At 42.1% G+C, this 128,474-nt stretch overlaps 2 protein-coding genes across 4 annotated transcripts; one reads left to right on the forward strand and one right to left on the reverse strand.

The window, feature by feature from the left end:
* The first annotated feature begins 9,993 nt into the window (after window positions 1-9,993).
* Window positions 9,994-117,275, forward strand: daam2 (dishevelled associated activator of morphogenesis 2). 3 transcript variants are annotated; one of them, XM_028566074.1, is made up of 26 exons: window positions 9,994-10,169; window positions 46,575-46,862; window positions 62,352-62,441; window positions 72,582-72,656; window positions 76,920-77,014; window positions 85,486-85,819; window positions 88,436-88,546; window positions 89,004-89,107; window positions 89,276-89,342; window positions 89,490-89,607; window positions 90,196-90,334; window positions 93,110-93,168; window positions 93,446-93,630; window positions 95,022-95,324; window positions 96,395-96,502; window positions 98,049-98,078; window positions 99,956-100,062; window positions 102,109-102,193; window positions 102,654-102,760; window positions 103,794-103,882; window positions 105,810-105,978; window positions 107,303-107,410; window positions 109,182-109,242; window positions 110,312-110,443; window positions 115,801-115,971; window positions 116,481-117,275. In XM_028566074.1, exons 2-26 carry the CDS (start codon window positions 46,695-46,697, stop codon window positions 116,691-116,693), a joined length of 3,228 nt encoding a protein of 1,075 aa, XP_028421875.1. In that variant the 5' UTR covers window positions 9,994-10,169; window positions 46,575-46,694; the 3' UTR covers window positions 116,694-117,275. The 3 variants fall into 3 exon arrangements, with proteins under 3 accessions (XP_028421875.1, XP_028421876.1, XP_028421877.1); XM_028566075.1 differs by lacking the exon at window positions 9,994-10,169 and adding an exon at window positions 32,088-32,348; XM_028566076.1 differs by lacking the exons at window positions 9,994-10,169; window positions 98,049-98,078 and having other exon boundaries at window positions 46,695-46,862; window positions 116,481-116,693.
* Window positions 117,276-123,692: 6,417 nt separating this feature from the next.
* Window positions 123,693-126,424, reverse strand: LOC114547139 (interferon-inducible GTPase 5-like). Its single transcript, XM_028566374.1, is given in 4 exon segments — window positions 123,693-124,706; window positions 125,444-125,803; window positions 125,806-126,013; window positions 126,338-126,424. Coding segments are annotated over 3 exon segments (1,191 nt in total). The 5' UTR covers window positions 125,999-126,013; window positions 126,338-126,424; the 3' UTR covers window positions 123,693-124,068.
* Between the last annotated feature and the right edge of the window lie 2,050 nt (window positions 126,425-128,474).

Consider the following 128,474-nt stretch of genomic DNA (forward strand, 5'->3'; position numbering starts at 1 on the left):
TTAAACTCATGCTTAAGTTTAGCTGAAACTTAAATGTAAACAAAGATATTGCAGGCGCATAAAACCCAGATGCTAATGCCTAGTTCATCTCTCTCTCTCTCTCTCTCTCTCTCTCTCTCTCTCTCTCTCTCTCTCTCTCTCTCTCTCTCTTTGGGAAGTATGTAAAAGTGTGGTAGGCCCATTGACCTCCAAAAGGAGACAGTCCTGAAACAAAACATTCCCTTATCATGCAGCTGCCTATAGTCCCTGAATCTATGGAGGCACAAAGTTGAAGTACTCCTCTGCCTGCAAAGATTATGAGGTTGTGTTGGACACTGACCTGAACGTAGTCTATATCCACGACCTTCCACTTCCGGGATGGGTCTGATGCCGCCGGAAATTCCGCCAAATGTCACTCTTTACGGCCGGATTTTAAACTCCATTGTTTAATGATGACTATGGTTAACTGCTCCTCAGATCTCTGCAGGGTAAATCCAGACAGCTAGCTAGACTATCCGTCCAATCTGAGTTTTCTGTTGCACGACTAAAACAACTTTTGAATGTACACGTGTTCCACCAAAACCATTTTTTTCCCGAGGCTATTTTGCAGAGGCACAGTGGCTGCGTCCGGCACTTAGCATCGCCCGAAACAATTGTGATTGGTTTAAAGAAATATCAATAAACCAGAGCACATTTTTCTTCCATCCCGGAATGCTGTGTGGACTAGCCAGACCCTCCTCCGCAGTGTTGTGGAGGAAGATCTGGCATTGCAAGACTAACCTGAATGAGACCTGGGATACCACTGCCTCAACTTACATAGCATGAGTTCAAAAGCTGGAAATTCCACCACACCAGGTAAAGGACTATTTTCAGGCCCCACTAGTGATTTTCACTATTCACACATGCACTACATTCAGGAACATTTCCGTCAACAGGCAACAGATGGTGCAAGGGAGAAGAAGAAAAAGATGGGGCAAGGCTGGATGTACGTTTATGCAGCTGAAGGCGTCTCTCTTTACTTTTAGGAAAATGGCAGGCGAGGAGCTGTTTTTGTCCTTTCCCAATGTTCTTGTAATGTATTTAATATTCAACAAGTTTGCGGGACAAGTCATGTTTTTTTTGTGATCTACTTGAATCACAAACACCCATTCCAAACATTAAAAGGAACCTGGACATTTCAGGGATAGACTGTATGTGTAAAAATGGCTTACTGTAACACAGCCTATTACTTGTTCTTAAGAATTATATGGAGTTATATTTCCTGCTGTCAGTAAACATTATGTTATCACATAACTCTCTTTGTTGGTCTCCTAATAAAAGCTTGAAAAATACTCATCAAAGTAATTCTCAAACTATTGCCGGTATGTACTGATGCATTTGTCTGGAAAATCTGATGCATGCCTTCTCCTTTTATAGCAGCTCTCGTGCTTGGCATTTTTAGCGAGGGGTCATTTTTAGACCATTGTTGAATAATGGACATTATGTCAAGAGTTTTTTATTGATTGCAGCCCACTAAATCTCTCTTGTCTCTTACTTTAGACCCTTGGAATTCATCTTGAGCAATCTGTGTAAATAACCGCTGAACAACAATTGTTTCTTCAGTCTTTATTTTCTCCTTTCTCAATTCCTCAGACATGTGTGTACATTTTTCTGAAAAGATCTTTTGGGAAAGATGTTTGTGCATTTATTCTGATGGAAAAGGCTGTAATCCGGCTGTAGTTTGCCTTATAGCTTTTCTTATACACAGTATGTGCACAGTACATGCTTGTCAATTGAATCTCCCTCCTCACTCCTCCCTTCTGTCCGTTCCTTCCATCTGCTCCACCTCTCTATCCCAGCTGCATGTGGTCAGGAGTTTGGACAGTGGGCAGGGACATGGCTGGGCGGTCCTGCTGACCCGGTGGTGCTTGGCTGTGGGGAAAATGGGTGGATTAGGCCTTCCCTCCATGGGTCTAAATGGCCCTAAGCTCTGAACGCAGAGCTAACCACTCTTAGTGCACAGTGTAAATAGAACAAATAGGGGTTGAGAGAGCCCACATCTTTAGTTCTCAACTGTCAAACAGATAGGAAAGGCAGGAGCATGAAGGACAAAGCAGCATAGAGAATGTGTATATAATGAAAACATACAGTAAGTAATGTTATTAAGAAGTGGAATTTCTTTGTGAACGTCTGTAGGTTGCAGTGGAAGAAGGATAGGGTGTACAGGAATGGAGAGAAAATAAATGGATATGAACTGAGAGACAGGGTTGAAAGAGCACTAGACGGATTATTTGCAGCTGGAATGACAAACGTAGTCTCTAAAAGAACTGTAAAATATTGGAAAAATTGACAGAATTACAGTAAATCCAATTTCTCGGCCTTTCGGAGCGATGACCGGCAAGAGCCAGCAACTTTCTGTCCAAATCCACATCCCAACACAAGCCAAGTCCAGGTGATGGTTCAGCACACATACTGTACAGCGGCGTGTAAGAATTGCGGGAATGCTAACTGTAACGAGCTGAGTGGGAATTTGACATGAGAGCCCCTGTAGAGCCGTTGAATTCCTGCTGACGTGGAGGGTTCTAGCATCTAAATTCCTCTCCTCCGCAGCGTGGTAGAGTTACAATGAAATACCTTGCTGTGCTGAACTCTACTGCCTTTGAAGTCCTATTCAGGACTGTGTGTTGGGCTACTATTGGTGCCTGCCATTCCTCACACAATAAGCTGTGTTATGTCACTGTTACCGCTGGTCTGTCGCACCGGAGGAGGCCAATCCATGCTCACATCGACTCAGCCAAAAGATTTCTAGTTTTGAAAAGGGCAGGTCAGTCAGATTGGGTGCATGACGAAAAACCACCAAGTGGTCTTGAATGCTTTACCATGCAGATCATATGTTTTTATACAAATATTATTGCTATGCACTATTGACCACTTGGTTACATAATGCTATAAATGCAAACAGTGGGACTCCAGCAGACAGCATGACTCATTATCATTTAGTGTCTGTGGCACAAATAGAAATGGGGACAGTTAATTGAGGATATTCCCATAGCAACAGTGGGTTTCTGTATTGATTAGTAGCAATGTGTCACTTTCAATTAGGCCATACTGAAATGATTAGAGTGTGTATGTGAGGATCTGCTTCATTTTTTTTTCTTGTACTGCCCAGAGGGCAGTGCAATTTCTTCTCTTCTCGCTCCAAAGCCCAAATGGAGAAGCATATGTAGACTTTATTGACAGCCAGGAAATGAAAGCAAACGTATCACACAAGGCAGAAATAGAATAGAGAAGAATCTTGTACTTTTGGATTTTGTACTATAGTCACCATAATGCATATAGGGAAAATGAGAATGATGGAGGGGTATAAAGAGGAAGGGAAAACACATAAAAGACTGCAGAAGTTTTGTTGAAAGTGTAATTTTCTCCTTCTGCCTTTAAACGCCATCACAGAGGTTACAGGGAGACACACAGAAAGGATGAGAAAATGATGTGTGTGTGTGTGTGTGTGCGTGCGTGCGTGCGTGCGTGCGTGTGTGTGTGTGTGTGTGTGTGTGTGTGTGTAAAATGAGAGAAAAACCAGCAGAGCATGCAGTTTGATGGATAATAGAGGGCCTCTGTGTTATGTTAGACAGCGCTGCCCTGAGCATGTCAGGTGAGGAGAAACAGGATGTTTGCTGTAAATGAGGGCAACAGTGGCTATTCTGTATTTGAATGTGTAACCATGCGTCTCTTCTGTAGGATCACAAAAACACTACCTTCCAAATGTCAATGAAAGAGAGTATCGTGTCTTTGATATTCCAGCAGTCAGTATATGTTTAGTCTGTCGTTTGATGTATCCCAAGCGTCAATTTGTATTATAGGACCATTCTGTTTGTTATGCATGTTTGAGCCATGTAAATACAATCTGAGTATACTTTATATGTTGCCCATTTCCCAAAACATATCATTGCATTCATTTTTTTCCTGGGTGGCACTGACCCACCCATATACAGTATATAAACATGTGAAACCACTGCCTGCCATGAAACCTATGCATTTCATTTCAACATTTATTCTGCAGAGAAAATAGAATGCATCTCAATCAGCCATGTCAAACCATGTGAAATTTATATTTACTTACTTATGTTAACCTCTCTACTGTTTTGCCATGCTTATGGTACACAATGGTGCTTTGCTTTATTGATCCACAAGCAGCACAAATCGGCACTGCTCCAATCATGTTTTGGAGAACACCCGTTGCGAGTGATTACATTCAATGCTAATGCTAAAAAGAAAGGTCTTCATTAAAATGTAGGCAACATTAGCTCTTCCGATAAGAAACCAAATTCTTTGTTGGCTCGTTTGCTGTAGTCCACTGCCTGATTGCTGCTTTGCTACTAAACTATTTGTTTCAAATACAGCTTAGTACAGCTTTTCTCTGTGTTATTATTTTTTCATTCAATGATTCAATGATTCAGTCTTGTGCTTTGTTGTTTCCATTATTTGTTAGCTAAAAAAAAAAAAAAAAAAAAAAAACAGTTCATGTATCTTATTTATAATTGTCAACAACTGTTCTAAACACTTATATAAAACTAATATCTAAAAGTAAAAGCAAAGTGTAATGGAAACAGACTTAATGAATAAATCATGATGATGTGACTTACATCCGCTGTGATAATAAAAAAATTTAAAAATTTACAATTCGCAACAGGGCAAACCGCACCTACCTGCGCACGTTATGAACGGTAGCAGTTTAAAACAACTTGGTTAGGTTTAGGCAACAAAACAACTTGGTTAGGTTTAGGCAACCAAACAACTTGGTCAGGTTTAGGCAACAAAACAACTTGGTAAGGTTTAGGCAACAAAACAACTTGGTTAGGTTTAGGCAACCAAACAACTTGGTTAGGTTTAGGCAACAAAACAACTTGGTCAGGTTTAGGCAACAAAACAACTTGGTAAGGTTTAGGCAACCAAACAACTTGGTTAGGTTTAGGCAACCAAACAACTTGGTCAGGTTTAGGCAACAACACAACTTGGTCAGGTTTAGGCAACAAAACAAACAACCAAAAACAGGTTTGGTAACAAAAGGTTTCAGGTTTAGGCAACAAAACAACTTGGTTAAGGTTTAGGCAACCAAACAACTTGGTTAGGTTTAGGCAACCAAACAACTTGGTTAGGTTTAGGCAACAACACAACTTGGTCAGGTTTAGGCAACAAAACAACAAAAGGCAACCAAACAACTTGGTTAGGTTTAGGCAACAAAACAACTTGGTCAGGTTTAGGCAACAACACAACTTGGTCAGGTTTAGGCAACAAAACAACTTGGTTAGGGTTAGGCAACCAAACAACTTGGTTAGGGTTAGGCAACAATACTACTCTGTTAGGACGTAACTTCAGTTACATAATAAGTTAAGTACATTATGTACGTGACAAATATTAACCCTCTGAGGTCTAAGGGCATTTTCTCAGTTTTTACATATTTTCTTAAATTTGCCTTTTTAAGGTATTTCCATAGAACTGATTCCCATGTGTTTCATATCAAAATGTTCAGAACAAACTCAGCTTTCCGCATAGTGATTCCCACTTTTTTTCTAGAGCAATGTGTAAAGAGATAATTTGGCGCTAAAGCCGAAACGTTGATGTTGGCCTGTTGAATGTCCTAAAATCTCTTTTGAAAACAAACCTTAACTTATGATTATGGATTGTTTCGCCGCTTAGTATTTTATGTAATTTCAAAACTGTATGTATTTCTAATGTATTTCTTATCTAGAACCTCCTTCCCTTTCCCTAAGTGGCTATGCCACTTGTCAGGCCACCATTGTAAATAAGAACTTGTTCTTAATGACTTGCCTGTAAAAATAAAAATAAAGGTAAATGAAGTGAGTTAACCAAAGTCTTAGGTTATATGTGATTAGAATTGTAAATGTCTGAAATCAAATTTTGCTTTTTGAGTAGGAGTTTTTTCAAACATTGTTTGGACACGCTGGTGCGTCTTTCGTCCGTAAGTACGTTACGTTGAACTTAAGTTCGTAAGTTAAAATAAGTCAACATTGACTTTTGGTTTGACACGGGACATGGACAGCAGTCTTCTGGGTGAAAGTCCTGTATTTGTTTGATCCATCCCTACGTACACTTTTACACTCTTTATCCTACGTCACCTGACTTTTGAGGCCACTTGGTTTTACTACATTGGTTGGAGAACTCACTCCAAAAATCCCACACATGGTGGGTATTTCATTTCTCTTTTAGATTCAATGATTGTAACTGTTGGCAAACTAAATAATAAAACATAAAGGTTAGAACTTTTTGTGAGAGTGGTTGGGAGTGTGTGGGGGGGACTTGTGACCTCAATATTTCTTAAACCCTGGCTACAGCCCTGGCCAAAACACATTGATGTTTTTAATAATTCAAGATGTCACCAAGTAAAATAAAGGCTTGTAAAACATTTTGTCTGGACTGACTTGGATTCTGCCTTTTGTTTTTCAAAACAAAACAAGCTGCCTCTGGTTTTATTTGTTGCACGGTCTGATAAGCATTTAGCAAGGACTCATACCAGAATACTTAAAATAAAGTTTTGACTAGCTTTTTTATTTGTTGGCCAATGTACCACAAGATATGGCAGTGTAACACATTTCACCTTTTATTTTAGAGTGATCTACTCCACATGTTACAGTACATCTTCATGTTTTTATTCTTTTAGTTAAATCCTGGGTCCTCTAAAGGTAACAGACATGAACATTTTGTAAATAAATAAGGCTAGGAATATTCTAATTTAGACATAAATTATCTCAAGATCACAAGTTACTTATTTTGTTATCTTGAGATAACGATACAATTAGCATCGCATAGTTATCTTGAGAAAACAAATATTGTTGCCTCTTATTACTTATAATGTTTACCAGAGATCAGAGCTGACGCCAACGTCGACTTTTCAAAGTAAGGTGTTAAAACAGGGCAAGAACTTCCTGACATAAACTGATCTTCATGTGTAAAATTGGTGGAGTTGCTCTTTAAGGCTTTTCTAATACAATATTAGATACAAATAATGTATTAATGGCCGCTATTCTGGCTGTTCTTTATCAATGTTTGAGGCTCATAGAGAGATATGTTTCAGCACGTGTAATGCATATGTATATGCATGGACGGTGCATTGCATGTGTGCATGTCTTCAAGTTTCACTGTACACAAAAGCATGCGCGCCTGTGTGTATGTGCATACTACATGGACATGTGTGAATTCAGTTAGCGCCATTTCTGTTCTGCCAGACACCCCTGAGATTCTGAGGTGTCGACTGGACCTTATCACATCTGCAGCCCCATCAAATCAAGACCCTGGCCCCTGTCTGATAGACGCTCACAGAATCCTCCTGTAACTACATCTGTTAGTCTTGGCCTTCTGCATCGGAACCTGAGCAGGGATATAAAAGCTGTACACTTTCAAATTATTCAAAAGGTTTGAGGGGGGGGGGGGCTTGATTTGTATGCCTTGACACTCCAGCATTGTCAGAATTGAGGCTTTCCCATGCTAGATCCTGAAGTCCAAAAGCCTCATGTCTTCCAAACTTTGAAAGAATTCCAAATGTACTTTAGCAGCGACTTTGCCTCGGCCTGTTTCCCACTAGTCCCTCTGAGGTCAGTGTAAAACCTGGAGTAACTAACTCTGAGCCTCGGTCAGATATTCCAACTCACTGAGTTACTGTAACTGGAAAAATACTTAATTTGTGGTGGCGTCACTAAAGACACTGTTCCCTGTGACATGGCAGGTTCAATTGTATAATATTATATGACATATATTTGTCTTCCAAACTATAGAATGGTTAAGATAAGTCTGAACCGACTCCTGGCACCATATAAAGTAAACTTCGGGCATAATGTGTGTATGTGCGGTGAGTTTCTGTGTGTGTCCGCATGTCGCCAAGTCTAATTCACTGACTGAGTTTTGGGGGTCAGGCTAAAAGGTTCAGGTTAAAGTTACTGACAGAGTGTCATTATCTGACATGAATCTAACTCCCCTATGATATACTATCCGCTCTGGATTATAGATTTGACCTCCCCTTGGTTTTGCCAAATTGAAGAGATTAATGGAGGCCTATTGCCTGGTTTTCTCCCAAGGGTTGACTCACTCGCTTCTACTGGATAATGTCATCCTGGCTTTGACAGGCCAAGCCGCCGAGTTCCTAGACAGCTCTTTTTACTCCTGAAACTTTAGTCAAAGTGTAGACATCTGACAAATTTGACACTTAGCTGACACAATTCTTTCTCACCAGATAGTGAAACAACTCACTGATACGTGCTAAAAAAAGATCATAAGCTGTCTTTACATATTTAAAGTCACATAACAAGTACATGAGGATTTTACTCAGTACACTTCTGTACTATTTTGTATGACAGTTTTAGATAGTGCTAAGAGCTTGGCAAACTGTGTTGTACTAATAGCATGAAGGTATTTATGGAATCACAAACGATGTAGGTAGCAGCGATGCTTCTACTTTCATTTTGACACCACGTAACGACAGGTTTGCTGTCATATTAACATCTAAATTGCTTACTGCCAAATCTTTATGTCTTTCAGCTGCTATTTAAATGACATGAAAAGCATAAATTGACTCTCTGCCCATGAATATGTAAATGGAATTGTCTCACACACATCACAGTGAGTCGTGTTTCGTTCTCAAACATATGAAATTAGTATTGTTTTCCATGTATGAGCCCAGGTCAAAGTGGTTGCCCAGAATTTGCAATTAATGAAGGATTACGGGCTGTGAGGAGATCAAAACACAGCCAGCCACACAGTTTCTTCATATTTCAGAGGATTAAATGCTTAGCAGCTGGGGAAGCAAGACCTTTACTTTATGTTTGGGAAACCGTTTTGGACCTTATTTCGTTGGATCTGTAGCACATTTGAACCTGTTTATAACTTACATCAAGTTGCTTGTAGTCACACACGTATTACAGTACATATATTTATGACTGTAGTAGGATTTGTGGTAGCCTTATTGTTTCACATGATGTTAGCTTCTATATTACTTTGCAAACACGTATTGCACTTTACCTACAGGGAGCATTTCAGCGCATGTTATTGGCTGCTTGGTTATTTATTTTTAGCAATGGAAACATGAAACCCACTATAATGCCAGAGTTATGAAATGAAAGATAATGTTCAGGGCTAATTTAAGATCACTTCCATACTGTGTCCACATATGTTTGTTTTTTCAATACATGAAAGTAAATATGATTTGAGAAGTATTTTTAAAGTTTACTTCACAAAAAGCAAACAAAGAGATTAAAAGGAGATGTATTTCTATTGTTGGGGTATATAAATCATGGAACAATGGCAATATCAATTTGAAAATGGGCAACTGGGGTGGCCGGGATAGCTCACCTGGCAGAGTGGGCGCCTCGTGTTCAAAGGCCCAGTCCTTGTGGCAGCGGCCGCTGCTTCAGCTCTGACCTGAGGCCCTTTGCTGCATGTCATCCCCCCCCTCTCTCTCTCCCCATTGCCCAAAAAATAATAATCTTGGAAAATGTGCAGCTCTCTTTTGTTTTGTTTTTTAAGAAAATGGTTTGTAATGCTATTTTTGAGGGCTACAAATGTGATTAACTCCCTTGTTTCTTTACCTCTATCTTGTTTTTGCATTTCCCTTTCCTTTGAGGTGAATAGATGTAATCGATAGGAACCTAGGATAGGCATATATAAGCTTTTGCTTCAGCCTAATCCTTCTCAGTCACTATTTACTTTTATAGTTTACACTGTGATTTGTATACACGTATTGTTTTATGATGACTGAATAAACAACTACTAACCTACTAAAAAAAAAAAAAAAAAAAAAAAAAAAGACAACAAGATAATGAATTATTAATGTAAAGAAATTAACTTAGTCTTTAAATGTCTCAGTTAGATTTTGACAGTGGGCATCCTCACCTTCAGCACACACACACCCACACACACAGAAGGATTGACAGACAGACAGACAGACAGACAGACAGACGGACAGAGTGCGGTAGCTTTAAGAGGGGGGCGTGGTGCTGCTGTTTTGACCGACTAGTCAGTCCCTTCACTCCCCACTATCATTCAGCTGAATGAACAGCCTCGTACAGTCGGAGCAGGGCATTCGGCTCTCTGTTTACTCAGCCCCGCCGCGAGAGGCTGAATTTGGTCCTGTTCGTGTGGTGACAGCGACAAGGGATTATTATTATCGAGCAGTAACCGTTTCTCCGCAACGAAGCCGGGAGGTAAGTTTACAATTTCACTGAAAACCTAATCTAAATGTAAGCAGTACCTGCCTAGCGTACCTTGTATTGGTGCTTTCCCCTTTCGGCGACCGTGGAAGCCGAAGGGAGCCATCGGCTCGAAACGGTCACAGTGAAGTCTAGATACATGGGCTACATGGAAGTGTTAGCTGCGTTGGGTAACGTAGCATTTTAAAATAAGATGTAGCCTACGCACCACTCCTATGGTTTAAGATGAAAATGTGCTTTGCCTCGCTGCTGTTTTTTTTTTTTTTCTGCGTATCGTGCCAATTAAGAGCCAGCACCTGATGTGTAGCCTGCCAGTGCGCTGGATATTAATGACGAAACATGGTTATTATCACCTGCTTCCCATCAAATCACCGGTATTATATTGGCCACCATTAGTTGCGAATTGGTTACTTTTATAGGCAGTTCTGCCCCTGACAGTCGCATAAATCTGCCTCCACCGATTTGTTTTTTGATGTTTGGTGACATTATCATTTTTAAGTAATTAATACCGATAGGTCTTCAAATGATGCGCAATGCGATTGATTTCGATATTTAGGCGGGTGTGCGTTCACGGGCTCCACGGATATTTGATTTCCTGTGAGCATCCAAAGAGGGCGCTGCGTCACCTCAGCTGCTCTGTCATCACGGCGCCTGCCTTAGTCATAACCTAGGCCTACTGCAAAAAACAAAAAAGTCTATTCATGACAAGGCATGATGTGTAGTATTGAGTCTCTTACTATTCATTTTTGATCAAATCAAGTAAAAAAAAAAAGTTCAGTTTTTCCTTGTTCCCCTCCAAAAGAACATGCCAATCTTAAAACATAGATGTATGAAAATAAACCAGGATAAGGGGAATTATATCACCTCTTTGGGGAGATATTTTCTTCCTTTTTGAAAATATGACTTTCAGACTGAAGATCAGAATAAATGGCTTGTGATGACTCAGGCAGCAATTCCTCCTGAGCTAAATGTGGCTACAGCAACTTTTTATTTTTCCACCCAGACATCAGCGTGTCAAAATATACGTCTTTGTTCCAAACATTCTTCTTTGCTCCGAACATTCTCCATTTGTAATCGGGAAAATGAATGTACATGCTTGCACACTTGGGGGGGTGCATCCATACCTCTTAAAGCTCACAGTAATAGTCAGTTTATAGGATGGGAAGGCATTAAGAGCTGTTTAATCTGAACATCTGGCAGTGATGCAGCATTGGCTCCTCTTGGTCAGTTGTTGAGGCTTTACAATCACTGCACCATGCTAAGCACAAAATCATCCCCTCCTGCTGGCACACACAGCTTTGCCTAAGGAGTACTTAGCATCTGCTACATTCCTCCTACTGGATCAAGATTGTGCTGCTTGGGAGCCACAACTAAGCCACAGTGATCAGTTACGGTTTTCTGTCCGCAGTTCAGAGAAATGAGAATACAAATAAAAATGATGATTATGGGTGAAAGGATCGGAATGGATTATGACATAGAAATTGCATTTTAATCATGCTAACCCGTTGGGGGTAAGTGGCTCGCAGGATTTGTCCATGTAAGGCTGCAGAAGGAATCTTTTTTTTTTTTTTTTTTTTTTTAACAATGTGTAATGCCCATACTTTACAGGCATCAATAGGCTGCCCACTGAACCCCACTGACTTGCGTTAATGGACATCAGCTATGGATGGATTTAGTGAAAAGCCCGTGCACTATAGCCAGCTGTATAGCAGAGCTACAATCCACTGAGCTTTTAATACGCTTTAAGCTTTTTCACAGGTTCAGCTTCAAGCATGTAAAATCATACATGTAAAACAGGAATATTTGTCTATTTACTCTCAAGTCAGCCCAAAGCAGCTGTTGCAGCAATTTGGCTGGATTATTTTTAGGTCCACTGTTTTGATTATAGCACATAATCCTTGTCCAGCTACCTGTGTGTTTTTTCAGAAGGGAGGGAGGAAAGAAAAATAGGTCTGACATCCAAAAGCAACAAGGCCACTGGGCTGAGGTGTTCTGCCTCTGGCTGTGCCCCTGCTGACTGAGCGGAGGGGTTAGAAGCTTTGGTTGTGTGTGTTTCTGTGGCGGAAGGATGACTGGAAGCCTTGCTCAGCTCAGGTGTGTGTGTGTGTGTGTGTGTGTGTGTGTGTGTGTGTGTGTGTGTGTGTGTGTGTGTGTGTGTGTGTGTGTGTGTGTGTGTGTGTGTGTGTGTGTGTGTGTGTGTGTGTGTGTGTGTGTGTGTGTGTGTGTGTGTGTGTGTGTGTGTGTGTGTGTGTGTGTGTGTGTGTGTGTGTGTGTGTGTGTGTGTGTGTGTGTGTGTGTGTGTGTGTGTGTGTGTGTGTGTGTGTGTGTGTGTGTGTGTGTGTGTGTGTGTGTGTGTGTGTGTGTGTGTGTGTGTGTGTGTGTGTGTCCAGTCGAAGCCCCTCTGCCACAGGTAAGGTTGGCCAGCAGAGGAAAGACAGGGCCATTATTCACAACCAGCCAATGAGGCAGAAGTTGACACACTTCCACCAGAGCCAGATGTTTTGGTTGGCAATTGCTTTTGCCCATCGGGGCCAAAGGTGAGAATTTGGTATGGCAGGCAGGATGGGGCAGGAGGTGAGGCAGGGCGGAGGCATGTGCTTGGCGCATGGAGGGCCATGCTGCTCAAATCTTCTGAGTCTTTTGTGCAGCCTTCAAACACACACATCTGCTGTCAATTCACTGATCCAATGTATTATTTGTCAGAGGCACTCAGATTTAAGATGTACATTGTTTGTGGTCCAGGTATGATGTTTTAATAAATCAGTCTGCAACAGAAACTGTTCATCACATCATCTTTAAAAAACACTGACACCCCATGTACAGCACTTGCACCCTTACAGTTCATCAACAAGCATTCCAATTCAATGGCTTTGTTACCACTCTACCCTACAAGCCTGCCAGCAGCTGGCCCTTCTTTTTCCTTTTTTTTTTTTTTTTTTTTTTTTTTTTTTTTACCCTTAACTCATCACTAACCCACTCAGCGGCCACAGTGCACGTATAAGGTCTCATGCCAGTCTCTGCTCCAGCCCACTCTTCTCTTCGTGTGGTGGATAGGCAGGCAGCATGCAGGCTTACTGTATCTATGCAGAGTTTCTGGCACAGAGTGTCCAGGGCTGGGAGTAATTAGCTGTGAGGGTATAATCCTATACCAGGCACAGTGCTCTCCCTTCTTCTCCTCCCAATCCTCAGTCACAAGTGGTTATAACCTGCCAAAACCCCACCTCTCCTACTTTACAAGCATCTTAATTTATGGGTTTACGTGTTTTGTTACAAAAACCAAAAAAAAAAAAAAGGTTTGGTTCACAGATTTGTTTTTTCAGCAGGGGGTGGCAGGCAATCATATTTTACACCATGAATTGCACTTACTTAGCTGGCACATAGAGGGCCAAATCTCTGAAGAAAAGTGCTATCTATTGCTTGCACACTAATGTTCTGTCAATGTGAAATAACTTGGATCATAAACCTGATTTTAAATATGGTATATTTTAATAACTTAAATTGCTTTGGTAAACATGACAAGGTTTTTATTTATTTATTTATTGAGGATGTTGGATTATACAGATTTGGACATGTTTTTTTGAGTTTGAAATATCTAACTTTTCTTTTACCTCAAGCAATAGCCCGATCTCATCTTATGTAGAACAGGTTGTGGCCACACGGGCCAAGTGTGCAGGGCTTTCTCATGGGTGGTTGCAACAGACTCTGGTCTGTTTCTCCCATACAATAGTGAGGCTGTGAGGAACCTGAATTGGAATGGAACTGCAGCATGGCAGGACTGCCCCAGTATGCCAAAAAACCTTGGCATCGGATCAGCATGCAGGTTATCCAACTGAAGCAGTCCTGATGTGATCTTAATGTACATTTGCTGGCACCTCACCTCAATAATCTGTACATCTCCGAGATTTACGTTCTCCTTCTGTTAGTCGCATCACACTTGCATCTTAAGTCTAGTTTTATTGTGGTGTGTATGCACAGTTATGCAACTATGAATCTATTCACCCTATAATTGCTTGGAAAAAGCAACATCCACGGGTCATGTGTCATACCTCTTTGTCGAAGGAGGAAACATCTTGTCCGACGGGATCTATTAAACAAAACAGTGCAAAGACACTTTGCATTCTTCCGCCACCCCTCCTCCTCCTTTTTCCTCCTCCTCAATTTGTCCCTATAGTCTAATTTCCTGTCAGTCTCACCACAAACACCCATTCGTTCCAAATGTAAAAAAAAAAACAGTTACGCAATCATGTGGTTAATTAAAATCTCATAAACCCCAGATACTTTATCATTGGATAGACACCTCACGTTCTGTTCTCACAGTTCTGCACAATGTCATTGTTAGCCAGGCTTTTGTGCTTTTGCACCACTGTAGTGTTTTTGGAAACAGTAGCTTGCTGCCTTGACGACCTGATTAGACTTGCATGTTTCCACCACTGGTATAATTTGGAGGCAATTTAAGTCTCGGTTTCACCATGCGTCGTTCAGATTTTAGGGAGGGGAGCTTGTGGCAACAGTAAAGGTGGTATTCTTGCATGAAGTGTGCATGATGGCCAGAGGATTGGTTCTCTCACAGGGAGCAGGTGCTCATGTAAGATTGCCTCTTTAATGTCTTGAGGAATTATTTCCCCATCATTGGGAATGATTTGGTACTGGGGGTAATGGAGGTTGAGAATATCCTAATACGTCTTAACTTCCTGACAGCTCCCTGCCCCCTAACCCCCCCCCCTCCTCCCCTTGTTCCCAACCACGGTCCCCTTTACCCTCTACCCTCCTTCACCCCCAGACAACTAACTCAATGCAATGGTTGTTTCAGTCCCGTCTCCATGTAGTCACAGGCAATTAGCTCCCGTCAAAATACACTGCTGGACTAAGGGCTGAGACTCGGGCATCCGTACCCCTTACTCCTGGCCCTACGCTTGGCTAATATTACCCTGAGCTACTGGGAAAGGGCCATATAGGTTTTGTCAGTAGATGGAAGGGAAAGAAAGGAGGTGGGGGGGGGTCCCACCCGGGACCTGTGCGCGTGCTACCTCGCTGAGCACAAAGCAGCTCTTTCACTTGGGATCTGGAGCACATATGGAATAGTTTATCAAACCTCCAGTGCGTCAGCCTCCCCCCCCGTGTATTCTCTCGGCTGCAGGTTTCCCCTCACCTCTGCATCTCCGATTCACTTTGCCTCTTAAATTTGCTCGACATTCTGCACCTGGAGATGTTCCTCCATCGGCCCTCGATCCATTTCATTTGGTTTCTTGGATGTTGTAGGCACCGTCCATTGGAAGTAACTAACCACTGGTTTTTGAACCACTAATGGCCACCTGCAGTCATCCACGTGGGGTAGACTGTTGTAGTGATGTCTGTATTCATTTTCCAGTTGAGGTTGCCATTAATTCATTGATACTTTTTTAACCATCGGAAATAATTATTAAATTAAATAAAAAGAAATAAAGTAATGAATTGCAGTTGCTGGTTTGTTGAACAATTTCAGTTAAGGTTACATGACCGTAGTTTAAGGTCCTGCATTTAGTAGAGTTCGCTTGCCTTTGCTTGAATGAATTAGTGTCCACACAAAAAGTATAGCAACACTATTTTAATGGTAACACAATGCCAGCGTGACATCATCTCCAAGGATTGGCCTCTAAACTGCACAGCTGGGTGTAGATAACGGAGCAGCTTGGATGTTTATTTTTTCCCCTTCTGCATTCCAGCTTCTTATTTATAATGGCCATGATATCCAGCTCGGGGGGTTACTTCTATAAAAGGAAGTTTGAAGACTTTTGCCGACCCAGTCGAAAGGAGGCTTGCATGCCACATTTTCTCAAGATGTAACCTTTAGATTTCCAGGAGAAAGACATAAATCGCACTGAAAAAGACATAAATCGCACTGAAAAATGGCGAGTTTGGCTTGGGTCAAAGACAGCGGGGTACTTGACTGAAGACTTGACTGCAAACTGCAGAATCAAAACCCAAAGCAATCAGCTCCCTCAGGATCGGTACTGCCTTTGTATCATCAGTGTGTATTCTCAATAAGGAATTATGAAAAGAAGCTGTGTAAAATGATTGTAACAGCTGCAGCTCTTTGATCAGAGGTCAAAGCTATGTTTTGGTTGAGTACTGTGGGGAAAGGTGACCTTTGACCTGTGACCTGGTCCAACTCTCTGGCTGGCCCTCTAGGAAATGGATTGTGTTTACAAAGACCTTGTCATTATGTGTTTTAGATAAAATTCTCTGGACCTGTTGGGTTGGGTAGCTAATGGCATTCAATATCTGGAGTCATGTGGCTTTGTTTTGCCTAAGCTTTAACAACAGAGTTCACCCAGTTCCTCTTTAACCCGAGAATTTCCTCTGCTTGCAAACTGAGTAGATCTGGTCCCCGTTGCCAAACTGACGACAAATCATTTGGCCGAGATTGTCTGCCCTTGAGTTTTTATCTTGCATTGTTTATTCCCAGGATCAAATCCTTCCTAAATTAGCCTAAACTCCTCAACACTAACAATCCAGATGTCCTCAGTGGCCCGACACCCCATTTAATGCCTAGCAGATGGTATTTGTAGCGGTGGATTGTGCTAAAAACCGATTACCTTAATGAGGTAATTTACCAATGAACTGTGTGTTTGGCCATATCATCTCGTGTAGGCACATACCAGCCCTCTGAGTTTCTAAAATGTACTTTAAAGTTACTTACAGGTTAATCATTCCTAAAGGAATGTTCCTGTGAATATCCTTCACAGAACAGTGCTTGTCTATAGAGTGCATTCACCATGAGGGGCCTTTTTCACAAGAGATATACGGCATAGCATGTACTACTTCTTTGGGGCTGTGTTATTGTATCCATCAGATCTCCCTCCTCTTTCAATCCCTCCCTCTTTCTCCTCGGTGGACAAGGGTCCATTTCGCTGCCCTGTGCGGCTCTGTTTGTGTGTTCAATTGTGGGAAAATCTCTCAACTATCCGTGAGAGTCCCCCGCTCTCTGGACTGGCTTTTTCCCTTGGGGTGCTCCAGGCTCGGAGAGCAGTGCTAGCAAAAGTCCCCCTGTCCTTGTCGTTTGACTCCCAAATCACTTGTCTAAGCTGTTTGTATGACCAGTCCCCCTTCCCTATAGTCAAGCTCAACAACACTATTTCTTTTCAGAAGGGGGGAGATCCTTCAAGCTTTTCAGCACAGCGATAAAGAAGCCTGGCAAAAAAAAAGCACTCCCTACCAATGAATCACTTCAGACTGGTGGATGAGATCAAGACGTAGATGTTGATGTGACACAGAGTTTTGAGAATGGGCCAGGATGTGGTTTGGTTTACTTTGGCTACGCTTGCAGAATATGTCCGGGCTCCAAAGTTGGATATTGAACCTGAGATAGGTAAAGTTTTATAGCTTTGAGTTTGCAGTTTTGTTAATGAGACTGAATGTTCTGGTTCATGTACAGTATCAGTCATTTGACTGAAGGAGTTGCCTCATTAAACTAAGTTTGTGGCTTTGCATATTTAGTTTGGGACTTCCAATTTTCCTTTTTCAATGCTTCCAGTTGCCATTGGCATTGATTCGCTTCCATTTTCATATTTGGATACTATTACTGTTTTTTTATTTTCACATCTTGATTCATGGGATTCCCCTGAAATACAGGTTCGGCGTCATTCTTAAAGCTGTACTGCGTAGTTTCTGTCGCCCACATGAGGAATTCGAAGTAATGACAACGCTGTTGACTTGTCCACATGACACAAGCCTTCCGTGATTGCGCTCCAACCCCACCCCTCCTCCACGCAGTAGCCAAGGAGAACACGGAAGATTGAAAACAACATGACGGACACTTCAGAAGAGGTCATTATCGTCATTAGAGTTTCTGCATGGGAAATCTTCTGAACATAGCCACACTTAGAAATCCAGAGAGTTGTGTGAAGCGGATAGTCTTAATTAGCTTTGTAGCAACTCATTTGGCGATGGCTTAAATGTAACGGACGTTCATTAAGATTAAAAAGTTACGCCCTAAAGTGTTAAGATTCAGAAGCAGCCAATTCAATTAGTCATTTAGCCAAGATTATTTACTTCACAATGGAGCAGTTAAAGAAGGCTACAATCCCATGTTGATCTTTGCTTCTCTTTCGGTGTCCCTCCCATTCCAGTGCATACCTCCATACCAAGAAGTTACTCACTAAAGCTTTAAGCACTACAGTAGTGCCGCTGCAAGTTCTCAGAATTTGAATTTCACAATGACTTGCTTGTGTTTGACTCTATAGTGACCAACAAATGAACGGCATGTAATTCTTTACTGAAGATACGACAGGCTGTCGGATAACCGAGCCTCCCTCCTCCATCCACAATTCAATTTTAAGCAACTGTAATTCACTTTACTGGTGTGGCCAATGTGTGTTTATTGAAGTGATTTAAGGCTGGAGCATCTTAACAAGATTTAAGCTAGAGATGCGTCACATTCACCCATCTTTCCCCCCCTCTAATCTAACATAATATTCTTAAACCTATCCTCATCGGCAGGGTTTGGAAGCCATAAAACCATACTTTATTTTTATTTTTTGAGCTGAGAAAAACACATTTTAAACATACAGAAGCAAAACCTCCCCAGTCATCTCACTTTGTTTAAAACCAAGTCATTTACTGAACAGTAAAGCATTTTATTTATTTATTTATTTTTTTAAACCTGAACGCCTTCATAAAGACTTTTGGATTCCTAAATGTGGCCTCTGCATCTTCCCATGCATTTCTTTCCAATCATGTAATGACTTCATGGTGCAGTTAAAAGCTCTTAAGTAGAATAGAACGCTGTGACAGGCACTTTTACTGCGTTCTACAGGCTCTCTCCCAGCCTCTAATGAATCATCGGAGCTAAGTGTCATCTCATTGTCTTTGAGCTTTGACGTGGATGGGTGAATGCAGTTAAGGATCCAGGAGCAATAACAAACGGTTTGGTCTTTTCTTTTTTTGCTATAGAGTAACTAAACCGACAAACACCATCTGAACAGTGGACCTGAGCCATAGATCCTTGATCCCCGGCAAGTTCTTTTCAAAAACTCCTTTTTCGCCAAGTGACAAACAGCGTGGTTGGTAACCACTAAAGCATTTAGAGGCCGTATGAATAGGGGGTCTGTCTCAGGAGAGGCTTGTTGAAATGGGGCCTTCTGCTTGTATCCCTCCGGTGCGGCAGATTGATCATGCGCAGGTTTGGGGCTGGCAATGCACTTCAAATGGACTGATTTAAAAAGCAGGGTGTTTTTTTATTTTTTATTTATTTTTTTTAAATTTGTGCTGTGTGATCAACTGTGTCCTTTTCCCCCGATTTAGCATCTGTGGGTGTTCTTCGTCATCCGTAAGCACTACCAGACCATCCCGTCCACCCTTTTACTTCTGCTGTTCTTATGTTCACCTGTAAAGCCGACCCCCTAATCCTCCCTTATGACAACCTGATTCTCAAAAAGTTCCTATTCTCATCCCTCGCTGATCAATACTGATGTAAAACGCAGGTTCTGGTGTAGGATTTGGGTCTTCTTTCTATTTTTTTCCAAGTTTTGCAGACGGAGAGATGGGGAGGAAGCCTGTTAAAACGGTTTCCATCCTCCTCTCATATACACTCCATCACTCCCTTGTGGTAAATATCACATGTGGACATCAGGTGACCTCCTTGGTGCTGTTCCCTTGGTTACTGCGATACTGATCCTGCCCCCCTCCCAATCTCCCTCTTTCTCCTCTGCATCGTGCAGTAGCCTCTCAGAGCAGTGTGCTGTTTTCCTTCTCCTTCCACTTGTATAAGCCAGCAGACTATCTGCCATCAGCATTCAGGAAGTGTGGGGGTAAACAAACGACAGGATCCAGCAAGGGGGAAACTCAAATGACCCAGCCATGTCCTAGCAACCGTGGAGTGAGAGTTATTTTTGGTGGTTTCGGTATCTATGTGCATTGTGTTCATAAGGGGTTGTTTATATTTGTTTGTGGTGGGGCAAACTCGTTTTAATCACATGGGGGGTGGAAAAATGAAGCAGGGGTTCAGCTTCCTTTTTTTTCATTTTCGAAGTGTCAGATGCCATGTGATGCAAGTTTGTTTCCATCCTGCCATTGACAAATTAGTCATTTAGAGTGTATTCCCTTCAGTTCTCTGCTACGCTGTGGTTGTGTAGCACTATTCTAACTCCTCTCCACTAATGTGCTGTTGGCAGTGGTTGCTGTGGCCAGTTTTGCCATCACCGGTGTGCAGTTAAAAGGACACGGGTTTGCTTTTTCAAATGTCAACGTGAGAAAAAAAAAATGCAGCTGTAGAAAGCGAAAAGAGAGCTCTTGTGTGTGTGTGTGTGTGTCCGTCAGCAATGGAGAGATAACTCCTGATCCAGTGCTGTGTGTGCCAAACCATCTGACTGTTTTAGCCACACAGGATTTGGCCTCCATTAAAGTTACTTGAGGCTGATATATATTTTCTCTCTGCCTCCGTCTCTATCTGAATGAACAGCTTGGCTGGAGTGCCCATTTTCATGCGGCATCAGCGCCTACAATATATCTTCAGGCAGTTATCCCTCTACAAAATTGCTTTTTAAAGTCCAATCTCCCTCCATCATCCCCCCCCCATCTTTCTCTCTCTTTACCTCCTACCTTCACATTGTCCAGCAGCCTGCGGGGATAAGCTGTGCCATGTAGCGTGAGAAGACAGACATTTGTGATCATCAGAGAGACAGAGGTGAAATGGGGGGGGGGGTCAGCGCAGTGGCAGTGATGCTACCGGACAGTAACCATGCCCTTGACCACATCTACTGGGATTGATGCTTACTGTGGGGGGGTGGATTAGAGGTATTAGGCAGACAGATTGGACCCTTGGTTTAGACATTTAATGCTGCTATATCAACCCATAAACACATGTACTGTCCTGCTGCGCTGACAAACAAAATCCCTTAAATGCACAATTCCTTGCCAGAGTGATTGGGGCTGTTACAATGGCACAGAGATGAGCTTTTAATATGTAAGGAATATGGATGTTTTTTTGTGGTTGTGGGATACCAAGAGCCAGAGGGAAGTGACATTTTCAACATTAAGTTGAGCTGTGTTTATTAACTTGAAGACCTTGCTGTAATAATGACTCCAATCCAGTTAGTCAATGAGAATTAAATGAGATTTTCCAATTTGGACCTGCTGTTTAAGTAAATTTTAAAGGCAAAGCACTTACTCCACCAATAAGGCGTTGCCATGTTGTAAGCAGTCTGCAATACAATACTAGCATGATGTACATTAGGGGTGGGAAAAAATAATCGATTCTTAGATGCATCGCGATTCTCTCTAGAACAATTCGATAAGTTGATTTAAAAAAATAAATAAAAATGTGTTGATTTTTATTTAAAAGTTACTGTCTCCAGACAAGTCAACAAATCAGAAAACAGAGTGACTGAAAGAGGATGGGATAATGGACAACAACTTGGAGTGTAGGAAAGAGTGCAGGAAAAAAAACACACACAAAAATGGCCAAAAGGAAAAATAATAATAATTAGGCAAAACACATATAGGCTGTTCATCTACTTTATTACATTACATGTGACTCATGTTACATGTTCTAAGAAGCCAATTCTCCACCTTTAAACATAACTGGGTCCCTGACATGGAAGATTACTGTGATAGAAGTAGAGCTGGGCAATTTTTTGACTACAAAATCAAAACCTCAGTAGACAAACATTTCATTAAAACTTGTGTGTGACAAATATATGTCCAAATCCAAGCTTTGTCTAGGAAGTGATTAGCAAACTCTGAGTGGCAAACTCGGATTTATATGTATATCTTTTTTTAAATCGCGCATGGAAATGTACATTAAAAAAAATTGTTGCATCGATTATCGGTTTAGAATCGAATCGTTGGCTTCGGTATTGAATCGTGAGGTGCCGAGAGATTCCCACCCCTAATGTACAAATACTCCCAAGTTCAAAGATCAAAGGGGATATTTAATGTATTTCACAGTATCTCATCTGGATCATATTGCTTTTTAAAAAAACAATGCATTTTTTGAGAAATGCTTCATGCCGGTTTCTAAAACCGCCTTGCCTTTCTCACTCTTCCCCCTTTCTTGAATCACCAGCACTCTTATGCTGGGCCCTGATTTTTACTGCCAGGTTGTCTTGACAACGGGCCGCAGTACATAAACTGGGGCGATGTTTGGGGAACGCAGCAACGCAAGGCAGGACATCTTGTGCATTCTTTATATCTCACCCCCTCAGATGGTGCTCCCACAGTCCTCTGCAGGGAGCAGGAGCAAATGGAAGCCTTTATTTTTCTATCTGGTCCTTTTCCACCTTTTTTTTTTTTTTTTTATTTCTTTTCAAGCCAGAGATAAACAAAATCTTTGTGCCTCCTCACAGGTATTTGGAAGAAAATGAAAGGAAGCAAGGGAGAAATGGTTTGTAAAAGAAGTAGAATAAAATGTCTTGTATAGTGCCATGAGCGCACATCCTCCACTTCCACCATGTATAAAACTACACTCACGTATAGCACACTCTCACACCCTACCCATCATTACCTTGCCTTCCTGAAATTCCATCCAAGAGCTCGAGGAAGAGGAAATGGATCTGCTGATCCGAGGCCTGCTGGTCTGGCCCATGGAAAAGAATGGAGGGAAGAAGCCCTGCTGTGATTCATTTGTTGCGTACATTTGAACACACACACACACACACACACACACACACACACACACACACACACACACACACACACACACACACACACACACACACCACCGTTGACAAAGTATTAAAACAGACGCTGATCATAAATCTGTCTCATGCTTTTGGCTACTGGTCAGTGGTGCAATACATTTCCCAGACTTATCTTCTCTTCCATTTTTTTTCATTAGAATCCAGTTCTACTCAAAAACTTCAAATGTAATGGTATATCAATTGTCAGTACTTTTTTTTTTTTTTATTTTATTTTATTTTATTTTATTTATTTTTTTTTTGCTGTCGTGTATTTTTAGCTGTGGTATTCCACTTTGGCAAACGGTTGCAGACACCTCTCCAGCTTGGCTTGGCTTCCTTTTTTTTCACCGTTGACTCCGGTAAAACTAGAACACTAGGCCAAAAGCTGAGTAAGCCATTTTGGCCATTTTGGCTCCCCTAAGAAATGGTGCCACTCCAAGGAGGCTGTTGACGGAGGACGATCATGAAGTTGCTTTTGAGCCCCTTTTCCCCCTGTTCTCTCATTGATCTGCTCCCTTCTTCCTTTCATCCCAGTCTCGACAATCGATGCTCATGATTATTGAAATGGATGCTTCGGGCTGCATTTAAAACGAAAGAGGGTGAAGTTGTGAAGCAAGGTCACAGGAGTTCAAAGGAGTTCTCTTTCATATCACGTCCTGCATCTCAGAGGGCAGGCGTGTTAACTCTCTTTGTGCACCATGCCAGTTCTCACTACAGTCCTACTGTCTCGGGAGGAGAAAAAAAAAAAAAGGCAGACTCATTGTTCTACGAAGGAAAGTAAGATGCAGGGAGCGGAAAAGCTGCAGAGGAAAAGAATGCTGACCCACATTTTTGTTGCTGCATGCAATGGGACAACAACTTGAGGCCCAACCTGACCATTTAACTCAAATAGCTTGTAATCTGAACAATGTGTGTTGATTGTACGCCGCCAGTGCAGATGTGATTAACCCAGATTTGTACTACAGGGGTCAAGGCTTTTTTTTTTTTTTTTTTTTTTTTTTTTTTTTTTTTTGGAGCAGGTTTTCATCCTGTGGAGGCCATCAAATGGGACAACTTCTCTTCACTCATAACCTGCACACACATTTCTGCAATCCTATGTATTTTTGAAGCATGGGTAAGGAAACCTCCGCACTAGTGTATAGTGAGAGTGATATTTTCTTTGATCTCGCTAATTGGATGCTACACATGGCCGCAGTTATGTCCTTTTACTTTTTCAAAAGGGCAGCTAGGATCAGCTTCAGGCATGAATGTAGTCCATTGAATGTTCTCATTAGTGTAGCAATGCAAACCTGTGTTTGTGTTTGTCAGAGCAAACGGGTTAGAGTTCAGCTGATGAACACTAGCTCAGCACGCCTCTTATGAGGAGAGATTCTTGTTTGTTAGCTTAATGTCACAAGCAGCAGAAAATGAACTGGAGCCATCTTGCGATGGGATCACACCGGCCGTGACCTTTTTTATTCTGATCTCAACTAACCCTTTTAAAGTTTTGTGACTAGAGTTGGAGAATTTTTTTATTTTTTTTCTCGATACCGGTGCTGCTACAATACTTTAAAAATGGTGGCGGTGCCTGAACCGAAAGAGAAAAAAAATGTAAAATAATTATTATGAAAAAGGAGCACACAATGACAGTCAGCGTCATTAAAGAACGGCTTGTTTATCGCTAAGGCCATTTGGTCGAAATTAAATGATTTAGAAGTAATGTTGTAACAATAACTTATTTCACCAGTAAATTGCTGTTAAAGGACAAAAACAACCACTAGATGGGAGAAAAGGGTATTTACAATAACTTTGAATGCACCACGTGGCTTAGGCTAGCTGTTTCAGTGAATGCAGCGTCTGTGTTTTTCAGACTGTTGCGTCCCGCTGTTGGAATCTTCAAAAAAAAAAAAAAAAAAGAGTCCTCTACAGTGAAATACAGTCACACTTTACACCGTTTAACATTAGCTGTCAGCATTTTAACAGTGTTCAATCCAGCCGCTAGCTAACGGTTGGCTAACGTTATCTGCTGTCAAGTGTAGTGCTAACTGCTAAATCCGCGTTGCTATTCAGTCCAGTAGATACCGGTCGCACCGGTGCCATATTACTATTCGTGACCGCTATTGCGGTGGCAAAATCGGTCCAAAAGCAGATGTATCAACACCTGGCCAAATCACTCAAAACCGCTCCTGGGGTAGCTCCTGCTAGAGTAGGTATCTCCACGGTAGTGATAGACCGATTTTTATCGGACGGACGATGTATTGGGCTGATATATTGGGCCGATATATTGTGCAGATATTTGCGTTTTTTGTGTATCGGCATCGCCGATTTTATTATTTTTTTTTCTCCCTGCGTTATTTACAGACAGATGTCCACAGGCAGCTCTGTGTTGCTGGAGACGCTGCAGTTCACGTGCAGACCATGCACTGCCCCTCCCCCCACTAGCAGAGTCCAGCACCATGGCAGTCTTAAATTACAAATCAAGCACTTTATTTCAATGGCTACTTGGGGGGGGTAAAGAAAAAAAGATCAATATCAGCCACACTCTGTCGTGGCTGGTAACAAGCGTGCGTGACTGACTTGTCAGTGTGTGTCATTGAGAAGCCAGATGGGTATCGGGGGCACGTGGTGCTGGCAGTGTGTCTGCCGCTCCAGGAGCCTGCCATGGGCTCAGCTGGCTTTAATCAACACCATCAGTTACCCCTCTTGCGGGTAATCTAGACACAATGGGTCCCTTCCACCTCAGCTCCCCCAACACCAATCCACACTGCATGGTGCTATATGTATTTACATTGTCTCACCAGCTCATTCACTCATTATCTTACACATACAGTAGCTTAAAGCAGTGGTTCCCAACCTGGGGTCCGGGCACCCCCAGGGGGGGGCGGCAAAGATCACAGGGGGGGCGCAAGTCTTTATCTGGTTTGAGGTTGAGGTAAAAAAAAATATTGTTAAACAAATTATGATAATGTATGTATATAAATTATGTATTCAAAAGTCTGTATGAAAAACAATATATTTTGTTGTATCCTGGTTTTTTCTGCCGCCACGGCATCACTATTTTATGAATGAAACATGGCGGAGAAACGTAAAAGTCCTGCTAACTCCTCTGTATCAAAAAAGAAAGTAAGGCTCTGTATCAAAAAAGAAAGTAAGGCTCTATCTCGAGAGTTACCTCAACTTTGGTTTCGGGGGGGGGGCTCAGCTTTTCTTAGACATAAGTAGGGGGGGCGCCAAGGAAAAAAGGTTGGGAACCACTGGCTTAAAGGATAGTGCGTTTATAACAACTTGAGTTTATTTTCATAGCTTTGGCCATAATTTCTATCGGTTGTTATAACCTTGTACTTCACAAAATAATTAGTGAGACCTGGAAGTGCCACCAATGGCAAAGATGACCCAAAACTACTCCAATATCTTCCAAGTTGTTCCAACTATATCTGAATTATCCAAGTATTCTTTGAGTGTTCTATCTGCATTCAGTGTACACAGTTAAGCGGTGTACTGTAGCACATTGGCAAATGTGGTTAATTATTCTGCAGCCGTGATATCTCTTTGTGCACTGTAACATAGACGAGAGGGACTGGAGTGAAAAAGATAACATTTAAGATTAGGTTCTGGATGATTTTGAAGTGCAAGTAATGTTGACGGTGGGCAGCAATCGACGTCTCTCGGAGTAGTCCTGGGTAGTCCTGATCCAGCCCTGATAGTATGCATTACAAGGATCTTTTGCCTCGGTATGTTCCTCTCAGCCACTGCAGGAATGTCTTGACCTGGGGGACAACGGCGTAATCCACTGGTGACACCACTGAGTAACTTTTAGGGAGCCCCTTCTCAGCTGGTGAACAGGATGTGGCAAAGGGCTCTTTAACGTTGGGGGAGGATATTAAATCAATGCCATAACATGTCTGACCCTTCCCATCATATAAAAGGCAGCTGGACAGACAACATGAGGTACGTGTGCTCAAGTGATGCTGATAGGTCGAAGGTCAACTGTTATCTGGCAAGTTTTCTACACCCATCTGCTGCTCTAGCAGATGGGTTTTAGGAGCAATCCTTTAAATCTGTTACATTCTTATTCTCATGGATCCATTGATGCGGCTAAAGGTGTTCTGTGGGTGTGATGTGATTTTTTTTTTTTTTTTTTTTTTTTTTTTTTATCCTTTTTTAAAGATGCTGTTTTCCCCGTCAGCTATTGTTTCCTTCAACATTAAGACATGATGACCACAGGATTTGTACTGGAATGGACAGTGGCTCAGAACAAACTGCTCTGACCTACTGTAGAGATAAACAGGAAGTGGCTGTTATTTTGTCCTTTTCTGGAGAGATCATTCAGTGTAGTGCACTGCAAAAAAAAAAACAGCAAAGCCATCATTCTAAGCATTTACATCTACCAAGAAAGAGAGGGATTAAGAAAAAATGGTCAATGTCATTTATTTTCAGCAGTGTCGCTGAGAGTAAACTGTGGGTTTAGCAAAGTTGGTTGGAGCCATTATGGTTAAGCCGGACTCAGAGGGTTTGAGAATAAAGTTGTTGGGCTATTTTTATTCCTCCGTTTTTTTTTTTTTTTTTTTTTTTTTTTTTTAAAGAGGCCAGAATAGTTTTTTGTTAGTGGCTTCCAAGGTTTGATCAGTTATTGCTTTTGTTGTTGCATCATTATGCAAATGGATAATTACAGCTGTGACTTTGCTCGTTTCTGCACATTATGACATAAGCTCATCATCATGGCTGTCTGGGCACAGCCTGTTTGTTTGAAGCTCTGACCTGCAATTTTGGCTGCGGGGAACAACAAATGCTCTGATTACCGATTTGCCGGCGCCCTCAGTCTAAGGTAACATGACCTTGGCTGTTCAGACGGAACCATCTGTGTCCCATGGTGCCACTGGGTTCAAAGAGTTCCCTGCCCATAACAAGAGGTCAAGGGTCAAGAACAAGGGCGTAAGGTCATTGACTCTAACACGCACCTGTTCACAGGGGGGCCTCTTTTTGCAGAATAGACGCCTCCCAGATATTTTTATAGAGATACTGTGACAGCCATTACCGTGTGTGTGTGTGTGGTGTGAAGGTACAATAGAGTTGGTTTAGAATTGGACTAAACTTTTATTTGCACTTTCCAGACATGCTTCACCATAAATGGACATGTGCAATGCTTTTGAGGGATGTAAACGCCTTGATTTACATGGTTTTGAATGGATTTTAAGAAGGGACATCCTTACACCTGGAAAAGATTGAGGACTTAAGTCTTGGGTTCAGTCTGTGGTCAGCAAAGAAGGAACTCATTCTGAAAAGTCTCTCCTGAAAAGATCGGTACTTTTGAGAGTTGTCTTTTGAATGGCGGGATAAGAAATGGTGATAAATTATTATAATGTAAATCGTTCAGCGGAAGTTGCACTCTGTGGAGAGAAGTCCCCATATCGCCAATATAATAGCAACTGGAATACATAAACCTTTTGAATGGAAGCATCTGGAAAAAGAGCAAGGCCCTTTCCTTTTCAGTTTTACGGTCCCATTACTATTCTATGTCAATCTGTATTCCCCTAAATTTACTGTTCACACACCTGGATTCATTGTGGTCAAAAAAAGGAGCAATGAGAAGGGATGTAGAATGAAAGTAAGGTTTTAATGTGGGCCCTTTGTACTTTACTTTGCATCACACATTTCTTAGACCTTAAGGTGTCTTCTATCATGGAAAAATGAATTGTGCATTACAGCATGTCAAAATAGTTGCACTATGAGATGAAATTGTTCTGGTATTATTCAAAGTCTAACAGTGATGGCCTTCATGCCCAAAGATCAAGGCATTACATCATTGGTTAATGTGATGAAGCTGTCATGAGTCAGTCATTGGAAAGCTGGACCATTGTCCAAACATGACAGCATTTGGCTGGCACATATCCAGGCAGACAGCAGAGGTACTGTGGGAGCAGGCAGTTGGGTGACCTCTGACCCTGCCCAGTCTGCCTTCGGGACAAAAAGAACCATTCAGATGCCCAGTGCTTTTGCAAAAAGCACTCAGCTCCCAGTACAAACGACTGGTAATCCTGTTGAAAATGCTTGCTTTCTCTCATTTTAATAATGGTAAAAGCAGGTGGCTTACCACATATTTGTGATGGATGAGTAGGAAGAGTTAAGGTAGAAGTGAATCCTAGCAGCAGAAAGTAATAACGTATACAGGAAGGGGGTAAATAATAAAGACTGGAAAGAATGTCACCATAAGAACAAAGTGACTACAATTAGATTCCTGGTTTATGGCTTTACTGTCATTAGGCTACTTTGCTACAGAGGCTTTTGAAAGATGGATAGTGTAGTTTTCCCCACTATCATGATTTATAGCTAACATACAATTAGACCATGTATAAAAATGTGACCTTATGTTTATGCTGTCAAGAGTTCAGGCTTTGTGCAGTGGCTGTATTTTTCTCACTGGCAATTTATCTCTGTGCGGGCGTGAAAGAAATGGTTGTGTGCAAAGTGCTGTCACAAGGAATTCCTCGCTTAAACAAAACAAACTTAAATGAGAGCTGGCTGGTCCAACGAAACCCTAAATAATACATTAAGGAACAACACGTCGTAAAACATGACTGTTTGCCATGTTAGCTCTGGCAAGTGCCGGTTTGGAGGAGGACTCTCACCACTTCTGTGAAAGGGTGCTTCGGATGCCAGCATCTGCAATTTGAAACTACTCTTTTTCAGCCTCTCCTTAAGCAGTTTCTTTGCCCGTTATCAAGTTTGACTGCGTATGAGAGGTCTGAAGGAGGTGGTTTATGAGCCTGCAGGAGACCACCTTGGGTGACCCACTTCTTCTTGTCCAATATTCCATTCACTTTTTGTCCAACTCTCCACCAAGTTCCCTTTTTTTTTTTTTTTTTTTTTTTTTTTTTTTACTGCTCCCGCTTGTCCTAATTTAGCACTTGTTAGCCAGACTGTGATTGTTCCTGCACTATGGCAGTGGTTTCTTGTTTGTGAAAGATAGCTGCTTGGAATGCTCAATGGAGTATTCCATCTGCTTCCTCAGTGGGCACGGGGGGGGGGGGTTAGACAGCAGCTCGGCAAGCTTCATCCAGCTGGCTGACAAAGTGATCGGCAGGTCGGAGGTCTGGAGCCACGTCGTCATTTGACCACACGCAGAAATCGACGAAGAGGAACGCGCCCTACCTGAGGCGTCGGTCTCGCTCAGCGTACTCTGCAGCTAGTTTGTCAGTCATGACATTTTGGCCTTCCAGTGTGATTTACTCTGAGTAAACACCAACTTGCGTTCGAAGGAATTATCTGGGGGGGCAGTGCAAGTTCACTGAAACCAAGTGTAGAGAGGCCACAATCTGCGGTCATTTCCCTGGCACACAGGGACACTGGAGTTTTCAGATGAGTGTGTAACCTCTTATTTTCTTTCTTTCTGCAAAATGCATGCTGTCCAAGACAAGTGAAAACAATCCCTCGACAAAAGAAAAGGAGAACAGATGGACATATGGGCTTATTGGATCCCCACCTCCTTTTTTTTTTTTTTTTTTTTTTTTTTTCCCAAGGGGGCATGATTTTTATCGCAAGTATGCCAAGCCCACTCAATTTGCGTCAATGTAATTTACCAGGCTGTGATGGATGATACAAGGGTAGCTGAAGTGCACTTAGCTGGACTGGAGCATGAGCTTGGCCTGATGTTCCTCAGGGTTTCCTCAGGGTGTCTTCCCCCTTGTTTTGGGGATGGGAGATATTAAAGGAAGCAGAAGTGATGTGACCCTCGCAGTGATGCTACACAGAGAGAGGAAGAAACCGGGAAAAGGGCGGTAGGGAGAGTGGACCTCATGGAGATAAGCTGGATCTTTCTAAGAGCCCGGTTAATGGATGCGTCCCCGGGGTTCGCTCAGAAATGCACCCAGGCATTACCGCCAGCAGCTTGGTGTCCTCTGTCTTCGGTCCCTAGAGAAAGATGACCAATGGTATTAGGACTACCCCTTTCTCCACTCTTTGGTCCTCCTGCTTTATAGGAGAGACACACTTTATTTTAATTTATTTTTAATGTGCACTGGTGTTTTTTCAGAGCCGTTGTGTAGTGGATACCAACTGTAAAATGCAAGTTCTATTGTCCTTGCGTCCATTGATTGCCCAAAACCTATTTCCAGTGCTGGAATCGATAGTCTAGTATTGATCAGAAATCCCCTCCAGACAAGCAGTCACTTGCCCAACCTTGGAACATACCAGAAGTCTGGAGGAGATCACTCGGTATGAAATCAATTCCCATTTGACCCTCGTCTTTAAAGTGTTGGGCAGTAAAGGTAAAATGTGTGGCATCTAGAAAATGTCAAGAGTATTTGTATTGATCAGTCAGTTTTGAGTCAAGAGGCTTTCAATGACGTCTTAAGGTCTTGCTGATTGACGTGTAGACACTTTTTCCAGACGCGTATTGAGTTAATTTGCTCCCTAACGTTGGTAATGTAGCACTTTTATTCAATTTCTTTTTTTTTAGGTTTAAGGCTTTATTTCACTTTGCTTGTTTTCTCAGCTGATTGGGGCTATGTGGGGTCAGGGGTGGTGTCTGTGTCTTGGCCAGTGTAATGGGAGTCTTAGGGAGTCTTGAGTTTTTGACACTGTTTGCACTCACCGAACCCTCCATATTATCACAGTGACATACTTGAACTCCACTTCACAGTATCGTCTGTGGTGGGGCCCTCCTGCTGATTCCCCCCCCCCTTTGCACAATCAAGCATCCTGCGTCACCTTCTTCTCAATGAACACTGGGGAAAGCCTTTTCCTGTGTGTGTCACAGGGGTAATTTCTAATAGAGAATCCCATAATTGGCATGTCTTTGTGTGTGCGTGTGCTTGTATGGGTGTGTGTGCTTTTATGACTGTGTTGGTGATGAGAAAACGCGACGGGAAAAGGGCTTTCCTTTGGGCGTTGCGTGTGATACCCCCATATCCACAGCCTTTTTTTTTTTTTTTTTTTTTTTTTTTTTGTCTGCTCAGGGAGGGAATGCATTGGGTGGAGTTGGGATTGTGGGCAGGGATGGGAAGCACGGGCCGCCAAGGGTCATTTCCTTTCATCTGGCCCTCTCCCTCGGCCTCACACAGCAAGGGCACACACACGTACGCATACATACTGTACATAAATGCGTTTAGACGCACCGAAAATCCATCACCTTCTCGCTGACATCCACATGGATGCTGTCATACACTGGAGCTGGAATCCAGAAGGGGAGGGGAAGTGGGGCGAATGATCTGAAGAGCGAGAGAGAGAGAGAACAGTGTCAACAGCTCAGCTCCCAGCACAGTCAGCTGAAATCCAGAGCTCGGCTCAGAAGCTCAAAGAGGGGAAGCAGACAAAACGCAGCAGCTTTGGTCAGGAAACCTCGTCAGACTCAGCAGAGGCATGGAATTTGGCCACGAAACCCAAACTCTAAAGGGCAAAAAGAGGGATATAAATCCAGAAGCTGCAGGAATGCTTTAAAATGTTCTTGTAACTTTGCATTGTTGAAAGGGTCTCTTATTTTCCATTTCAAGTGACGTGACACAGGGACAGTCGATCTCTCAGGGCAGCCCATCTGAAGTGGGTAAGTAAGAGATACCTATTTTTGATACGGTCACTAATAGATAACCTGTTCACTCAGTAGGAGAGTCCACAAACGACAGGCTACAGATGTTTAAGTGTAAAGCCAGTTTGTCCATGCCCTGCATCCCGTTGCTCAATCCAGCCAGGAAAACGCAGACTACCGCAGCCAACGAAATAAACATTTGTCAGTAGGCTCAGTGCAAAGCTGAGCAAGAAAGAAGCTGGTGGGCAACAAGGGCTACTCATCCCACTAAGACAAAAAAGTTTCCACATTGTTGTTGTTGTGATTGGAGGGAAAGTCAGTATAATACAGTACTTTTCTTCTTTACTACGGTGGCTTTATAGGTCATAAACGGCAGCAAGAGCTAGGTTGTGAAATGTGCCTGGTCTTAATGTTTGGGTTCTTTCTCCAGTGGTGTTGACAGCGAGCCTTTCCTTAAGAGATTGCTATCCATTCATTTAGTTTAAACCTAAAACATCTAGGACTTAGTTCAGGGAAATGTTCGGCATTTCAGGAATTGAGGGAGGATGGGACAGTGTCACATGGAATGGGCACAGGCCTATTTCGGGTCCCAGACATGGGCTGATCACATATATTCATCAATCACACGGTCAGCCCTTTGGTGTAAGTCGTGGCCTGACATTCCATATATGATGTAAATCTCCTCCCCAGCAACAATTCAACCCAATATGGAGCTAGGGGAGCAGACTTCCACTTACCTCTAAATGTGGCCTTCTTTTGCTTGGGATGTTGGTATGTTTTTTTTTTTTATAGACTGTCCTTCCACATTACCCTCAAGGGAAGCCGTTACTTCATGGCAGCACAGACCAACATAAACACACTGTCTAATCTCCGAGGGGGGTACTCGTTTGAAGAATTGTGAAACCTCCTTTCCTGTGTGGAAGCATTGCCGGTCCCACTTGAGAGGCTGTCATCTTAGCTGTAAATGGAAATGGACTGTATTTATAGAGCGCTTATCTAGTCTTAACGACTACTCAAAAGCACTTTAACGTAGTACAGGAACCATTCGTGCACATTCCTACGCTGTGGCCGAGGCTGCCACTTGCTCATCAGATAAACATTTACGCACAGATGACGCGGCATCGGGAGCAATTCGGAGGTTAAGTGTCTCGCCCCAAGGACACTTCGGCATGGGACCGCAGCCAGGGACCTTCCGATTGGTAGGCGACCGCTCTTTTTTTTTTTTATTTATTTTTTTTTTTTATGAGAAACATTCCAAACCGATATCTCAGGGTTCGTGAACATTTTACTAGAGGCTGGGCTTTTAAGTAGCTGATCCAGGCGATAATAGTTATATGAAAAGGCATAAGACAACCCTTATTCCTGCAACATTCAAAGTAATTTATTCCTTTCAGTGGCTTGCGTTTTGAAGGTTAATGAACCAAAGGCAAAACTCATTTATACAGTCATGAGGCCATTTGTGTTTTCTTTGATGTCTTTTTGCTTTGTGAACAAGATAGTATCTATTTCCTCCCATTAAAGACTTATTCTCCAGTCTGCTGGAAATCCTCATACGCTCACGTGTGCCAGGGGGCAAGCTGAGTGACATCGCTAAAAGATTCAGTGTGTTGGGAGGGCATTAACGGTGAGTTTTGAGGACTCTCACGTAGCGTACATACACACCCTCTGCTGCCGTCAGCGCTCTCGGAGCTTTTCATATTTTATCGACCATTACAGATGCATGAACTGCTCTCTCAGGATTAGAGGGAGGGTGAGGGAGAGTTAGTGAATGATGGTCGGCCTTTTATCGCTTCTGCCCTGCTGCTGACTGGCAGCTCAGCGGCCTCCTCATTACGTTAGGGACAGAGAGAAAAAGAGATGAGGTCTGTAAAGCTGCTTAAATTCAACTATCTGATCTTTTGGAAAGGATTATCAACATGTTGTATGTACAGTAGAGTGGTTACGGTGTCTGAGGGACAAGACTCTAGCAGTAAGGCTGCTGTTCCTCTCCCACACTGAATGTGTGTTAAATGGCACTATTGTATTTGTGCCAGTGACACACTTTCTGGGGCTTATGATGTGTAAGCATATCTCCTCTTTACAGTGCCTCAATTCAATGCAGTATTACTGCGGGCTGTTTTGAAAAAAAAAAGTTGGTCACTTCAGAGGGCTGTCCCTATATGTGTTGCTATAACTGTCCCAGAAGAGCATTCCAGACATTACCCAGAAGCCCGCGGTCCTCTATGCTGCAGCTGTTGACCTCTCACCAAGGCAAGATTAATAGCTTAACAATGCACAATATAGAGTGCCCTAATCCACTCACTGACATTGGTAGACATATTCAAACCTAGGTGCACAGGATGAGAAGCCAAACAACGGCAAGCCAGCAAACAGGTCTTTTGAGGACTGCTGAGCTAACCAGTGAGTGTAGTCGTCAGCTTGGAAACTTAAATGGTGATTCGTTTTTTTTGTTTTTTTTGTTTAGTTTGAAAGATGAAAAAGTTACCCCTTTCACCACCCAGAAGAGCTGGACTGATGGGAAAGGGCCTATTCCCTCCCAAATGATGAGACTCTAGAGTGTGAGGTACATGGAGCTTATTGGAAACTCCAGCATCCATTCCCTGTTGAGAGTGGTAAACAGCTCTGTGACTGTACTCCCCTTCATTTTTTTTCTACGCATATAATATGTCTTTAGTTAGACTAGGAGCTTGTGACTCTGGCATTCCTCCCATATGAAATAAGAAAATGATTTGACACGGCAGGGTAGCGCTTTGGGGTTCGGGAAAGGGATGCCAAGTATTGGATTTCATTCCGAGCCCTGTTAATATGTGGGAATGTTTGGGCCTGTGGAATGTGGCATGGCCGACTTTCTTCTCATTCCCAGTATTAATAGCATAGTTATCCCAGGGATCCGGTCTAATATGATGAGCAGAGAGAAATTCTTATTTTCGTAACAATCAAGTGTCAAAAACTGAGGACTCGCTGTTGGATGCTGTCCTCCCTTTCCTACTCTTTCTTCAATGCCTAACGAATCGATCTCGTTCTCTCCCAGTGACCCTGTCTTTCTGCTTGAGCAGCACTCGTTGAAGCCTGAAAATATTGTTAACAAATTAATAACATAACTATTACACTGGTCGGACTGTTCAGCTCTATTTCAGACCGATACCTCCGGTTCAGGCTGGTCCTCATCCTCAACACGTGCCTTTTTCAGTCGTGGAAAATACTTTTCGATACTCATCTGGATTGAAGCAGCAAACATTCAGTGTATGAGTAAAAAAAAAATGACATATCCGCGGCTTCTATGAAGGGGTTTTACATGTTTTATAAGAATTTGCTTCAAACTCTAACTGTTGATGGTTGGGTACCCGGGGCTCCTCCTCTGCCGCATGCAGCTGCTACACTTGTTTCGATCAAAGCAAAAAAAACTCAATCTAAAATCTACTCAAATCTCACAGTTGTAACAACCCCCGTCTTCATGTGGTCTGTGCCATTATGAATGTTCCTCACATCAGGAAATGTCTTCTTTTTTTTTATGAATCAAGCTAAATGAAATGGTTATTAATGTTATCCCTGGAGGATTGGAAAAAACATCACCCCGCCCCCACCTCCTATTTTTCCAGTGGTTTAATTGAGGCATTTCCTCTTTATGGGTGAGGTGGGTTACTGTGCCTCATGGCCCCGTTAAAACCAACCGTTTGTTTTAAATAAGGCTAGAAGCCAATAAGACCTCTGAGAATTCTCAAATGTTGGCTGTGAAAGAGTTGACAGTTTATGATGTGATATTGAAACACCGCCATGTATAGGTGGTGGAGATCTGGCTGCTCACCGGTTTTTAAACGCAATGAATTGATTGGTAAGAAATGACACAATAAGGACATTACGGACATTTTGAACAGCTAGAATTACAAGTTTTAGGCAGTTGAGTTCCCAGTGAGGGAATATCAATTGATAATAGATGAATATGAAAAGCACTCAACAATCACTGCTGTTGTTCCTGAAGGGATGATCTGTGTGCTTCTTATACAAGATCAGTAACCACTTTTGCAAACCTGGGACGACTACATATAATACTACTGTCCTTCTATTGGCTGTCTGACAAGATCTGTTTGTAAACAAAAGAAAATGAAAAATGCCTCTGTCAAAATGTGATTGTATTTGCCTTGGAGACAGTCTGGAAATATTTAAGCAACCGTATTAACCACCGGCTATTAAAGTAATTAATAATAATTGTGGCCAATTTAAATGGCTTATGTTACGTTCAGTGCTAGCTCCACACTGTGTGACTGCCACATGGAACTGGCTCAACCACACCTCCTTAACATTGTTCTGTTGCTATTGTTAAAGCTAGTTATATACAGTGACTAGAAACATGAGGCGCTTGCTTTTGAAACTCTATGTGCTTGAAGCCCATTGTCATGTTGTTTCAGAAAGTATCCGTTCACCTTGAGGTTTACCGGTGCACGTTTTGCCACTGACTCAGACAGTCTTGCCCCAGACTAGAGTCCTAGAGACACCGTCTGAAGGCACAGCTCCCAGTCCAACAGCTGAATAGGTTTCCAGCTGTCTCACCCTTACAGCTTCCCCTATCTGATTGTAGGGCAGAAAGGAAGTGATTGAGGGAGAACGTAAGCAAAGGAATGAGGGAGGTTTGGAGGAATGGTTTGAAGAGTGTTGGGGTGTAAAGGGAAGGGTGGGTTTCTGATGATCTGATTCTGGGCTCTTTTCCTGGATGATGCACGTAGGCATAAAAGCACAGACTAGCCTTATCAGTAACCACCTCAAACTCTGGAGAGTGTCTGTAGATGGAGCCAAGGCATGGTGCCCATGAATTTGGTTTCAGTAACTGCTTATCTTATATTCCTTACACGTGACTTTAAAGCAAACACTTACTTAATATTCTCCTGCTGTCCAGAAATTAAATTGAAAAGAATCATCACTTTATATATGAAATCATTCTCTTTTTAATTTGATTGCCGTGCCATATTAAAGAGGCTGAGAATGTTTTGGAGAGAGACCATGCTGTCACAGCTAAAAATAACTTGCCCCTTGAAGCTCAGATACACATGGACTTCAGAGCTAGTGAAGGGAAGTTGAAGTTGAAGTTGCACAGGCCGAAATAACTATTTCTGCCTGCAATAGCCTACCCTGTCAGGCCCCAGCAGAAATGTCCAAACTAAATCCTCTGGCCCATTGTCCAGGTCCACATGAGAAAGCCACTCGGTTGTGCAGACTCTTGTGAAAGCGCTGGCCTTCTGTGTGCTTTCAGAACGAGCGCAGGAATGCATCTCATGCAAATGTACCATGAAATGATGGCAGTTCCTCCGCTGTCAGCTCTGGTCATTTGTCAGGCGAGGCTGAAACTCGCTACTTACCACGGAGATCTGCACTGGAATAGATTGGTGATGTCATACCTCAGGAATGCAAGTCACAATGTGTGTAGTGTGCAGTGCATTCGTTATATCTACGTTCATTTGGTCATTGTCTGTTAGTCATGCCTGCAGCTGTTTCTGATCAATCACATATCACTATTTCTTCACATACATCTTTTTTTAAACTGACCACCCATGGTGCTAAACCCCATGTCATTGATGAAGTGATGCATGAATACAATCTCTTCAATTGGTGTGAGACGGAACAAACTAAAATGTGTTGTGTGTGTGTGGGAATGCTTGCATGTATTGTATGTTGCACTAATGTAACTGATTAGCACTACAGAATGGCCTGTGACTCTAAAAGAGTAAGATGTATGATGTGTACATGGCTTTCCCCAAGGCCCGAAGCAGCGACTGTGGGTGGGCCACAGATCCAATGGGGTTCATGGGAGAATGAGTTTTCAGTGTCCCAGGTGATTTGGCTTGCAGCCAATGGCTTTGGAGCAGGGAGAAAAGAATTGAAGGGTAGGTCCATTAGTCATTGCACCGACAGGCAGACAGTGAAAAGGGGGGGTAGGGCATGTTTTAGAGGGCATGTCTGGGGCAACAGCATCCAAAGAGTGGCATGGCTCCCCATGTGTCCAATAGCTGGGTTAAATAACTACTTCATGTCAAATTTAATGAGTGTGACTGGTTCACTTCCACATGGGATTTTTACATACCAGTACACAATCATGACTTCCCATAAAAATATAAGGAAATGCAAACCTGTGCCAACACAACACGGTTAAGACCTTTTGGTGTGTGTGTTGGACACATTGGTGTCCCTCCATGTTGGCATCCTGTATTAGGAAATAAATTGTGATTTGTCATCTGCTGCAAGTGCCTGTATCAATTTAAGGAAACGGTCTCGGTTAGAAATGATGGGCTGTTCAAAGGTTGGATAATTCCATTAGTTAAAATCCTAACATTTTCTTTATATAAAACCCCATCCTGTGATCTATTTATAGCTGGAATGTATTTGGCAACAGCCATTCATTGGATTTACATTGTGAAATTGCCTTTTTATGTAATAGTTTTCATTGTCGGAGTCTGCTTTTCCTGCACAAGACTCCAGTTGCTTATGCACTTATGCACAAGGGAAAACTGCATGTTGGAAACTGTCTTTTTAATTATAACCTCATAATTTGATACATTCTAGAAGCTCACAGTTTGTTTGAGTGTGCACACCGTAAACGGATTCACAAGTTGCTTTTCTTTCATACAGAGAAGCTGCTTAAGGCATGTTTTCTGCCATATTGCTCATATTATGATTTTTGGCTTTTTCCCTTTCCTTTATTGTGTTATATATCTTTTTTTGCTTGAATATGTTTAAAAAGTGAAAAAGCCCAAAGTCCACCCAAAGGCACTTACCATCTCCAACAGAAAACACTGTTCACAAACTGCTCTATTGTAGTCCAGGCTTTACTTCTGTGACAAATGTGTGTCACTTTGTTATGCTCGCCTAGCTGCTAGCGTGGCACGCCCTAATACTCTGCTTCTGACTGGCTAGTAGTCCTTACCTAGCTACTGCACAATTGCGACTCCCAACAAAGATGGAACAGAAGTGAAATGCCTCACTCTGTAGTAGGACTGGGCAATATGGAGAAAACCAAACTTCACGATATTTTTGACAAAATACCTCTATCGATACCGCAACGATATTGTAGTGTTGACTGTTGGTGCTTTCACAAAATATTTACACAATGAGATTTTTGATAAATAATAATCAGTAATATGGATATAATAATAATAAACTGGGTAAAGGCAAATAATGGAACAGTTACAACAGTCAGTTAAGTTCAGGAAATGACATCACTTTACTGTAATGCAGCCTTTAAATCCAGGAAAAGACTACACTTACCATATTACGATATCCAAAATCTAAGACGATATCTAGTCTCATATCACGCTAATAATATAATAGGGTTGTATTGCCCAGCTCTACTCTGTAGCTAAAACAGAGAGCTCAACACACAGGGTGAAAAGAGGAGCTGCAGCAATGTGCAGTACAACAAAAATATGGTGTTTTGTTTGAAAATTAAACAATGTAAACTTATTCTAGTACAACCTCTAAATACAATTATGAACCTGAAAATGAGCATAATATGATCACTTTAATACATGTCATTTTGAATGGAACTATATAATTAAAATGCACTTGCTGTCCCACAGTAGCCATAGGTGTCACCAAATCAACTGGGACTGAAATCTTAGGGATTGTAGTTGCCCGGTGCTTTTTGCCTTCCAACACTGGTGTGGTCAGACGTCTTCTCTCCTCTCGCCAGCTGCACGCCACCAGTTTGCCAAAACAATTCCAAAACCTTAATCGGCACTGCATTTGGCATCTTGTTCTTGCCTGTGCCAGCGTGGCACTGCTCCCCCATCTCTGGTGCTGGGTTCTTACGTAAGACGCCTGTCTCTACCCTCCTCCGCGGCCCAGCACCCCCAGAGGAATGGTCCTCATTTGTGGGACCCAGAAACAATGTGTGTGCAAAAAAAAAAAGTGTCCTGCAGGCTTCCCTCTGATCTTTTATTCAGTGCCTCTTTAAAATAATCTTGCTCTTTGTTGGCTGTGTTTTTTGCCTCTACTACTTATTTGTTTCAAACTGTTTTATTGCTGCTTCTTCGTTTCCTCCTACATTACTCTTGCCTTTCTTTCTTTGACTCTCTGTTCCTGCCTGGAATAACAGTTGGGTGAAAAGAGCTATATTAAATTCCATTCATCCATCCATCCATCCATTACAATGAAGACGACAAGGGCACTTCCTTAGCGTGAAAGTGAGGGGCAGGCGGTACGGGGCTGTGGAGGAGAATGAAGGTGAGCAAGATGCATTCAAATGCAAGAGCACACTGCTGTAGCTAAAGTCTGAGGAGGAAGAAGGAGGGGAATGTGCATAGTTTAAAAAAAAAAAAATAAAAAAAGTCAGTGGGAGAATGATGCAGCTTTTTTGAAGTGTTTCTATTCAGGAGGGGTGGAAATAACAGGAGCTTGATTTGTGTCCAATTTTCTTATTTAGTACTAAAAGCATTGTGTTGGCGAGGGAATTGAAATAATGCAGGCACAGATGTTTGAGAGACTGATCTCTATGTACACAATCGCACACCAGCAGCAACAGCAGCCCCCCCTCCTCCCTGCCGCCCCCCCCTCCTCCTCTTTCTCATTCTCCACTGACCTACTTCCCGGCGCTGGGGATGAGGCGATGTGTTAGTGGGCTGAATGAGAAGTGGCAGCAATATCTCTCTCTCTCTCTCTCTCTCTCTCTCTCTCTCTCTCTCTCTCTCTCTCTCTCTCTCTCTCTCTCTCTCTCTGTGTCTGTGTGTCTGTGTGTCTGTCTCTCTGTGTCTGTCTCTCTGCTTGGCTGCTCTTCAAACACAGAGCAGCCAGCAGGCTCCTTTCTCTGCTTTAGGGCTCTTAGTGTATGAGTATGCAAATACTTCATGTGTGTATTGCATCATCACGCTTGCATCTGAATTATGAGTGAGTGGGTTTTGAATTTTGAAACGTGTGAAAACGTGGCTGTGAACATACAATGCAGTGTTTGTTGCAGTAGCATGCAAGCAGGGAATTTGTCTAAAATGTGTTTTCATGCTTTTTTTTTTTTTTTTTTTTTTTTTTTTAAGGTGTGTGTGTGTCCTGAAATTCTTGTCTGTCATGGCGAGAAGACTACCAGTGACAAATCTCTACGCACCTCTTCCTGTATCTCCCATTTCTCACACACAGATGGTGTTAATTAGCACTAGTCTGTAGAGATCCACAGGCTTTCACTCTTTAAGTGATAGCTTCCTTTTCCTGTGACTTATAAAACGCCCATACATACGTACGTACATACGTACGTACGTATATACGTACGTACAATATACGTACATACATGTGTTTCCCAGGGATGAGCAGGGAATAGTAAGGAAGTGTGTGTGTGTCTGTGTGCAGTTTTCCATGTCACAGGCATCGGATGTGTGACAACTCACTGACACGAAAGAGACCAGAGAGGGAACGACAGAAAGGAAAAGAGCGAGTAAAAAAAAATGGAGAGCACAGCAAAAGTGGCACACAAAGAAAGACTTGTGTGTCAAATTGTTTACCTATACGCCTAGTAGGGCTGGGGAATATATCGATATTAAATTGATATCGTGATATGTGACTAGATATCGTCCCAGATTTTGTGTTGTCTTTTCCTGGTTTTAAAGGCTGCATTTCAGTAAAGTGATGAGTGAGACATCATTTTCTGAACCAGCTGTTCTATTATTTGCCTTTACCCATTTAATCATTATATCCACATTACTTTTGATCATTTATCACAAATCTCATTGTGTAAATATTTAGGGAAAGCCGCAATTGTCAACCCCTACAATATCGATATTAAAGTATTTGGTCAAAAAATATCGTGATATTTGATTTTCTCCATATCGCCCAGCCCTAACGCCTAGTACTCATGTGTTGCCTTTTCGGCTACAGTGCTAGTTGCCAGATGCGGTTGGTGAGCGCAGGCTTCAGTGTTCTCTGCACATGCGTGATTGCACTAAACCAGGCACTCTCTGGGACACAAGCCGCACAGAATGTTAAGCAGACTTTTGAAATGTCACAAAAAAGAAATGCGAATGAGGCGCGCTTCCATTATCCGGTCCAGGGCCTGTCGGCATCTATTGGACGGTTTTAAAATACGGACGTGGTCTCTGTGACATCAGCCATAGGTTTCTGAAGAGCCGAAAGGAAGCTCAAATTGGGCGGCTCCCAGTGGCTTGGGCTGGCGCCATCTTGGCAGAGCCTGATTTTCTCCATATTGCCGCCTAAAGCCTGATTTTTAGGGTTCTGCCTCGAATATACGTCGTAGATATGTACCCTACGCCGTACCCTACAGTAGCCTACGTTCTCCAGTGATGGCACCCACCTGTCCCTCAAAGGGGCACGCCATTAATTATGCATAACTTTAAGACTGAATTTAAACGGGTGAGTAATAAAAAATACAAAAATCACCCGTGTCCTGAAGGGGTAACTTAGCAATAGAGACCAAAGCAGTTTTTTTTAATTTATTTCTTTGGTACCAGGCAGTACGCATGTTCTGCTGTGAACAGAACAGGAGGGTCTATGGGGATTGACTCCCTTTTAGAGCCAGGAGGAAGAGGAGGACGTTTTTTTTTTTTTTTTTTTTTTTTTTTTTTTTGTCCTGAATTTTTCGAAACTGCTTTTCTAACATGATACTTCAAGACGCGCATAACACTACGTTAATGGAAACATGGCTACTGTCAATGTGTCCAGCTATCGTTAGCCGAAAGCATTAACACAGAGCACCAAGGACCAGTAGAGTATAAAATGTGGACTGAAGCTGGCAGGAAGACATGCAAGGGAAAATGACAGATGTTACTGTCAGAGGGGGTGAAGAGAAATGTCACTCCATTCACCCTGAAAAGAAGAATAATTGGAGAGGACAGTGAGTCGGAGGGGGAGGGATGAAATGAAAAGCTGGGAGATGAGTGTCTTTCAGGGCACATATGGCAGGGGACATGGTCAATTTGGATTGTGTTTGTGTGGTGACTCCACCATACCGAGAATGATAAAGGTTACACGTGCACAGCCCTCAGTGTTCTTGGTTCATAGTTTATATATCACTGTACGTGCAGTATATTTTCGGTGTATGTATTTGGATTCCTTGGCCTACTTTTCCTGGCCATGGGCTGGACCATGGGCTGGACCACGGCCAGCCGAGCTGGTGTTGAGTGAGGGCTGGCCGCACGTGGGGCTCTGTGGGAGAGTGAAGTTAGAAGCGTGCACAACCCACAGATACACACAGAGACACTGGACAGGAGGTTTAGGTTGTGTTTTTTTTTTTTTTTTTTTTTTGCTGAATGGCTTTTAAACCCCTGTCGAGCGGCCTCTTTTCCAGTAGGCTCAGCCAGCTGTCCACAGTGTCAATAACTAACTCACCGCCGTAAAGATTTGGCACCAGCTCGCACTTTATCTTATCGTAATAAAAAGGATGGAAAGCAGTCAATGTTAGTCAGAGGCACAGCCTTTTTAAAGTGTAAATGTATGGAACAAATCTCCACCAGTTACCATTTGAAGTGGGCTTTTTACTGTCATCTCCCAGTTTCCTTTTCCCCGCTGACTCAACCCAGGGACAGCTAACATACAGTACATTCATTCTGATCGGCATGCCATGCTTAGCCACATCTGGTTTGATACAAGTTAATATGGCGTCTCTGCAACTTGTTGCTCATAATACCACATGCACATGTGACGGTTATCTCAAATTATCAGCACTGTGCCTCTGTTGGGGGGGGGGGATGGATACTGGTTAGGGAAAGTTTTACACTACATTTTTAGATTGGGACTTTGCTGCAATGTCAGGATTGCTGGCAGAAGCTTTCTACTATTTTTTGATGGGCAAGGGCTGTTTACCAGGGGCAGTGGACAACTGCCCCAGGGGCCCCATATCCTCCAAGGGCCTGTGCGAACTGGCAACAGTGTTACAACCATAACCGCTTTAGCTGAACTTTTAGAATGCATTTTGGAACATAACAAGGACTGTGGATTTGAAATGGGTTAGGCAGGGATCTCTTCACAGAGCAAAGGGACAGGAAGAACAATTACAGTGACCAAAAATGGTTTCTATGGGCCTGTGAGTATTTGTTTTTTGTAATCTTGCAGCAGACTTGTAGAGGGGCCCTGTGTCAAAATGTAGTTTATTATTTAAGTTTTTATACTGTGTTTACACCAATCCATTGGTATTTCATCAAATGAACCCATACTGACATAGTTTCTGTGATTCTGCATGGACAGCAGGATCCATACACTATGCACAGGGAATGGGAGGAGCAGGGGAATAATAGGGGCCCACAGATCATGTTTGCCCTGGAGCCCCCTAGCAGGTTATTCCCTGGGAGGGGGTGGGGGGGGTGTTCAGAGATTGTCACCTCGGCTATCATAACACACATGCTGGTGCAGTATCAAATGTACCTCGCACAGCATTATTGACATCCAGCCCACTGATGCAATGGATATGAAACGGGCCCCATGTTTGACGGTGATTATACAGATACAGAATCATTTAAGATGCAATACTTGCCAGAAAATAAGCCCAGTGATGGCTGCGCAGGCGTTTTCGTGTTCAACAAGCTGAAGAAAAACATTGCTTTTCATTTTTTTTTTTTTTTTTTTTTTTTTTTAAAAAGCCTGCAGTTTATTTGGAGCTGTGCAGCGGAAAAAGCAAATGAGCAAATGAGCAAAGGACGAAGGGGCAAGATGGAAATGTGGTGTTTTCTCTTTTCATTTCTTTCCCCCCTTTAAGCTCCTGTCGATGGCCCAGCGCGTTCATAAAGAATTTACCATACGGCTATTTTTAAACCGTGCAGTGAGAACTCCTACGCTGAACCAATGTGTGAGAGAGTGATGGCGGAGAGTCGTGCTCAGTCAAGATGTAGTAGATTGTGGCTTCTTGTGGAAACTGAAGTCATAAACTTTCACTGCCATATTAAACAGATGGGTGCAAAGCTCTAGCCATTACTTAATGCTTGTTTGGTTATGTACAAATATCAATAAAAGCTTAAGATTTGGAAGAGGAATAGATGGATAGAAGTATTAAAAAGTAAAATCTGCTTTTGTTGGACTTCGTTGTGTGCTCTGGATGGCAACTTCACTTTATTGTATTTCACATAAATGGCTCAAAAATGGATTTCTTGCTCAACTATTTCCTACTGGATGTGCATGTCCATGGTGTTTGCATAACAGGCTTGAGGTCCATTCATTCACAAATGCCATAAACTGTTGCATAAAGAAGAGCTTTTGCAACTGTGTGAGCCGCTGTGGGTGTACGCTCACATTGTGTAAATAACTTTGTGGTTGATGGGACATAATATGGTGTATGGAGTGTATTATTCATACGGTGGAGACCACCCATATCCTCTTGTGGCATTGAGGAAATCCTCCAGGGTGTCTGGGCCTATTCAGCCCCTTGCTCCTGTTGTAGTGTGGGCCATTCACGACTGTACACACACACACACACACTCGCAGTGTCCGCTCTATTGAAAGAGTGAAGGCAGTGCTGGGGCAGCTCTTGGTGCAAGTCTCTCTCTCTCTCTCTCTCTCTCTCTCTCTCTCTCTCTCTCTCTCTCTCTCTCTCTCTCTCTCTCTCTCTCTCTCTCTCTCTCTCTCTCTCTCTCTCTCTCTCTCTCTCTCTCTCTACCATTGTACCTCACGGACAAGAGGTTTCTTTGTCCAGGCATAAGTTCAACTGATGATATGATGGCGGCCCCTGCCACCCCCTCGCCACACGGCAATCGGTAGCATCTCCCCCGTGGTACATGTTCATACGGGCACAGTGAGGGGGAATAAAGAATATTTCCAAATAAAACTAGATGAAATCAACCGTTTTCAGTGTTGAACTTGCTACTTCCTCCATGCTTGGTGCCATCTGTGGCAGTACAGTAGGCTCTCATTGCTAAAGGAGTCCTGCAGCGTACTTTCCAGAGATCGCTTCTTAATCAGTCTGTATTTCCAGCCCTGTAATGTCTTGCGTTTGGCTGTAGTGGCTCTCGCTGCTCATGTATCTTCCTGTATTTATTGAAAACAAACAGGGGCTGCTGGAAACAGAAATTGCTTCTCCTCCTGTGCACTACAAATCATTTCTTTCCAAGGAAACATTGAGCAGATTCTGGGCGTGTAGACCAGCATGAGGCCTTCATGAACGTAGTATAGGCTGAATCTCTGTCATAGGAGAAATTATTTACTGTACATGCAAATGTCATGCATTATGACATTAAACATGCTTGCCTAAATGTATTGTCATTGACCGTGATTCTTAATGGCACCGGGGAAACCAAACCATAACCATGTCCCTCTTTCTCCTCTCTCTTCTAGATCATGCCCCCTAGATAGCGGTGTCATCCTCCTCTCCACTCCCCCTCCCTGCCCCCTTGGCCCCTTCCTCTACCTTCCCGGTCCAGCACCATCACTGCCACCTGTGTCACCACAGCCACCATGCCCCCCAGGAAGAGGACGCGGTCGGGCCTGGGCTTCCTGTGCTGCTTCGGCAGCAACGAGCCCCCGGAGATCAACCTTAAAGACAGCGTACCCCTGCAGCTGCTGGAGTTCAGCGCCCCAATGCCGCCCGCCGAGGAGCTGCACGCACGTTTCTCCGAACTGGTGGTGAGTAAAGATCTTAATGGTCGAGCAAGCTAGTTGAATGAGTCTTAACATAAACTACTCTGGACAGGTGGTAAGGCAGTCCCTCCAAAAAAAAAGAAAAGAAAAACGCGATTTATGCGATCGCATAATTAGATGCATAATCGGCCAAAGTCTGCATATTTATGCGGGGGCCGCATTTTTTTTCCAAATACGCAGCACTTTCGCCGCATAAATTGCTGATTTCCGCGCAAAATATGCGAGGCTTGCATGATTTCATAATCCCCGCCTTTTCGTTGCAAAAAAGTCACATATATCTTAGCAGAAAGTTGCAAAATGTTGCGTTTTGCTTCACACAAGAGCAGCCATTTTCCCCTGTTGCCATGGGAACATTGTGAAGTGACGTAATGACGCGACGATCATCGAAAAGCAGGGTGTTGGGAGGAATCAGGGTTTTTTCTCTTTATCATCAAACCGCAGTTTTTGCAAGTTCCCCCAATTTCATCGCATAAAATTGCATAAATAACCCACATATTCCATCGCATTTTTTAAGAAAACGTGCTGCATAATCAAGGATTTTTGCCCGTAACAATCACAAAAAAACTCTGCATTTTTCTGGAAGGACTGGTAAGGGAGTGTGTTATACATTTGAAGTTTAGATTCATCTCCCCTTGTTTCAATAGTGGAGCAGAGTCAAATGAAGTAATCAACTGGACTTTTTGATCACTGAATCCTAATGCAATTTGACCACTGTGGATCCACAGGCTACATAAGGAATCAGTCTTACAGTATGTTTGACATATGAACTAAGTTCCTGTGTGTTAGCAGTTGCTGTGAAATTACTCTTCCAGTATACTATGGATATTTTTTCTATAATGCTTTTTCTATCATCTTGAACTGATAACCGCACATTTTCAGGATAGTATAGACAAAGCAGTGGGATAATTTGTAAATCTACTGAACCTGTAGCCATCCACTGATTCCATTCATTGAACCTGTTCAACTTGATTGTAATGCAGTCCTATGCTGCACTTTGACCCATTTCCAAAAAACATTCTCCATACAGAAGAGCTGCACATTAAAGTCAAATCTATGAAGTTGGCTCAAAACAAGACTTTGGTACAAAGTAAACCCTGAAATTGTCTTTTCCTAATGCTGAGCAGCCCTTTTTCTTTTCATTTTCCTTCCTTTTGCGTGTTGTTCATATCCTGACCAAACTGGATTAGGGACAGGGATTGGAAGCGATTGGGGAGTGCGTCTTGATGGTTGGATGAGGCCACGGCCCAACCCCATCACACCACCAAATTCGGAGGCTCATCCTTTACACTACACGCAGTCCACCCTTGTGCGACAGTACCCATCTTGTGCACAGATCACGCTTGGCAGAAGTCGTTTGTCTATACTTGTGCCAGACCGGGATGGCTGTGTTGGCACGTACCCATGGAGAGGGATCAGGGCACAGCTGTCAGAACGGAGCAGGCTGCTGTGGGTTTCAGCTGCCATGCAAGCTGCTTCTGGCTTTGCTGGAAAACCGGGGCTTCGCTGTCTCTTTGTTTGCCCATTTCCTGTCTCTTGCTCAGTTTGGGTCCTGTCTGTCTCCATCTCAGCGCTTCTGCCGTGCTCCCTTTAACCTCAGATTTCCTTCTATCTCTGACTCCATCTCCCTCTCTCAACAATGTGTTCAGCAGCATGGCTACAGGACTAGTCTTAGTCCTGGGGAGTGCTTAAACTTCCCCCGGCTGCAGAATAAATCACTCCTCCAATTGTCCAAATAAATTAAGTGAAATTCCATTTGCAATAGGATATTATTCACTATTATCAGGGCAGATGTTTTCCCAGCGGTGATCCTTTCCCCATGTTTCCAGCTAATTGACCTGATCCTAAATTTGCTGTCTAGGCTTCTTTTTTATAATCACTGGTAATGCACAAGCCATTAAACCGCAGTAGCTGCAGTATATCTATTGGCTTGATTGGAGAAAAAAGTTAGGATTATAGCAATCAAGACATTGATTGCCTCAATCAGTATCTCAAGTCTGGAATGACCTAATGCGCTTTCAGCTGTGCAATAACTAAAGCTTAGTTACGGAGAACCAACAGGTTTATTATTTTTTTTTTTTAACAAACTTGTTGCCCTATGTGGCCTGATGAAATGCATACATGGAGAAAAAGTTTTGGAAAAGCAAACACTGACATGTATTGCTGGGATAAAATAGAAACATGCCTTTTCATTTGGAAGTGCTTAGCAAATTCACAGCTGTCCTCATGGTTGAGAGGACTGATGGCCCACAGCTCCGTTTTGGGCTAAATGTCTGAGCTCGCAATGAAGCTGACACAGATGCACGAGCTGAAGAAGAAGCGGAGCCGACCGGTCCATCCCCGATTTCCAGACCTCTTGAATTGACAGAAAGCAGATTGGGCATTTTCTCATTGGATCTGTGCCCTTCCACATGTTGTGAATAGATTATTCTTCAGATGCTTGTTGGATGGCTGCATCTGACGGTGTCACTCAGATATTTTGTCTTTGGGTTAATGTCTGTGTTCGGCTCCGGTTCATCTTGTCTACTTTACTGCAGAATTCCGGCATTGAATGTAGCACTGAAAGGTCCGATTCCACCTCTGATTAAGTTGCATCAAAACATAGATAGCAATACTAGCTGCTCTGTAAATAATCTCCTGTGTTCAGTTTGAGAAAATAATCTGAAACTAAAAGGGAAAAATTCATATTTTTTGGTTTCATGATCGCGCCCCCTAGTTTTGCACGAATTCTATGGATTACCGGAAATCCGAAAAGTCGACGAGTGTAATCATCTGTGAGCCCTCGAGTCATTGTAACGTATCGCTTGACTTGATGTCACGAGATACTTCCTGATGCTGACCCGAAAGTTGCAAGGGTGGTTTTTCCGCTCACAGGCCATTCCTATGACTCTGAAGCTGTTCAGTTAAGGTAAATTAAAAAAAAAAAAAACTGCATATCCCTGGTAGGGAAGGGAACCGGAGAGTTAGATGGCCCATGACAGTTCATTCATGCCTGGATTTGATGACCGATCCAATCCAAACTGCTTCTACCTAGGTACAAGGTGCCACCTGATCATCAGATAAACATTCACCCACATTTACATTTACTCTGATGCGCAGCAACTTGGGGTTCGGTTCTTGCCCAAGGACACTTCGACATGGGACTGCAGGTCCAGGGATCGAGCCACCAACCTTCCAATTGGCAGGCGACTGCTCTACCACTGAACCAGAGCCGCCCCTGTAATGGTCATCAGGCCAAACTGTTTGTCCCCCACATCTGTTTTACCGATCCGGCAGCCGACTTGCTGACACATTTGACCGGTGGTCCAAAAATCAGTACAACCTGACCTCGAGCAGTCCCTCTGTCTTGACACAATGCTTGTAATGTTGACATTAGAGAGCCAATGTAGAGAGGCGAGGAGCTGTGCCACAGGGGAGGAAATAAAGAAAAAAATAGAGAATAACATAACATGGCGTGTTTCCATGGCAACAGGAGATGGGATTCTTGTTATGAAAGCCTTTCCTGAGGAGTAGAACGAGACTCAATGGAGCCTCTGGAGTGGGAGCGACAGATCTGGGCCAAACGGAGGAGTAAACCACCTCCACGTGTCTTCACGTCCATAATGGGGTCTTCCACTGTGTCCAGCCGGTGCACACTCAGCTTACACTCTTAGTGGGAGAAAAGACTTTCACGGACTTGTCTCAGTAATAGTGAAGTATGAAAAATCGATGGCCAGAAAATCCTTAACTTGTCTATTGTGCCATGATTGTATTATTGAAATATGTGGTGTGATGTCTGTCCCTTGTGCTTTCTTGGAAGATCACATGGCTGATGATAGAGGTGGAATAGAATAAACAGATATTACTTACTACCAGGGTACGATTTTTCCGGTGGGGGGCATGTGTGGGATTTCTCCCTTTCTGGTGTACATCTCCCTGCATCTGCTCAAAGTCATCAATGCTACTTCACCATAGACCATATATTATATACCTAAAATAGAAGTATTTTAAACTAGGTAAAGCACTGTAAAAAAACACATTCGGAGTGGTAGTTGCTGTTTTTTTTTTTTTTTTTTTTTTTTGCTGTTTTTTTTTTTCTGCCGCTACAGAGCTCCAGGACGCCGGCTACCAGCGGCAGTTGTATAGCCGCCAATAGGTGACTGCGAGCCGGCTACAGGCACCGTCATATGACGGACCTTTTCAGGGGCCGTGGTAGTTGAGTTGAGCCAGAAAAATTGAGCGTCATGGGGGAGATCGTTAACTTTCCCATGGTATTGGAAGGGGGATTTGATTCTTGCATGTTTTCTTCCCAAGTCACACCCTGCGTATTACTATTACTAAACTGGGTAACTGATTGTATATATTTTGGCCATGGATCACTCTCCACCCAAAGGCACAGCAGCAAGCCCTGGTATCTTAAAACCACACTTTCCTCACCAGCTTTGAATGCTCTGCTACATTACACCCAAACATTGGACGCATTCTCAAATGTTTTAACCTTTTAAGCAACCTCTACTAACTTCTCGGCTACTTCATGAAAAATGCAGGAGCATAGAATAAGTAATGTAGCAAAAGAGATGACTTTTTGTCCTTGGTGTGTAGCTGACAAAACTAATAATAATAATAAGCATGTGTGGGAGCCATCTTTGGTTCCCTTGTGTAAACACTTCCTGTCTTCAGCCAAATGTGCTACAACTCATTCTAGAGAACGTCTGAAGAATAAACCAGCTTTCAAGTCTGCCGTAAACCCATATGAAAGCCTTCTGTGCCCATAACGAACTTGACAAACCCATGCAAATGAGCCTGGAAGCAATCGGCACTGATTTTAGACACAATGAACAAAGGCCACATCAGAGGAACTAATGGATCCCATCAATAAAACTACACATTTGCAGCTGGCTGCAGAATTTCCTGATAGCCAATGTGCCACAGTTCTGGGTTCTGTTATTTGGATCTGGGTGCATTTTAAACAGTTTCTTTCCACCAGCGTTCCAAAGCTCGCACGCATAGTTGATATATAGGCCATGTGTGAATTTTGGCAGTGCTTCAAGAACAGCGACAGCTTTATTTTACTTTGTCAAGGCAATTCCCTGCTATTAACATTGTATCATCAAATGTGAAATTGCTCTCGTATTTAGTTAATTAAAGAATGGGTCCTGCTCAGTCATTTTGGTACTTGGATACATTCCTCGCTGGTGGCAGTTTGGTTCCTCAAAAAGAAGAGCGTGCGAGGTTGTTTGGGGACAGCTAGACTTTGTATTTACAAGTTTCGGCTGATAGCGATTAACACATTGCGTTTACTGTGGAAAGGTCGGCATATGGTCTCAATGTTTCGACACATTTGCAAGGGCTTGAACCCGACTACCCAGTGCCGCTGAAACACTGCAGAGTAACGTCTTTAAAAAGAGAAAGTAAATGCAGAACAAAAAATACAACAGATTTGGAGGCACTCATGGTAAAGAATCTGCTGTGGAATAGTTGAATACAATAGCTCACTTTAGATCGTAGTTGTTGAATGAAGAAAGATGCCAAGTCTGACTCCGCATCTGTATGCCATTAAAGTTTTTGCATAACGGTTGCAAATGTATGCTATCCCCACATTTCTTTTATTATCAAAAAGGAAGACCCTCTCTCACCCATGTGTAATGAGATGTGTGCTGAGATGAGAGAGGATGTGATGTACAGTGTGTCTATCTAATAAAAGGAAGGACTTCTCTGTTCTGTCCGTCCTGCCGGCGAGTGACATTCTCTTCACTAACCACAACACCGCACTTTCTACATGGTCCGTATCAGTGCTGGAAGAAGTATTCAAATCTTTCACTCAAGTAAAAGTACTGTAACAATACTACATTGTAAAAACACGTTGCGTAAGTAAAAGTTCTGCATTCAAAATTTTACCTAAGTCAAAGTACAAAAGCATCTGCATCAAAATATACTTTCTTCCCAACTTTTTGTTTTTCTTGGTCATAATTTCAAATAAAAACTTTTTTTTTTCTAACTTTTTTGGTGGTCTTATTCCATGTTTTCTTGCCCCCCCCCACCCATGATGTTTTTGAAGTTTTCCCGACTTTTTTGTCAATTTTTCAAAAATGTTTGAAGGTTTTTCTGACACTTTGTCACTTTTTTTCAATGTTCTTTTTTTTTCTCTTCAAATGCTATAAAATTTAGTAAAACAACCAAATTCAATGAAAGTAGTGAACTGATCACTTATTTTACTTGTGAAGAGCGTTGTAGAGAACCATCCACATTATTTTCTTTTGGAAAATCTGGTTGAAAGAAACTCGCATTTCTTATATAGAAACTTTTTGAAAATTGGTCAAATTTGACCTGAGGACAACCGGCGAGTTAAAGTACTAAAGATTAGTACTGAATTATGATTATTGAGGCATTCATGTGTTAATCACTTTAATGTTGCAGCTGGTAAAGGTGGGGCTCAATAATTGTATATTTTTTCTAAATAAATCTGCAAAGTAACTAGAGCTGTCAAATAAAGTGGAGTAATGGGTACAATATTTGCTTCTGAGATGTATTGGATTAGTAATATAAAGTACCAGTACCTCAGAATTGTGTATTGCGGTTCTTGAGTAAATTTACTCTGTTACATTGGAGAAAGCTGCAAGCAGCATCACAGGAGGCCAAGCAATCGGTCCAGGCATGTTTTCATCGGGCACTGTACTCGTCTAGCCCAATTGGTGCAACTGAATCAGGTCTACTCATTACATCTGGCAAGTACAGTGCTGGCAGACATCAGATTAGTGTGTGTTCTCTCTGCCCTCTTTTTCTATCTGCTTTGTCTGTCTGTCTCTTTCCCTATGTGGGAGCCTCATTCTTTCGTTCTGTCTCGTAATTTGGAACAGTTTTAATCCAACCACTCTGGGCAGTGATCCAGCTGTCCAGTGTCGAGCACCGCATCTGTGCGCCACAACCTTTTTAATAGCATTCACTACATGTGAGTCCCAATCAAAGTGCAAAGCGGACTCTTTAAAACATAAATCCTCTCCTAATGTTCCCTCCAGTGTGACTTTTGAGCCGGACGAGAATCAAGAAGGGGTTGCATAACAACAGGGAAATGGAAACGTTCTCCACCCTCTGAGGCATTGGGAAATGAGTTTCCTCCACTGCGTACGCTGTGTGTCACTTGTGCATCTTTTCTTTCTGTTTCCCTCTGTCCTTCCTTTGCATTTGTCTAACTGGCTTCCCATTTCTAATGCTCTCTTTCTATCTGCTCTAAAGTCAGCTGGTACTGTCCCGAGCCAACCTTATCATGTAAGTCGGTCAAGCCTTGTTTGGACAACGGGAGAGGCAGTAAGCTAGGCTAGGCTAGGCTACTGACTGACTCATCAAAGAGAGCAGTTAAATCCATTCTCACCATATCTTAAGAATAAGAAGTTGGTCTTTGACCTTTTTCTTGGTAGTGGTAAATGATTCGGTCTTTCCCTTGTGCCAAGAACTCGGGGACAAGTTGACACACACACACACACACACACACACACTCTCCCACTGAAACTCATTTGGGTCAATAATGGCAGCTACAGCTTCCTGTGGTTTCCCTTGAGGTCTCATATGACTTCCTGCCATCTTGCCTGTCTTTCTTCTGCCTTCCTGTCTCGCCCAGAGACTGCTGCATGATAAATGTGTGTGTGTGTGTGTGTGTGTGTGTCAGCGCTACGCCAGACAGACCCTCTGTACTGTAAGACTTCACATGAGGTAAAGACATTCATGTGCACTCTGTAAATGCCACTTGCCACATGCATGTGAAAGGATGTCATTCTTGGACCACACACACATTTCAGTTCCAGTTAGGTGGAGCCTCACACATTCTCAATCAGTTGTCACAGAGACACTCCCACTCCTATAGCAGTCACTCACACCTACTACGCTAACCCCATTTTCTTCCACTTTTCTCACATTTCGGTGTCCGTTTGCCTTGCTTCCATCCCTATCTCAAATGCACTCAACTTTTTCACCTCTCCATTCTGCTTTGTAAGCCTTGCCCCCACTCCTGCCATTCATCTCTGTCTCTGGGCACTTAATGGAGTGGACATATAGTCTAAACAACAGTAGCAGGTATTTAGGTTTTCCCACACTGCTCTGACTTCACTTCAATGTGTCATTGCGACTCACCACTCTCTTTTCAACTCGTTCCATAGGGTGTAGATAAGAGTTTTAACCCTTGTGTTGTCTTCCTGTCGACCACAAACTTGTCCTTCTGCGTCAAAATTGAAAATTAACTTTTTTTTTCTTTTTTTTTCTGCTTTTGACACTTAAAAATTTTAGCACTTTTTTCAAGTTTTTTTTTTTTTTATTTATTATTGACATACTACCTGCTTTTTAAAAATTAAAGGAAAAATTATGAATTATTTTGACTAATAGATAAGATCAGAGGATGTTGAGTGAATCACACACTGGTTTATGTCAAAGTTGAGTCAGGATACGGTTTTAAAACCATTTTTGTCTTTTTCAAATGCTATGAAAATGTAGCCTGGCTCCGCCCTCCTATGTATTTCCGCTCAATTTTCATTTCCCTTCAGTACTCAGTATTCTGGGTTTGTGGTATAGTCTTGTGTTTTCTCCGGCCAAATACTTGGCGGTCCAATCAGCGAACAGAGGGGGTGGCTGAGAACGATGATGTTGAGGACGTGCGCTAGAAAGATGTGAGCGAAGCCATTCGGTCCGTTGTGGCAACGCTGCCAAATATCCAGAAGTTAAAGCCTGAGCGAGAACAATCTTTGCTGAGATGTATAGATGGCTGTGATGCAGCTTCCAGGTATGAATGTGGAACTGTGTGAATGTGATCAGGACGTTCCTGCAAAAGAGAAGTTGCCTCTCAGTGAACTTCCCCTGAATAAATAAAGGTTAAATAAAAAAAATAAAAGGGACTTCCGGTTTGGCGAGATGGCGTAGACACGCGTTAAGTCTCGCTCCCACTCTTTTTTTTTCTGTCTTTAATAGTTTTAAAACCCTACCATTTCTTTTATTCCACTATCAAGTGGTCAATATCTTTTGTTGCATACATTTCGGCATCAAATTATGGCAGCTAAAACTACAAAACAAAGCGGGAAGGATCAGAAAGCCGAGGCGAGCGGAGACTACGGCAAAGAGGTTAACATGGCAGCCATTGCTAGCCTTCTTGAGGAACACCGCGTTGCTCTATCTGCAGACTTGAACACGGCCGTTTCAGCACTCGAGGTAAAGCTAGACCGAATTCAAACTGCCGTGACGGACCACGGCTCGAAGATTGCCTCGCTCGAGACACACGCTAACGCGCAGGATGAGCGTGTGCAAGCCCTGGAAACGACACAGAGAGCAACGCAGAGGCCCATCTGTTATCGTCCGGCTACATAAATTCCAACTAAAGGAATTGATCATCCGCGAGGCAGGAGCGCGGAGGGGAAAAGCTTCGCTAACGAGGCACACCCATCTCTATTTATGAAGACTACGCACCGGAGGTGATGGAACAACGCTCAAAGTACAGAGAGGTGCTATCTGAACTGTACAATAATTAATAATAATAATAATAATAAATAATAACATCAAGTTAAACTTTCAAAATAGCGAGTTATTTTTTGTTAATCAGCTGGCTACATCTCTTCCTCATTCTTTATTCCCCTTTAAGTTAGCCTTGGATGGGTTTAAATATCTGGGGATATTTATCACCGGTTCGCTTAAAGACTTTACTTTACACCACTTTTGGAAAGATGCAAGTCAGATATTGCTAGGTGGAGTTCCCTTTCCCTTTCTGAAATAGGTCGGGCGAACCTTATTAAAATGTTTTTTCTGCCAAAGTTTTTGTATCTTTTCCAGCATCTTCCAGTCTGCATTAATAAATCCTTTTTCGCCAATTTAGATCAACAATTGAATGGATTCCTTTGGAATAACAAACCAGCTCGCATTAGGAAGTCAGTCCTTCAGCTTCCCAAATCTGAAGGGGGTTTAGCACTGCCAAATTTTCGATACTACTTTTGGGCATGTAACATCCATAAATTACTTTTATTGGGTTGGCTTCAAAAGCTATGCCTCTTGTCCGCCCTGGGTGCATGTAGAGATATCTTCCTCTCGTTGCTTACTTTCTAATATCTGCTCCCAGCTTCCCCTTGGAGTACACATAATCTCGAGCAATCCTATAGTTATCAATACTATTAAGATTTGGCATCAATTCAGAAAACAATTTGGTCTACATAGAGCTTCGATTCATATGCCAATTTCAAATAATCACTTATTTTCCCCGTCCCTTTCAGACAGCTTCTTTGATATTTGGGCAGCTAAGGATCTCTCTACTCTAAACGGCCTGTATGAAAACAAAGTGTTCTCCTTCTCTTCTTTATCAGCAAAATTTAACCTTCCTAATAGTTATCTCTTTTTTTCAAGTGAGGCACTTTATTCAAAAGTTATTTGCCCATTTTCCCAATCGTCCTCCAGAATCAGAAATTGATTCAATTCTCACCTTCGACTCTGGTCAAAGTCGACTGATTTCAACAATTTACGGTAAAATTATCTCCTTAACCCCTTCCCCAATTGACTCCTTTAAGCTAACCTGGAAGCATGATTTGGGCATTGACATTTCCAACGACCAGTGGAAAAACATTCTCAACATTCACAGTTTAGTTCACTCTTCATCTATTTGTGCTAGACATGCCCTAATTCAATGTAAAGTGCTTCACAGAGCCCATTTCACTAATGCCAGACTGGCAAAACTGTTTCCTAACAGAAGTGATGCCTGTAACAGATGCAAACAATCCCCAGCCGATCATCTTCACATGTTCTGGTCATGCTCGGTGCTATCAGATTATTGGTCCGACATTTTCAGAACTCTCTCACAGGCCCTCAATTACACTATTGTCCCTAATTCCTTGAGTGTCCTGTTAGGCCTTTCCCCAATCCCATGTGTACCAGCTACAGCACCGCGTCATTGCCTTTACTACTTTGCTGGCCAGGTGCGCCATCCTCGTTAAATGGAAGCATGCTTCTCCTCCATCACATGACGATTGGATAAGAGAGGTATTGCAATGCATCCACCTACCTTGAAAAAATTAGACACTCTCTTAAAGGTTCGCTGAGATCAGTTCATAAAACTGGGAGCCCTATACTGACTACTATTGAAGGCCTTACGTGATGTCAAGACCTCCTGACTAAACTTGTGGGGGGGGGGGGGGGACGGGACTTCTTCTGTTTACTGTTTTATTATTTTTATATATATTTTATTTATTTTATTTTTTCTATTTATTTATTTTTATTTTTTACTTGAGTACTACAGGTGGCCTTGGGGAAGGGGGGGTTGATGGGTGTGGGTCTATATTGCTGTGTGGAACTGTTCTATTGATTTTTCTTTTCTTTCAGACACCTTGTTGCATCCTACATCTGTTGTAACACCCATTATATGTCTGCAGAGAACTTAATAAAAAAAATATAAAAAAAAAAATAAATAAAAAAAAAAAAAAAAAAATGTTTTAGCCCTCCTCCCCACGGGGTTCGGGAAACGTTTGATTTTCCAGCTCGCTCTGTTAGTGATGAAGGAGTTGGCTAAGGCTAACCGGTAGTTGTTGTAGGTCTCCCCTCTTGTTGCACATACGCATGACATACGTCACGACCAAACGTTAGCAATTGGTTATTGATCCAGAGTGGCTCTGGACAGATCCAATAGTTTTACACTTCAACAGAGTACCCGCTGCAATTAATTAATATACATAAACCAATGACAGGTGGCAAATGTCCTAGATATCCTCGTCATTATAATCCCTGGGGGGTATAAAATCAGATAAAATAGACTTTATTTATCCCACACTGGGGAAATTCCTGTGCTACAGCAGCTGAAAAGAAAAAAATTACACACATCAGAATAACACAAATACGCATTAAATAGACATAGGAGAAAAAATATAAAGTATTATAAGAAATAGAAAGAATTATGATGATAGGGTTGTCAGTTTGTAAAGTGTCTATATGTCGGTAACGTTTTGAAATTAGCACTTCGCCAGCAAGCAGTACTTTGTGGGCAGTTGTGCTACAGTTTGCTTGCTAACATAACATACACTGGCTGGCAGACACCTAGCAAATAACCTCAGACTTATCACACACCCTAGCATTATGGCGGTGAAATGCCCCGCGATGCAAAGCAACCCCGACGCAGAAGCATAAAACAGCCTTAAGCCAGGCCAAAAACAGTTTTTGTCTGAACGCACCTTTAATTTCAGCATTTAATCACAGCAATTGGAGCATTTAATCTCATTTGGTTAGAGGCTAAACAGATGCATGTAGCCTTTGATACCAAGCTAGGCTAATGTTAAACATGTACTTACTCTAGCTGTGTTCTTAATGCACATGTCATTTCACCCTCACAAAGAAAGTGAATAAGTGTGCTTCCAAAAATGTTGAACTATTGAGTAAAATTACAAGTGGATACACATAATATTGTGTAAATGCAGTAATAACCATTTGAGCCTCACATACACAATTATGTTGGGGCTATGCTTAAATGATGACATGAAATCAGTAGTGTTTCTGCTTTCTCTCTGATCCCTATCTCTGTCCACTATATCTTCTGTATAATCTCAGCACATGTGGGAAGCCCGCCAGTCTTGGACAGAGACAGGAATTTGAATGACCGCGCAGGTCAGTCGGTCTGCAGCGGATCTGACCGTCAAAACTCACAACCACGCCACCCTTTTTTAATTTGTAACATTATTCAATAGGCAGTTGTGGAGGAAATATGAAATAGGAGGTTCAAGCCTTTAGGTATGTATATTTCCCCCTCTCGTGCAGCAGGTGTAACAATATTAGTTTTGGTTTATGTGAATTCCCAACTGGAGCGTGCTGGCGAAGGAAGACCGGGGCACATCAAGAGAAAGTTCTACACAGCAAAGTGGAAAGTGGTTCAGTGTTGTTTTGGAAGATTAAGAGCAGGACTGGGTGTTTTTTGGGTCATGAAGAGAGGCCATGTGATGTAGATGTAGTATTGGGAAAAAGGCTTTGGCGGGGGGCAATTGGAGGTAGAAGAAAATGGAGAAATATTGCATAACTGGAAAGAAAAGTCCTCTGGCTGGCCTGACATGAACATTCCTCCACCCACCCAGTGTCCTCATCCTCAACTTCATCTCTCTTTTCTCTGTAGACTGGTACCACTTTTACCTGACAATAACTGAATGAAACGTGCAGTTCTCGTTTTAAAAAATCTCCAGATTTATTAGTCCTTAGCCAACTCTGCCACTCCTTTCCTGTTATCCTTCTCTTGCTACCATACTCTACTTTTTTTTTTTTTCCATTATCCTATTGGTCTCGCTTTGCCAAACCTTCCTCCACAGCGCTGCAGAAGAGGGTCTGGCTAGTCCACACAGCATTCCGGGATGGGAGAAAAACGTGCTCTGGTTTAATGGCATTTCTTTAAACCAATCGCAATCGTCATGGGCGACACCGGTTGCTGCTGCAAAACCGCTTCGGGAAGGGACTTGTTTTGGTGGAACATGTACGGAAAACTCCGATTGGACAGATAGTCTAGCTAGCTGTCTGGATTTACCCTGCAGAGATCTGAGGCGCAGTTAACCATAGTCCTCAGAAATCCACCCGAGTTTAAAATTCCAACACAAAAAAAGCGGAAGGTAACGGACATCCGGCCAAAAAGGAGCGACAAAAGGCGGAATTTCCGGTAGCAATGGAGCAATCCCGGACGTGGAAGATCGTGGATATAGACTATTATCCTATTATCACCTTAAATATTATGTAAGGGCCATAAAGTAATCCTAGATCCATTTCTAAATGGAATTCTTGAAGGAAAAAAACCCCCATCCTCAGACACCTAAATCCTCATTTTTATTGCGGACGTATATCCTGCTCTCATATAACTCCCCTCCATATAAGACTTTACATAGAGAGTCCTAGGGGCGCATAGAGATCAGCTGCCCGGGCTCGGCTCTCATCTATTTCAAATAGACCAGGGGTGTCATTCTCGCAGATTTTTTTTTTCCCCACCAGCTCCCAGTATCAGCTCCTCCAAACAGCAGCAGCTTCAACAGCAGGGCTTTGACCCGGCAACCAGGCAACGTGCCAGAGACGAGCTTGGCTTATCGGGCCTCAGTTTCTAAGCCTGGGATGTGGAGAGAGGATCGTGGTCCAACCCAAAGCCCAAAATCTGTAAAGATGGAAGGACAGAGAGTCGGGGGTTAGATGTTTAGCTGCCACGAGATGGCTAGTTTTTTCTGTTTCTGCTTGACACAGAGTACAGGGCCACGGATAACCGCAGCAGGTAATGTAGACCTTGGATGATGAGCTTACAATGAATCATTGAATTCATGCTGCTGAGATGATTAAAAAAAAAAAAAAAAAAAAAAAAAAAAAAAAAAAAAAAAAAGCTTTGATCAAAAGATTCTAAAGCTTCTTTGTGGGTTCTTTGAGGGGGCCCCACCTCCGGCACTGGTAGCCATCTTCACTTTGGGGGGCCCAGGAGGCCCCCGGCACTTCTGGCTGACGTCATGGTAGCAAAACCATTATGATGAGATTAGTGTGAGCTTGAGCACAAAGCCCTTGCGCTAAAACATCTCATCCTCTCCTCCTATTTTTTTTTTTTTTTTTTTTCTGCTATCCATTTCCAGAACCACACAGCCCCTTTTCTCTTTCTTCTTTCGGTCTCCTTCCTCCTTCTCCCTTCAACCCAAATCTATCCATCTCTCTTTTCCAAGACTTTACTTTTTTCCCTCCCTGGCACACAGAGACTAATTTCCTGGCCTCATATGCATTTCAAAAGGTGCAGGAGGCGGCTTGTACCAAGCTGAAGAATTGAGCGGAGCATCAGGGTGAATATTAAAAACACTCCTCTGTAGTCTGCGGAGAGCGTTCGCAACTGAGATCTGAAGTTCGGTCAATCAAATGTCACCGTGTAAAGTGACTGTGTAAACCTTTGCTTTGTATTGTCATAGGGATAACCAAAACAATATGGATTGTGTCCTGAGGGATGGGGGTGATTGTATTCCCGTCATTAATTAGTATGTTAATATGTAAGGGTTTATATTAATCACTGTTTTTCTGCAATGTATTGTTGACTATGCTAAGGAAAAAAATCTTACCTAATCCACTGTGTATTGATTTAAAGGTGCCGTAGGTAGGATTGTGGAGATCCAGGACTTAGCCAAAGAATTTGAACATAGACAACTTCTCAGTCCCTCCCCCCTTTCTGCTAAAGCCCAAAACGGTCTCCTTATCCCCAACCCCCACGAGGGAGAATTGATGTGTGCATGAGCAGTGATTGACACGCAGTTAGACACCCAGCTGGCCCTGATTGGTGCATCTGAACAGGGAGCGGTGGATTTTTGCCAATCGCACTACAGGCAGTAGGTGGTGCCAGATTTTTCTTTTAAATGACCTGCTTCATGTAATTCTGCTGGAACATGGGGTCAGTTTCAGCAAATATGACAGAAAGTTAGTTTTATAAGTCTTACCTACTGCACCTTTTTAAATGGTTGGCGCAGTGGTTTGAAAATGAATAAAAACCGATCCTTGTTGTTGTTGCAGGATGAACTGGACCTGACGGATAAGAACCGGGAGGCCATGTTTGCTCTGCCCGATGAGAAGAAATGGCAGATCTACTGCAGCAAGAAGAAGGTGAGTTGGCCTCTGCTGTGCTTCGCTGTACATCGGCTCTAATCTCTGGCTGGCCCTCAGTTGACTGGCTGCCTGAACCCACAGCTTAAAGCTACACTGTCAGCAATGAATGCTATTGAAAGGCAGAACCCATTTTGAATCCGTTCGGCCACACAGTCAGCCCCCCCTTTCCGGGCTTCTCGTTTCTGCATTGATGTAAACGTTACGCCAGCTACGTATTTCACAATATTTTCTGTACATGCAGTACTTTTCGTGCTCACAGAGTACACAAATACACTTCAAGCCCCTGTTTCAAGACTCGATCTCCAAATCTCCCTCCCCACCTTTTAAGAATTGTCAACATACCATGGGAGCACTAGAACATTCTGGTTAGCCCTCTCTTTCACCCCTTTCCCCCTCGCCAAAACATTTCTTGTTCCCTTCAAAGCCTTCAGCTGTCTCTCCACAACAGTTCTGGTGGAGAAAAAGGGGAAATTTAGCCCCCCCCCTCTCTCACTCAATAGCAAATTGAATAAATGGTCATAAACCCTCCCCTGTGTCTCTTTGCTAATTAGTTTTTTGGCTGAGGGGTTTGTGTTGGAAGCAGGACACGGATCAGACCCCTCCTTTCTCTTTCCATGGCATGCAGGCTCAGCTTAGCTGATATGATGGGCTCTGACAACCTTTTTAAAAAATGAGTAAACACACACCGATGTGTGTGCGTGCGCTTGTGCACCTGCATGTGTAAAAGTTTGTGCTTGTATTCGGGCCAGTATTGAGTTACTAGGAAAAAGAAGAGCAGTGGAATTGTGTGTTTAGAGGGATGTCAAGGCGAGGATGGAAGCTGGAGCGCCTCACCGGTTTACAATGAAATGCAATATGGTTAAAAAAAAAAAAAAAAAAAAGATACAAGACGAGGATGTAATCTTTCTTCTGATACATTATGATAACCATAGGACTTGCAGTGTGCTGTTCCCCTTTTGAATAAATTGCATAGTATCAAAGGGGATTGAATGGTTGGCAGAATGTGCATTTGCACATGTGAACCCACATAAAAGGCGCAAGTTCAATAATACTCCAAAATCAGTTATTCAATATCTCACTGAAGCAACCACAGAGGTTTTATGAAGACTCTTTGTACTCCATTAGAACATAGTGGAAGCCAAGTTTTTTGCACCAGCCTGGGCATATTGTAACCAAAATAGTTTGCAGTGCGCTCCTTAGCCGGGTTCAGAGGTAGGATATATTGGTTTGTCGTTCCTGCCCCATCTCTCCCAGTCAGAAATCATTTCCTCTGTGAGGCTAAGGGGGGGGCGGGGGGTAACCCAGCCGTGTGTCCAGGCCAGGAAAAGGGAGAGCAAAACCGGGGTAACAGTGCACAGCGGAAAGCCGGAGGAAAAACCAAACAAACCCCTCATTCATGGATAGAGGCAGCGTAATGGCGAATGAGGGGGAAAAAAAACAACTGGCGTGCAATATCGGAAAATAACCTGATGGTCTGTGTGTGAACATACAGTACAGTACAGGCAGGGAGGAATGAGCACTGTCCTGACGTGACACACACATACACAGACATGAACAACCATACACCTAGGAAAAGACTTCGGTTATCCAGACATACACCACACACACATACGCCACACAGTAGTGTCCTGTGTTCCTGAGAATTACAGCATGACAGTGATTTTGAATGGAGAGCAGAGGACAGCAGAATTTCCCCTCAGCCGTTCCTGTCAGCGACAAACACTGGTTCCCCTTGTTTCGGCCAGCCAAGCGACGGCTCCAGTTGTTGTTGTGGTTAGATAACACTCGGAGGGAGCCACTGAGGGCATGACAAAGGGACAAACTAACTTTGTTCACCTGCAGCACACACACTGGCCAACACGTTTAATGCAAACCACTTAAAGGTGCCCTGCCACACAAAACCGTTTTTCCTTGTATTTTTTGAAATATGTTAGGTCCATATGTGTTGGTGTTATGTCGTGAATGTGAAAATAAACTGCTCCCTCCTCTGTCAGCTCTAGCCACTGAACAGAAATAAGCGGAGAAATCGGGCCAATTACAAAAGCTGGTCAGTCTGACATCATGTTGCCTGAGCTCATTACTATTCATGAGCTCGCCCAGTTGCGCTGGGTAAAGGATGCCGACAGCCAGGCTCCCATTGGCTAGCTGTTAGCCAATCAGATTCAAGCAGCTTAGCTTGTTGAATATTAATGAGAACTGGCAGAAATCGAGCCGAGTCTTCCTGCAGGCTTTCTATGCCAAACTAGAATGTCTTCAAACAAGGTAACCAAGGCATTTCTTTCCACAAAAAATGTTAGAGTCCATGGTAGAACTTCAGACATTACCACAAAGTAATGAAATACACGTGGCAGGGCACCTTTAAGCTTTGCCAGTTTCACTTCTTCACTGTCCAGTGAAAACTACATATTCCTAATCTAATGATTTTACGTGCTTGCATAACCTGAACAACTACATGCTTTGGCTAATAAAGCCACATGCATCCCCTAATTCACAAACTGTCGACGTATCAGTTACAGAGTTTTCACTAGAACTTTGTATTGATGTGTTTAGTTAGGCTTTCCTGCATCTTGGTACAAGGTTAGATAATGTCAAAGCAACATAAACCAGTATTTGACTATTAGGGGGCAGAAGAACCCGAGTTGACAGACCCACAACCCAGTATGCTTTTAGAGTTTGTAATGGCTAACGTGTTAGCTAACAATTAGCTACTAAAACACAGACCCAGAATAACAATGTCGTCTAATTGGAGATCCGTTTTTGGCAACTGATGAATAGGAGTCCAATATCCACTCTCTTAGCACCGGTTTGGTCTTCCTAAAAATATCTGGTTATTCTGCATGCTAGTTGCAGACTTTTTGTTTTTGCTAATTGTGTCTGTTTATTAAGGGTGGTTTCATTTTGGTTGCAAAAAGTGGCTATCTGCTGCTGCTGGAAACAGGGTTGAATAGCAGTAAGACAGAATCCTACATTACATGTGACTCCTGTGCCAAAACGATGAGCCAAAAGACGCTAAAAAGCTCCACAGAGCTGCTACAGTGACTGCTGAGTCAGCTGGAAATTCTCTGTGGGTTAGTCACTGCGAGAGCTCCTTTTTACATCACACAGAATCATTTGATTCACTGTTAACGAAAAATAAGTTAAATGCGCATATGCCTGAATGAATGAAACGAACAAAAACGTCAACACCCCACCCCCCAACATCAAAATTCAAATAGTTTAAAAATAGCCGTTTTTAGTTTATTTATCAAACACTGGTCCTCTTACAGTGTCTAGCTAATACTGGTCAGCAGTGATGTAAAGGAATTAGCGTAAATATGGTCTCTGTGTACCATGACTAACTCAAACATCTTGTCCAGGCCTTCAGGCTTTACTTAAGCTAACCGTATCTGCAACTCTGATCTCAGCCACCCAGTCAGCCACAGGTGGGGGGGGAGGGGGAGGGTGGGTGTGAAAGAGAGAGGAATTTGTTCTTGGTAAGCGTGAGAATGAAGGGATGGCTTGTATACATGTTTAGTGCAAAGTGAAACACAGATGACATGAATAAATCTTTTATAAAAGTGAAGTGTGTGTGTGTGTGTGTGTGTGTGTGTGTGTGTGTGTGTGTGTGTGTGTGTGTGTGTGTGTGTGTGTGTGTGTGTGTGTGTGTGTGTGTGTGTGTGTGTGTGTGTGTGTGTGTGTGTGTGTGTGTGTGTGTGTGTGTGTGTGTGTGTGTGTGTGTGTGTGTGTGTGTGTGTGTGTGTGTGTGTGTGTGTGTGTGTGAAGCATGACTCGCTTCCAACAGCCCTCAGGTAAACAATCTAATAGAGCCTGATAATCTGTCAGTGCTGGGAGCCAACCAGGGTCTCCTGACAGAGAAGTACTGCTGCACTGACACACACACTCTGTTCTTAGCTCATGATCACTTAATATGGCCCTTTATCAGTGCCAAAACACGTAACCCACACAAAAAAAAACTAGCATTGACTCATTATCTACCGTTGTACGTTACCCTTAATAAAAGATTTTCTGCAGTCCAAAATCATCCAACCACGTGTTATCCTCATCTGGGATGGTGTGAGTGGAATGCAGTTGCTTAACCTGCGCTGGCTGATCATACCATATGCACCCGCACATAATGCTCTCCTAACGTGGCAGCACCCTTATGTCTTCAATTATTTGCCACATGCATTTTTATCCCCATCACCCAAACTAATGTGACCCCAGGCAAATATTTCAGCATGAGCAAGCGCTAAACAGTGTGTAAAGTTAGCTACCTGTAAGAGCCGGCAAGCGTTGCATAATATTCCAGAATTCAATATCCTGTCCATTTCCTGCCTCTCTAGGTGAGACTTTATATCCTGGCTTCCATAGATAAATATTCCCTGCAGAGAGATTGGCTCTTTGGAATGTCAGACAATCTCCCTTGTTGCGCAGACGGGAACATATTGTGGTGACAGCTGGAGCAGAGAGTTCCAAAAAAAAAAAAAAAAATATATATATATATATATATATATATATATATATATATACATACATACATACATACATACATACATACATACATACATACATACATACATACAGTACAGGCCAAAAGTTTGGACACACCTTCTCATTCAATGTTTCGTTATTATCATGACTATTTACATTGTAGATTCTCACTGAAGGCATCAAAACTATGAATGAACACATATGGAATTATGTACTTAACAAAAAAGTGTGAAATAACTGAAAACATGTCTTATATTTTAGATTCCTCAGAGTAGCCACCCTTTGCTTTTTTTTGATAACACTGCAAACTCTTGGTGTTCTCTCAATGAGCTTCATGAGGTAGTCACCTGAAATGGTTTTCACTTCACAAGTGTGCTTTGTCAGGGTTAATTAGTGGAATTTTGTCCCTTATTAATAAAAAAAGCAAAGGGTGGCTACTTTGGAGAATCTAAAAGATAAGACATGTTTTCAGTTATTTCACACTTTTTTGTTAAGTACATAATTCCATATGTGTTCATTCATAGTTTTGATGCCTTCAGTGAGAATTTATAATGTAAATAGTCATGAAAATGAAAAGGAAACGCATTGAATGAGAAAGTGTGTCCAAACTTTTGGCCTGTACACTATATATATATATATGGGGGGGGACTAATTTTTTATATATATATATATATAAAAAATATATATATATATCCCCACGCTTGACGAGCACTCCAATTGCCAGAGAAAGTGGAGGCTTTGTGGAAACATGTTAGCATGTCACGCATGACAGCGGATGTATAGATTCTGGCCCTTCTGAGACCCAGAATAGTTGGACTACACTTGAAGGAGCGACTGGGCCAAGGCTGCCAAAAGCTAACACTGGAAAACATGAAAGCTAAAATGTGCCGTCGTTGCCAGATCTTTGTTGTGCAGCACATGCTAACATGGGTGGGCATGCTTGCAGGAGCGTCCATTACAAAGCACATGTTGACAGTAGCAAAGGTTAAACCAAAGAAATAGAATTTTATTTCCTGTGGCTAGTTGAGTATTTGGACTTCTTCTACCCCCCTGTTGTTCCTGAAAACGTTGACTTGAAATGTATATGTGCATAGGTTTCTGACAGTCTGGGAGCTCAATCATCATTGTCAGTCAGACCTTTTCACGAGGTTTGAAGTCTTTAAGACGGCTTGTTGCACGACCGCAGGGGGGCCGAAATATGTCATTTCATCTACTCTTTCAACAGGTGCCTCTGTTAGTCTTCCAAACACACAGGGAAATATTCTTGAACTCTGGCTATAACTCAAGTATTTGGCTCTTCGGAGAAACAATATATCGCTCAACAGATGGTTGTAACAAGAGAAACACCTTACAGAAATATACCTGATACACCGCTGGGGATTCCTGTCCTCTTTTTACTTGCCGCAACCTGGATTGTAAATCATATTTAATGTCACCAGACATGAGGAATGTACAGCGTAGTGTACGTGTGTAATTGCTGCAATAGAATGATGGGGTTGACCTTAAACTGTCGCGGCGGAGCACGCGACTGCAATGTGGAAAGAGGACCATATGCAGAAGAGCACTCGTGTAAAATATATGTTGAGTGCTTTCATACAAATGTGTACACAAACGCTCTCTTCATTCATATCAAAAGTCCATTTGGAACAGGCTCCACTCTTTGGAATCTGGATTCTTATCACAAGATTTTAATACCAGTCATCAACTGTGATTATATTTCCCAAAACGGTTTGATCAAGAAAGCGGCACACAAAAACAGACTTACCATCACTTCGCCCTTTTTTTTTTTTTTTTTTAGAGATCCCATTTAAAAGGGCAATTATTCAGGAAGCGTTTGGACCGATACGACGAGGAACCCAAAAAACAAAACTCAAGTTGAAATCATTTTTCATTTGTCCCAAAACAAGACGAAAATTACAGTACTTTACTCGGGCTCGTGAAACTGCCAGAGTAAATGTTGCATTGGACTCGACATGTTTTTTTGAGGCCGTGTCAGAGAGGCTGTAATTGGGCTGAAGGGCCAGAGAGAGGCAGTTAGGTTGTTAATCTCAGCGTCAGGATCTGTCTGGCATGGCGTCCCGAGCGTGTCGGCAGTATACTGGAAACGACTGCCAGCTTGTGAACACAAGCTGAGTAGCACAGTGAGTTCTATTGTTTTTGTTTTAGCTCTTTAGCTTGAGCTCAAATGCTGGCAACAGAGCGCTGTAGATTGTTGTAGATTGTAGAAACAGTGGTCCCGACGAGGACTGAAATCCACATTGACCAACTTTTATACTGCAACCCAAAAAAAGCTGTTGTGGAGCTGCTTGGGTCTATAGGATTCACAAATCGGTGACTTTGCCGTTTCTGAACCTCATTTTGATGTCTAGACTAGAAAGTTCATTGGCCATAATAAGAGCATTTTTTTATATCTGGGGACAATCAATTCAGGCCTTTCGCAGAATGGAGTTGGTCTGGTTTAATTAACAGGAAATGAGATTTGCTTTTAGCTACGTCGTACCACCATGCAAATATTGAAGCAGCGTTTTAAAAATGAAGGGCTTGGGTGGCATAAAAGATTGATTTTTCCATATCAAGGACCACGGACAGAATTGATGAGCTTTTGCTGCAGCATGAATGCCCTTGTAGTAAACAGAGTTGTGAGCGTTATGTAAGCTATCTGAGAGATTAGTTTGACACTGATGGCTGCAATATAGTTTAATTGACAATCTCACATATAATTGGTTGGTGGAGCATTATTACAAAGCCTTTTTATACTAGGCTTATTATTCTAAGCAGATGTACTGCCATGTGATGTATTGTTTCTTGTGTTATGGTCTTTTATAGAGTCCATTCAGTTGATGGGTCCAGCTTACTCAAACTAATGTAGGTTTTAGCCGCTTGGGGGATCTGAACCTCTTACTGTCAGGAGTGTCTGAGATATGGCCGTAGCACTCAATAAATGGCACACCAAGAAGAATGTAAAGTATTTGGAACCCCGAGGTCAGTCATGGGCCGGCTTTTCCACCGCATTTCTAGAATAAAGAGGCATTTCTTTTGAGTTTCCTCTTAATTTTGTGGCTTAAGTAAAATGTTTGACATATGTTGAGATTCAAATTTGGCAAATCATTTCTCTTTAATCTTACAAATGTCAATTTTCCATCAATGTGGCATCCTGTAAGTTTTCAACTCTTGACGTGCACACAGTTACAAGAACAACAATACTGTACCAGTGCTCTAAGCCCAGGTTAAACAAGACCCAGATGTGTACAAGGAACATGGTCTCAGTATTCCCCTGCGCCTTGGTTGCTTGTGGCATCACGCGTCCTCGGATTGGCCAGTGCAAATTGATCTCAGACAGAGCTATTTGAAAACTATTGGTGGAGTGCACTTCGTTCCTCAAGGCAGTTCTTATGTCTCTTTTTTTCTCGCTCTCTTCTTCCATGTAATAAACACTAAGACAAGTGAATTCTCTGAGATATTGTGACCCAGTTATTGTGGACCGGACTGCCTGATCCATTTAGTCTTGATGTGGACGTTGGAAGTGTGCGGCTAAGGTAGAAAGGGTAAGAATGAAACTAGGGGAGTGAACTGGTGTGACAATAATGAATGCAGTGTTGTAACAAGACTGTCAAGAACCAGTCAAAGCCCCACAAGCAGCCCTGCTTTGCCCATCACATCCCGTTAACATAGTAATGATTTCACTACTCTCAGCACATTACCAGTAGTGGGGTGAAAACGATAAAAGATTGTCGAGGTGTTTAGCATGAGCGGAAAAGTTTCCAAAATGAAAAAGGGTTATTCATTTGTACAGCATAAGTGTTTCTTTTGCAGCTGTCTGCCTCAATAGATTTAGCTATTTCCAGTACACAGGTGGGAAGTTTGCCTGATGGCGCCTCCAGTTGAAAAGAGTCACCATAAACATCAGGATACAGTATTTCTCCTGAAGAGCACACGTGTTAATGGGAAATGTCATGTTAATCAAGGCATTTAGTTTGAGATATCTTGTCACGGAGGAGTCTTAATCAAGGAGCACTTTTGACCCGATGGCAGTGCTTACAGGAAAGCAGAGTGTTGCTGGAGTTTTGACCCTACGGGCTCCAGGAAATGTCAGGGTGTCACCATAATCATTAGGACTCTGGGGTAGACCTCGAAAAAAAAAAAAAAAAAAAAAAAAAAAAACTATCCACATCGCTGATTATTGGCTCTTTCCACCAGTTAAAGAAACATTGGACGAATTAGAGCTTAGTAGGCAGGATTGCAAATAGGGATGTAATGATTACCAGTGTAATGGTAAACCACGATAAAAGTCTTGACGATAACAATTACCGTTTTCATTTAAAATATCATTATGACGGTGGATTACCACGGTGTGGAAATCGCATGTTTAATCCTTCCCAGCTTCATCGGAGTCTCCTGAAGTTGCCGTGTAGCCTACAACGTGCATTTCTTGGAGTTGGAATCGGGGTGGAAGGAGGAGATGACAGCGCTCAGGACACTTGATGTTAAAAGTTGCACTTTTGATAAGGTTTTGCCTATATTTTTGTAATATAATAAACACTGTTACGCTTTTTGAAACTATTTCAGCTTGTGTAGGCCTATCAGTGCTTTCTGAACACGTTGTACACACTTTTAAAAACACCGCGATAATACCGAAAACGGACGTTCATTAATATCAAAAAGTTACGCACTTAAGCTTTAATGTAACAACTCTCTAATTAACCTGGTATATTTCTCTTTTGATCAATGCAAAAACCCTTAACTGCTCCCGGCAAGCGCTACTGCAGCCCTCTGTGTCAACTGAAAATAGCATTGGCGGAACGGATACGTCCCTTGATACTACATCAGCAAATTAAGAAAAAGGCAACACAATGCCAGGCTGAATAAATGAACGAAAAGTCGGGCTGACTAGGGGTAGGACAAACTATCGATACGGCAATATATCGTCGTCCTTCTTCATGCAATACGATAATTGATAGGTTGGCGCCAAATATCGATATTTTAATTAATAAATTAAAATATCGATTAAATTAAAAATTAATTCCATTTTCCTGCTCCCAGCATCACTACTTCATGGTTCCTCGAGGTGGCGCTCAACACATGAATGAGGGAAACTTGAGCATAAGTCAGAAGAGAAGGTTTTCAACGGGATGGTGGACAGCAGTTTGAGGGAAAATAACCGATGCTTCAGCCACCTTGAAGTCCAAAGTCTGAACCCATAATTGCTCTATAGTAGTTGTGTAATTTTAATCTACAGACTGAAAAATGTGTGCTGCAGAAATGTGCTGTTTTCTACAGTTTGGACCTGCACTGATTAAATGGAGACAACCTGAACTTAACCTTCTTCACAGGGATTTTGGATTCTTAGTTAGACCGATATCGTGATGTACCATTATAGGATTGCTGTATCGTGATATTATCGGTATTGTAAGCCATGTATCGTGTATCATATTGTGAGGTACCCTGTGATTATCGCCCCTGGGGCTAACATTATCATCCCAGCCACTAGAGGATCAAGAATATAAACACATGCTTAATGTTGCATCACTGTGTCGGTGTAAGTTACATTGGGTTTCTAAAGGTGTGATTTACTTAACCTTGCCGTTGAACCAGCAGAGCTTATGCTGTAACAGGTTTAAAAGTGATTTTTTTTAAAGTGACTTAATCTGTGTTTGTGTCCGTGCACAGGAGCAAGAGGACCCCAACAAGCTGGCTACCAGCTGGCCCGACTACTACATTGACCGCATCAACTCCATGGCTGCTGTAAGTCAAACACATTGTCTCAGTGTCTATTCGCCTCTGTTGCAGTTGCCAAATGAATAGATATCGCTTCCAAACGTTAATAACCCTATTACAGTATAATTCACTCTGCTGACAATCTGACCACTACTCCTAAGAGGTCAGTGTTCACTCAGTCTTTCACTCATTCTTTCTCAGACTTCCCTCGTGGCTCACTTTTTATCGTGTCCCTGCTGACTGCTTGTTATATTCGCATGACCACATTCCTTCGCTGTGACCCCAGCATTCACACACACACACAAGCCCCCCCCCACACACACACACACACACACACACACACACACACACACACACACATACACACACACACACTATGATGACAAACAGGCCATCAAGACACTCAGCAGTTCAGTCAGCGGGAACGACTGTCAAAGGCAGGGAGCTAAGCCAGGATGACAATATTCCTTATTTTCCAGCCAATGGCTGCCAATAAAAACAGCATGATACCATCACAGAATTGTCTTCTACCACGATCTCGGTATCATTTTAAACATTACTGCTGTTATGGGAGTTGTATTATTTGATTGTACATTAGGCCACTGACCAGTTTGGGCCGGTAACCTCTGACCCCGAGACCTTATGTGGACGACAAGTTGGCTCCCGAATGTTTGGAGAGCATAAAACATGACATCTTAAGAGGGACTCTTTAAGGATGACATGTAAGCATGACATTTAGAGAATAGCAAGCCATTGGTGGAGACAGTCTTCAGCCTCTCATGTGAGTAATGAACATTTCAACATTCCACTAGCTTGATTTCTTTATTCATTTTTTTTTCATCTGGCGAAGCAGACCAACACTTAATACATTTACAAGTCTTTCCAGGCCATGGATCAGATAAACTGCTCAACCATAACTTACACAGACCACCACAAACATAGGGCCAAAAATGTAATAGCATTTAATATCTGTTTATGGCCATGTTTGTTTTTCTGGCAAACCCCGTCTATAGCAACAACCCATGTTGAAGCTTGCTATTTTTACAGCTGTTTTTGTTTACTGGCTCCACTCGGGGGACGAGAATAAGCTACTTCTGAATGGTACCTGTGCTCAGTGTTGAAGTCTGGAGAAACAATTTTACTGACATTCTCTTAAAGGCTCAGACACACACTCACACAGTCATACACAGTGTTTTAAGTGTAGTCAAGAGAAAGTGCTGATTTGTGAGTTGCCAAGAATTTAAAATCCACCAGGGCTGCAGCGGTGCCTCTGTGCTATTAGGTGTCAGACACGCTGTCAGAGTTATGTCTCAGCCTGTCTTTTTTTTTTTTTACTGTATCTACTGCAAAACAACCTGAGTCTGTAAGTCATTTTTAAGTTGTCTACAGTAAAGTCTTGACATTTGCATAAAACGTGTAACATTGTGCCAGTGTGCTGAGATATTTGCGTTCACATGTTGCAGACATTTTCTAGAAAGTGTCAGTGCAAATAGTTGCACTAAAATTGGGGCAGAAAACGTGTTCCAATAAAAGAAAAAATGTAACCAAGCGCATTCACACAGAATTGGTTTTGCTTGCATAAATATTATTAAACATTTATGACTATAATATATAAAATAACTGGAAAGATATATTTTTTTTTGCAGTCTCCTTTCCCCATTTTGCACAAGCAGTCTCTTGTTCCAACACCACTTGCACTGCAGCACTTGTCTCCCTTATTCACCCTAACCCGACCACCAATTTCCATCCCTTCCTGAATCATTCTTTCACTTCCACTATCAATCTTCCATTTTCTCCTCCGCCGTGCCCCAGACAGAATCTTGACAAGAGCATGTTTTAACATTTGGAGGCCCTTTGCTCGTCCGTGACTTCATGTCTTGGCTCCCAGTGCGAGCGCACCGGGGGCAGCCCTTCCACGGTAGCTGAGTTATGGATGAGCTCATTTTGTGCGTTGCCGCCCTGAGAGATTACAGTACAACCAGCAACTTGATGTTCATTCATAAAACCACGTCAGAGCCCTGAGGTTGTTCGTTGGCTGCAGAGTGATAATTCAAACCTCCTTGTGACGCTGACGAGAGTTTCTGTAGACTTGCTGTGTCCGAGCTAGTGTGTTTAAGCTGCAGAGCTCCCGCCTGGATAAGGCTCTCTGAAGAGAAACCGAAAAGAAGATCCAACACAGAGGCAAGGGGAAGGGCCTCTTATATGCCAATGATGTAAAGAAACACAAACTACTCAGCTTATCAACTAGGGCTGCTCCCTCTTAGTTGATTAGTCAACTAATCGGTCGTTTTGGTCTTAGTCAACTTAGATTTCTTTAGTCGATTAGTCATGTTTTATGCTTTTTTCATGCTGAATGACTTATTTCCAAGAAACGTATGAGCACATCTCTGGTAAACACAAGAATTAAAGTGGTCCTTTTGCATGACTCTTTGCGGAAAAACTCAGATTTACAGATCTGTCGATTAAATCAACTAATCGATTAGTCGATACAATTGAATGAGTGTTGGTCGACTAAGAATTTCTTCAATCAAGCACAGCCCTATTCTCAACCACTAAATATTGACTAATCGAGCAAATCAACATTTACAAAATGCTTTCATGTGTTACTTTTATTGTTCCTGTAAACTGATTTCACTTTTTTTTTACAATTCAAAATGATGCACATTTGTTACAGTACATTAAAAATAATACCAACAGCTATGCAGCTCCCCCCTCACAGAGCTTTATAGTCCGTTTCAGCTCATTGTTTAGGTGCCAAAGCTGTTTTGGTTCACTCTTACTGCTCTTTAAATGTGTTTATATATGTATTATATGTCTGGATACATTTCAAAACTATTAGAACTCCAGCTATAACTATTTAAATATAGCTGTTAAATCCACTTGCCTTCCACTGTGGAACAATAGGGTAATGCTGTTGCTAGTTTTCAGCGCATATTTTGTTAGCTTAATTAGGTTTTGTGCCTCAGACTTTGCATGACTATTTAAGTAAAAATAATGTTGTTTGCCCTCATTTATATTGAACTAATTGGTTTTATTTGGCGCATCAGTGACCCACATGGTCCTAATTAATGTTCCGATGAGCTGCACTCATCACTCACTCAGTTAACAACGCACTGACGAGTAGCTTAAAGGCATCGTTCTGGCTCTGGGGGCACTTCCCATAATAAGGATTTAGGGAAGTACCTTCTGCTGGTTTACCAACTAACTATAATAGTATCCTTATGTGCATGTTGGCCAAGATCGAATGAGCTTACAAATAGCAGATGCAGGAAGGAGCCATTTGGCGAGACTCATTGACACGGTGAACTGGCTCGCAGCACGACCAAATCATCCACTCTCCCCAGCACTTGTTTTGTCCAACTTCCCATTGACAATGAACATATTCCTTTAGAGAAACAGGAGCCAGAGCCTTTTACTTCTTGGCACAGGGTCCATGAACCATCTGGACTTGAGGCTAAGTCGACACGATGGATGTTTTGACTGCACCGTTTCTAGATTAAACACTCTCACACACTGGTTGAACCAGAGTTGTTGTTAGGTAGTCAAACATGGGGTCCAGCTTCAGTTAGCCATGTAGGAGCTATTGGTCCAAAACGCCCTGTCTAGCTTTGGAATATTTGCACAATTTTTTTATTTTTGTTTTAAAGGTTTTTAAGGACAGGAAAACAGGGTCATATTTAAGCATATATTTGTTCAGGCAAATGAATGGGCAGTCTACTAGCTTACTCCACTGCTGAAACGCACACTGTTTGAACCTTAACACTTGGCATCGAGCTGCCTTGGAAAAAGCCTGGAGAGGCTAAACAGAAGCCCTGTGGCCCTGACTAATGGGAGCACAGCAGCTCTTTGATGTTGCTGAGTGGAGCCCTCAAGTGATGCAGAAATAAATTAACACTACTACCGGTCTAAGTGGTTTTTCTTTTTATGATTTGTTGTAAGTTTGATTGGAGCTAATTGCCTGCATGACTTATTCTGGCATGTTGTATAGCTTCAAACTGTTCTTTTATAAGGAGAATGACATTGGAAAGGCTACTAATGAGGCTCTGATTATCTGTGACGCAAGAACTTATTAAAGCAAACACATGTAGTTGCAAAAAGGAGGAATCATGCACCGTTTCTGTTTTATGGCTGCCAAATTAAGATCGACATCCTGGTGTTGACCCAGTAGAAACAACGAATGAAAGTGAAAAATACCAAACTCTTGCCAGTAGCTTGACCAATGCCACCTGCTTTAAAGCCATATTTTAGCTCTGTGTTCTATTTTCAATTAATTTCTCACCATTTCTGCAGATGCAGACCCTGTTTGCCTTCGATGAGGAGGAAATGGAAATGCGGAACAAGGTGGTAGAAGATCTGAAGACGGCACTGCGGACTCAGCCAATGAGGTAGGCGAATCTCTCCATCCAACCAAACCGTGAGCTTTTCCCTCTGCTACGGGCCAGGCCGAGCTCTGCATTGCTCGGTTCTCAAAGTCATGCATTCCTGCTATTGCGTATCGGCACATATTAGATCCAGTTAATAATGTTATATGCTACAGAAAACATTTACTTTCCATATAGTCTGTCTCTCACGGGATGATCACGGTAAAAAAAACAAAACAAAAAACAAGGTTCAATAACTTCCAAATTGAAATGCACCCAATTAATAATATTTTAAGATTTACCCTTCTCATTTTTTTTTTTCCCCTGACATGGTCATCAGCAGCTGTTAGGCCTCACTCATCACCACAATAAAAAAAAACATTCAAGGACATTGGACAGCCCTCTAATATAAACTGCCTCCCTCTCCCCCATCAGCAGCTCCTTTTAAAGCTGTCAGTCAGCCAGTGCCAGTTGTATGATGCAGTGGTCTGGACCAAAGCAGGGGTGTTGAGTTTTCTCAAGGGGAGCTGTAAAGTGACAGACCAAATGTGCAGAGTGACAAAAATCCAGGGCAGCCTAGAGTCTGGGTCATGTCTGGGTTATGTGCGCGCGTGTGTGTGTTTGCAGGCCAAGTGTGTGTATGCATGGCTGCGTTTTATCTGTATGGGTACAGTATATCCAAACCACTATAACTAGGAACAAGGCTGGTAAGCAGCTGCTCGAGTCCAGACACATGGCAGGAAGTTGCTCTGCCAAAGTAAGTCATTTCTGGCCCTTCAAATTTCTTGCATATGTATTCAAATGTATGCATAATTGTACAACAATCAATCGGTTAGTTTGGTAGTTTTGGTCTTTTTTTGCATCCATCCATCCATCCATCCATCTTCATCCGCTTATCCGGTATCGGGTCGCGGGGGGAGCAGCTCCAGCAGTGGACCCCAAACTTCCCTTTCCCGAGCCACATTAACCAGCTCCGACTGGGGGATCCCGAGGCGTTCCCAGGCCAGGTTGGAGATATAATCCCTCCACCTAGTCCTGGGTCTTCCCCGAGGCCTCCTCCCAGCTGGACGTGCCTGGAACACCTCCCTAGGGAGGCGCCCAGGGGGCATCCTTACCAGATGCCCGAACCACCTCAACTGGCTCCTTTCGACGCGAAGGAGCAGCGGCTCTACTCCGAGCTCCTCACGGATGACTGAGCTTCTCACCCTATCTCTAAGGGAGACGCCAGCCACCCTCCTGAGGAAACCCATTTCGGCCGCTTGTACCCTGGATCTCGTTCTTTCGGTCATGACCCAGCCTTCATGACCATAGGTGAGGGAAGGAAGGAAAACTGACCGGTAGATCGAGAGCTTTGCCTTCTGGCTCAGCTCTCTTTTCGTCACCACGGTGCGATAGATTGATTGTAATACCACACCCGCTGCGCCAATTCTCCGACCAATCTCCCGCTCCATTGTCCCCTCACTCGCGAACAAAACCCCAAGGTACTTGAACTCCTTCACTTGGGGTAAGGACTCATTCCCTACCTGGAGTAGGCACTCCATCGGTTTCCTGCTGAGAACCATGGCCTCAGATTTAGAGGTGCTGATCCTCATCCCAACCGCTTCACACTCAACTGCAAACCGATCTAGTGAGTGCTGAAGGTCACAGGCCAATGATGCCATCAGGACCACATCATCTGCAAAGAGCAGCGATGAGATCCCCAGCCCACCAAACTGCAACCCCTCTCGACCCCGACTACGCCTTGATATCCTGTCCATAAATTTTACAAACAGGATTGGTGACAAAGCGCTGCCCTGGCGGAGGCCAACCCTCACCTGAAACGAGTCCGACTTACTGCCGAGAACCCGGACACAGCTCTTGCTTTGGTTGTACAGAGATTGGATGGCCCTGAGAAGAGAGCCCCTCACCCCATACTCCCGCAGCACCTCCCACAGTATCTCCCGGGGGACCCGGTGATACGCCTTTTCCAGATCCACAAAACACATGTAGACCGGTTGGGCATACTCCCATGCTCCCTCCAGGATCCTTGCGAGAGTAAAGATCTGGTCCGTTGTTCCACGACCAGGACGGAATCCGCATTGTTCCTCCTCAACTCGAGGTTCAACTATCGTCCTCCTTTTTTGCAGTGTTTTTAATAGTTTGCAGGTGTTTTGCCACTCTGTGTTTCTGTCTCACTCATCAGCTATTTGTATTATATTTGAGTTGACCTCATTAAAAGTGGCCGTCATGGCTCAATTAAGATGATTCGCTAAAGCACCTGCACCCACGTTGAGTTATTGCTCAAAAGCACACAGATGGTAATGAGTACTGTAGCAGTGATGTGGGTACCAGGTGTGTCCCACAGAATATGAGTATTCCGGGAAAGCCTGGGCAGTTTCAATGTCCCGTCAAGTCTCGCTTTTGTGACAAAGGGCTAAGGCAACAAAAAGAATAAAATCTATCCGTAGTCAGCTTTGATTCATGCCTGTCTTTGGATGACTGCCTGTAATGGCCTCCCTCCCTCGCTCCCTCCCTCGCTCCCTCCCTCCCTCCCTCCTTCGCTCCCTCCCTCCTTCCCTCTGGTGTTTCAGAGAGGCAGCTTGGTCTGGTTGTGAAGAGGTGCCCTTGTGTCCTCAGCCCGCTCTGCAGGGCCACAGGACACAAACACATGGTGGGCATGCAGGGTGCCAGGCAGATCGCGCATAAAAGCGGCACATTGTCAGCAAGCCACCCACAGTTGGCGCTTTCACTCGCAGGCTGATTATAAGCCCTTGAAATGACAAGGTGACGTGGTTTGGGTCATATGTTCGGCGGTGTGTTAATGTATATGGAATATGATATTAACACCAGAGTAGTCTGGCCTTGCCAGCCCCTCCTCCCAAAGGAATAAAATGTGCTCTGTATTAATGGCATTTCTTTAAACCAATCGCAATCGTCATGGCCGACAGAGCCACGGTGCCTCTGCAAAATAGCCTCAGGAAGGAACTTGTTTTGGTGGAACATGTGTATGTCCAAAAGTTGTTTTAGTTGTGCAACAGAAAACTCCGATTGGACAGATAGTCTAGCTAGCTGTCTGGATTTGCAGAGATCTGAGGAGCAGTTAACCATAGTCCTCAGAAATCCACCGGAGGTTAATATTCCAACACAAAGAAAGTGGAAGGTAACGGACATCCGGACGAGAAGAGTGTGATCCGGCGGAATTCCGGGGGCACCGGAGCCAATCCCAGAAGTGGAACGTCGTGGATTTAGACTTCAAGCATATCAATCCTGTTGGCTTTAATACGTCAAAGCGTTGTGGCTGATGTAGGAAATTGTGAAGTGAGGTAAAAAAGGACAACAACATAGTTCGTACAACTAAAATCAAATTGCAACACTTCATGACAGAACAGCTGGACGTTGCCTCCAACAGTGAGAGGCAGACAGCAGGCAGGTGTATTCTTGCTGTGAGCAATGCTGGGCCTCATTCGCCACTTATCGGTAATGATTTTCTAGTTATAATTGTTAAACCTATTTAATGACCCAGATGTCCTATTTCAAATCTAAATTTGATTAATTATAAACAGCCATAAAACTGAGACATTTGGAAATTGCCTGAATTTCGCTCCCATTTTCTCTGCGAGCGGTTATTGCCTTGTTTACCAGCTGTCAAATGGAGCTTGAACCATCAGGCGGTGGTTGTGTGTTTTCTCACATAAAGCTGAATTCTCAGCTCAAGTGGGCACGCGAGGCCCTCCATGCAAACACAAAGCTGCTACAGCCGTGCAGTCTGGTGTACATTCCAATTTCAGATATTTAAATATGTACACTCTTGTGTGGTATTTTAACTACACATTCAAGTGTACCTACATTACATACATTGAACACTGGTGACCCTAGTGTATTACGTCATCTGCACATCTGCACTGTGTGTGTGTGTGTGTGTGTGTGTCTGTGTGTCTGTGTGTCTGTGTGTGTGTGTGTGTGTCTTAAGACACGACGCTCCTCAATCACTGTCATTTCCGTGATGAAATAACCGCAGGAGGACAGGAAATGAAGTTTTTTCCTGGAGGTCACTGAGGCCGTGCCGGCCCAGAATGCACTGCAGTCCCAGGCACACGTCAGTAGAGCATCGCAATGCTTCCCAAGACGGCTCTGTCAGGACAATGTTTCTGCGAATCTCTTCCAGTAAGAATATTGACTTGAGTCGACTGCAGCCGTCCCCCCCTTGCTCCTGTGTCAATAAGCCTTTGGACGATTCGCTACCACCGCATGCAAATATTATCCTTCAAAACATTGTGCCGCCGGATCTCTCAAAGGTTCTGCTCAACGGAGGGTGAACTTTAGATCTGTTTTCACATATTACCAAATACATTAGTGGGGGAGCGGAGTATCACACCTTTTAAAGAGTGTTGGATGGAGCACTGTTTTTTCTTCTCTCGGAGAGCAGATTTCTCACCCCTTGGTACTTAGCATTTCAGAGGGAAATGGAGAGAAATGAGGTGGGTAGACACAGGCAGGTTTAAAGAGACTGAGTTTGCCGCTGAGGAAGGTTTGTGTTGGAATGGCAATAAACAGATGGAGAGTGGGTGAAAGTTGGTATGAGGAAAGGGAGATGTATTCTGCCATTACTTACTGTCGTGTGGTGCATAAAATCTGTGATTTATTATGGTAGATACAATACTTGAAATAAACAATATTTATGAGCAAGTAAAACTACCAGACTATTTAAAAAAAAAAAAAAAAAAAAAAAAAAAAAAAAAGTGTGTGTGTGGCCATTGTGGAAACTTCTAAGACACAAACAGACTTCTCCCTGTAGATTTAACAATAAAGCAAAAGTCCATAAGAGCCAATTCCTCCAGGCCATGATATACTATACACATTGCACTTTGGCTGGTGGCTTTATTGTGCTCTATATATATGTGTGTGTGTGTGTGTGTGTGTCAGTTTGATGTGTGTTGCCCCTTTTTTACCAACGTTATATGCTGGGCCTCAATAAAGTAAAGTAACATTTATTTGACTGAGAGCCGTGGTGATATCATACAACCTGTCTTCACCCCGGTCAGATAGTTTAAAGCAGCACCTCTGTCCACACTCTGGCCCTTTTTATAGTTGAACAAGACGTGTGTGTGTGTGTGTGTGTGTGTGTGTGTGTGTGTGTGTGTGTGTGTGTGTGTGTGTGTGTGTGTGTGTGTGTGTGTGTGTGTGTGTGTGTGTGTGTGTGTGTGTGTGTGTGTGTGTGTGTGTGTGTGTGTGTGTGTGTGTGTGTGTGTGTGTGTGTGTGTGTGTGTGTGTGTGTGTGTGTGTGTGTGTGTGTGTGTGTCCCTCCCTGTGCCTGGGGGTGGGTGAGTGGGTGCCTTTCAAAGAGATGTTAAGTGTGTGCGAATGTGGTGATTAAATGAAGGCCGGAAGAGAGTCGGGGGCACATGATTGTGTTTGTGGAAGTATAGCATTTTGATAAGTCTGTATGGTTAAGCTTTGAGGCAAGAATGAACTCCCGGCCGAGTCTCGTCTGCCACGCTCGGGTCGTCCACAGTTCAAGAAGGCAGAACGTTTTGCCTGTGCCGCTAAAACCTCAAAAAGTCTAGTTGCTTGGAATGAATTTCTGAATTTCAATTTGATCATCTGGATTGGTTTTTGTCACAGTCCTGCTCATTTAGAATATTTTCTGCCTCTGGTTGAGTGGTTTTACGCTTTTGAGATCAATGGAAATTACAAGGTTTTTTTTTTTTTTTTTTAAGATTGCTAAATAACACTGGCAATCATTTAATAATGTTCTTTTTTTTATATCTAAGGGTTCTATTTAAATTTCAGTCCGCAGCTTACCTTACATTACCTTCGTCCATCCCTGGCCTCGACTCAACACACACACTCCCTTTTGTTTAGTCTCATCCCATTCCAAGTTCTATTCCTCGCTTCTTTCTTTTGTCCGTCTGAAGAAGAGTGCGAGTGTGAGTGTGTGGTTGGCTCGCTGTCTGTATTGTTCAGCTCTGTCTGATCGCTCTTGAACGCAACCACTCGGCTGAGCGTGAATATCAGCGGCTCCGAAGTCAGAGGAGATGGGATCCATTGATCCAAGTGCTTAATGGAGAGAATATGAAAGATTGGGGGGGAGAAGAGAATAATTGGATGTCAGCTTACTCGAAATACAGTGGATTTGTCACTCTTGAATGTCCTTTTGTGGAGAAATGGATATGCGTTTGTGAAATGTTGTGCATGTATTGAATGCATCTATCCTCCTACTTCCTCTATACAAGCTCCCGTGTAGGGTTCTGTGCATGCTGTAGGATGCGTGCATGCGTTGCTACGTGTGTGCACGTATTTCTGGCAAGCTGTCGGCAAAGCAGCCGAGCAAAGCTGGCAGCAAGCGAAGGCTTGAATCCTGTCCACCCTTTTGAACCCACACTCCAACAACAACATCTCCAACCCTCTGCTTTCCATACATTAATCAAATTCATCACAAGGATGTTCAGCTTGATTTCTCTTCCAGTATTAAACCTCTCTTTCTCTCTGAGGTGGCACCGCAATTCACAGACAGGCGTATGGCTATCGCTGCCTTCTCTGCTGGCCAAAGACTTGTCACTGACATACGATGTGTAACTTTTAACCATTGGATCAGTTCTGCCCTGCTCTAGTTCCAGTGTCTGCGTTGCATCTAAATCAAGGCACATCTGATGTTTTGGATTTATTTTTCGCCACCTTGGTTTTGAGTCAAGGAGCCGAGACTAAAACATGCTAAAAACAAGAAGCACATTGTCTGCTGAAAGGTTGCGTGTGTGTTCTCTGTGATTTCAGTGCATTGTTGGCTGTATGCATGCATGCATGCATGTAGTATGACCTTTTTGATCTCACCCAGCGGCTGCTGGAGATCAGAGGATTATATGTCTTTGAGAGATTTACTGGTCATGCCAGGTAGTGTCTGTGTGTGTGTGTGTGTGTGTGTGTGTGTGTGTGTGTGTGTGTGTGTGTGTGTGTGTGTGTGTGTGTGTGTGTGTGTGTGTGTGTGTGTGTGTGTGTGTGTGTGTGTGTGTGTGTGTGTGTGTGTGTGTGTGTGTGTGTGTGTGTGTGTGTGTGTGTGTGTGTGTGTGTGTGTGTGTGTGTGTGTGTGTGTGTGTGTGTGTGTGTGTGTACATCTGCTGGAAATCTGGGACTGATTGTGTGTGTATAGGAGAATAATTGTATGATTTACATTCTTTGCGTTGTGTTTTTTTCCGTGCCTGCTCGAGCCAAGACGGCAGTGGGAGGGGATGGAACTTCTGACATCAAAACAATGTATCTGCTACAATGTGTAGCAATACATCTCAACTGTCAAGACCCTCTCTTCCCCTCTCCTCACTGTCATTTTCACTTTCTGACTCCATCCCTCTATCCTCCGTTCGTCCTCGTCTCCTCTCCCTCTGGCTCTTTTTGCTCTTTCCACAAGCCCTCGTTTGTTTGAAATCGTTTGTGAGGACTATCAGGAATCTTGGTGAGTGGGAAGGCCATTCGCAGTACAGCCCACGGTGTGCTCACTAGATGTGACATCCCTTAATGTTTACGTGTCCCGCCTGCCATTCAATAGGCCTGCTCCTCCTCCAGAGAGGTTAATGACTTGCTGCTTTTTAGTTCCACTACTGAGTTTGGTTGTCAGTAGGAGACCGGATGAACTTGGGTTGTGACAGTGTCACTTATAAATACTCTATTCTTGTTCGGTAGCACTTGAACGGTGAACTCGCACGTAGATGTCTGTGTCCTCATGGGAAGTACCTACTCAGCATGTGAAACAGCTTTGTAATGTCTTTTGATATTAATGCCCCATGATGTCATCAGGGTTATCTTTGCTCGGGCACTTCTAGTTTATAAAAGAAAGCCTGCGATACAAACTGAAGGTGTGACGTTTGAAAGATACGGGAATGTCTGAATGCCCTGCCAGCTGAGGGACCAACGCAAATACGCCATTGGTTGCATTATGGGAAATGTAGGATGCCATGTTTTTGGATCTTGACTAGGACTGTGCAATTAATCGAAATGTAATCGTGATTATGATTTTGGCTCCCAATGATCACAAAAACAGAATAATCGAGAAAAACTATTATTTAGCTCATTACTTTTTGCAAGTAAACTCTTATTTTCTCGTGTTCTGAATTAAAAAAATTAAGTTTAAATAGGAAAAGTATTAAAGCAAATTTCAGAGTTGTATGCGTTTTTATTTTTTGGTTTTACTGTTGATTTATTTAACTTTTTTCCAGTTTTTTTTTTTTTTTTTTAAGTTCAATAATTGCAACATCTTTCCAGAAGTCAATGAGTAATCGTGTTAAATTATCGTGATTTCAATGTTGACCGAAATAATCGTGATATATATTTTATATATATTTTTTTTTTCTTCCATAATCCAGCAGCCCTGCTCTTGACCCCCGGACTAGGGAATAAATGTCAGAATATGAACTTAGATTTTGACCATTTGTTTTGAATCTGTCTGACTTGTGAGTCCCCTTAACTGTGCAGAAGTGCAACACCAAATCACTAGTACTGAACTCTTCTTGTCTTCCCACCCCCTCTAGGTTCGTCACGCGCTTCATTGAGCTCGACGGCCTCACCTGCCTCCTCAACTTCCTGCGCAGCATGGACTACGAGACGTCGGAGAGCCGCGTCCACACCTCCGTCATCGGCTGCATTAAGGCCCTGATGAACAACTCCCAGGGCCGCGCGCACGTCCTGGCTCACCCACAGAGCATCAACACCATCTCACAGAGCCTGCGGACGGAGAACATCAAGACCAAAGTGGCGGTGCTGGAGATTCTCGGGGCGGTGTGCCTGGTGCCCGACGGACACAAGAAGGTGCTGCAGGCCATGGCTCACTACCAGAAATACGCTGCGGAGAGGACACGCTTCCAGGTGAGGGGAAACTGAAGCGATCTGTAGTGAGCCGTAACGTTACTTGAATACTTCAAGCGGGGTCGTAGCTGTAATTTCTAGGTCTGTGCTCGATTCAAGAAATTCTGAGTCGACTAACACTCATTCACTTGTATCGACTAATCGATTAGTTGACTTAATCGACAGATCTGTAAATCTGAGTTCCTCTGCAAAGAGTCATGCAAAAGCACCACTTTAATTCTTGTGTTTACCAGAGATGTGCGCGTACGTTTCTTGGAAATAAGTCATTCAGCATGAAAAAAGCATCAAACATGACTAATCAACTAAAGAAATCTAAGTTGACTAAGACAAAAACAACGGATTAGTCGACTAACTAAGAGGGAGCAGCCCTAGTAATTCCAGAAGTGAGGGGGACAGATTGTTCAGGATTATTTTCATTGAAAGATCTTCTCTCATTTGTCTCTCCAATTCACAGATTCCAACTAGCCCACATTTCATTTAGAATGTATGGAAACACTGACATTTCCATAAATCGTTCCATACTGTTTTACTGCCGCATCTGGCCCAATGGGAGAACTGCTTACATTTAACTAGTGTGGACGGGGGTCTGGGGGAAATTTGGTGGCATCTGGCAAATTATAATGCCACTATTCCATCATATGCACTCATCTTAATTATTGCATATTTAAATGCGTTTTCATCCCTATATTTTATTATTGCCTTTTATCTACACGAGTCTTATCAATCGACTGACACAACCTGAGTAATGCGCATGTCTCCTACTTATGGTGCGTTCCAATCAACTCCGACGTGTTGTAAGTGTGGGGGACAGAGGGTCCGTCATCTAATGTGAGGGGGGGCATTTCCCCCTCGTACCCCCGTGTCCGTGACTCCAAGTCTCATGGTACAAACATGCTTACTGTTGGGAGCCTTTGCTGGAGACACGGGGCCGACAGACATTATGGGAAAGGGCAGACAAAATATTTCATAGTCATGCTGAAATAAATCAAGCTGTGTTCATTTTCATAAGTTGGAGACTTGTGCTGCAGCACCTCAGACTGTTAAGTCAACACTCTGGCCATTTTAAAGGCAGGTGAAGACATCCAGAGTTATGGAGGTCAGGGTATGCGTAGTGCTTTAGCGACTTGCAGGACTGAGTCAACAAACCACGTCCACGCGTCCCCCCGGGGGTCTGTGCTAAATCATGCCTCCTCAGGCTAAGCTAACACCACAGGAGCTGGGTGACTCTGAACTTATGAGGCCTTTTCTAATGTTGAGTTATGATGATTAAGCTGCAAAAGTATGTCTGGGGTCAGTGGTGGAATGTAACTACGCCCATTAACTCAAGTACTGTGCTTAAGTACAAATTTTAGGTACTTTTACTTAAGTCTTTTCTTTTCATGCCACAGTTTCTACTTCTACTCCGCTACATTTCAGAGAGATATTCTACTTTTTCACTCCACTACATTAATATGACATCTTTAGTTATTGGTTACTTTACAAATTAAGATTTTTGCACGCAAAACGCATGCAGTTTATGAAGTGCAATGTTGTATTATAAAATAAACTACCCAACTTACATTATATAGACCTACAAGTCCAGCTGAAATGATTAGACAATTAAACACACAACTATTTAGATTGTTTCCAGTTTCTAAAATGGGAGGATTTTTCTGCATTGAATACTTTCTTTTAATACTTTAAGGTACATTTTCCTGATGATACTTACATACTTTTACTTAAGGAACATTTTCAATGCAGGACTTTTAAAGGTGCTCTAAGTGATGTTGGGTGACTGAACTTCTTGTTGACGTTCGAAGTATTTCAAACAAAATGAGGCTCGCTCGCTCCTCCCTCCTCCTAATCCCGTCCCCTCTCCCTCCCTTCCGTGCTTCCGTGCACTAACCCCCCCCCAACCCCCAAATCCTTCTTGTCAGTTATTGGCTGGAACGCTGTTTGTTATGTTTGGTGGTGCAGTTTGGTTTTTGTTGGTGTGTGGAGCCTGGGCTGTCTACAGAGACTGCTTTTTTTTACAGTGTGTTCAGGGGACAGGCAGCTAGCAGATAGTGAGGAGAGGTTTGCTGTATGTGACAAAAATGTTTGTAGCCTAAAAAACGTGTGACATCGCTTAAAGCACCTTTTAACGGAGTATTTTTTCACAGCGTGGTATTAGTAAAAGGCAGTGGGAAGTGAGACCAGTGACCCTGTGTTTACCTGGTTCTCGTCATTGTTACTGTTAGAACAACTTATAAACATGTTAGGTACATATTTTTTTATGTCTGACCCTATCTTCAGATTTATTTATTTGATTAGGACAATGCACATGAATCAAAATTTCTGTTGATTAATGTTAATGCGCCAGTGTTAGCCAGAGAGCTAATTTTCAACTGTAGTCCTAGTTACCTAGCATGAATGTCTTTATGGTGGGAGGAAACTGGAGCACCTGGAGAGTTCCACACAGAGAAGCCCTGCCCAGACTGGGAATCGATCTCTGCAGTGCAGACTTGCTGTGAGGCAGAAGTGCTAACCACTGAGCCACCCTGCTGCCCTGCCCTGCCCTGATGATTTCAGCCCTGAAAAATATTGTAGATCAAACCTACTTGCTGACTAACTCTCCCATTTTTCTTGACCATGTAGACGCTGCTGAATGAGCTGGACAAGAGTACAGGCCGCTACAGAGACGAGGTCAACTTAAAGACGGCCATCATGTCCTTCATCAACGCTGTGCTCAATGCTGGAGCTGGGGAGGTCAGCAATAACACCCATATGCCTTTTAGGGTTACGCCCTATCAAATATGGGAAAACCTTCATTGAATATAGTTGAACACAAATCTGTCGCTAGACACCGTTGGAAAGCTCTGGTTGGCTTGAGGTCAAAATGTATGTGTGAACCTAAAGCTTCAACATTTTGGGACAGTTAGATGAGAAGATAAATATGAAGTTACAGCGAGCTGCTGGTTAGCTTAGCATAAAGACTTGAAAAAGAGGGGAATTGGATGGCCTGGCTGTGTTCAACGGTTATAAACTACCGCCTACCACTAATTAACACAGATTGATGTAATTTGGGAATATCTTTTGTTAATCACAAACTTCCTCCAGTAATTTCACAAGTACTGAAATTAAACCCAGGCACATGCTAGATATTTATGTATTATCTGATGTCCCATTATTATTATTGTCTTATTGTTTGTTCTTTTATTTGTAGGACAACCTTGAGTTCCGCCTCCACTTAAGGTACGAGTTCCTGATGTTGGGCATCCAGCCGGTCATCGACAAGCTCAGAGAGCACGAGAACGCCACTCTGGACAGGTGAGAGTGACCCACCCAAAAAATGAGCATCCTCTTCAGTAATAATTCTGCAGTGAAGAGCAGCAAATAAAAAAAACCTTGATCCCTGTGTTTTGTTGAGTGACTGTATGTCCTTGTTAATGGGGGGGGGGTGCAATCAATACACTCAGACTGTTCCTCCATGTTCAGGCATTTGGACTTCTTTGAGATGGTGCGGAATGAGGATGACTCCGAGTTGGCCAAAAGATTTGATACGGTGAGTATCTCAGAATGGCTCTAAGACAACATTCTATTTTTCTTGTCTTGGCGCTTTTGTTGTATTGTTCAAATTAAGGCAAAGGCAAGTCAGAGCAATGGTTCCGACTGGAGAGTAATTTAAGACTGGCTCTTTTATTTTTGATAGACCCATGTAGATACCAAGAGTGCCGGTGCCATGTTTGAGCTGGTCAAGAAGAAGCTGAGCCACACAGACGCCTACCCCAACCTCCTCTCCATCCTCCAGCACTGCCTGCAGATGCCCTGTGAGTAGCTACATACCAAGTAGTTCTGTTGATAAGGCTCAGTAGTAAGTCAATTATTTACAGACCATACCATCAACACTGTTGAAAAATGAATACATCAATGCTGCATGCAGGCTTTTTGTTTTGATGTATAGGTCTAGAAAATAACATAATAATTTACATACATCCTATCTGGAGTGTACTTAATATTAGGGGTGGAAAAAAAAAGTATGTACTGTGTCGTGATTTTTTGCGACTATTTTTTTTTATTCATTCTTTTTACCAACGATTCACCTAAATATTCTTGGTTTTTTGGTACCGCTGACAGCGACTATCATCATATCCACTCCCAGCAAAACAGACCAAATGCAGAAAATACATGTAAAATCGCAATACTCAATACTATCGAATCGCAATACTTCTAGAGTCTCAATAAATGAAGATCGGAATACAAATCAAATTGGCACCCATACATCGTGAAAGAATCGAAATGGGGACCAAAGCAGATCGTCCCAGCCCTAGTTAACACCATAGGCCAACATTTCGTATTGGTACCAATATCCTGGGATTACAGTATCTTACTATCTCTGTCTGTGACTCCTCCCCCAGATAAACGGGGTGGTGGTAGCCTGCAGCACTGGCAGCTCTTAGACCGGATCCTCCAGCAGCTAGTCCTCCAGGACGACAAGGGAGAGGACCCCGACAGCGCCCCTCTGGACAACTTCAACGTTAAGAACATCATTCGCATGTAAGTGTAATCTCCTCATCAATCTCGCAATCAAAGCAGACACGCCTCCGCCACAACCTCTGCCCATTTACCGCTGTATGACAACAGTATATTTCCTATTTGTTTGCACATGAATGTATAAAGATGTCAGGAATAAGGTCTATAGCAAATGTTTATTCACTATCATAGGGTATTACAGTACGTGGTGATCCAGGCCAAACATTGTACTGTATTTCATAACATTATAAGAGAGTTACTGTAAATGCACTGTATATACGATAAGTGCTCCATGCCTTTAAAAAAAAAAAAAAAAAAAAAAAAAAAGCTTCTCCTTATTCCGAGAAGCTGTAAACACAATCTCATTTCTGGAACATCCTTGTGGTTTATGCATCCAATCAGCATCACTTCTAACTCCGATCAAAGACAAGTCTGACATCAACATGATGCACTTTTATGTCGAAAGTTTGACGCACGGCTAAAAGGCAGCGAGGCACTGGAGTTATGCATCAGAGCTTTGGCGTAAGGAGGATGCATTTACAGTAAACCAGCATTCACTTGTGTAATAAGACTTGTTTCCAACACTCTTGGCCCAGCCATTGTGCCAGCGATGGGAGTGGAAAATGGGATTGCACAGGATGGTGAGGTGAAGTGAAGCTGGCAGCAGGGGGTCGTGGGTAGAGTCGGAGGAAGCCACGCTCCAAGCGTGAATTGGCATGAAAGTGGAAGCTGGAGATCAAAAGGAAATTGCTCTAATCGCATTAAGCCGGGCAGGCCGGCCAAGTCAGCCATGTTTAGGTGCGGCCAAGCAGTCACTTGGTTTCATGTGGAAGACAACAGGGAGGAATAATCATTTCCAAGGGAAAACCAAGCATTATGACTTGGAAGTAGATGTTTTCTCTATGTCATCATGGGCACGGTCTACACTGTCGCTCAGAGAGATTGGTCTCCAAATGATCGTCGACATCTGCTGGGTTTTTGTGGTCTGGGTTTCACTGACATTTGAAACCATTCTCTACTTGTGTTCAGGAGTCAAAGACCGTGTGTGTGTGTGTGTGTGTGTGTGTGTGTGTGTGTGTGAGAGAGTGTAGGTAGTGTGAAAAGATGGCATTCCGGTCTTTGTCCATACAATGCATTTTGGTGTGCGTTTCTCCCACCAGTTAACTTCAGTTTCTCTCTCAGACGTGCTGTCTTTCTTTTCTTTCACCATCTTTTCTTCCACTTTACTGTTATTTCTAAAGCAAGCTTCAGATCAGTGATGGATGTGTTTAGTCTCAGCGGTGAAAGCGCCATAAAACATGTAGCGTGGTAAACCTTGGCCCCTGCTCGCTCCTACTTTGTTCACTAATTCAGCCACTACTGTTTGTGCAATCAGCTCACGTGAGCGTAATTCTTTCCAGTAGCGCGCAGAAAGCGAACTTGGACGCGGCATCTTAAGCCCGGACGTGCATAACACGAACCATCACAGCGGTCGAAACCTATCCCTCCATTTTTACATCACTGCCAAAGTCTTGTTGTGTTTTCATAAGCTCTCCTAGAGTAAATTATGCCTGGAAAAAGATTTGCATAAACTGAGATTCCCTCGTTGTTTTGGCTGCGTGCCGGAGGCCCCAACGGTTAACGGGGCTGAAAACGTACAGCGTGTCTCATGCTGCGGCCGCTCAGAGGGTGGGGTGGGGGGGGGCATTAACAACAGTTAACAACTGTTAAAACAACTGGGAGACAAAGTCATTCATCATGTGCGGTCACCATGACGACGGCTCTGACTACTCGCACGCGTGCCTGACCCAAAATTAGCACCCTTGTACAAATCACATTTTTTCCACAGCTATGTAAAGGTATTTATTTGACCAGCGAACAATAAAGTGATCCTTTGTTTCATCGAGTTGGATCCGTGGAGCGTCGCTTGAGCCGTAATTAAAGCAGTACTGACTTTTGCAATCAAGTTCAGACTGTGTTCACTAACGCAAGCGTTTAGAGGACCTCGAGCTGATTAATGACCAATTTGCTTTTAAATTGCCTCGTGGATTTCCCTCGTGTGAATTGATTACAAGCACTTGAAGTGTGAATCGTTACCGCAGTGGAGTTACTTTATCCTTGTTGGCAGTCTCACCTCAGCAGTTCCCTCTCTCACTGTTTCTTTTCTACTCTGTGCTCTACGACACTGAAACATGTCTGTTCTCTCAACTCCAGCCAAGGCTTCAACCGAGGCTCAAGGTTTCACTTTCAAATCTTTCTTCAGCTAAATTAATTTCTCAAACCACTCCATCTCCATTGATATCTTTATTTTTTTTTTTTTATAAAGTTTTAACATGTGGCCTCCTTTTTTTTTTTTTTTTTAACTCACTCCCATGTGCAGTCTCACTGATTGCCTCATGATCAGGAACACTCACTTCTCACGTCAGCTGATCTCACATTCATATCAGAACATCACGCTAACCCTGTGTAACTTCAAGCAGCAAGCTGACCCAAATGGCAAAATGTAGAACTTGAATATAATTGATTTCAGCCCTGCAGGATTTATTTTAGCACTAATGTTGTGTTACGCAGCTTACAAGAGCAAACCGCATCAACCCAGTCAATGCTGGTAGTGAATCTGGATGCCTCCTCACTAAAAGGAAGTCAAGAATTATGGTCAAGTGATCAATGGATTTCCAATCCAATTATTGGATTTCCTCGAAATGTTGTGCCTTGACTTGGTTGGACTGCGGTTGACCCCTACATGGGAGCATTTTTGTGCAAGTGCTGTGTTCAGTTTGTCTTTGGGTCTGTGCTTATGTTTGTCTGCGTGCTTCACAGGTTGGTCAATGAGAATGAGGTGAAACAGTGGCGAGACCAGGCAGAGAAGTTCAGGAAAGGTAAGACTTGTTTGACACACTGCACTCTGTAGGTTGGAAAAGAAAATGCATCATTATATATATATATATATATATATATATATATATATATATATATATATATATATATATATATATATATATATATATATATATATATATATATATATATATATATATATATATATATGCCTGCAAATCACTATCTGCTTCTTTGTATGTGCCTCTTCCTGTTTGCATTTTATTATCCAAATCTACATCGTATGAACACATTCTGCCCCATTGCGTCTTTTTTTAGATCATGTGGAGCTGCTGGGTAAACTAGAGCGGAAAGAGCGGGAGTGTGATACCAAGACCCAGGAAAAGGAGGACATGATGAAGACTTTGAACAAGATGAAGGACAAACTCCAGCGTGAGGGAGTGGAGCTGCGCTCAGCCAGGGAACAAGTCCTAGACCTGTCCACACGCATCAACGACATATCTGTGAGCAGTGCTGCTTTTTAGGTTACAATATGAGTTACACCCTGTATGAATTCGGGGCTGCTCTGTAATTGTATAGCCAATTGCTAAGTGGTTGTTAATCTTATTAATGGACACATTTTCCGAGCTAGAGGAGAAATCACCCCAATGAACAATGTTACAAAATGCTTTAGAATTTATGGGAAATATTTGTTTGCCTCTCACTGCAAATTAGACATGGTCAATATGAACCTTATCTCACTGCATCCACTACAGAGATTGGTTCAAGGTGTGTTTAGTCTAGCTTAGCACAAACACTAGTGTAAGGAAGAAAACGGTCAGTGTTGCCTTCCAACTGCTCCACATTACCAGCAGACTGTGCACACTGAAGTTTACGTAAGCAATACGTCTTCTCTGCATCATGACATGTATCGATCGCAACGTTAGCGCTCCAAGCTACTATTGGAAATGGTTTATCACAAATGTAATTCAACACTACCCCTTCCACTCAATTTAATATTTTACAGATAATAAAATGATTAAATATTTTAATTAAATATATGTATTTTTACAGTACACTACGAGAGTGAGCTCCTGCTTTTGTCTTAAACTCGCCATCATTTGTAATTATTTTATCCAGTGGTTAATTATTTAAACTGTCTACCGCGCAGTCCGCCATTGGACAATTCTTGCTAATCTAGTACATACTGTATCCGGACATTTCTCACATACACAAAATCCACATGCTATGCAGTTGGAACACACTACATACTCCCTTTTACATCATACTTACTATTAATAGTATGGGACTATGTGATTTCGAACACTGTAGCTTAATTAGCTTAGCTTACGTTAGCTTAATTGGAGCTATATTGCCCAGCATCTCAGAAGTCCTGTTGTCTTTATGAAGTTGCTATCACTGCATTGTTTTCCATATGTATTGTTACGTATTGATTGCTTGCTAACAAGATACAACATTTTAAGTAGTAAGTAAGTAAGTAAGTAAGACCGTTTTTGGAGTTGTTAAAAGTTTTTTTTCTCATTTTGTGAAAGCTAGCTGTCTCCCTGCTCCAGTCTATGCTAAGCAAATTGTTGTGGTGTCAAATGCACAGTTTAAATTTATAACTATCTTCATATCTAAATCCCATAAGGAAGCAAGCAAGCATATTATCAAATTTCGGAGCATTTCTGGTATTTGCCTCTATTTTAGGCTTGACATTATTATTTAAAAAAAGCTCTCGAACATGCTCAACAAGTTTTTTATTTATTTTTTTTGCTGGCGTCTAGCTTTTAAGTATGACTGCACTTATTTTATGTCACGTTGGACAAAGGTGTCCGCCAAATCTATGTCATGTGTTAATATATCAAAACGTATAATATCTTTTTTTTTTTTTTTTTCGTCTCCCTACCAATAGGGCGTCAGTGTGTCCTTCCCCCCTCCCCCTCCTCCGCCTGGCGGCCCCGCGGCTCCTCCTCCACCACCTATGATGGCTGGCTTTCCTCCACCTCCTCCTCCGCTACCATTCAGCTGCCCGCCTCCTCCACCACCTCCCCCACCACCTGGAGGACCGCCTCCTCCTCCAGGAGCCCCTCCCATTTTCGGAGCCCCGCCTCCCCCTATTCCCTCTTCATTCAACTCAGCGAGCACCATGCGCTCCAAGTCCATCCCTCAGCCTTCTCATCCCCTGAAGTCCTTCAACTGGGCCAAACTCGGAGAGGTAAGAGAACAATGACAACTACGGGTGAGCGGGAAAAAACTTAAAATTGTATGTATCGGGATTTGTTTTTGAGACGATTTTTAAAATAGATTATTTTCCCTAGAATTTAAATTTTTTTTTTTTTTTACCAATGATTCACCTAAATATTTTCAGTTTAAACGGTACCGTTGACGGCGACTACATCATATCCATATTCTGACCGAAAGCAGAAAATGCTGAAATGACATGTTATATACTTCTTTACAAATGAAATACATGTGATGCACGCTCTTCTTAGAAAACAATTAGTTTTTAGAATTGTCAAATGACATATTGTCTTTAGAAGTGTATTATTCAACTTTTGTTTTGGTTAAAATGGAAAAGGAAAATAGCAACACTCAATACTATGGAATCACAATACTTCTAGAATCGCAATAAATGAAAATTAAGAGATTTTCCAATACCAGGTTTATGCACCGATCCCATATCATGTAATTTATCCCAGAAGAAAATCTACTTTTAAAGTAGTTTATTTATGTTCTTTTTCCGTTATGACTGACTGTCAAACTGGATAATATCAGAAAGTTCTATGGCATTCATTTTTTGTTTGTTTAGGTTTGTTTATGTTTCACAAAAGGTTTAATCTGAGCCAGGCCGTACAGCAAAGATAGAAGTAATTTCACATCCATACAGGGATAGTAGTATACAGCTGTAAAACATATACAGTAATAATTTATACAATAATAAAATATATGATACACTGGTATCGGATCAGTACATCTGCTTTGGCAAACTGATGCAATTAGTGAAACTTTAATTTATTTGAAAAGGAAAGTCTCATTTTGTAACCAACCATATTCATGAAAGCCGTGATTCCATTACCTTGGAGTTTTACAGCAGAGCATTATGGCCCTAGAGATCTTATGCATGGTTATTCTGCAGTATAAAGATATGGTCTTTTAGCTGATAAAATCGCACAGCAAATTCCAAGCGTCTGTTCATCCTTGATTTCAAGTATTGAGCATGTAACGCAATGCTAATCAGTATTTCATTATGAATCCCTTACTATATGTCCCTTTACCCCTTTTCAGAATGTGATCAATGGCACCATCTGGAATGACATCGATGACCTGAGAGCTTTCAAGATTCTTGACCTCAAGGACATCGAGAAGATGTTTTCAGCCTATCAGAGACAACAGGTTTGGATTTGTTAGCAAGTGGATTACAGTATTCGTTTTTTGAATTGCAGTTCAGCGAGTGTATTGTTAGTTTTGGCGAGCATTTACATATAGACCAAGAAATCAATTTTATGCCTCTTCTTTTATTAACCGTTGCATTTGAAGTTCAAATATTGCCTTGATTGTTTAACGTGTTTGTGTGTGTATAAGTGGGAGTGTGTGTGTGATGGGCTGTGGGGTGGGATGTTGTATAAGAGGACTCTTGAGAGTGCCAAGGGTCCAGCCTCCAGGCTAACACGAGCAGCTGTTCACTGCTGAATGCCTTATTGTAGAAATGCCACCGTGCTCCAGCTTTGCCCTAGCATCTGCAGAGCATTTTAGTGTGAGAACTGGGGAACTGTCTGGGTCTTCATGGGGCTCATGGATCAGGGCAATGCAGAGGAAACACCACGGAAGTCACGAGGACTCACGATGCAGGGAACTTTTTACTGAAGCAAACACTGAAATAAATAAAGCAATTGACGAAAGCATGTTGAACCAGGGTAACTAATAGGATAATTGCAGTATGCATGCCTTTGGGGTTATACCATACAGTACATGGCAATTACCTCCCTCTATGCTACAAACTAATTACACACCACTTGTCATGTGGTAATATTGTGTGCATAAATTGATATATTTACTGCGTCAAATGGGTTTAAGTGGAATGTCAATATGCCCTAATGAGTTCCTGTTAATTAAAGTATAAATCAAGGTCTGAACTGCTCAGTGGAAGAGTCTCTATAGAGGCATTACCATTGTTGAATTCCTTTCACAAGGTATTTTACTGCCATGCTTGAAAGCCCTCTGACATCTATAAGCACAACTTCTCTTTCCAGGCTTTTATTAAAGAGTAATGGGTCATTTGAGGCTTTTGCTGACAGTGATTTACTGTGTGTATTTATTTGTACAGAGCAGGTTTTTATTGGCACAGTCCAACGGTTAAATGGCGATCTCTATGGATATGGCCAACTAAAAAAACCCAAGATCTTCCCAGCTTTGACAACTCTGTTCCATTTGGCAAGAGCCCGATTCAATTCAACTGGACAATATTGCAATGTTTATACATGGCATAATTGCTTTTTTAAGCTTGTCATTTGTCTTTCTTTAAAATGGACTTTTGTTGACATTCCCCCTCTGTAGGATAAGTTACCACACTCATTTTTCATGTTCTTGTTTTTCTATGTCAAGACCGATGTAGATGCAATCAAAAGAATACATTATAACAATCGTGACCTCCTTTTAAGTATACAGAAACCAAAATAGAGCATAGTTTAAAAGCTTTTTTGTTTACCTATCCAGAGAGATTTCAGACATTCAATATGGATTTCATGAGCCCCTGATGACTTGGACAGTAGATTATTGGTTTTTTTTTCTCAAAGAAGACTCCCCAGCTTCAGCTTGTAGTGTGCATAGTTGTAGTTCTTTGCTCTAGTCACCACTTTCTTTCTGCTTGAAGTGCTAATCTTTGCATGTGTTTTCAATTTTTTTTTTTTTTTCTCTCTGCACTCTCCGACTGCCTGGGCAGGACCTGCTCACTAACCAATCCTTCAAACAGGTGAGTTACAAGCCTTCCAGCATCTTTATCTCATGGTTACCTTCATTCACTGCTCTATCACCTTCTCCTCTGCCATGCAGCACACAGCCAGAGAGGCCAGTTACTTGTATAATGAATGTTTTATTGTGGGACTTGTCTCTGGTTATAGGATGTGTACACAGTGCTAAAGATTCTTGGGATAGTGTTAAAGCTGATTTTATCGATACATTTGTATTAACAATAGGTCAAATGACTTGGTTCATTCTCTCTCATAATGTCACTCTGAAACCCACGGTACACCCACAATACACTATCTGCCCAATACCAAATGGCAGACACAAAGTCAGTGACTAGCTGGTGAGCATAGTGGAGCATTTAGCAGCTAAAGAGTCAGATATTTCACTCAGGAGATGGAGGCCAAACACAGAGCTCAAAGGAGAGTGTGCACAGGACTCAATTTGTCATGTCACCAAAAAACATGGCTCCAAGGTGATAATACTGTATGTCAATGTTGAATTTACAGCCTGTTGTGCTGACCTCAAGTGGTAAAAATATCAATGACATTATTTCCACCACTGAATGAAATGGCGGTGTATTGCAAATGTAAGAAGGTGGATACAGTGCATGGTTGGCTGTAGACTTGGACAGTTTCCCTTGGTGGATCGTCAAAAAACCCCAAAATGCAGCATTCATTTTTATCATCATTGCCTTATTTTCCATTTTAATCTCCATTTTCATCTTAGTTTTTCGTGTGCGTTACCAATTATTACCATCATTATCTGTCATTGCCTTAATTGTCATAATTCATCATCATGCACTTATCCTGCATTGAAATGCAGCCACTAGCATGTTAAACCTCAACAACCACGTTGCCTTGAACAAGAGAAAAAGAAACCAGTAGACCCCATTCCGATCACGCCGCTTAATAACTGCTATAAAAGATGAAGGGGCTAGTCTCCAGTTACATGGCTTGAGTGTACATGCTATACACAAGTTGGCAAAAATTCCTTTAGCGCGTGGAGAGAGAGAGGGCTTTGGGAGTTGTCCCTCTAACCCAGTGCCAACCTCAGTCTGTTGCCAGGCACCGTGGGTCAACGGCGGCATTGGAAAACCGACACTTTCTTTACAAGCCGCGTCTGTTTTACATACGTCATAGCCAGCAACCTCAAAAAGGACGTTCTCTGGCAAGCAGGAAACCGGCTCGGACCATAAAGAGAATGTGTTCAACATGCAGCCCCTACCGGTTTTCTCAGACATGTATTCTTTCTCCTTGTGGAATTTTAATACTACATTCATGTGAAGCTTACAGAAATATGTGACTAGCCCGAACAAAGGTTTATAGCCCTGCCTGCATTGTGTTCACAGTGGTGACTCACCAAATGAAATCTCCACTCACAGGACCTGCTTTATTGTTTTTGCTTGTTATTTACTGTATGTCTTCTTTTTTTTTTTCTTCTTCTCCTTTGAATATTTTTTCATACACCTTCCACAAGTCAGTCTAGGGTTTATCATTTTTAATGAGACGTGTATTATGGCCTCTGAGAACTGATGCATTCACAGTCAGTGACTGCAAAAGCAGGTCACGGAACTTGACCTGGGGCCAACTAAAGTATTTGGCTGGAGTTTAATTTATTCTTTTATTCTGTGCTTGATATTGGCAGTGATCAAACTGCAAATCTTTTTTTTTGTTCATACTTTTCTTTAATGTTTGCACCAAATGAATGCATCGTTAAATGCTTAGAAGGTCATGTCCTCTTTCAACAAGATAAAGATGGCAAACAGATGTGAGGAGGAGGGGGCCTTTCATTGGGCAGGCTTTGCATATCATATGAGCACTCTTATAAATGGAACTATGTTGCAAAGATAATCTGGATCTCTTGTCTTTTATCCTTCTGCAGAAAGAGACGGGCTCTATGGACGACATATACGTCAGCACGCGGAAGGTCAAAGAGCTTTCTGTCATCGACGGTAGACGTGCACAGAATTGTATCATCCTTCTTTCAAAGTAAGGGTCAAAAGTGACTTTCCAGTCAAGGCAGATGGTTTAAGATTAATACAGATAAACGACAATTCAGAGATAACAATACAAACTGTAATACGAAACAACTGACATGATAGGCAAGGCAGCTTTATTTTTAGAGCACATTTCAGCAACAATGCAATTCAAAGTGCTTTACATAAAACATTAAAGAGCCGTTAAAAAAACAGTTAAAAATGTAAAACAGAAATCGAATAAGACTATCGATAAAATACAAGAATAAAAGTTACGGCGCAGTATAACAAGTAAAGAATCATTTAAAGAAAGGCAGCAGTAAAGAGAAAAGTCTTCAGCCTTGATTTAAAACAACAGAGAGTTGGAGCAGAGTTGCAGTTTTCTGGGAATTTGTTCCAGATATGCGGAGCATAGAAACTGAATGCTGCTTCCCCATGTTTAGCTCTGACTCTGGGGACAGAAAGCAGACGTGTCCCAGAAGACCTGAAAGGTTTGTAGTGTAGCAGCCGTTCAGAAACGTGTTTTGGCGCTAAACCGTCCAGTGATTAAGAAAGCAACCAAAGTATTTTGAAATCAATTCTTTGAGGGACAGGAAGCCAGTGTAAAGACTTCAGACCTGGAGTGATATGATCCACTTTCTGCGTCTTAGTGATGAGCCAAAGTCAAGTAAATATAGGAAATGGGAAGTTAGGGGACAAGGAATCAAATCAACAAAAGATTAAAAAGCAGTATAGGGAATTAAAAACAAGTCAGCTGAAGACTTGACTGAAGCCATGCAGCCTCAAACTACATATTCATTATGCTACATTGTACCATCAGTAAACAACTAGTTATTATCTGTTAATTTGATTATAATTCTGAAGGGACTCCATGAGCTATGCCCCTTTTTGTGAAATAAGTGACACAGCAGCCTTTGGGTCAGGGGTTATAGCTGTAAGTCAGTGTGAAGCTGCCTGAGGCAGGTGCTTCTTCTGTCTGCTACAGGAAATGTGTTTTTAATGGACACACGAGGACATCTGTCAGTGTAATTGAATTTCCCTCCATTGTAAGAGAAAACTGAGTCGTATGACAGAGAGAAAGCATTGCCCAGGGTGTATCTCTGGAGTAGTGTTTAGATTTCAATCAGGTTTATGTCTATTTTAAGACCTTCAAGTACTATCAGTCGCCATATTAAGTCATATGAAATAAGTTCAGCATAACACGTAAAATGAGCCAACTCCCGAGGGGCTTTGAGTATTACTATATTTAAACTGGAATCAATTGTCATTTAAAATCCACCCAACAATATGGTGGCCATCTGTGTGTCTTCCAACAGCATTGATCCAAAGCCCTTAAGAGAATTTGAATCCTAGCTCTCCCTTTACAGATCAATAAAGAGGCTAACGGAGACCTTGCTCTGTCTGACAAAGCTGCCGCATGGTCCCTGAACTCAGCAAATGACCCGAGGGTACACACTAGACCCAAATGGGGTCAGCAGTTGTTCAATAAGGCTTTTGATGCACAGGCTAACAATGTTGTTATTGATTACAACCCAGCACACTTAACACTGCTCGGATGTACTCAAAACAGCTGTCAGTGCTCCCGGGGCCTGACACTGGTCCAGACCAGTATTCTATTTAGGGGGGTGGCAGTAGCTCACTCTGTAGGGGTACGGACCGAAGTACGGAGTGTGGACTGGTATCTGGTAGCTCAGGACGCCTGTCCAGCAGTCGCAGCCCACTCACTCTGGTGTGTGTGTGTGTGTGTGTGTGTGTGTGTGTGTGTGTGTGTGTGTGTGTGTGTGTGTGTGTGTGTGTGTGTGTGTGTGTGTGTGTGTGTGTGTGTGTGTGTGTGTGTGTGTGTGTGTGTGTGTGTGTGTGTGTGTGTGTGTGTGTGTGTGTGTGTGTGTGTGTGTGTGTGTGTGTGTGTGTGTGTGTGTGTGTGTGTGTGTGTGTGTGTGTGTATTAGTGTCAGTCCACTGCAGGTTTCTTTATTATGTGTTTGTAATGTGGTAATTTATATTACATTTACTGAATGTAATTTAAATAACTTTGAATAAACAGTTGTCTTCCTTTGCAGGTTAAAAATGAGCAATGAAGAGATCAAGAGGGCGATCCTCGAGATGGATGAGAGGGAAGAGCTAGCCAAAGATATGCTGGAGCAGGTGAGGTTGATAAATGATCATGTATATATGATATGGAAGAGTTCATTACTCTGCTACTATAACTGTGTGTATGGCTTTGATTGATAGGAAAAGAAAATGTATATTCTATTGTTGCTTCACAGAGGTTTGATGTACTTTTTCTAACCAGCACTTGGCCCAGAAAACGTGATATTATATTCTAGATATCAGTTATTTCTGACAAAGAAGCAGAAAGCAAACAACCTGCGATGGTCAATAGGCCTGGCTTTTTTTCCAAGGTATTTTAGTGTGTCATTTTGTATTGTTAAAGATTTTAAGAGAGGTTAAGAAAGCTTATAGCTACAGTGATTTAAAGTTAATCAACATTAAAAGAAAGCTAATATCCCATTTCCTGGAAAGCGTTGGATACTTTACATTTCAGTTGGCTCCACAGACGACAGCGTTAGCGTGTGGATTAACGTTGTCCGCGCGTCTTTTGCAGCTGCTGAAGTTTGTCCCAGAGAAAAGTGACATTGATCTCTTGGAGGAGCACAAACATGAGCTGGAGCGCATGGCGCGGGCTGATCGCTTCCTCTTTGAAATGAGCAGGTACACAGGACTACATTTACCATCCAAAAACATCGGTGTGTTAGGTATTTGATTTCTGTTGTCTACTACATTTTCCAATGCAGCCAAACCATCTGCAAAGCTCAGAATTTCATAGATCCCCAATTTGCAGGGCTGGTTAACATTGATGTAGTGCGACTAGTAAAAATAAAGTGAGCATAACACTTTATATTAAGGTACACATATTCACCAAGGTCATGAATATCAGTTACACAAAAGTTGGTGTCTCAGTTATAAAACAGATGTGATAAGTTTGCATCATGTAGACAGTCTATGGCCAGCATTTGAATTGGAAGATTTCCAAAGTTAACAACATGCAGATTTTGTGGTTGAATCAAGACATCAACCACAAATAGATCCTAAAATATTGCAAAGCACGGTGTCTGTTCAAAAAGAATGAGCTTTTGAAGCAGCATGGTGAGGCTGGGATAAAAAAATTAAAGCCTCAGACTTCAGGGTGATTCATCATTATAGCTGTGAAATGAAGTCATGGCTGCTCTTTGAGGACTCCCATCACATCAGAGAGCGGAGAAGTTTTAAATCAGTGACTTTCTTTTCTGCATTCCATCCTTTCTCCGAAGCTGCACTATTTGTTTAAGATAATTAAACCTTTTCTTTTCCTTCAGTGAAATATAACCCTGTCTACTTTCTTTCCTTTTGACCACATCTCCTTTGGTCGTAGGAATACATCTGGGATTTAGTTATTTCCTTTTTTTTTTTTTTTTTTTTTTTTTTTTTTTTTGGCCATTTAATATCCCTGGTCCTTCTTTGAAATTGCCACTCCCTCCCTCACTGAACTTTTGGACAAGTTTATCATACCCATTTTTCAACTCTCCAACTTGATGGGAGCCTATTAGATGATAAAAGGCCTGTGAAAACTGAGAGGGGAGTTTTATACGATTGGGTGACTTTTAGCTTTGAACTTACACTCCCCTGGACGCAAATGCAACTCCCCCTTTCCTTTCGGTTTTCCCCTTTTCTCCTCCTTTAACCTCTCTTCTTCCCTTCCCATCAGAATTGACCACTACCAGCAGAGACTGCAGGCGCTGTTCTTTAAGAAGAAGTTTGCAGAGCGCCTCGCTGAAACCAAGCCTAAGGTTGAAGGTAAGGACAAACACCTTGGGGGCCCCTATAAAGCATAAGGCTGGCAATTTTCTATATATTTCTTTCTTTGTCAACAAATAATCTGATCATAAGAACAAGTATTGTCTGCCAAACCTGATATATCTTATTCCTCCGTGCAATAGAGCTGCACTGTTGAGTCACACTGTTGCACAGGGTGATGAAAACACACACACACACACACACACACACACACACACACACACACACACACACACTTTAGTTTATTTTGATCAGATGCCACATACAGTTCCACTGCAGGCCCAATGCAACAGCAGCTTTCTCTATCCTTTAAAAGGCTGACCCATTAATAGACATTAGTCTCTTTCTCTAATCACAACTGTCCTAAAGCAGTGCACTTTGCCGTGGTTTAAACCGTTTCTCACAACACTGCTAAACACAAATGGAGCAGAAGATTAGATTTTAAAGAACATGCTTTTAAGGCATCCCACATTCAAATGATTGTACACGCCTAGCAGCAAAAAATACTTTCATGTACTGAAAATGTCATCCGCTTAGAACACTTTAGGCAAACACTTTAGGCAATGTGTGTGTGTGTGTGTGTGTGTGTGTGTGTGTGTGTGTGTGTGTGTGTGTGTGTGTGTGTGTGTGTGTGTGTGTGTGTGTGTGTGTGTGTGTGTGTGTGTGTGTGTGTGTGTGTGTGTGTGTGTGTGTGTGTGTGTGTGTGTGTGTGTGTGTGTGTGTGTGTGTGTGTGTGGTGAGAGCGGGTGGCCAACTGTTTATTGGCCTACTGTAGTTTTTCCCCTTCAAGCCAGCTTCCAGGTTACCAAGGAGGCTGTTTTGGAAAGCTGGCTCGTGTTGAGAGGGGAGAGCCTCCCTTGTAAACACCGCAGCTCACTTCAAAGACTCTGGGAATAGGCTTCCAATGAGGTCCGTAGACTCGTGCACATGGGTGTGTCATGACTGAGCTGTCCTAGCATCTGTTAGAGCCAGAGTTCTTAAAAAAGGCATTTCTCCGCTGGCCTAAATGCCCTTTTCCAGCTCTGATGAGCACATCACATTATTTGGGCTGGCAGTGCTGTAGCCCTGTGTGTGTGTGCTTGAGCTTGTTTGTCAGTCTATTCATTTGAGTCAAATAAAATATATCTTTACACATACTTTACTGGAAAGAAAGTGAGTTGAATCATTGATTCAAGCCTCCACAATCTTTGTTGTTGGATCCAAATGTTCCCAGACCGCACTGTTCATCGATGCCCGTTATAAAGTCTTTTTTTACATTTTTTTATTATTCATGTTACTTTGTCATTATACTTGAGATGAGCCTATATTTCCCTGGACCACCCAGCATGTTCAATAGAAGCATTATACAAGACAGTGCAGTGGGCCCGCCAGGCTTTTCTGCATCCAGGAGAACACAGCAGTCAGCGGAGCCAGAAGAATGGTTCCCATGCTGTTTCACTGCAGAAAGAACTGTAACAATATGGATTTTGTTAATGATTTTCACATTCACACTGAGGTTTCCTCTGTGGAGAGAGGGAACCACCTGCACTATGCCAGACCAGTCTGTTCTCAGGGGGGAAAGAAACGGACAGAGTGGGGTTGTGTTTGGAATATTCCCTTCCCCCTGCTGTTTTATGGATGGATGGAGACTTGATGGGTTTCCCCACTGCGCTGCCCAGAATTTGTGGGGGAATATTGATCAATCATCATGAAGGATGTTAAACATAAAGGAAAGGATGAGAACCTCTGGGCCACGTACCACACAGAGACTTTAGTTTGCATGTGTGTGCATGGGGGCTGAGTAGAGGAACAGAATGGAAGGGAATCGAGAAAGGCCAGTTCGTTATATAATCGAGAAGGTTAAGTGATGCGCTAAGCCAAGTCCACACGTATCAATCACCAACTATATGATCTCTCCAGCTGCTTCTCTCTCCCTGTTTTCCTCCAGCCATCCTGAATGCGTCCAAGGAGGTGGTCCGGAGCAAGAGGCTGACTCAGATCCTGGAGGTGGTGCTGGCTTTCGGCAACTTCATGAACAAGGGCCAGAGAGGCAACGCGTACGGCTTCAAGGTCTCCAGCCTCAACAAGATCGCTGACACCAAGTCCAGCATAGACAGGTCGGCCATAGGGGGGGGACCAAGGTTACTCAGTTTTTCTGATGTCCGTTATGGATAAATGTCCACACATTTGCTCAGAATTCATATATAAATGAGCTCCTTAGATCTTCATATCTTGCCTCATACTTATTAAATTTAGAATTCAGTATCAAAGTTAACGCAGTTGATTGTTTATCTGTCCATACATGTTTACAGTGCAACAGGGACTCCTAGCAGCTAATGCAGCTAGATTTCCATGGAGTTAAAAATGTCAAAATGCAAACAAATTAGACTTAGGTGAACCACAGTTACTCCACTGCAATTTTACATTTCCTGTTTGTATCACCCAAAGCATAGTGTCCCATTGCCAGACCCTATCGGTCTGGCTTAACAAGTTAACATTCTGGTATAGGGGGAAAAAAACACTCTGGCTTGTTTGTAATTTTTTTTAAACCAATTACAATCTTTCTAGACAGTGTTAGGCTTGGAATGCAAATAAGATAGCTCAAATAGAAGAGAGGACCTGACATCCGGCGCAAATGCAAAATGCTTTTTTTTTCATTTATATAATATTTTATTTTGCAATACTGTATTGATTTTCAAAAAGGCAAAATCGATTTTTTTTTTTTTTTTTTTTTTTTTTTTTAAAAAAAATATTCATGTAAGACAGTGGTTCACGTTTATGTTGTGTTTAAACCCCCTACCGCTAGATGGCTATGCTGAGACACACCACTAGTGTCCTTGCCTAACAGGGCCTGACTTTTTGCCAGACGCTACGTAGCTATGGCTGAACTTTGGCCTACTTTAGCATATAAACATTAGCTCACTAAGAACCTGTGAACCACAATCCCAAACTGGCAGTTTGATTTTCTATGTACTGAATTGTTTACCTAAAGTAAACTTCTTTGACTTTTATGAACATCATGTCTTTTTTTTAAATATTAGTTTTTCTAAAATTATACTTTAAAACAATCCCAATATATCGCCTTACGCACAGTATCGCAATATATTGAATCGTGACCCATGTATCGTGATATGTATCACGTCACCAAATTCTTGCCAATACGCAGCCCTAGTGTATAGCACCTCTAACATGCCAGATGGTGGTATATCTAAGCTTCCCCTGACAATAACAACATACGGCTTTCCCGCTGAAGATGTGTAGTGACTATATCATAAGCCTGGAAATAAAGTAATAATAACTTGTTAAAACTAAGCAAAACCAGCCTAGGATCTTAAGTGTTAAAGAAAAGTATTTAAGATGATCCTTTTAATAAGCAACTCTATAAAGAAGTGTTTCCCAGATTTGTTAAAAACCATTTTGTCTTCACTTGTGACTGAACAGAAACATCACCATGTTGCACTACCTGATCATGATCGTCGAGAAGAACTACAATGACACGCTGTACATCCAGGAAGACCTCAGCAGCGTACCAGAGGCCGCCAAAGTCAAGTAAGTGCAGTTTACCGTGGGCAGTGTTGGGAAGGATACTTTCAAAACGTATTTTGTTACAGAATACATGCCCACAAATGTAATTTGTAACGTATTCCGTTACGTTACTCAATCTGAGTAACGTATTCTGAATACTTGGATTACTTAAAGATTACTTCCACATTGAATTGCGTTTTATAGGTGAAGGAATGCGGCTGTCACATCTTACTAAACAGGCCTATAATGGTGTGTTCGTTTTCTTCCAACTAGCTGAATGTGTACCTGAACAAGCAGATAGATTATTGTATTGGTAGTCCCGAACTGCATAGCCTACTACAAAAATCGAACTGCAGTCTAAGCTACCACAAGCTAATTTTAGCTAACGTTAGTTAGCATGTCAAACGGGGCTATAGTCTTTAAACTGCTCTGGAGCTAGTAAATCAGCACCTAGGAGAATGTAAAGTCGCACGTCAATGTTAAAATAGCAAGGTGAACAGTAAAACTACAACAGACGACTACTCTTGGCTAATTAAAAAAATAACTTACTTTAAGATGCTTCTTCAGGTTGGAGGTGGAGTAATTTGGAGCTGAAAGGAGGTTGGTTGCTGGCAAGCAGAGGCTGCACGGCACAGTTAGCTGTATTTCATTCTCTCTGTTCGTTCTTTAATGTGAAATGCTGTTTGAATTTCCAAGATAGAAACGTATTGCTGCCCTGGCTCTGTTGTGCCGGTTCCGACTCCATTGTGACTGATCACGCAAATAGCAATTTTTTTCTATTTCATATCGGGGCTTCTGGAAAATGCATTAAGTTGCCTTAATTTATTCAGATTGAATAAACTCGTGAAACAGAGAAGAATTGTTATGTAATCCATTGATTTTAACAATGTAACTTTATTCTAAATACCAACTATTTAAATTGTAACTGTAACGGAATACAGTTACTCATAATTTGTATTCTGAATACATAACGCCGTTACATGTATTCCGTTACTCCCCAACACTGACCGTGGGGACATTTTCACCATACTGTAGCTATGTATCTTTATTACAGCAGCAGCTAAGTGCATGTGGTTTAGTGTTGCAGTGAATACTCAATCAAAAGACTAGACTAAACATACTATAATATATATATATATATATATATATATATATATATATATATATATATATATATATATATATATATATATATATATATATATATATATATATATATATATATATATACACACACACTGCAGGATAGGGCTGTGCAATTAATCAACATTTTAATCGCAATTCCGATTTCAGCTCCTAATGATCACAAAAACAGAATAATCGGGGGGGAAAAAACTATTATTTTGCACGTTGCGTTTTGCAAGTAAAGTTTTATTTTGTCTTGTGTTCAGAATGTAAAAAAAGTTCAAATGGGTAAAGTATTAAGGGTAATATCACAGTTCTGGGTGTTTTGACTGTTGACTTGTTTAACTTTTGCCTTCTTTTTTAAGTTCAGTAATTGCAAGATCTTTCCGAAAGTCCATGAATAATCGTGTTTAAATAATCGTGATTTCAATATTGACCAAAATAATCGTGCTTATGAATTTTTTTCATAATCGAGCAGCCCTACTGCAGGATATATAGTCAGTAGGTGATGTGTATTATTATAACATTATTTTTTTTTAACATTATAAGAAATTACATTGAAAATGAAAATTAGAACACAGGTTATACCTAAAAAATTGTAGGGAAGTGCAGTACAAGACAATAGACAATGATTGTCTTTGTATCGTTTTTTTTTTCTGTCTTTCACTAGTTTGTCGGAGTTGGAAAAAGAGGTGCACAATATCAAAAGTGGACTGAAGGCTCTAGAGGCGGTGAGTTGTTGTGCGTTTGTGTCACGTTCCCTCCCATCGGTTCTTCTCCTGTCTGTAATTATGTTTTGGAGCAGGGCAGTGATGGACAGCAGGGCGAGGTGCTTAAATGCTGGTAATGTTCCACACTGACATGGAACAGCAAACTTTACAACTGCAGCCACACACAGAACCGAGGCCTTATGTGAACACATGAATACATGCACATATTACTCCGATTCTCCACCAGGCGCTGGCGTCCGTGCTGCGTTCCGGTTTTGTTCCGTCCTTCGCCACGCGCCATACCACGCCGGGAGCGTCTCAGAAGCAGAGCATCTTGCCTGCCACTCACAGATTAAATTGTCTCTACAAGTAATTTACAGAACAATTACATGTTTAATAAGCTAGTATCTACCTTCCACTCCAAGCACTCCTGTAATTTAACTCCATGCCTTCTCTTTTCTGGTGGTGATGAAAGATCTATTATTTTTTACACCTCCAAGATGAATCTCTCATCATCTGTGGTGTTGTAAAGGAGACATGAACGATATTTGAGGGGGGGGGCTTTTGGTAAATTGACTGGATAGTCTAGCTGTATCATTTCCTGCCCGGCTGTCCAAACGGCCAGCTGCTCGTGTGAAAACAGCCCAGCTGGTGGAATATCAAGCACTGAGTTGGAAAATAGGGTTTACACTTCAAAGAGATGGACTGTTTTAGTATAATATGTTTTCTGTAACTGAGGAACCTAAAAATCCTTGCCACTGATCAGATGCTCTGCCCTTGACTTAAAGGAGAAATCACTGATCACCTCCTCTGTCTCGCTTCCTCCTTCTCATAGCTTTACCACTTTTTAGTTTGAGAAACCCACATCTCATGACCGGTTAGCTCAGTTGGTGGAGCGGGCACACACATATGTAGAAGGTCCAGGGTTCGGTCTGACGTGGCGGTTTCCTGCATGTCTTCCCCTTTCTCTCTCCCCTTTCGTGTCTGAGCTGTCCTATCACTAAAGGTGGAAATTCCCATAAAAATAATCTTTAAAAAAAAAAACACGCACATCTCACACACGTCTTTTGTCTGTTTTCTTCCCCTCCAGGAGCTGCAATACCAGCAGAGCAGGACGAGGGAACGCGGGGACAAGTTTGTGGCTGTGATCGGTGACTTCATCACCGTGGCTGGCTTCAGCTTCTCTGAACTGGAGGACCAGCTGAGTGAAGCCAAGGACAAGGTAGCTAACCGCGTAACCACTCAGTTGTACAGTCAACAATGTATGTGATTGTGAGAGAAGATTGTACTGTAAGTTCATATGTCCACGTGCGGGGCTCTAACACACCCTGTGCTAGTAGTCCTCACTGGCTGTCCTTCATGTTGGACAGACAGAAGAGAAGGGAGGAAAAAAAGAGACAAAATAATGAAGGGAGAAACCATGAAGCCTCTGTGCATCCCTCTTAGTCCAGTTTGATGACTCCAGCAGGGCCGGGGGACAAATAGCCTTTTAAACCCCCTTGTGTCTTGATGTATGTTCGGAAGCATGTAAGCTGAAGATATCAGTGGCATTGTGGGAATCCCAAAGCAAGACAATGTTGAAAAGATTTATGTGAACATGTTATTTAATTTGCAGGCCTTTGGCACTCGGTTGCACATTAAGCATCTTGATGCTGACACATGGGAAGCTTTTAAATTAGCATTCTGCGGTTAATAGTTACAGATATTACATTGTACTTTATCATAGGGCTTGTCTTTTACCAAAGTAGTTGACGTAATGATGTGAAATACCCAAATTGCTTAAATTTGCCAAAGGATCACCAGCTTTTGACGGGAGGAAGGGCCCTGGGGTTTCACGTAGAGCCTCCCCTCTACTTAATTATTTGTTCAAGGAGGTGGTCGGTAAGAAAAATTGGAGGGAAAAGGGGCCAGTGGGGACGTCATGGGAAAAGAACGGGAGGAGCAGGGCACCGGTTACTGCTGTAAAACAAAAGAACCTGTGTTCACCGGCCCAGACTCTAAATACACTTTTCCTAGCACAACTGTGTGTCTGTCTGTCTGTGTATATGTGTCTGTGTGTGTGTATGTTTGGTAAGTGGTGAGTCTGACGCATTACCGTGTCTAGTGCTTGTCAAGGCTCTCTGACACTCCGTTAGGTTTCCAGTGGAATACAATTATGGAAGTGTGGGTGTGTGCGCTCTGTGTTTGGGTCTTTAGGAAGTAGAGGAGAATGACTACAGTTAACAGAGCAGGCGGTCCAGTGAGGCTCATAAAGCTCCATGGCAACAAATGTATGTGCGAGAGAGAGACACACACACACACACACACACACACACACACCCTCGGTAGACACTACTACATACATTACAAAGGATTACAGTTGTCCAAGGTCATGTGGGTTATTGGGGCAGAGGTTTCCCGAGGAGAGGAGGGATTTTTCTCCTATCCAGGGAGATTGGATGGGTTTATCCTTAACGAATAATCCACACACCCACACATTGACATGTTCACAGACAATACAAGATCCAGTCTCTATCCAAAAAACAAAACTGCTCTGTTTCAAACATAAAAAAGTAGAGCAGGGAGTGCTTCAAGATATTCCACCGCTTCATGTGCTGTTGGCAGTGGAAATGGATAAAAGGCAGAATTAAGTGCATTGGTAAATGTGGCCAAGTTCTGGCAATATTGTGAATTTGGCTAATAAAAGACCTTTAGTAGCAACTTAGGTTGGAACAATAACACAGCACCTACTGTATCGATCTGTCTTCGTCGGAGAGCTTTTGAAGTCTCACGTTCACCGTTAACTCAACCAAACCAATGTCTTTGAACATTTTAGCCCAGTTGCTTTAAATTATGTATACTGTTCTTCTCATTGCTGCCAACCATTTACCAAAGACTGAAATGTTTGTCTTTAGTCAGACTGATCTCATGAAGTGGCGTATGTATGACACGCCAGTTCATATGCCATTATTGGTGCGTTATCAAGACGCATACTCGCTTTTTAGCGTGTTTATGAACTTTATGTCCTCCATTGACTTACATTACCTTGCGATTGCATGTGAATTCATGCAGTAGCGAGTAGTATGAAAGGGCAAAAAATCTGTGTAGGGAGGTTGGTCGGGGTGGAGCATGGGTAAAACACAGGACTTTCACCCAGTAGACCGGTGGATCGTTTACCGCGTGTCACGTTTCCTAAAGTCAACCATCGCTTTCTTCTTTTACTAAATCCAACCCCGTTCTTCTTTTCTTAAACCCAACCCGTCCGCTGTATACGGCAAAATGCGTACAGATAACACGCCACTTGGCTTTAGAAAGTGGTGTGTATGTTTACGTGAAGTCCTGATATCATGTTGCTTTATTGATTTCATGAATGTGTTTTCCCACCTTACAGGTAGCCATTGAAAGATGCAGTCCTTTTAGGTACAGTATTAATAAGAATGAACCTATAGACACTTGCAACCTAGTGGAGTAATCTAGTCCATCACAGCACACATCATGATTTTATTATTGTCCAAATTGTTTTTTTTATCATTGCAGGTTCATGCGAATGTTAATTGCAGACTGATTTGTAAAGTGCAGATGGATTTAGTAACACAGAGCAGTGATGTCATTTTTGAGAACAATAAAAGCAGGCACAGTGATGAATCACTGTCACAAGCAAGTTGATCTTTCAGCCAGATGCTAACGTCAGCATGCTAACATGCTCACAACAATGTTTAGCAGGCATAATGCTTACCATGTTCACCATTTGCTAATTTGCGGAGATTTTACAGGTAGTTTGTTGTAAACTAGTTGTAAGTAGTATACAAATTGAAATTCTGACCTGATGACGGCGCTGGAAGAAAAGGCCAGACATCACTACGCTTATTACATACAATTACATTACAATTCATCCTGTGGAGGACCAGACATCTGTACCAATGGGCTGTCGCTTTGGGCAATAGTTTGTGGAAGTATACAGTTAATGTGATTAGTAGTAAATGGGGGGGGGCATGCATAAATGATACTATAGCATTTTAAAAGTCTGTAGTTAGATTTTCACTCTGATAGCATCTGTTTTTTAACTGTGACCACCAAATGGGGTCTGTTTCTCCATGCTATGGCCAATGAATGGATCAAAGCTAAGTAACACAGTTAAAAATGGTGATCCTTTTATTCAGGCGCACCGACCCAAAGCTCTGCAGAGACTGACTTCACTGCAGGGTCAGTGCACATTGGCCATGTTTTAATTTCTACCTCAACACCAATTTCCAAAACATATTTCCCACTGGCCTACTTTCATTAAACCTACCACCTCACAGTTGCAATAAGTTGGCAGACTAGCAGGGTGTAGAAGGGGTGCTAGCCACAAACTAAGGCACTATTGAACGAACAAGCTTGGTTAACTTCTTCTGTAATAGTGTTTATGGAGGGTGGATCAGATACAACCAGAAGTAACAATGAGACCAACCTTGATTCTCTGAGGACATACCTGTCTTCCCAGACAAGCTCTTTGTGCTGGATAAAAATGTCATATTGTCTGTAAATAGGTTTCCCTTTGGTGCATTTTTATAACACACAGCAGTCCCAAACACCTCCGTATAATTAGCAGGATTTAAAGGAACACGCCGACTTATTGGGAATTTAGCTTATTCACCGTAACCCCCAGAGTTAGATAAGTCGATACATACCCTTCTCATCTCCGTGCGTGCTGTAATGCTGTCTGACGGCTCCAGCGGCATCAGGCCAGCACAGAACATGCAGGTGAATGGTTCCAGTAATCCTACTGCTCCGAATAAGTGACAAAATAACGCCAACATGTTCCTATTTACATGTTGTGATTTGTAGAGTCACAGCGAGTACAAAAAAACAACGTAACATGAGACACAGCCACCTTCTATCCCTAAACAAACAAGGAACTATATTCTTAGGCGGAAGAATATAGTACTTTGGCGGAGTGATATGCTCGCAGCAAGCCGGTCTGAGAATATAGTTCCCGGCAACATGTTGGTGTTATTTTGTCACTTTTGTCACAATTGGGAGCAGTAGGCTAGTTGGAACCAGTTACCTGCAGGATCTGTGCTAGGCTAAGCTAACGCTGGAACTGTCAGACAGCGTTACAGCACGCACAGAGAGGAGAAGGGTATGTATTGACTTGTCTAACTCTGGGGTTACGGTGAATAAGCTAAAGTCCCAATAAGTCGGCGTGTTCCTTTAAGCAGTGGTTAGGGAGAAGGTGCTAAGCAAAGCCAAATCTATCATGTGTTAACCAGAGCCGGTCTGAAACAGCCTGTAAAGAAATCTGTGGATTTCTAACAACTTCAAATGTGTGTGCGTGCGTGTGTTCTCATTTAGCCCAGACCCGAGGGGACGATAGGAAACAGATTTGACCAGACACATAATTACAGTAGGGAGAGGGATGATGGTGGGGGTTGCCATGGTGACCAGCCCATAATGACAGGATGCATCCTCAAAAAAGAGCAATCCCCTACTCCTTCATATCACAACACTAAAACCACATACAGTATACTCGCCTACTATGGACTGGAAAGATGTTTTCTGTCACCTTCCTCTGACATACGATAAGAATAGAACAGAGTACACAGTAAACACTGCTGATTTCCAACCAACCACCTGTGTTTTTTTGGGCTGCAGGGAGACAGTCATATGCCAGCACAGTTATTACATAGTTACAACCTTTCAATGTGCAAATTTGCCTAAGCAAAATTAACCATTGGACAAAAGAATGCACGTACATTCATTCAGGTACTATACTTCAGTGTAATTGTGACTTGAGGTACTTTGCTTGGTTATCTTTATTGTATGCTACCTTATCCTTATGTTAAATACATTATACTACAGTAGATGTTAATTTAAATTGTAGGTATGTAGCCCTTTAAATTCTAAAGAGACATTTTTGCTTCAGTGTAAAAAAACGACTAACAATTTGAAGGCTGCACAAATCAATATATGTATCTAAAGAATTCAACAAATGATTATGTGAAATGGGTCACTTGAAGCTCTAGTTGAGTGCTACAGTGGAACATGTAGCAGCTAAAGAGGGCTAGACGTAAGTTGGGTTATGTCAAGTTAAAAAAAAACTGCATGCAAAATGTGTTTTTATTTTCTGAAATCAATATAATCAGAATTAATAATAACACTCTTTAAAAAAGGAAAGAATTGATCTGTGTACTTGCCATGTTCTGAATTGTGGTGCTGCCCTTGTGTCCTGCTGGCCTCTCTTTTAGCAAGACATTGAGTTGATCTGGTCATTCAGTGTTCTGCTGCATACTGTAGTACAGCACCGAGCTGTGTGTGTAGGAATGTAGACTAGGTTTGGCTGCAGGCATCGTCCTGGCACAGAGCACTGGACAGCTTGGACTGAACAGGCTGGACATAAGGTGGTCAAGTGTGTGTGTGTGTGTGTGTGTGTGTGTGGGCTCACGGGTGCCTTTCACTACAAGAACATAGCAGAGAATACAGTTTGTGTAATAAAGCATTTTGTGCTGTTGTTTATCATCAGCTTTGTCCATGTTGATCTACCAGAAGCTGTGCACAGGCCAGCTTCTAGTCACTCCCTGTCAAAATGAGAAGATTTTATAAATGGTCATCTCTGTGCAGTTTACCAAATCTCTGAAGCACTTTGGGGAGGAAGAAGGGAGGATGCAGCCCGATGAGTTCTTCGGGATCTTCGACACCTTTTTGCAGTCGTTCAGTGAAGCACGGCAGGACCTGGAGAACATGCAGCGGCGCAAAGATGAGGAGGAGAGGAGGGCACGAATGGAGGCCATGGTGAGACCCATTTAGAGAATAAACCTGAGACCGCAATGGTTTACGAAAAAGACTGTTTTATTTCTTGCCTTAACATTTTGTTTAAAAGACTTGTTAAAAGTAGGTAAGACTTATAAAACTAACTTTCTGTCATATTTGCTGAAACTGACCCTATGTTCCAGTAGAACTACATGAAGCAGGTCATTTAAACAAAACAAATCGGGCTCCTCTGGCTCCACCTACAGCCTGTAGTGTGATTTGCAAAATCGCACTACAGATGCACCTGTTCAGATGCACCAATCAGAACCACTGCTCATGCACACAAATTCATTCTCCCTTGTGGGAGGAGGGGCTTAGGAGACCGTTTTGGGCTTCAGCAGAAAGGGGGGGAGGGACTGAGAAGTTGTCGATGTTCACGTTTGTTTGCAAAGTCCTGAATCTCCGCAGTCCTACCTACAGCACCTTTTTAAGTGCTGCTCCTTTCATGTTTCTGTCTTTGTAACCCTGACTTCCTGTCTCCGTCTCTCCAGCTCAAGGAGCAGAGGGAGCGGGAACGGCGAGCCAAGAAGAGCGGGGCCTCCGACGAGGTCGGGGGCGAGTTTGACGACCTGGTGTCGGCGTTGCGTTCCGGCGAGGTCTTTGACAAGGACCTGAACAAATTCAAGCGCAACCGCAAGCGCTCAGTCAACCAGCTAGTGGAGGGCGGGGGCCGCGAGCGAGCCGTCACCAAGGTAAACTACTAGTTCGGGGGGGGAAAAAAAGGAAAGGAAAAGAAAATAACACTAGACACCAAAATTCTGCCCTGGTGTAGATCTCTTAACACCTTTTTAGTCCAGGAACATTGGAGAGGATGTGACTAACGGCTGGACTTGGGACATGTAGCGCCATGTGTGGACAGCCACGCCCTTCTGAAGGAGGCAGCAGCCTCCTCTGATTGGTCTTGTAAAGCTCCTCCCCACCGGTTTGTCCTGGCAGTCGTGTGATCTCCTGAGCTGGGCGAAGGACTGTTTGGATCTATGGATGAACGGACAGACCACTGTGACACATTATCCCATATATTTTGACCATATCCTCTTTAACACTGTGCTACAAGCTTCCAGCTCTCTATCACCACGCTGTTTTTCACTGCTTTCCCCCCCCATAAACCCCTCCACTCTTCCTCTGAAAGTTCCTTGGTGCTGGAGCAGTCCTATCTTTTTTTTTGGCTCTAAAACACACAGGACTTTGGGATCAGCCAGTCACAGTGTACATAGACTTGAGTCCAAGAGAAAGGATTGGGGAAAACTGACAAAAGAAGGTGGGAAAGGGGGCGGGGGGGGGGGGGGGGCAACTAAGCAATCACCTCCACAGTCAATGGTTGCTTCAAGTGTCCCCCAGAAAAGAGACTTTTCAGACACAGAATGGATGGGTATCCATGAACTTCCTTTACTGGAAAGAGGGGTGTGTATTCCGCAAATCTCAGAGTGCTTTGTAGACTTCTGAATGATTGTTGGAACGATACACAGCTGGGGGAGGGGGCACACAGCGTTCCCAGGAAGGACGTACGTACACCCCAAACAGTGGTTTTTAGAGGATACAACTCAAGGAAAACCAACTTGTCAGCTTGATCCACCTGACAAAATGAGAACTGTGCCACAAGGGTCAAGCCTCACCTCTCCACTGGTTTCAACGTTGTTCTGGCATGAACCAGTGCCAAAGCAAAGAGAAAGCAAATGTAAATGTACTAATACAAAACATACTGCAATTAGGCGTTGATATATATTTATATTTAGATGCAGACAAGCTAATTGCAAAGATGTAGAGTTTTTTTTTTTTTTTTTTTTTTTTTTTATATTTTCATGGCATTTTTGGGGTTTTGTACACGCGATGCATTATTTGTTGGTGTTGCAAGTTCACATTGACGTTGGAAGTGAATTTCTATACATTGTTGTGCTTTATGTCAAAGAGATAATTGCTCGTCCTTTTCACACCTGTATGTCTTGTTTGCACTGTAGCTTTTCTGACCAACTTTACACTCCACAAGCCGATCCAAACTGTCCTCTGGAAACGGGTCTCTCTGTGTTAAAATGACCTTTTTATCTAGAACAAAGTTAATGGAATGCCATATACTGTACAAATTCAAACCTGTCTGCATGGTCTGAATGTGTGGTCCGATCCATCGGCTACAGCAAAAATGCAGACCATGTGTGAACTCGGCAGTATAGCAGCCAAAAGGATGCTGTATAGCAGTTCCCATTGGGCGTTTAATGATCTCATCCATAGTATCTGAAGGATCTGTTAACACTGGTGCTAAAACATGTGGTGTCAAGACAGAGCCATCAGTCCAGTTGAAGATTGCTCAAGGTAAACTTATCGCCTGATTGCTCTGTTGCCAAGATTCCGGCTCATCATGCAGCGTTTCTGTGCGCTTTTATTTCAGTCGGCGTTGTAATTCGTCTGTTATTGCAAAGTCAGGGTACAACAAAGCACTTAAAGGGTGTAGGACTTAAAATAGTGGCTTGATGCAAATGAGTTGCATACTGGTGGACATTAACAGGACACCAACAGCCTCAGAGAGCATCTTTCCTTCCAGCTTCTCTGAAACGTTTGAGATACGGCCCTGTTACTATGGGCAACCTTTTGCCAAACAAGAGTCAGACCTACATACATACCGAAGCCCACTGAGGTCATTTTTCTTTACGTTTTTGAAATATTCAAGGAGGTATATTTTTTTTATTTATATATGCATTTCTAAAACCTTAGCAGTAGGCATGACAAAGGCTGCGATGTAAAGTATGGGCTCGCCTCAGTACAACATTAAGATGGTCTTTTTGAAGATGGACATCCAGTGCAGTACAGGGTAGCTTGCTACATGAGGTGTACCCACAGAGAGGGCTGTAATCCTGGGCTGAGGGCTGTTCTGCGGAAGGAGTCCCTCCCGGTCAATTCTTAGGGGAGAAGAGGAAGCAATTTGGGACATCAAATGAAAGTGTGGATCCATTACAAACAAGAATCCTGTGAACATACATCTTAATGGAAGCGGATAGAGGGGAAACACACTAAGTCCATGGTGAATATCCTGGTGTCATCCTGCTAATCATCCACTTTTGTTCTTTGATAACCCATTTTAGTCATTTCATCTGCATCACATGGTTACTATAGTACAGTATAGAGCCATGTGTGAGCGGTCCAGCAGGAACATTTGACTTTTTCAGAACAAATTTAAAAATGGACACATACTGTGTTAGCCTATTCATGCACATTTTAGCTTCATGTTTTGTCATGTATCCTTATTACTAGGGATGCACCGAATCCAGATTTTTGGGGTTCGGCCAAATACCGAATCCACTGGTTAGGATTCTGCCGAATACTGAATCCTACTCCCATCCTCAGTCCATTAACACAGTAAACACATTAATGAAGTAAACCACGTCCACAGCAGTGTATTTTTCATTTGTTAGGCTCCTTGCCACCACGAGACAAATCGGCATTGCAAATTGAACATGTAGCTGGACTTGAATCGCCTTCTTTTGACTGAAAGTACTGAAAGTAGCTAAACAAGACTTTTTCTGCTCACGAGTTCCATGTTCACTTTCTCACAGCCTGCTGCATTGAACGCTCCACCTACATAAACACCTTCCAGTAATCAACTGCGGCGTCATTACGTCGACCAGCGTAGTGCAAGCGTAGGGTTCGGTTTGGTGGAAAAAAAAAATTCTAAGGTTCGGCAGAAACCGAGCCCTATCAAAAAGCCCAATATTCGGCCAAATCCTGGATTCGGTGCATCCCTTCTTATTAGGTTAAGATTGGTTGAGTTTGACAGGCCAAAGGATTTTGGTTCAGTTCGTAAGGGATTAAAGTGGTAAAAGTTACAGTTAAACACCTAGGACTGGTATTGCAGTTCCTTTCCCTAGTTCTCACATTCAATTGGAGATTGAATTTCCCCTCTGCACTTGACTCAATAAGCACTTAGTGTAACAGTAGTGTTACAGAACCAGGAAAAAGACATTGTCGGATTATTGACATTGTCGGACAGTTTTTTTTTATTTAATTTACAGTCTTTCTGGACAAACTAAGTAATTAGACTAAATACTTAACACCCACTGCTGTGTGTAATTACTACAGTAGTAATGGGCTATGGCGGTTTGTTCCTTCATTCTGCCAGCTTTTCTATTTAGTCTAGGTTTCACATCGAAGTGCCTCTGACCCCGTTTTCACACATTTACCATTCCTATTATTGTGTTTTAGTGCTTGTAGCTTTCCAAAAAATATGTACAGTACATTGTCCGCTAAGTAATGCAGCGGACAGTTGGAATTACACTAATTGGCGCCATCTTGTGGTTTCAGATGGTGCACTTTAGTGTCCCAGCTGACATCACAAGCATATTAAAAGCAGCTCTACGAAATGTTAACACGATGTGGCACATTAACTCACCAACGTCTGTTAAAATGAGTGACTTCAGCATGGTTGGCATGCGATCAGAGAAGTTTGACCTGTCACCTGTACAGAGAAAAATCCTTTTTGCCTAAACCTTTTAATTTATCTGTTATCGGTCACTTCACAGAGACACCTCATCCTACCAGGGGGTTTAGTCCTTTAATTGATCCTCAAACTGAAGGAGAGAGAAGATTAACCGGCAAACCAAATAGACTCAAACTTTCAGACACTTTGAAATATCAGAAAAGTTCTAATGACGTATTGATTGCCTATTCTTTAACCAGCATTTCATGTATATTTGAGCTATTTGATTTCCTAACCTCTACTCCTTTTTGTCTTTCAAGTTAATCAGAGTTAGTATATCAGACTTTGGCAGACCCTTTAAACTCTTAATCCAGAGCTTTAACCCGCATTGTAGTGCAGACTATTTACAGAGGGTATTGCAACATTGTCAGTATTATTACAAGTTTATGTTGTTACATGTTTGGATGTTTATTTGGCCATTGACTGGCTGATTTTGGAGTGTACAGATGGAAACCAGAGGAATGAAATTAGTAGCTTGTTCAATGCACTTTTATTATGGGACATTTCCATTTGCGGCGCCATTTTGAAGGCTTGGATCCCTCTAGAAATGAGAAGGATGCAACGAAAGAGTGGTGCAAAAAAACATGGTGGGAAGAAAAAAAAAAAAAAGGGCAAGTGTGGTTGGGACTCCGGCTGGGCCGCTGGAATAACATTAACAGGCAGTCTGTTGGGTCACGGCAGAGATGGGATTTGGGGGGACACATGCACAAAAAAAAGTGACAGGAGTGTACTGAGTTTGACATCCTCTTATGTCGGACACCTGCTTGTGTGTAAAAAAAAAAAAAGGGGGGGGGGGGATGTTTCCCAACACCACCAAATTTCTGTCAAATCACACACTTCAATGCGCGTCAAACTGCATGCCTCGACAAGGGGCACAAAGTGTGATGTGTTGACTTTAATAGAGAATTGCTTGCGATGTGGAACACACCTGTTACACGACATTTTGTACTGCCTGAGAAAAGTTGCACCCAGTTTTAGAGGTTGTATAATTGTGAGGAGTCAGTATTTTTATGGTTGGGAAAAAAAAGTATCTTCCACCGAAAGATGTACAGTTGGACAAAAAAAGAAGCATTTTGTACACCATTGTTGATGTTTGAGATTAAAAAAAAAAAAAAAATTGAAAAAAAACATTGAGGAATGTTCCATTTTCCTGTAAATTGTACCTCTATTTATTTGCCTTATTTAGTTTGCTATATTTTGTATGTACACACAGCATTACAGCAAAATGTTATATTAAAAAAAATATGAATAAATAAACTGTGGTCCGTGTATGATGGATAGTTTTGAGACTTGTATAAGAATGAGATTTTTTTTTTTCTTTCATTTCTCTAATTTTATTTTTGTTTTGTATTTTTTTTTCTCACCCTGTGTCTTTTGTAGGGTTACAATAAACGTTTGTCCCTTACAACTGGTTATGATCTTTTCTTCAGAATGTGTTATTGGGATGACTGTTTGGGTCATACTGTAGGTGTATACAGAAGGAAATCAGTGATGTGTGCTGATGCAGGACGAGAGAATGATTTACATGCTTACACTCACTATGTTACACATAATAATCCAGTTTTTGCCCCAATTCCAAAAAAGACGATATTCCGACTACGCTGTTTACATGGATAATGAGAGTAAGTATTCCACTAATATTCCCGTTTACATGTAGCAAGTTTACCAGCGGTGGAGGACTTGTTGGACCGTGCAAATATAGCGTCCCTCTTTCATTCCTTCAACCAGCCAGGGGCGGGTCTAGAGGGGGGGCCTGGGGTGGTTTTCTTTTTTGAAGTTTGGGGCAAGTTTATTATAAGTGTATTTCACATTATTTTTATATAGTTCTGTGACAAAAAAAACCTTCCCAGCCCTTGTCACATGGCCAATTAAGGTTTCCACATATCCAAAGTTTTGCCTTAAGAGCCCATTGAAAATTTGGACACACAATTTGTTGAAAAAAAAACAAGCTAAATTAACAATGAATGTGATGTGTTTTATTTAGCTAAATTGAATTGTGTTCTATTCAAAATGTAGGCCTACTATATTTACTTTACTATATACTATTGGCATGAGGCCAACTGCGGTAAAAACCCTGATTGAGACGCATATTCCGAATCAGCGGTGTAGGCTAATTGTGTATTGAGTATGGTTGGAGAAAAGATGTAGCCTACAGTGGGGGGAAAAGCATGCTATGCAACATTCTTGATGTAACTCTCAGCAATCGGGGAGAACAACAATGAACGCTATAACTTACACAATTATAAGATTTTGATTTTGTCCCAGAAAAGTCCATACACTTAAAAAAAAAAAAAAAAAAAAAAAAAAAAAAGTTGGTTTGTCATCTCCAATGCATTTCCTGTCTGCTATGACCTATGAGACAGATCAGTAGGCCAAGACCATGGCAATGGTACAGAAAAAAAAAATGGCTGCTGCTCTGACCATTCTGCTACGTTGATTTGAATGGAAATGGCCTTTCTATCCATTTTATATCTATGATTGTAGTCAGAGAATGTCTAATAAGGGGAGAACTTCCACTCTCGGGAAAATTCCAGGTTGGTACAATGGGGCTAATAGGGAGTGAGATAGGGAGTGAACAGGCTCTCCATAGACAGGCTCTGATTGTAGTACAACAATTCCGATAGGAACCTATATGAATGGGAGTTGTGTATAGGGGGACACTTTAGAGAGTTACACTGACACAGAAACTAATGTGAGATTTAAAGTAAAGTGGTGGTAAATAGTTGACTCACGCTTGTTATTGTACGAATTAATGAATGTTATTTATGTTACAAATTATTTATGTTCCAAAGACACAGTATTCCATGCTGGATTAAAGCTCGTGGATGATTTACAATCACATGGAGCAACTGGTTGAAACGGCGTATCTCTGCTTCTGAAGGGAACCAAAACAAGTAAGTCTCTGGACTGTATTGCTGTAGAGATATTAAATATGAGGCGAGCTCAGAGTTTTTGTTTTTAAATAACAATAGAGATGTCATTGTGATACTGTTGGTATTGATGCTAAACAAACAATATCAGTATTATTTTCTTATAATGACGTGTTGTAGTTCTTCACTTTGTCCACTGGAGGGCAGTGGACACTCGTCTACAGTAGTGCCCTATATTTAGGGCACTAATCAAGACCCAATAACATACATCACTGTTGGTTCACTGACTTTTGGAAGAAAACATGGAGAAAGAGTGATGCTTCTGTAATTCTGTCCTTAATAACTACATGACCAACATTGATCTAACAAAAGAGGCTTTACAGGAGAATTTTATTTGAAGATTCAAAGGTTTTAATTTCAACATTATCACAAACATAATTCAAAATCTCCTTTCATGATACTGTTGTATATACAAATAAGATAAAATTCCTTCAAGTATGAAGAGGAATCTTTAAATGTGCTTTAAAGCCATTTATTAATGTCTAAATATTTTGAGTAAATGATACATATTGGAGAATGATCAACTGCAAAACGTTTGCTAAATGTGCAGTTAGAATACAATATTATTATTTGTATATAGTATAAAGAAATACAATGCAATCTACTCACAAAGATTATTCAAAAGCTCTTAAGTACACTACTGTTTTAAATGTGTCATTAAATGCTGTTGCCATTCATTTTACAATATCACCCTGAGGTGTTCAACCCCAGGGTCCTTTTAAACACTCTCTGAGCATCCTCAGCAAGAATGTTGAGAATGGTTTTGAGAATGTTGTAGGTGGAGGTAAAAGAGAAGCCCATTGCTAATGGGATTCCAAGTATTGGAATGAATCTGGACACTTCCTCTGCTACCATTAATGCTGCTGTGCCTGCTAATTGACCAATCACCTTCAAGAGAAGTTGAGAGGTTATTTCTGTTGCAGCCAGTGGTGAAATAATGATGGCAGTCAGATCATCAAATGGCACATTTGTCCTATCAGAGAGTCTCTTCAGTGACGGGATATCAAGACCAAACCCAAATACATATTGTGTGACAACACCAACCAATATGGCCACATCAACAGCAAGAGAAACTCCAGGAACTGGTACAGCTCCTACAGCTGCACTCGCTGTAGCCCAGTATTTGATTTTATTATAGAAAGCTCTTTTCTTCTTGTTGATGACCTCCTGGCTGATATTGGGCATGACCAGCAGCAGAGCATTATCCTTGTGTTCAGGAAGTTCTCTCTCTAAGGTTTCCCCTAAGAGAGGGAAGTCGTACAGCTGGAGATCAAAGTTGAACACCAGGAACACTTGGGGGGAGTCCACACCTGCTTTTTTAAGACCTGTGTCACAAACAGGAAACATTATATAATGGTCTCATGTCTTTTTCACCAGTCCTTTTGCAAATGTCGGTTTTTGAGCACATTAAGCCCCTCAAAAAATGCAATTCATTGGAGAGAATATTAAATGGAGCAATTTGAATAGGTTCCTCCTCAACCTATGCTGTCACTGCTGAGGCCCTAGTAATAATAATAATTTCTTCAGTTCAGGGTCCTTGTACCTTTTGGGGCTTGGGCCCTAAATATCAGTCTGTTCTATAAGGCTACGTGATAAATTCAAGGGATAACAGCAGATTTTCTGTGCAGGCCGATTTGTCCCAGTAATTTAACAGAGTCTGAAATCTCTGTCCAAAGAAATCTGGACTGTCCAATAATGGCTCCTCCTCTTCACCACCTTCACCCCACAATTCAGCAAGAAGAGGAACGTTAACATCAAGAAGTAGGACTTTGAATCTGGTTTGTGAAGTTACCAAGTGCACCATTATTTCAGGTTGCCAGGTAGCTTTGCTGTTTACATTATACTGAAAGTTGTCTGACTGAAATCAATATTATCAATTTAATATCAATAAAAGAGAACAGAGTGAATTGGAGTTGGACAAACAATAAGGTTCACATAAGCACTGAAGTCAAAACAAACATACAGTAGTTCTTTACTTTTTTGGCTTTTTGTGAATTGCTTTTATTTATGGACATTTTTAAATTAGTTTCAATGTTAGTGTGTGCTTACATAAGTCACTTACCTTGAATGCAGTTTTCCCTGATTTTTGAAAGAGTCCTTTCTGCGTTGAAATCCCTCTGGCTTCTTTTCTGATTTTGTAAGTCAATGTCTATCTTTGAGCGAACAAAGTAGAACTTTTTCCCCATCTTCTTTATCTTCTTAGCGAGCATCACATCATTTTCTCTGAAGCGAGTGTCTGAGATGATGATGAAGAAGTCAAATCTTTCAAATTTAACAAGCTCCAGGTACTTGTCAGCTGGAAAACCGGAGGTGCCAATACCAGGAAGATCCCATAGTGTAACATTGGGATAGTTTGGATGGGGGTATGGTGTAACCTCCATGGTGGTTTCCACACAACCAGTAGGGGCGGCTCCTTCATCCCGTCCTGTATGCCTCTGAAGGCATTAACAAAGGTGGATTTACCAGAGCCCGTCTCTCCTGTGACAGCAATATTTAGTGGAATATTTTTCTCCCTCTCCAAAAGCTCCTTGATCTTTTCAACAGCTAAGCTGCGATCATTGTTTTGTAGTGCTTCTTTAATGGCTTCAGTTGATTCCAAATGTAAACGATTTTCCATGGTAATTCTTGAAAACTGGAGTAAAAGAGAAATTAAAAAGTATTTTGGGAAATATTAGAAAATGCAGTCCATCTTTCAGAAATCCCCTCTTTAAAATATCATATTATGATGCAGTATCACCTCAAACACACCAGTTTGACATACTAAGGTGTGTACATAATTTCGTCATGAGCTATTATTTATTATTTACTATTATAAGGTGACATGTATTCACATTTCAAGTTTACCGGATCCTCTACAGTATATCGTAATGTGCCTGTTTTAGAGATAGATCAGCAGCTTCCTTGTGATTTATTGAAATAAAAAGTAGGCTTTTGCTAAATATTAGAGACTACTCACCCTGGAGTCTTAATGTTGAAACAGACGAGACAAAAGTACGACCCTGTAATTACTATGACTTGTTCAGCTGGAAGAAAAGTCTGCATCCTGTTTCTTAACTCTTATAAGAAATGATAGGGGTGTTAACCAGAGTTCAGAAAGTAACAGTGAAGACAGTGACCAATGAAAATGTCCTACTGTGAGAGAGAGACACCTGATTGGTTATCTGCAAAGCAGCTGACTTTCACATTATTAAGACTGAAACGGAAAGGGTAGAAACATAACAACACTGATCCTCATCCTGATTGGTTGCGGTGTGTTGAAAAATAAAGACATTTGTTTTGTTCCTCAGCTCCGAGTCAAACATCCATGCCCTTCTGTTCTAACTCTGCTGTCAGCTTTTTAGCAGCTCTGCATCAGAACTGTCATAATATAATGATGCAGCACTGTGCTGTATGCTGTGTGAACAGTGTTTTAAAGGTGCTCTGCCACACGTATTTCATTACTTTGTGGTAATGTCGGAAGTTCTGCCATGGACTCTGTAACATTTTTTTGTGGAAAAAATGCCTTAATTACCTTGTTTCAAGCCATTCTAGCATGGTATAGAAAGCCTACAGGAAGACTCAGCTCGATTTCTGCCAGTTCTCATTAATATTCAACAAGCTAGGCTGTTTGAATCTGATTGGCTAACAGCTAGCCAATGAGAGCCTGGCTGTCGGCATCATTTACCCAGCGCAACTGGGCGAGTTAATGAATAGTAATGAGCTCAGGCAATATGATGTCAGACTGACCAGCTTTTGTAATTGGCCTGATTTATCTGCTTATTTCTTTTCAGTGGCTAGAGCTGACAGAGGAGGGAGCATTTCATTTTCACATTCACAACATAACACAAACACATATGGACCTAACATATTTCAAAAAATACAAGTGAAAACGGTTTTGTATGGCAGGGCACCTTTTAAGAGTTTACGGCATTAGATTGTATAAGACTGAAACATGAATAGCACAGCTGAATTTGCTAAAACCCCAAATCAGACCGTTTTTAAGTTTGTTTGTTTTTTCAAAAACGGAAATATGGCTCTGCACTTTCCGTTTTCAGTCTTACTAATGCTGTTGTGTTGTGGCGAAATGGTCAGTGTATCTTTTGGTCACTTGATTTTCATTCATAAATAGGCAATAAAAAACCAAAAAAAGTAATAGTTATTTGAAATTGAAATACAAGGTGTTTTTTTTCCTTTTCATTGTCAAAAGGGGATGAGAGATATTTAAAAATATGCTTTGATATTAATTTTCTATTTCACATAACAAAAAATAAAATCACTCAAATAGAAGTTTTTTTCATATTCAGATGTCGGTGCTGGGAGGGTTCCTCTAGTTGTTTACACTGACCACAACCCGTTTATGTTTTTGAGTTCATTGCTGTGTCCCTGTGATGACCCTGCTATTAGTCAGCAGTGTCTCTGTGGTCAATTGGTTGATTTTGATCTAATTGTACATATGTATAATGAAAATAAATGGCTTTCTATTCTTTTGGGATTGTGGAACGGGCTAGTAATCGGTGCCTTCTGGTTTCACCTGGGCCCAGTGCTCCAAGATTATAAATCTAGGCTCTCCTACTCATTCTTCATTCTCTTTCTCCCTCTCTTTCTCTCTCTCTGACAGACACCGTCCCTCCATCTCTGGTGATGTGGCATCTTTGGTTAACCTTGGTTCTCTTTTGCTCATTTAGTACACTCTCCAGCATGCAAACATGCCACACTGTCATACAGCTACCCCCTTCATTACTGATCATACTGGTACCAGGTACTTCTCAGCTGGAAATCTGGGGGTGCCATTACCAGGACGATCCCATAGTGTAACATTGGGATAGTTTGGATGGGGTATGGTGTAACCTCCTTGGTGGTTTCTACACGTCCATATTTTCTATGCCTCTGAAGGATTTAACAAAGATGGATTAACCAGAACCAGACTCTCCTGTGATGCCAATATTTAGTGGAATTTTTTTCTGAACAGAATATCATTGCAGTATTTTTGATTTAGGGGATTGCAGCATCTAATCATGCATACAAATAAAATGAGTCTAAAATATATAATATATGTTATGTAGTATTTAATACATGCAAAACAAAATCGTAGTCTGTAGTTTACTGTGGTCTAC

This window comes from Perca flavescens, chromosome 20, assembly GCF_004354835.1.
Source record: "Perca flavescens isolate YP-PL-M2 chromosome 20, PFLA_1.0, whole genome shotgun sequence".
Taxonomy (NCBI): domain Eukaryota; kingdom Metazoa; phylum Chordata; class Actinopteri; order Perciformes; family Percidae; genus Perca; species Perca flavescens.

Excerpts from the sequence above, each read along its gene's own strand:
- daam2 (XM_028566074.1), top strand. The coding sequence starts at position 46,695 with ATGCCCCCCAGGAAGAGGACGCGGTCGGGCCTGGGCTTCCTGTGCTGC. Across the intron at positions 107,411-109,181 it reads CCAGAGGCCGCCAAAGTCAA|TTTGTCGGAGTTGGAAAAAG; the intron begins GTAAGTGCAGTT and ends GTCTTTCACTAG. Across the intron at positions 109,243-110,311 it reads GACTGAAGGCTCTAGAGGCG|GAGCTGCAATACCAGCAGAG; the intron begins GTGAGTTGTTGT and ends CTTCCCCTCCAG.